Below are 142,535 nucleotides of genomic sequence, written 5' to 3'. Positions count from 1 at the left end.
CAAACCGGCCAATTGTAGTAGAATGGAGTGCCTAACATACCTTTCTTTTTTGAATGCGTGACCTAAATTATGTCAGAATGTAAGATCGTCAAAAAATTTTGTGAAACAATAAAACTGTCAAAACATTGTTGTCAGCCTTCTGGGAAAAAAGTTTAAAAATGGGTGCCTATAGTCCGCGGAAAAAACGGGGTGCGAGAATTAACGAATGGAAAAGGGGTGCCTATAGTAAAACAGGGTGCAAAAGGGGGTGCCTATAGCAAACGGGGGTGAAAGGGGTGCCTATAGTCTCACCCTTAATTATAAGTTTACAGACACCCGGTTTTGTATAGGCAGTTAGGCACCTGTTATGTAAATGCATGTTGCGTAACCAATTAGGATGCTTGTATACTTGTACACTATACAATCCTTGTATACTTGGACACAATGCTTATATACGACAACAGCCTGTACTCAATGACAAGAAGCCTGCGCAAATTTAAACTAATTAAAATGATTGAATTTTAAACATTGCTTATATACTGAAGTATCTGTAAATAATTATACAGTGGTTTTGTACTGCACAATTTTATGTACATTTACGGCATTTACATTTATGTACATTTACACTAGTGTATATTTTTTTGATGTTACGATGCGGTCACCATGATCGCTTATTTACTGAAAGTACTTCCTCTTATTGAAAAAAAATGTAGACAATGGATTGGGAGTCTGGGATCGACCGTGTACAGGAAGTGTCAGGCACTGTACGGTTCGCACCACTTTGAGCTTTCACATAAGGTGGCTTCCAAACACTTCGTGCGAGTATACAACAACCTAAACAGTGACCTTTCGCCGCACGTCTTCTACAGTTATCTTTGCTGTATGGAGGCGAAGTTGATGAGCTGGGTGTACGAGTTTCTATTGTTCGGCTGGATCCAGCTGGTGTGCTCATTCATGACCGAAGTGACTGCGGGCACCGCCATGGGCGGGACGAAAAGCCGAAGCCCAGCGCAAATGGCTTGCGGAATCGCTTGGAAAGGAAGAGATTGCGCGTTGTCCCAAGAGACTGGGCGAAAGCCAATCAGCGAACTGACTAAGCAAAGAGTAGATACCTATGCGGTTGTTATACGGTCCAGGTTATATGATCAGTCTAACAGACCCATTGTTGGTGGTAGGCTTAACAAAAATTCATGACAAAAATAAGCCAATTTGGCATTTGTCCACTATGTCCGTGCGAGGCATGCAGGAAGTGCTTTCAGTTTCTCTACTCTACGTTTCGACGTAAAAAATTAACGTTTGGCAATGACCGCATGCAGTAGCGATTTTCAAACTAAGCGCGGGCCGAAAACGAAATGGCCCGTCATCTTCGTCCCGAAGAGCCACAAACACCAGGGTCTTCCCATGCTTGTATTCATCGTTAGGGAAATGCAGAGGCCACACGCGGCTCGCATGAATCCAGCTGGGTTTGGCCTTTGATGATTGAAAGTCGATGAACGCGTAGTCTCCGGAGATATTCTGAATGTTTCCCAGCCAATAAACGTCGGTGTCATGGCGAACGATGACAGTGTTCTGCTAGCTCATTTGTTGTGCATCAGTCAGGAGCCGCTCATAAGGAGGCAATGGCGTTGAAACCATTTTTACCGAGGCTTGGGGCTCTAGCGACCAATAACAGATAACAACATCCACAACCTATAAAATGTATCTATTGACAATTACTAGATATTTGGCTAGAAAAGTTATGGCAGTTTAAATCTCGAAAACCGAAGGGTTGGACATCCGCAGTGCAAGCACAGCAGGCCCGGCACAAAGGGGGGGGGGGGGGGGGCGGTCCGCCCACCCCTGTTTTCGATTTTTGACCGCCGGGGGGGGCGGACTGGAAAACGAGGCTGCAGGAAAGCCGCCAGGGGGGCGGAATAAATTTTAATTTTTTTCGAATTTTTCGAATTTTTTTAATTTTTTTCGGATTTTTTTAATTTTTTTAAAACATTTTTCAAAAATTTCATTCCGCCCCCCGGCGGACGGTCCAAAATCAGTCCGCCCCCCGGCGAATTTGGCGCGCTCGACAGCCCCCCGGCGGCCGTCCGCCCCCCCTCCCCCCCCCATCCAAAAATTCCTTGTGCCGGGCTTGAAGCACAGCGACAGTCTTTGACGTTGTTATACCTAGAAACATCTTATTGTTAAAAACATCATTAATTAAGAACTGCAAATTTTCGCGCGAAGCCGAACGAACGATTTTACTGTCAAGTTTCAACATCGATTAGAAAATAATTTAAAAGGGCAAATTGCTTCAGTTTACTTGTAAGCACAAAACGAATCCCGGCATCGGTGAGATTTTTATTTTATCAGTACGTTCTAAAATTGAGAAATTCGTACTTTGAATTAAAATGACGTAATCGACAGTGTTTTCCCGTCGCCGGCATCCGCTGTTCTCATAGCACGTTAATTTCGGCAGAACCAATACACTTAAAATTCTACAGGTTCCACAAAAAATGTTAATTATTGCGTTTTTCTTGTAAAGCCCGTTGACGTGTCTAGTCTCTGTCTAAAGTATCTATACTCTTTCCACCTTGTAACATTTTTGCAAAACTTTTAGCGGGACGTGTCCCCCGCCTGTCCCGCTAAACTGGCCACTGGTAAACAAAACTACACTGCTTATGATAGTTTTAGGGCCGGATGACTACAGGTGTTTTCACCGTGTATTGTTGTACAATACACGGTAAAACACTTGTAGTCATCCGAACTATCAGTACCAGTGCAGAATGGCCATTTGCCGGAAATTTAATTCTGAATTTGCTGAGCGACCCGAAGCGAATAATACCCAAGCCGGTTGGCGTTGCAATTGAGGAGTGTACTACTTGATTGTAATATCTGCCATGCAAATCCTACAAAGCACGCTCCAAAAGAAAGTTCCCCTATTTTGCCTCCCTGCTGTTTGAAGTAATAGACATGTGATATATTTTGTGTTGTATAAGCAATTATGTAAGCTAATTAGAGAAACAAGAATCAAAAGATTCGATGAAGAACTGGGAAAACGAAAAACAGGATAGCAATACGACTTATACATTCATTTCCACGAGTTTTTTCGAAGCACGTCCTTTTTATTACCACTTCCGTCCCTGTTGTAATTTCGACAGAAAATTTAAAGTATATCAGATGGCGCTGGCTAAGCGCGCATCGTCCAACGACGGAGGAACAAAACCAACCCGGATGTAGGCTTTAATGCCGAAATCTGAACACACCGCGCTTTGCGCGCAAGCCAAGAACCAACTGGTCTCTGTAGGTAGCGCAGCTGCCTTACGGAGCCATCAAAGGGCATGAAAATGCCCAGACAGGAAAAAACCCAAAACCAACCAATGACAGAAGGGTTGAATCATAAGCCCGCCTTGACAAGTAGCAGCTACAAATACTTATTTGTAGCTGCAGCTACAATACTTATTTGTAGCTGCTACTTGTCAAGGCGGGCTTATGATTCAGCCCTTCTGTCATTGGTTGGTTTTGGGTTTTTTCCTGTCTGGGCATTTTTTCCCGTACACCAACTCTGTGGTACAAGATGTGCGATCCACTACAGTAGTGTTCTTAATATTACTGCAATAACAGAATGTTTTGACAAATTTACGGAGTAGATCAAACATTTTTTTTTCTCCACGACGCTGGAATCCCCCTTTTCAGCCTTCTTGCTGATATGAATCCAGAAGTTCTTAGTATCAATAAAAAGGTAATTTCATGCGCAGTCATGCGGGTCTTGGACACAAATAACTTCAAGTTGTACCGACAACAATAATGTTTTAGAAGAAATTTTCGATTTTTTACCGTCTGGCACCTTGAGCAGCTCTGTGGTTTTTCCACCTAGTCATCGAGAGTTTTTACTTTTCTGAAGAAGCACTGCGAAGAAGTTATTTTGTTTCATACTTGGAATTAGGACAGAAAAGAATTCCTAATCTGATGAAATTTGGTGCTTTACTAAAAGTGAGCAGGAAGACTGAGCAAAAAATCAAAAACTGTCTGGGTAAAACTCACTAAAACACGTGGCAAGGTGCGGAAAACCTCGGACGGTTTTCTTGGCAGTTCTTCTCCATTTAATTGTAGTTAGGTAGAGTTATATTTTATTTCGGTTCGTTAACGAAGGAGGTTTCTAAAAATATGGTTCATAAGAACTTAAAGCGTGCACGCCGGGAGATACAAAATAGGCAAGCTTTCTTTTGGAGCGTCCTTTGTAAATTAATCTTCACAAATCGACGCCATGGGCTTCCGTTCAATCGCGGCAGCATAAAATTTTAACAACTCGTACGTACTTAATATGTTTGTAGTAACTTTGTACATGGGATAATTCGGAAGAAAATCATACTTCAAACTTGAACACCTTAATGCTCATATTTTGATTCATTTCATAAAGTTGTTTTTTTGCTGCAGTGCTCGTATTACGGTAGTATTACTCAAAGACTTGAGAATGAATCATGAGGCAGTGGCAGTGGCAGAGGCACCATTTCAAAACGAAAATGCACTTGATGCATAGCATAGCATCGTATGTCCTGTGTTCGGTTCGCAAGGTGGGATAACAAAATCTCATAAAATCGAAAAAGGTATAAAATTTTCAAAACGTACAAAAACATTTTCCGTTAAGATGGTAAGATATCTTCATCAGGTGACATCAGCTGTATGCTGAATAAGTTGACTACTGTAGGAAAGATAACAACAATAACTGTAATATTAATAATAGCAGAATTTAATTGCACAATCTTCTATCTGATAGTGATAAGCACTACGAGTAATTATTTTATTAAAGCACTCGTAAATCACTATTCGCTTATAAGCAATGCCACATTTAGCTGAAACTGGTGTCCCTAAACTTAATGGTGTCTGGAATACATATTAATCGAAGCCTGTGTACTGCGATTTTTATAAAAATATGTTATCAACAACATGGAGGGAATAGCGCTTGAACAAGCGAACTGCGAATAAATATGTTGTACAGAGATAGCTTTAAAATTCACAATAAAACTATAAAATCCCCTCTAAAATACAGATACTTACTGTTTCTGAATCTTGCAAAGAGGTTTAAGACGCAGCCATAACACGTACTTGATCACAGCCGTTATGCGTTGATAAATCACCGTAAATACCAAGTATTATTGTCATTATAATATTGTTTCCTTTTAAGCGCTTCTGAGCAGAGAGTGACAATAATTTTGCAAAATGCATCAGCGGACCTTGACTTACACAGTGATTATTACTGGAGCGCCGGCATAAAATATTTATAATCATCCAACTTCCATGCAGTTCCTATGGATTCCGAACATGAATTCCAAGACTAAATAATTCTATGTTTTTAAATAGTACGGCTTCACCGATTTCCTAAAGGATTTTCATATAATTTTAGTGGTAATGAGTAATTAGTAAGTCGTATGCAAACATTCTTCGTGAATCTGTAGACTGCGCTTGCAGCAGTCTGTAGAGTGTGGAGTCGGGGGAGTCGTAGACGTTAGATAAACGTACATGTTGGGAATATACATGATTGTATGCGGTGCCGCAGGGCAAAATTTGATGTTGGCTATCACACTCTACTGTCTGCAGTATCAAAATCTCTGCAAAAGGGCACACCTTTTCTACAATGGCATTATACTGTTACATGATACTTTCTTATGCAACATGTCAAACCTTTTCTTCGATCGCATTACACTTATGACAGTACACTTACCGCGCTTATTAGAGTGATTATCGGCGATTGCATTGCAATGGTTATGTTAGACGATTTGGAACTGCATTAAGTAGTACAGCGTGTTTTTGAGTTAGAAATATTATAGAGCAACATGCAGTTTTAAACAGTAACATTAGATAGAAGTATACAAGTAGAAGTTCTTGTATTATGTGTTCACAAAATAGACAGCCATGGCACACCCTTGCTCTCACCATCAGTATAGAAAGCCATGTACGTAATGTCCCCATCTCTGCGAAATGGAGTTGTGTTAACACAAGGCTTCAAGTTAATCAGCTACGCTTGAAAAGAAATCTCACTATCAGCTATATATATATATATATATATATATATATATTATATACGTAAGTACACTATGGTAATATTAATTATATTGACGCGTGCCGTATTGCTGGCGGTTGAGAAAATTATTCTGAGTGACTAGTACTACAGCTGCAGCTACTGTAATTACAGCTTGCTACAGCTGCTGTAGCTAGCAGCTCTACAAGTTAGCCACGCTGCATGCCCACACAAAGCGAGTGCAGTTTCTATGACAAATTTACAATACTTGCGCTTAAACCATATTGCAGATATCTGTCATTTTTCAGAGGTCCGGGGCTCATAGCAAAATGGTGACAGTGTCGATGCCGCCGTACGAGCGGCTCTTGTTTGATGCGCAGCAAATGAGCTACCAGAACACAGTCGTCGTTCGCAACGACGGCAACGAGTATTGGCTGGGATACATTCAGAATATCTGCGGAGACTACGCGCACATTGAATTTGGATCCACAAAGGTCAAAGCCAGCTGGATCCATGCAGGCCGCGTATGGCCCTTGCTGTTCATAGAGGATACGCACAGGAATGAAACTTTTCATGGCATGCAGGTATTTGCGGCTCTCCGCGACAAAGACGATGGGCCGTTTCGCTTTCGGCCAGCCGTTGTTGTAAATATGGTCAGTGCATGCCGATCCTGCCAAATATTTCGTGTTAAAACGGAGATTTGTGGGACGGAGAATAGTTCTAAGAAGGTTCGCATGGAGCTGGTGGATAAATGCCAAATTGTCGCCCATCTTCCGGTCACAGAGCCGCCTTTGTTGTGCCGAGTTGACGGGCTACTGTACAAGCAACTTTTCATTCCATTCAACAGAGCGAAATACATTTTTAGCGACGCTTCCGACAGATATCGGATCATCAAGCATTTTCGAGACACGATGAAGCGGGATGTCCGGCTGGCCAACTTGTCGGACTGCTGTCGGTTCCACCTTCGAATCCACCCAGACGGATGCCTGTTCGTTGTTATCAGCCTGGCAGGTGATTCAGAAACAATGCAGTGGACGGCTACAACACTGTCGGAAATGTTGCTGATCCATCTAACCAGTCGGGCCGACTTGCCGCCGTTTTGCCCTAAAGACTTTAGCGGCAATAAAGAACTCCTCAACGATGCAGGTTAGAAACATCCGCTCCCCCATTTCGCTGGTAAATTCATCACAATAGAAACGTCGGTTGCCGGTTGGGTGCCGGTTGAAGCGAAGTACAAAAACACCGTTAGCAGATAAACTACCGATTTCTGACCATCTGTATAATGCCATTTCACTATTTGACAAAATAGTATTACTGAAGAGACATTATTAAAAATACAAACAAATTTCGTTATTCCAAATGCTTTCTGTAGTGTCTAGAATATCTCTTCAAGATCGCCTTGGATCGGACAGTTCAATGTGACCAGTAACATTTCAGCTTCTGCAGCCGGTAACTTCATTGTTGCCGTGACCGGCTATGTCATTTCATTGGGACACGACCGCGCTTGATTAAATCTTACATGGCATCGCATCGTTGTGCTTTTGCCACTCCCAGTTTCTCACTTGTTGCTCATAGTTCGCCGGAAAAGGTGCGGCATATTGTTACCTTCGTTTTTAGACGGATCTGTTTGGCATGAAACCGCGTCGTCGTTTCTGTCACCAGCATTACGCGAAACGATATCCTTGATTCAGATAATCAAACGCCCGTTGTAATTGATGAAGAACGAACGAGTTTCCTTCGGCATTTTATGCAGCGACTGACTACAGACGAAAGATATTTTGACAAAATTTTAACATTATGGCTGCGTGCACGGGTAAACACGGGAGTTGGCTGCGTGCACGGATGACTTTTTTGGGTCCGCACGGGTCTTAACTGCGTGCACGGAGTTTAGAAACGGGTTTTGGCTGCGTACACGGATAATTTATTCATTTTTAATTTATTAAATTAGAAAAAATTAAATTCGGAGTCACGAATACCTTGTACTTTGTGGGTCTCCTAAGAACTTTCGAAACAACTGGCAGTAAAACATCGGTTGCTAGAATTTTTAAAGATGCCGTTATAAGCACCATTAAAATTACCGCATCCTCTTCCAGTAAGCATCGCCGAACTCAATACTGACTGCTGGCACATCAAAGGGTCAAGGTTTTAGTATATCTGTATCCGCAAGAAAAAGGTAAACTGGAAAAATAAGAAAATAAAAACAAAGCGACACACCGCATCGACCAAATTTTAAACGCTTCGTTGGATTTCGCTGCTGAACGATACACTTTCTTTTCGATTAATTCGTCGCCCTTCGCTTCGGCTTCTGGCTTAATTTTTTCGTTTTCATCTATTGCGTTGAACACAACTCCATGATAAAGGTCAACATGTTCGCCTGTGCTATCCAACGATATTCTCTGCCATTTTGGGAGACAGTCCTCGACATAAAAAGAATGCATAATCTGGAAACGCCTTGTGACAAGTGCATGTCGGCAAGGCGGACTAAACATACAGGAAGCGTAGCAGCTGCATGACAGTTCTCCATTGTCCGGATTCCGCATCACTTGTTACACCTTGCTGGTCTTTTGGTGTTTTGTCTTATGTGTCAGCGCCTTAGCCGCACCCGGACATTGGGCGTAAAGCCGATTTGCTTCGTGCCCGGAATGTTTGGGCGCACAGCCATTTCGAAAACGATAAGTGTTAAGCAAATGCCGTTTAGCAGGCCCTTTCGCTCAGTATTTATGTGAGCTGGGTTTGCACTGATTTTGTAGTGTGTTTCTGTGTTGACCCTGCCAGCAGTTATCTAATCGGGCAACGCGGCTATAACATCTGCAAAAATGCCGCGATTTGACGGATAGCAAATTCATGAGGATCAACAAACTATGTAGTATCGATAAGCAAACTATGTATGTAGTGCTGACCAAGGTGGAAAAAAGAACTGAAGGTCAATAACTAGTAGGTCATCGAGTAGCTTAAGGCTTAAAGGCACCAATATGGAGGTACATTTTTTGACGGAGACGCGCCAAAAATTATAGATCCCTTTGGGTTTTCGACTCAGTAGGCTGGATGGAACTTTTATTCATTGCTTACTTCTATTTTGGTAAAGATGTGACGGAGAATAAACGAAGTTTTAATGGGCTTTATTAATTGGTGCCTTTTTATTATAGAGCACCGTAGCTGCAGCTAGCGTATTACCCGTTGCACGTCCCATGTTGAACTCTCAACGTCATCTTTTCTTCTCGTAGGTGTGCAAACGGACCAGCTGGATGACGTTGCTTCTATTGCTAATTTGCCACCGGTACTTCTGAGCGCAATATTTTCTTTTATAGAACTACCTACATGCGCAAAGCTTAAAAGGTAAGGAGTTTTGTACCCAAACCCACTTTTAACGGCTAGGGGTACCCTTACGGGAAATCACACCGTTAATGGTATGAACTATGATGGAACATGCAATAATTATAGTCTCAGTGAATAGTGAATATCGTGTACATTGACCAAAATTTTCGTTTGCGTGCTTTCCGAACTCTTTTTCCGTATTATGCAACCAGTAATATGCATGTCGCATGATGCATCCATGTACAGTGTAGTACATTATCCTGCCAAATAACACCCTTTTGTATGCGCAACATCCGGTTGATGAGTGTGGTATATGCAAGACAACGCTGTTATCGGCTAAGGACTGCTTGATGAATGTACTTGTATTTATTTTACATAATTGTCAGTAGGTTAGTAGTGATGTGCTACTACAGCTTCCTGCTACCTTACTTACTATTTACTAATCTTCCAAAACTTTTACTTACTATTAACCCAAAATTTTTCAAATACTTACTATTACTTACTATTGCCATTTTTCCCAATCAATTACTTACTAATTATACTAAATAAATTTAATTTAATTTTTAATTTAATGTTATTATCATATTTGGGACACTTGTGGATTTCATGAAGGAATCAAAATGTACTGTACTTTATGCGAATCTATGGTCTGTAAAGGCAAAATCTAGCAGTACAAATGTATTGCACATTCGGCTTGCCAGGCTGCTGTTGCATTGCAGTGTTTCAAATTCTTATAATAATACGTAACGTAACCGCAGTTTCGGGTTGGCGGTACATTGCGTTTACGTGAACAGTAATACCACCGTCTGTTAAGGCGCCAAGTTGGCGCCGCCAACTTTAGTATGCAACGCCGTTAATGATGAACCTGCCTCAGTATACCAACGAGTTTTTCATCTGGTTATTTGCTAAAATTCGATCAGTAAATGAATTAGTAAATAACTTTCATTTAGCGGTAGCCAAATCTTACTATTTACTTACTATTTACTATTGTAGCTGAATATTTACTTACTTTTACTAATTTTGCATGTAAAACTTTACTGTTTACTCCACATTTAATTTTAGGGAAGCTTTTACTAATTAAATAGCATTTATTTAGTTTTATTTAGTAGCACATCACTAGAGGTTAGTTAAGTTTGCTAATAAAAAAGCATTAAGTACGTTACTCTAGCCTCTCGGTCCCCGTCATGAATCAGGATATCGACATAACGGCGATTTACGTACAATAAACAAAACTTTGTAAAAGCATTGGCGTGCATCGTGCAATAAAGTTTTGCTTATTTTACGTAAATCGCCGTTATGTCGATATCATGGTTCATGACGGGGACCGAGAGGCGAGAGTAACGTATTGCTTTTTTATTTGGGTTGCTACTAAAAAATCCGATCTTTTTTGCTTTTTGCTGTAAAAAGCAAGTAGAAACGTTACGGAATTTGAACTGAAGTCATAGCATTTCCATGAAACTTTAAAATGTAATTTTTAATACCATTGAGCTCACCAAAAACATAATTTTTTTTCATAAAAGCTCTTGCGTGTATTGCGAGAGCGGAAGATTACTCATAGTTTGTGCAGCGTTCGCTTTTGCAAATATATTGTTTTGGTTTTGCTGTTTTGACAGAGTGTGCCCTTTATGGCAGCAGCTCCTGAACAGTCGTTCCGCTTCCGAGCATATTACAATCTGTTTGGAAACATGTACTGAAGAAACGAAATCGGACAACTTCGATTGCTTCAAAGGCGCATTCCTGTTGAGCTGTACCGTTAGCTCGGTGACAAAAAGCCTTACGATTTTAAAACCAATCTCCGACGAAAACTATCTGTTTGATTTGCTGACAATTGTGAGATCCATGCAAATCAAGCTGTCTACAATAATTTTCAAAGATTTCGATTACGTTACCTTCGATTCCGGATTCCTGTACGGATGCACTAGGATTTCACAATCTGACAACAGACAATTCCTCTCCAGACATGGTGCGACAACATGGTTAATGTTTCACCAAAACAGCAGCCAACGCATGGTACTACATAACTGGAAATTGAGCAACATTTTTGGCAACGCTCTGTATCAAATATTTATTAATTCCGGTTTAATGGGGCTCGTGCGTTTGCCCGCCCACGAGGTTATGTGGATGAAGCCGATCGGATCCGAACTCCAGCCGGTTGTGTTCGAGATTGATAGACTCCACATTACGATACCGCAGCTGGTTTTGGATTGCAACCAAGACCTGGAGAGCATGATCAGCCAATTCATGTGGACGGTGGATAAATATTTCCCACCTGTCGCGGACGACGTTTATGTAAAGGTCAAACGTGTTCATGCTCGTTGGGTGCAGAATCTCGCTTATCCATATCAGTGGGAGACCATCCGAGCACTTTTATCAGTGTAAGTTTACCGAGGTAGAATAAATATGGTGCATTTCTAATCGTCCAAAACTTTTACTTACTATTTTTTACTAATAACCCCAAAATTTTTCAACTACTTACCATTACTTACTGTACCCATTTTTCCCAACCAGTTACTTACTAATTATACTAAATAAATTTAATAAAATTTTTAATTCGATGTTACAATCATATTTGGGACGCTTGTGCATTTCATGAAGGAATAAAAATATACTGTACTTTATATAAAGGCAAATCCTGCAATACAAGTGTGCTACACAATCGGCTTGCCAGGCTGCTGCTGCCTGGCAAGCAGTTTCGGGTTGGCGGTACATTGCGTATACGTGAACAGCAGTACCAAAAGGGAATGACTATTTTGCCGTTAAATGTACGGAGAAGCAGACAAAAGCTATTTTGGTGCACCGCAAAACATCAAAAACCTATTCATTGCAGGTGCACAGCAGAATACTGTGACAAAATAGCCATAACCCCTCTTGTATTGATTAATTATTCGTTATCCGTGGCGAGTTAATCGATACGAGTACAAGAGGAGAATGAAACGAAATACAAGAAAATAAAGAAAAAACAATAATAATAATAATACGTAATTAAAATGCGAAAAGAGAACTAAACTTTACCAGAAAACATTTATTATAATGGTGCTCGTTCACAGGTTTAGCGGCTTTCACGCAGACGGGACGCCGAAATCATGGATCGAAAGTGATCTGAGACTTTTGGATGTGTGCAAGTTGAGCAGAATGGCTCTGTTTGCACTCGGAGAGCTTTTTCGCGTCTGATTCATTGGCTGTCTTAACTTTGAACGAGCTGATTGTGAAGTCTGAGAGCTTTCCATGTTAACTACCAATAACTGGCAATGGCTCAGGCTATGGGCAAGATCTTTGAATGCCATACATGGGCAACAAATCAATCGAATTATCCATAGCTGGAGCCTGGAAATAGCTTTGAAATTTAAAACCAAAAACAATCTGCAGATGGATCGATTCGTACAGGTGATGAGGTGAACACGTCTGCATGCTGAGGAAGCACAGTGAATAACGTTAACAGTGCTAATTGTTTTGCTGCTGGAAACAGAAATGAAAACTGTAACCGGTAGCATAAACTCTGTACGGTTGTCTTCGCATGCTGGCTCGCAAAATATGTTTTCTCGATCATTAGCTGAGCAAATTATATACGCCATGAGGTTGCGGCTGAACTACTGTCGAAACTGTTATTTTTATATTACTGTACTGTACTGTACTGTTTCGGCAGCTCTGCAAATTTTTGCTGTAACATCCATTTTACTAATTTTCGGCAGCTCTGCAGAAGATAGAGTACTGTACATGAGTTTTAAATATGCTAATAATTGTAAACATCGTATAATGCAATGGCACCGGAAACGACCTAAATATAAATATAAATTTATCTTATATTCCTTATGTTTGTTTATCTTATATTCCTGCTACGCCTCGGTCATGCAGTGCCCGCCAAAAGCGAGCGCACTTTCCTAGTTATATTACTGTACTGTTATTTTTGTTGTTGTTTGCATTATAATGTGACCAGGCTTGTAACTGCCTCAGGGTTTGTCTGATCGAAATAAGTTAAACTAAACTAAACTAGGAAAGTGCACTCGCTTTTGGCGGGCACTGCATGACCGAAGCGTAGCAGGAATATAAGATAAACAAACATAAGGAATATGAGATAAATTTATATTTATATTTAGGTCGTTTCCGGTGCCATTGCATTATACGATGTTTACAATTATTAGCATATTTAAAACTCATGTACAGTACTCTATCTTCTGCAGAGCTGCCGAAAATTAGTAAAATGGATGTTACAGCAAAAATTTGCAACCGGTACAACAAAAATATACAGCAAAAATCCATAACCGGTAAAACCTCCAAGGCTGATACGAAAATTTCGTTGCTCCTACAACTGCGTAAATTGTTTCTCTAGCTGTGCAAGTAAAGTTCTTCATGCTGAAATCACATTTCAAATCTCAGAAAGTTATTAAGGGCCAATGTCAAAACGACGGCGGAATTTTCTGCCGGCGGAAATTTTGTGAGGTCAAAACGACGGCGGAATTTCTTGCCGGCGGAAATTTTGTGAGGTCAAAACGACGGCGGAATTTCTCGTGGTCAAAATGCCGGCGGAATTTTTGTAACTTTAATTTCATTTACTGTGCATATTGGAAAACAATTTGGAAGAAAAATGAATCTTACACAGATGCATTTACTGTGCATTTACTGTGCATATTGTGCATTTACTGTGCATATTGGAAAACAATTTGGAAGAAAAATGAATCTTACACAGATTCGGGCGCTCCGTTATTAATATAAGCCTCTTTATCGGGTCGCATGTATGTATGTACTGTCTGTATGTGCGTTGTTGCATTGGCGGTTTGCACAGAACGCGCGGATGAGTTCAAGAGAATACCTGAGCCGCGCAAAAGAGACAAACAAGGTGCTTGACAATGGCACTGCGGCGATGGCACTGAAGTGTGATCTAGTGTGATCCCTTTGGAGGCTTTCCTGGGAAGACTCACAACTTCTCTGAATGTAGACTAAACGAAGAATCTTACGCGCAGAGAAACACAGAAACCGCGTTAATCGACTCATTTTTGCGGCAGAAGCGGCTGCATCACAAATTATTTGAGCACGTACGTATGCTCTTTTGTCATTGTGTTTCTTGTTTGTTTGTGTTTTTTTAATTGTTCAACTTTTTTGAGTTGTAAATCTCGTTTGCTGTTGTTGACTGTTTATCTGCCGAACCATAAGCTAGAACGACAACCATCTTTTGGAACTAGCAAAAGTAGAACTTTGTTTCCCAAGAATACATAGATACATAATACATAGAATGTCAAGCTTGTACTTACTAGTTTACCAATAAGTTGGTTTTTTATCAGTTCGTGGTTTCCGTAAAAAAAAGCATGTTCAGGAAATTCCGCCGGCATTTTGACCATGGGAATTTCCGCCGTCGTTTTGACCACACAAAATTTCCGCCGGCAAGAAATTCCGCCGTCGTTTTGACCTTACAAAATTTCCGCCGGCAGAAAATTCCGCCGTCGTTTTGACATTGGCCTTATTAAGCTCCCTAAAGTAACACATACATGGCAACTTTTCAAGTGTTTCTAATTTAGCAGAATTGATTCTAATTCATTCATTCTAAGTAATTTTCCTTTTATAAAAATTAATTTTCGATGAATATTTTGTTTCGTCTTGGTGACAATTACTGTTAACGCTGGCGGTAATTTAGGTGTTTATATGTAAAAGTAATGGATTACGGCAACTGGAATTCAAACATTATGATTTCGGTGAAAAACTCTCATTTCATCGTTCTTGCCGAAGGTTGCCTTTTCAACGATGGTCAGGTGAGGGGGCAACATATAGGGAGTCTGGTAAGTTTTTGAATGGTCATTTCTACCGGTCACAGTCTCAAATTTTAGAAAACCTAGACGGCAGCATATTTGGGAGAAATTAGGACGGACGTTTTACCGATTCCCGAAGATGGCTGTGGCGGTATTACGTAGAGGAATTGTGAGACAATACTTTTTAAATTTTATCTATCACAGAAAGGGCAACGGGTGTATCTGTAGTTTTGCCTTTTTTTGATTTCACCGCACACGCAACACATTATAGATTTAGCACATGGAGCTTCGTGTGACTTTTTTCCGTACGAGGTAGTGCTTTACCACCGAGCGGCTCAAATATTCTAAAGTATTTTTGGGAAAACATCTGTATAAGGACAATACTTACAGTTAGTAAACAGCGCACCGGAACCAAAGGGGAGTGGAACCAAAGAATTGACACCACGGCTATTACAAGCCGTGAGTGTATAAACGGCCCTTTCCGTTTTTTGGGCGGTGACCGACGGACGATACCACCAAGTTCATGGGGCGTTAGTATAACGGCCACGGAGCTGGTGTGTATCCAGTAACCGATACCGGTGGCGGTACTGTCCATATGTGCATTTAGTACCAAATGCACATATGGACAGTACCGCCACCGGTGGCGGTGACCGACGCACAGACACCACAAGGTTTGTGTATCGTGAGCATAAACGGCCACAGTATCTATTCACTTTCATATGCGGTGACCGACGGACGGATACCACCAGTTACATAGGCCGGGAGTATATACGGCTACGGCGAACGTGTGCATTTGTAAGAAACGGCCACTGCTCAATGTGCATTTGGTGGCGGTGACCGACGGACGGACACCATATTTTCCATATTCGCTGAGCATAGATGACCTTCGCTACGCTTCGGTCGATTAATGTAATAAACACCTGGAAATACGTACCATCCATCCTGGCCTACAGCAGCTGAATCCAGCATTACGGAAAACGCACTGGCAGACGAAGATCTCCTTATACTCCCACTCCGGCCATACGCCATTGATGAGCACTTAGATTTATGTCAACCTACAGCGAACGTCGAACGCATACAACACATCGAGCTCCAAATCGGCATAAAAAAAGCTTTTCTGGAATATTCATAAAGTTACAGACTGTATATAATTACTCATAGAGACACATAATATGATCAATGAGTCACATACAAACAAACTGGAAACGAACTATCGAAACGCAAGCACAAAAAAAGTTTGATTGCTGTTGTCGCTTTTTTTTATTCAATTAGAAATTTAGATATTTTGCTTCACGGTGCCGTGCTCAGCGCTTATTGACCACCGAAATTTTAAAATTATTTGATCGCTGTTGTCATGCCGCTGGTGCCTGTCCCTCGTCAGAAATATCATATAGTTTAATGGTTACTTTTGAATTAGCCTTAGATATTAGAGGCTTTTTGCAACTGCTCCGCTTAACCATAGCCATACACTTAACCATACGCTATGGTTAAGTGCGAGCGTATGGTAAGTGCGGATACCATACAAACTCGTTGTATGGTAGCTGACTTCCAACAGCTCCTCTTAACTCCTGTATACTTTAACTTTGCTAGAAGTAGACTTTTCAAGTACAGAAAACATCAGAGAATTTAAATTTTGATGTTTCAAAGGATTCCACGGCACGTAACACGAGGAAAAAAAAATAAATTCGAAGACCCCTAGAAATCAGTTGCGCTTTTTGTAAGGTAATCTGTACACTGCCACTTCGATGGCGGTCGTCCAGCTACCCGATAAGCGATGGTTAAGGTATGGTTATGGTGTTTTCTGCAAAAAGCCTCTATTACAGATTACCTCCTCTTTTATATAAAACTTACCAATATGAAACATTTAGATATGGATATCAGATACCGTTTTGTATTTATTTTGGCATATACGACATAACAAGTTTAGCATAAAAAACCAGCATCCGAGACATACTTTCTCATGAAAACACCAACGTAATTAAATACAAAAATAGATTTCGATAGTGCGCCAGAAGCATAAAAGGAAAACTGACAAGAACGATAGAAATTACAAATGAGCCAGCATGGATAGCATTAGCGACTACTAAATGCACAAGTTAATTATCGTCACGATGGCAAGCTCAATTGTGGATGTCGACATCCACGCACTTCCCGGTGGATTTGCGTCTGGCCAAGGACCGGGAGAGCAGTACTCCATCTGCCCTGCAAAACATTTAAATTTTGAACCATCAGCACGGTTAACTTATTTACTATATGATATTTTCAGCTGCACAATAACTGCATTCAAGTTTTACTTGAACGCAACAGATGCTGCATTTCAGATCTACTGCATTCAAGTACGGTCATTCGCTATAGAAAAGCGCTGCGTGAGAGGACTTTTAATACACCAGCAACAAAATTGCTGTGCGTGTCGACATGCAGTTTTCAAACAAAAATCCTAAATTAAGAATTATTGTTTTTGTTAACGGAGCATTTTGCCAATAAAATAAAGCGATGGAAAAATCGACAACTCTGATATAAAAATTCTGTATTGTCTTTACAAGCCAGCTGCAATGGTCAGGATAGTGCAGCAACAACGCATTAAATACGTTATTTATTTTTTTTTAAAATTTATTATTTGGAAGAGATTCAAAAATGGCAAAAACAAAGTTATGGAAAAATTATGCTCTTTATATACCTACCGCAAATTACGCACTGACCGCCACCGCTTTTGAAACAGGCATGTCGACAAGCAAATAAGCGACAAAAAAGACGTGCATGTCGACATGCAAATAGGCGATAAAAAAAATTTAAATTGACATAAATTTCAATAAATACGTTGAGCTTGTCACTGCTGCACTTTAATATACCTTATGAAAAATTCTTTAGTAAAAATCTAGTATCTGCTCGTTTTCTATGTTTAAGATAACAAAAAGGACTAATATTCTCTTTAAAGCAAAATTCGTTTTATTGTTTTGTAGCTGAAAATAGCGCTCCGCTACACAACTGGTTTACCTGTTACTTTACTGCATGTCTTCATGCACATTTGTCCAGCTAAGCAGTGCCTCCTAAGGATCTGGAAATAAAAACGCACAAACTATTTCGACACGTACTATCTTTGTGATGTGTAAATTGGAAACTATTCGATCAGCTCCTACCCTATAATTAGTCCAAAATTGCTGTGGGTCCTCGCAACATTGCAGGCTGGGTTGGAGGTCGCACTTTCTTCCACAAACATGCCGTGCGTCACAGTTTCACGCATAAATATCAACACTAGCAGTGTTTGTATTAATGTTTTAAAATGAAATCTGGCTGTCGACAGCCACCAAGCAAAACAACGTCAAAGATCCAAACAGAATTCCAATAAATCATTTTGAAAGCTGTTATAAAACAATGGAAAAATCCCGTTTCCGAAACTGGCTGGTAAAATCAAATTGGGCGCAACGGCGCTGAACGTGAGCAGTGGTGAACAATGAAACTGCTCTACAGCCAATCATGAGTAGCATAAAAGGAGCTTTTAGTGACCATAGTTTGTAACTAAAGTACTGAAGCAACCGCGCGTGCAGTTTCACACTTTCACGCGATGTCATTAACGCTTTGCCTCTAATTGTCGCGTTAGCGCCGTTTGTTTTGAGAAATTTTTTATTTTTGAGACTTTTGTTTTTGAGAAAAATTCTTGTCAGTCGACCGATCCTTTTGTTTTTGCATAGAAATTGTGATTTTGATAAAAGATTACGTAACAAGGCTTCGTAGAAGAACTTTAATGCTCTAAGTGTAACGGCGACATAGATTTGAAAAGCTTTTGAGGTTTAAAAAGACGATCAATGTCGGTCGGCCGGCAAAGTAAATGAAATATCATGATGTTGACACTGTTATAATATGCCTTTAGCAGTGATAACTTTAATCTGATTAACAAGCAGCAATTTTCGGAGAAGGTATTTTTGGGAATACAAGAAACATACAATTCTATAGAAAAAAATCGGCTCTAGTAAGTACTAATTTTTACTACGGGGCAAGTATTGTCATTTTTTGGTAATAACTATTTAAATTTAGTATTACAGAACGTTCGCGCGCACATCTAAAATGCCGCATATCGTGCTTGTGAAGATACCGATCTTCGCCAGCGCTGATCGATGCGGACATGAGTTTCGAATAAATTTTGTAACTTCGATACGTTCTCATATTGATATAAATCATTACATAGGATCTGCTGCCAAAATCATACCGTCGGCACATTTTATGATAAAAGTCTTAACATCTGAGGTATGTTGATACGGTTTATAACAAACTTTTTGACGAGGGTGTAGGGCGCTTGAGTAAACGTGATAATAGTATTATTATAATGATTATCACGTACATACGACTGATACGAGATACGACAACATTCACGTCATTACAATACAGTATATTCAGGTATGTAGGACTTTCTCTGTTGTGTTTGGACTTGAGGCCCGTGCTTACACTTAAAATGTAGTTAAAATTTCCTTTATTCTATTTTTCTAATTCCACTGATACTGCGGATGAGATCTGCAGAGCAGCAAAAGGTTGTACTGACCAGCGCACCATGTCCAAACATAACAGGATCCCTCTGCTTGTCAGGTGTAATGCACACAGTACCGCACACTGCTGACAGTTGAAATACAAATGCAGATACAAAGCGTAAAGCTATGGATTTTAGAGAGCGCCAATGTACGGCAATTATTACGGCTGCTGCATCATGCATGTGATTAAGCTGAGCACTATGGCGTAATGGCGGGCCCGGGCACTTTCCGATCTCAATTTTAGTTGGACTGCATTTTGCTTAAGTAATGTTTTGCATACATACTCGTACTGAACAAACGGAATACTTAAAACAATACTAAACTAGTAATATTACGGTCATACTAAGTCAGTGCTTCCACCGGAAAACACGACTATTGGCTGCCTACATTGGCTGGTTGCACGGGGGTCGCATGGGTTTTCCTTGTTCAGTTGCATGTTTTATGGGAACGGGTGAAAGTTCTGTGCACGAGTTTCTGTTTTTACATTTTGCAGTATAATTCTGATACCGTAGTTTTTTCTTCGAACTTACACTCAGTCATAACGTAAAAGGTCGATGCCGCTTGCACAGAAAAACACCAGCTATAATGTAAGATCAATAGATCGGAAATCAAAAATCTCAAACTTGCTACCCCTGCAACACATTCACGGTAATTCTGGCGCATGTACTTATTATAAGAATAATTCCCTTTATTTTAAAAACACATTTACATTACACTATTGAATAAAGTTTCCATGCTCGATCTCGTAGCCTCGTAATGATTACTGATATTAATTCATATTCTCACTAGTCAGTGTGCTGTCCAGTCGAAATGAGCGTTATTAATCGTGACTTATGCCTCGGTCATACTTCGTGTTCTAACGAAAATTTTAGAACTTTTTCCTTAGCACAGGATCTAACGAATTTGTTTTAGGTGGTAAGTGTTTGAGTGTTAAACTGTTCGCAAAAGTATACTTAGGACAGTTTTATCGGTGTGCTGGTCATACCGCTAAAGTTGTTCTGATAGAGACTTCCCCCGTTTGATCCAAAAATTTGAAAATAAAAATCAGACTACTGTAGCATCACTTCATCAGAGTACCACAAACTTCCAAAAATTACAAGAATTTAAATTTGGGCTTTCGTATTTTAAAAACAGTTTTTGCCAATATTACTCGATGCAGTTTCCGCTTTTCCGAAAGAAACAAGCATTACTGCTCTCTTATTATTCTTTGTGCCGCCTTAATATCTCGTCGCAACCTCAACGGAATAAACGAGCCTCGTTTTATTGCTCCCATTTTTTGCTCATTTTGTGCCGGTTATGAATGGTCAAATTATTACAATTTTTGGTTAATTATTACAGATGTTGGTCGCGCTTTTAAATGATAGCAACAAAACTCGTTTCCAGATAAATTCAAGAATGCTGTGTGCTTTTGACAGTACTTTTTTAGGTGTATTCAAATGATATCCGCATTATCAAGACATATAAAAATGGGAATACGGTGTTATAACCATGCGCATGGACCATGCGCATGGTTATGTTATAACCATGCGCGCTACTATTGGTTAAAAGTACTAAACCATCTTATTAAGAAGTTTGATTAGGCCCCTCCCCACTAAAGCATGTTTTATATGGTTATAAAACAAGTTTTAAAGATTTTGTTCGAAGAGTGGTCATAGTTTTTTGTTCTAAGCAAAATGTGCTTAGAAGTTAGAACAGCTTGCGATCATACTGTTGACACATTTTTTTGATTAGAACTATTTTAAAGGCTTCGAACACGAAGTACAGAGTACAGTATGACCGGGGCATTACGAAGAAGAATTTATAACACACTGCACAAAATCTGGTACATTTCTGTACGTCGCACGACAATACAAAAACTATTTTTTAAAAGTTGAAAATATTAAAATTCTCCGTGCGAACAGCCTGTGTACATGTAGACAGCCAAACCCCGGGAGCGCGCACAATCGGGCATAAATGATTCAGCCAACGCCTGTACCGTATTTTCCCGTGCACCAGCATAAATGTACAGCAATATTACTAAAACACGCCTGGTTTAATATACGAATCAAAATGATCAGAAGAGCAGCTTATTGGGGCTTATCAGCTGGTAAGCATGCTATTTTATATCAGCAACAATATTTACTTTAAAGTAAGTTAAGTACAGTAAGATGAACTAAAATTATAATTAATTTGTAACAATTGACCGCTGACCAGTATATCGCTGTCTGGAACCGGTCCCATTAAGTCCTTCCGGTTACTTTGGTGTTTTACTTTTTTCGCGTTTCAATAATATGTGAGTAGTCCTGCACTTATATACTGTACATATTATCAGTATTTACTTAATTATATGAATATATCAGGATTACGCAAGCGCGCGCCCTACAGAGCCCTACGCCTACTTTAAGCGGCATGACAACAGCGATCTTATACTGATAGCGATGTTACACGTGTAAAATATACATAGAAGGGGGGAAACCATTTAACTCGAACCGTTCCCCTGTGCTGCTGCCGTTGCCCGGCTGGGGCGTGACATTTTGGCTGAACATGGCGCTTATGTACAGCGTATGTAAATTTTTAAATGGATAAAGACAACTGCAATAAAGTTTTTTTTATTAAATTTTCTGGATGGTTGTAACCGTCGGTACAGTCGTCTATTTCGCATAAGTAAGTACGTACCAATACAATACTTACTTAGTTACAGTAATTGTACTGCATTATTTATCACTAACATACAGTACTGTAGATTCTGTGCTTTGTATTGTATCCGGCACCATCCGCTATAAGCGCACCATGACAACGATAACTTTTGTACAGAGCGGGGCTTGCATGTCATATGTCATATCATGGCTTTCGCAATGCAATCAAATACAATAACTAAGCTTCAAGCTTTTTCACACCTAAAGAAGTCAAGCCACAAATAATCCATTAAAAATTTGTATATCTATAGAAGTTATCAGTATGCCTCGCAAGGAATACGGAATGGTGGATCCAAAGATTCCCTTCCCTTGCAAGGCCCTGTACAGGTAAAAATTCCATTATTTAATGCTGGATATTTATCTTCGTCAGCGAAACTATTTTATATGGAGGATTGTTTTATCTATAGAGAAATAGTAAACGGCGAGGAATCCGTACTCGTTGACTGGGGACGTTCAAGGCTTGACAATTGACATTGACCAATACTTCGCTACCGATGGCTGGATCCCCCCGCTGTTTGATCCAGCAATTCGCCAAGAAGCTCCGGGTAAGGATTAAGGGATTTGGCCCGGTACATAGTACCAAATTCGGGTACATACACGGGAACTTTCGCTGTCGCGCACTCCTAAACACTTTTTTGCATTGCTTTATGACATTTTGTAGCCAAAGGATTTATATATGTAGGCGTGAAATCCGTTTGCGCGCGCAACATCCGGTTCGGGAGTTATTAGTGAAATAAAATTCCAAAAGTTTAAACGCCCGGAGGTGTACCAAAAGTCTCATTATGAACCGATGATTTTCAAATTTCGCACGAAAACACACATTACTATGAAGATCGTTTTGGTACCAAACCAGCTTTCTAATGCATCTTTTTCAAATTTTGAAATGAATTTAAAAAATTTTAAAAATTATTTTAAAATTTTAAAAAAATGGTAGAAAGCTGGTTTGGTACCAAAACGATCTTCGTAGTAATGTGTGTTTTCGTGCAAAATTTAAAAATCATCGGTTCATAATGAGACTTTTGGTACACCTCCCCGCGTTTAAACTTTTGGAATTTTATTTCACTAATAACTCCCGAACCAGATGTTGCGCGCAGAAACGGTTTTTTCGCCTATGTTTACGAATCCTTTGGCTACAAAATATCATAAAACAATGCAAAAAAGTGTTTGGGAGTGCGCGACAGCGAAAGTTGCCGTGGATATATACAAATTTGGTGCTATGTACCGGGCCAAATCCCTTAATGGTACAATTAAGGTACAGTTTTCTAACCACCCGAAAATGTATGTGCGCGGCCGTCCTGTTACTGTATATGTAACTCTGTTGTGTGCATGATACGTATATTTAAGTACTGTATACAGGTTATTTTAAATAGATATAATAATTATACGGACATACGTATAATATCATAATTATCATAATATCATAATAATGATAATCATCATAAGAATATCATAATAATATTAATAATATTATTGTTATACTAAAGGTCATGGTGGTTTACGGCTGATTATGCATTATGCAACTTATAAATATTATCTTTTACTACAGGGCGATTTTCTCACACAATTACAAAAATGCTGTGCAACAGCTTCCCGTTAAATTTAAAATTAAATACGGAAAGCAAGATTGTGTTTGGTGAATAATATTTAAATAATCATGTACAGTATTTACTAGCTTTTATCGTCTACGAAGAAACTTATTCCGATGCACCATGCTGCAAACGGAGTAAATGCATGTTTACCGAGCACTAGAGAAAATAAAAGTGTACGAAATATAAGTCAACGAAGTGTTTGTTTTAGCAAAACATCAAGCTTGCTAATTTGGCAACTGTTCATTTACTATTTAATTCGTTATCAGTAACTGCCGCTTTTGTTTCGCTTGGTACAGACAGCCCTTTCCCACAGAAACCGCACTAACACAAGTTGATTTCACAGAAGGAACATATGACTTGGAAAAACACCATCAACGAGTTTAAGCGGCAGCGGTACGAGTCCGATCGCACCACGATTGGAAATTATACCGCTGCCCGTGGTGCCGATATTACGACGCCATTCCGCGGTTCCGAGAGAGCGTGCTGGTGCATATGCACGGGATAGCAACGGGGAACCCGGAAAACCAGCGGCCCGTAAAAGCACCACGTAAAAGCACACTGACACATATATGTAGGTTACTATCTATATTTCCCTTGTTTATTACGTATTTCTCGCGTATACGCCATTGATTGATATACGAATATACCTATCAAACACACTACGTCAACATACAGTAAACGCCAAACGGCTCAAATCCAGGTCCAAACCGGCATCAGTGAAATATATTCCCTTGCACTCCATATCTGGATTACTTGTAAAGCTTTGAAAAACGAATAAACCGGAAATTATGCTCGGTACACTCGGCGCATCTAGGCAAAAAATGGGTGCCGTTTTTTTCTGTACAGCTGGAAATTTAACTTATATGGGGGAAATCAGTTGCATATCATACACCTTCCCTGTACTGTTCCAGTCATCCGTACGGATTACATACCACGTTATGGCTGAACAGGGGTTTTTAAAGCGCTGCATTTATACCTGCACATTGATCACTGATGCAGGTACATGTACCGTGTAAGGCGGTAGTGATAATAAACAAAGTGCTGCAGTCAGTGCAGTGACAGTAGAATTTGCATTTTGTTGTGCGTTGCGCAGGCAGAATCCTTGGAGTGTGCACAAGTCTGGTTCAAAACAGCACAGATAACACTTAGAATGATTCCCGTAATTCTTCATTCTGCACCCAAAGCTGCGCAGAAGCCACTTTTTTTCCCGACAATCCAAAATCAAAGGATGGAAAACTTCGAAAATTCTCAAAATGTGAGCCGAATCACGATGCCACACCGGGCGGTGCCACCTGCGTCGAGCGTCGGAAGTCCCAAAAATTCATTACTGTAAAATTACTGTAATTCGCTGCTCCCTGCGTAACATTTCACCTGAATTTGAGACGCGTCATCATAAAGTAGCGGTTTTTTCACTTGGTAAGCACGGAGCTTTTTATACAAGCAGAATAATAAAGAATAAAAACGCTTCGTGAATCAAAACACCATTGTCTTCTTGACGTACAGTATGTTTTTTCTCAACAAGAAACGCTCCCGCGTGAAATCTAAGAGAAGGACGCAAGAGAGCCTTATTACATATATACTTTATGCAAAATACCTTACGGCTCGATTTCGATTCGATTAGCTGATTTCGATTTCGATTCGATTAGCGATTTCGATTCGATTCGATTCGATTCGATTCGATTCGATTCGATTCGATTCGATTCGATTCGATTCGATTCGATTCGATTCGATTCGATTCGATTCGATTCGATTCGATTTCGATTCGATTCGATTTCGATTCGATTAGGATTGAAATTTCGATTAGCTGCACGACATTAGTGGTTTTCAGAATGTTCTAAGTGATCTCAACTCCGTTTCCGACTGTTTTTACAGAATAAAATGACATAATTAACGGCACAAATAGTGGCATCTATAGAGCATTCCTAATCCAGCTCTTTGCAATTTCTCCGTTTAATGAGTGAGATACAAAAAAAAATTAAAAATATAAGCCCATCGAAATATACGAAATAATATACATATATATGTACCAAATATACAGCCCATCGAAATATCTATATACGAAATAATAATACAAGAACTTTCTAAGGATAGTCAATACAAGGTCCATCGGTGCTGTGAACATACCGTGCACGATTGGGCTACGATAAACAGCCGGCTAACCATAGCCCGCAGCGCCAGATGCGGTCGAGTGTTCCACGAAGTCCAGTCGTGGTAGGATATGCTCACGCTTTGCAACGCCCAACGGTTTTCGCACTGTGTACTTATGAGAAAGCTGCATCGCAGCACACAACCAAACTTCTGACAGTGTTAACGTGAGCAGTTCCAATCCTGCTTGAGTATCTTTCGCCAAGCCGTACTTATAAGTAATTCATCCCAGTTTCGCTCGAGGTGTACATGAAATCGCAACAGGTTATTGCTGCAGCCGGCAACTGGCGAAATACTGTGCAGTGAGTGTGTACATCCTAAAGAAGGCAAACCGTGGGCAGATGACACTGCATGTTGTATGTTTTTGTTTTTGATTCTTGCAGGAAGAATTCTGCGCGTCATTTTTTACTAAAGTCCCATTTCCTTGTTGGTCTAGAGTAAGTATTCGATAGTTTAGGTGGCATTCGATAGTACAGTACAGCTGCGTAGGTTTTGTCACGCGGCCACCTGTACCTGGAGCGACATTGTACGTTGGGTATTGTCTCTACTTGTACGTTGGCGGCAGTATGTGTTTTATATTCATTTAATCAATGGCGACAAGGCCTAAAATGGAGGGTAAGGTCACTAAGGTGTAAAAAATCTGTGTATGTCATTGAGTGGTACGAGATGCTTGATGCAGTCGCTGCTGCCTGTAATTTGATCCGCGGTCGCCTCCTGTATCCTGTGAAGGATCATTGTTTTTGCAGTCTTGGCTGAGATCGGTAGACGACAGTTAGCAGTGAACACGCGACTACAACGAATTGACCTCTTTCACGATAAGCAAAAAAACGTTTATCTCTGTTGCCGCTTTTGCTGTCCCTTTTAGAAATTTACTGTACTTATTTGCTAAGCGATTCTGCGCTTTATTCACCGCCAAAAAATTAAATACTTTACTCTCTTAATACTAGTGTTGTGCTACTAAATAAAATTAAATAACGGCCTTTTACTTAGTAAAAGTCCGCCTAATATTAAAAGTCTAGTAAATAGTAAGGTTTTGGAAACAAAGTTAGTAAAAGTAAGTAAATGTGCTGCCGGAATAGTAAAAAGTAAGTAAATATTAAGGTTCAGTGTTGAATAAATAAAAATCAATTACTAAATTATTTACTAATTCGTTTTATCAACGTTACGGAAAATTGGCGTCAGCCGCCGCCACTCGCAGGTAAAGTGGGTGTGCGCAGTAGTCGGCTGCCAGCCTGCCGTCCTCAAAAGCAGCAGTATTTACTTTTCAGTATGCACCTGTATAGCTCGATTAATGCATAAGAAATTTATCTGCATTATTTTCAGTAGTCTGTTGCGCTCTGAAACTAGCGAAATTCGAAACTGTCAATGCTAAATTACATTTATTTAGTAAATTTACTTTAATTTAGTAAGTAAATGTCCCTGCGAAAATTGAAATAAAAAGTAAAAGTAAGTAAAAGTCCCGAAAAATTTTGAATAGTAAGTAAAAATAAGTAAACTTTCCAAAGCAGATAGTAAAAATAAGTATATTGGCAAGGACTTTTACTACCCAACACTACTTAATACAACTAGATCACTCTTGTCATGCCGTGGAGAAGGCGTAGGGCTCTGGTACAATTATGATTAACACTAGTATTAATCAGATAAGTACAAATTTATAGCGTGCTATACACGTACGAGCACTCACATTACAGTATACCTACATAAGGCTCATGGTCAGGTGCAGTGTTTACAATAGTGTGCAATGTACAACGCATAACTCTATAACAAAGCATTGTGTAGCTTAACAAAGTTAAGTTTTCGTACTACATAAATAAACTGAGTGCAGTATATAAAAAAGTTATAATATATAAGGGACTTTCTGATCTTCCTCTCTCTCTCAAAGTCAAGGGGCCCTCTCTCAACGGCTCAACCAATCCATTCCTGTATTTACTGCAGTAACCCGGCTGGAGTATGGTTTTGCGGCATATCGTTTTTCTAAATTCGCGCGGTACGTAAGCACCACTATAACAACAATGTCGGGTGACGGCAGCAAGTACAGGGATAGATTGGTTGAGCCTTTGAAAGCCCTCTCCATAAAAAAATGCTCGTAATAACAAGACCCGTAATGATGCCGCAGTACGCATTGGGTATCCGAAATGGTAAGAAGAGGAGCATTCTGGCAGATCAGCTGGGTTTGTCCAAGATAAATAACAATAAAAAGGTACGTAATTTAATTTATAGTTTATATCAAATGACTGTTTGCACTGTTATTAACAGAATTTCCATAAATTCTACGAACATTAAAAGGAACGTTCCAGGAATACCCGGGTAGTTCCAAATTCACTTTGCTTGCTTATCGCAGAAGGAAGTGAAGTCCAAGAAAACGCTACATATATCTACGTGCAGGTAAGAATCCAAGGTATGCGATACGTACACGGAGCGGGAATACAGATTTAAAAATCGGTTTTCCGCAACCAATTTGGCAAAAAAGAATTGCGTTTTGGTAAAATTTTGATGACGATTTGTCACGTGGAACCAAAGATGACCGGGGATTATGGCCAGCAGAGCTGGCCATAACGGACAAGTCGAGCTCACTACCTGCATATAAAAGTCACTGTCTGCACTTTATTTCCAAAGTATTACTTTTATAAAGTTTGCGAATACAAGTAAACTGCGATTTGACCACCAGCACGGCAAAACAATAACGGAAAACAAAAACTTTTTCGTTATGGCTGCGTGCACGGGTAAGCACGGGCGTTGGCTGCGTGCACGGGTGACCTTTCTAAATCCGCACTGGTGTTCGCTGCGTGCACGGACGCCGCTTTCCGGTTTTGGCTGTGTGCACGGAATTGCACATTTACATTTAAATATTTTTGAATTTGTCTTTTTAAATTATAACTTCGCTGCTTTTTTTCATAGATTTTTCAGCCGCCCTTAATTGGGGCATACTGTATTCTGAAGTATATAGGGGCAAAACTAAGCGTGTTCCACGGTTCCCCTGTACTGCTGCCGTCACCCGCCTGGAGTGACGTTACGGCAATACATATGGTTAACTCCAGCCGGGTGACGGCAACAATACAGGGGAACCGTGGAACACGTTTAGTTTTGCCCCCTATATACTCAAATCCAGGTACACGGTGAAGGAAGAAATTCTGCCTTTTTGGTCAGGCTTTTGTCAACCCTGCCGCTATTTTAATAGTATCGAAATATGATCGAATGCGGCCTCCATATAACCTCGCATTATTTCTGGTTCGAATGCAGCCGTTCCCGGGCAAACCCTTAAAAAAATGCGGTAGCCAGTGCCACAGTATAAACACCCGAATATAGCGCTCCTGTTTTGGGGATCGCTCCTTGAACACAACCACCCCTTTGGACCCTGATATAATTTCACTAGTACAGTAGATCAGTTAGTTGGCTTCGTTTGCGCTTTCATATTCGAACCCAAAAATCGGTTTGAAGAATCATTTGTAAAAACTTTGCCCTTGTTTTTCCCGTGCACGTAGCATCAACCAAACGTTTTTGCTCTTGCTGCTTTTTTTATATCCACTTAGAAACTTACGTAATTATGTGTTTGGTAATTCTGCGCTTATTCGTCAGTGAAAGCTCACAATCGTTGGAATGGCTGTTGTCATGCCGCTAGGCGTAGGGCGTTGTAGGGCGCTGTATACATATGTATGATCATTGTTAATTAATTTTACGAGGTACGTCTCAATAATTCTGTTTCTTATAGCAAGCCTATACCAGTGCGAAAGTTATAACACTTAAGTTCTGCTAATAATAAGTGTATTCAGTAGAGTGTAGTAAACGAAGAACTGCGATATGGATTTTTTTAGAACGACAACTAACGGTAATTACAAAGCAGAATTTTGTTAACAAACTGCCTCATTACGAGCCTTATTATTGTTTCGTATACGCACCGGAGCCGCCGAGATAAAGAAAGTCATAGACTGACGGCAATCTGTTTGTGTATTAATATAGGCTCCTGTCGATAGCGGAAGTTATCTAACCAGCGAAAAAAGTGGAACCGTTTGAAGGGAGTTATGGCACAGGTTTCAGAAAACGATGTAGGTCGATCGTCAGTGCTCGACAGCTATTTAGAATCGGAGTCCTTATAGACATTTTACTAAATATTTGTATCTAGGATAGCAAGCTTCTGCCTGGATGATTTTAAATGGCGACTTGATACACTCCCCAAATCAAATTGCGCATATTCTTGCACGTGTTAGTTAGTGGAGTTTCCTAAAACATAATATTTTTGTGCGCCTTAAAAAATCTTGTTATGTATAGGTGAGCGAAAGCCGGTACTTCTATAGATATATTCAGTACAAGTACTCCGGTCGGCCAAGCACAGTAAGGTCAGCCGTCGGCGAAGCGAAACGATACAATCATTGATGACGATGCAATCAATCGATGATCCTGGATCATCAACGATCCTGCTGTTAATAATCGAGAAAAATTAAAAAAATTGTGAAGCTAGTGATAATGATAACGTGTATCGTATTGTATTTTGTGTCAACTTGTGTATGATACTCTGTTGCGGGACATATTCCGATTTCTCAATACATACTACTGCCATATATGATTCTTCTCAGTGATTTACTTAAAGGTAGTAATTTTTAGAAGAATTATGAAAAGGATCCGGCTATTAAGATCGTCTACAATTAAATTTTAAAGCGTTTGTAAATGTCTTAAAAATTTTACCATCGCGACACTAGCACAATAACATAAAATTTTAGTTCTTCGATTAAATCCGTCATTGGATCACTGTTACAATATACTGCAGCTATCCGATCACTCAGCACTCGATATCAGTGTGCCACATGGGGCGGTTGCCGGTTGGTGATCGGTTAGCTGAACCACACTTTTTACTGTGTAGTTAAGCTAACCGACCATGTGGCGTGCTACGTATCTGTCGATCTGATAGCGTGGGTTGCAGTATCCGATAGCTGCACCGTAAAGTATAAGTGATCCAGTGACGGTTCCAATCGAAGTACTGTTGTTGCTTTTGTCTGTCCGTTTATAAATTTACATGATATATTTTCTTGGCTACGCTGCGCTTTTTCTTGCCTATGCTGCGCTTACCACCGAAGAAAAATATATTGATATTAAACTTTAATCGCTGTTGTTATGCCGCTTGGCCGTAGGGCTCTGTAGGGCGCTTGTACTCGTATAATCATGAATTATTCCAGTATGTATGTAGCGTATTAAACTTGCAATAATTATGATAAACGTTTCAAATTAAATATTGTATTAATAAACTGTGTGATCCGTGCTTTATCTGGAGCGTGGACCGCTTATACTGGGACGTTGTTATTTTGCAGTACGAGTGTTTACCGGAAGTATTTACCAGTACGTATTAATTACGAGTACAAGAAGTATTTACCAGCACAAAGTAATTACAGTACTTCAAAGTACTTAGAAACATCCACATATCTGTACTTCCACCAAAAAGATCATTATGGATGATGACAGGAAATTTCCTGAAGTTCAGATGTGCGCAGGCTGACCAGCGCTGGCATAACATACGTATGCTCCTTCCGACGTATGCACGAGTATCCAATAAGCGAACTTTTAAACATGTTTTTTTTCAAATATCACGGAACTGCGACAAAACAGACAGGATGACGGTAACCTTTGTGTATTACCAGTCGGGCATATAGCTCCATTCAATGCTAGGCGCAGGCTCACGAATCGCCCGCAGGGGCCAAAAAATAAAAAGTAATTTTAAAAAAAGCAATGAGCAATAGGCGCGTGCATGCGGGCACAGTACTGCACATGTGCGCAGAATGTTTCAGCTTCTATGGCTTGAATGTTATTTCGTTGATTATAACGTTTTCTGGATAGATTGTAACTGTCAGGTAAGGCAGTAAAATGTGGAGAATTTATTTCTCTACGTTTCGGTGTAGAATATGTCAAGTAAAACTTTATGAGAGACTTCCATAAGGCATTAAACAAAATTAAATGGTCTGGTGCTGCGTTACTGCACGGCACTGGCAAACGCCGGCGGTCGCAAGATGATTTCCCAGATGGGATTTAGACATTCTCGGTAAAACGTTCGTTGTATCGCTCATTTTAAATTTTCCCGGATAAACTATATACTGAATTGTAGAGAAATAAATTCTCTACATTTTGGTATGCGGATAACAGCTTAAATGACATAAGAAAACGTGATACAAGCGTAATATACTGCATCTGTAAATGCCAACGTACGATCTCTTCTGAAATATTAGGCGCGCATGTATGCGTGTATTTGTTTTAGATCTTCCAAAAGGCGCTACTGTATTGGTATCTGCTGGTCAGTTAGTGCCTTATTGCCATGTTTAACTTATTGTCAAGTCAAGTTCGGACAGCATTTTTCGGAAAAAGGTATTAATCACTGTAGTCGTAAATAAAAGTTGATCAAATTTCTATGTGATCACACCATCACCGTATGTGTCCAGCATCTTTTGCACTCTGGGTGTCCACGCTGGAACAAGTTACGAACTGCAATGCCGTCAAAAATAGGGGATATCTGCTGCGGCGGCGGCTGGAATGATTATTTACAATGAAAGGCTCCTTTCAGCTTACAATCTAATTGAAGCTCCATCAACGTCCTGGCTAACAAAGATAAGTCTGAAATATGTAATTTTAATGCTCGTGTGGATTATACCTGACAGGTTTGCAGTTTGCACTATTCGACTGCAGCCAAGCCTTAGTGACCTTTGCAACTAGTGTCACTCCGGGCATTACTAGAGTGGAGGAAGACCAAATACCTGCATGCTTGCGGTACATCCGCAGAATGTAGTTCGAATTATTTTCTAATAAAATCTAATTCTGGAAGCCCATAACCGGTCTTCTAGCCGCAACCGCCACTAGCCGGTTGCGCAGCTGAATGAGAGATGGAACGCGGCAGACTACGACAAGAATACCGACTGTACTGCATCACTGCAGTTTAGCTATCGGGTGCGCCCTTTATACGGCAGGGTGCGCCTCTTTCGCCTTGCGAAAATTTGTGTTGCAAGGATCAGAGGCCTTAGCGTCAACGGAGGACTCCCTTACGGATTCGGTAAGGGATATCTTGCTTATTTTGCTGGGAAATTTTTCACAATTTTATTCTGCTAGCGGTCATATTTACGCACCGGATGGAGCGAAATATGTACAAATTTACCGCGAGCAGATGAACAATTATTTGCTGATCATATATACAGCTTAGGACGAAATGGTCGCATACCCAACATCTCCACTTTCAGTACGCATTCAGCGCAGTGCACTGTACGACTGAGTTCAAAATATCCGTTTCGTACAAGTGACTGCACCGCTTGCGTACAGAATGCTGGGTATGGGGCTATGCGACCATTTAGTCCTACATTGTATTTGACAGATAGGTTGTACAGTAATTGCAGCGGCAGTCTCAATTATATAGGTAAAGCAGTTTACAACCTTAGCTCTAGAAATAAGATTAAAACCTCCCTTATTCTACGTCCCATTTTTACCGAAACTGAATTAGGTTGTGACTGAAAACTTCCACTAAGCCGCTGGAATCGAAAACCGAAAAGGCTGTAAAATTTTTGATGCAGGGGTGGGCTTTTTGTTGTGGCAAATTTGCTATCTAAATGGAGGAGCGCGACGCCTCTAACCTGTTTCGTAAGGGAGGTCTTTATTGCCGCTAATGTCTTTGTGGTAAAGCGGTGGGAAGTCGGCCCGAGTGGAGCATTTCCGACAGTGTTGTGGCCATCCACTGCAATGTTTCTGGATCTATTGCCAGACTGATAACAACGAACATGCATCCGTCTCGCTGAATTCAAAGATGGAATCGACAGTAGTCCAACAAGTTGGCCAGCCGAACATCCGGTTTCTTCGCGTCGCGAAAGTGCTTAATGATCCGAGACCTGTCGGAAGCGTCGCTAAAAATGTGGTGCGCCCTGCTGACTGGATTGAAACGTTTCTTATACATGAGCCCGTCAACTCGGCATAAAATAAGGCGGAAGGAAGTGACAAAAATTTGGTTTACAATTTGGCGTTTATCCACCAGTTCCATGCGAGCCTTATTAGAACGTTTCTCCGTTCAGCAAATCTCCGTTTTAACACGAAATATTTGGCAGGATCGGCATGCAGTGACCATATTCACAACGCCTGGCCGAAAGCGAAAGGGCCCATTGTCTTCGTCGCGGAGAGCCGCAAAAACCGGCATGCAATGCAAAATTTCATTCCTGTGCGTGTTCTCAGTGAACCCAAAGAGCCGCACACGGTCTGCATGAATCCAAATGGGTTTGACCTATGCGGATCTAAAGCGGAAGAGCGCGTGTACGGAGATATAATGTTTCTGAAATGTTTCTCAGCCAATAAAGGTCGATGTCATTGCGAACGACGACAGTGTTCTGGCAGCTCATTTGCTGTGCGGTTGGCTAAATTACGAAGGGGCTCGAAAGCTTTTTCTCTCCTACCCGAACCGGCTCAGCTTTCCTCTTAGACGTAAGCTTCAACGTAGGCTTAAACGGATAGGCCGACTCGAAGCCGGTTTACCCGGAACACTGTTGCAAAGTACATGTTGTTTTGGTAGGACACACTTTTTTACTGCATTTTCTGACAGGAAAAACGTCGACTCTTGGTTTGAGACTGCACGAAAGTTACTGATCGCTTGAATTTACAGAGACTTGCAATATATATGTACCGGGTCTTTTTATTAAAGGAAGACTCAATACGCCAAACCGTTTTCGCTCGAAATCTTGATTTGCCCGTATAATAAATTGTCCTCGTGGTTTAAGTAGTTAACTGTTGCGAAGGTGGCATATGCAAATCAGCCCAGCTGCCCAGTTGTGTCTCCCGCACTTCCGACAGCAGCTTCGTCGTTCACCGCTCCGTCTTCCGGGACGTTGCAGGGATGTTGAAAAATATGAGTACGTATACATGCAACCGTTCGGTTTATAGCGTATAATTTACTGTATTTTATGCGCCCGTGAAACCGATGGTACTTGTACTCGCACACACGTGCTAATTCCAGTTCGTAACCTGTGATGCGGAAATCCTCCTAGTAAGCGTTGCTGAAAATAGAGATGGCAATGGCTCAACCGAAGCCGTCTCGGCTGCGCCGGCTCAGCCAGATAACCGCAACCAAAAAACCTTGTCGGCTATTACAGCAGGTCGAGCCGATTCAAACTCGCATTGTATATAATGTAAATATAGTCAAGGAACCCATTCAGTGCTATAAACATGGGATTAAGAATAAAACAGCGATAAAAATGAGGTATATGAAGTTACAACAAAAGATGCTCAAAAGAAAGTAATTTGTACAAACAGAAAGCGAAGCCCCATGATCAGAGAGCCGAAAACAATTCCCAGCTTACGACTTGCGCTTTGGAGTTGAACAGTGAAGGAATCTAGTGGACCGCAGCTCATTTGGACGCTAGCAAACTCTTCAATGTTGTTAGAACGAAGAAATTTGATTTTCAATAGCTCTTCTTCATCAGGAAATTTTTTTTATTCTTTATCAGTTTTATATCCCGTTTTATGAGATTCCGCAGCCGAACTAATTTCTACTTCAACAGTTTATTTTTAACATATCTGTACATAGTTAGTTCAATTATACTGTAAACTGAAAAACGAATCAGGAAAGAGCGAGCGCTCAGAAAAAGTTACAAAACACGCTCGTCAGTGTCGGGGGTTAATGGTATCCGTTTACCGTACTGGCGAGGGACATATACTCCACCGTCGTCTTCGTTGCTTTTGAAATCGTCGGCTTTGTCGCCGCTATCCTTCTCTTCAGGTTGTTTATCCGGAATTACCGGTTCGCCCTGCTGTTGAGGTGCTGGGGCCGACGGCGGTGGTTGGCCGTTTTCGTCATCATCGTCATCAGTTTCTTCCTCGGATGACGAAATCAGTTCTGATGACTTCGGTTCCTTCTTCTTAGCCGGCTTCTGTTTCGTCTTGGTCGGCTTCGACTTTTCCTTCCGTTCAGTCAAGTCGTCAGGCTCCGGCGAAATTTCCATGGGCGAGGACGGTGGAAGTGACTGTGCGTCCTTCGGAATAAACCGTCCCTTCGCGCTCCGAGTTGGTTTGGCCGTGCTTGCTCGTCCCGCTGGAGCTGATGCCGTGCCGACATATGTTGTCGGTTCAAAGGGTGCTCAAGGTCGGGATAAGACTTGGACTCGTCTTTGTGACGACTGTCCAGCCGTTCGAGCTATATGCAGCTAATTGGCTGCATCTTCCGACGGTTGTTCATTCGAGTCGCTATAAACTTCGGTAGGTTCCGTGCCCGCCGGAGGCTTGTCCGTGTTGACATAAGACATCCGGAGATTGAATTCACGCCGACGTTGTTCCGGTATGAAGTCAGGCACGGTGTACCGAACAGGTACATCGCGTTCCGCGTTAGTCGTCTGGAGAGTATGTTGTTCGACCAAGGATGCGGTGCGGTCACCTATCCTATTCATGATAATTTCGTCGATGTTCCCCTTTTTATCCATGTACATCACGTTGTATACACGGGCGATTTGGACCAATGTCGATCCGCGGGGATTCCGAATGTATCCGATACACCGTGCAATTCTAGTCGGTGTGTCGTCCTGGTTCCTTGCAGCTGCACTTCTAAGTGCTTTGATGAGGTCCGGTGGGAGCAGTTCGGCCATCCGTCCCGATTGTCGGTGAACGGCTACTGCTAATCCGAAATCCGAAGTCCAGGCGACAATCTGCATCATAAGTTGATGCGTCAACCATTTTCCGGTTACGCCTCCGACTTAGATGTTGTTCGATAAGTCTCGAACCAAGAATTCGTAAATGTCTGCGCCGTTTTTCCTGGCGTTTTCGATGCTCCTTACGACTTTTACGTGTACTCGGACGGTACGGATTAACGTGTCAACCGGATCGTCCGGTTGTTTGTCCGGAAGGCGCTCACGTACGTCGTCTGGGGCTGGCCACTGTGATTCGTCGGTGTCCGCGCCGTGATTGAATATTTCCTCCAGATCACCCTTGAATCCTTCATAGGGATCTCCTTCTCCATTGTCGTAGATCAGTCCTTCTCTTCAATGTCGGAAATCAGGTCGGATTCCGCATCGGAATGTGGTTTCGATGTGGGGATCCTCAGTCGAAGTCGGCGGTTTGGACGACTTCTGTGGTCGACCTACTAGAGTTTTAGTCGGCTTTGTGCCGGCTCGCTCCATTACCTTTTGGAATTTCCGCTTGACCGCATCCTTATCATGCGGCTTTTTTCTTTCTGCTCGGTCCTTTGTGGGCCGGCATCCGAGATGTCCAAGTCGTCGGATGACTTATGCCGCTTAGCCGGATTAGGCTTCGGTGTCTTCACCGTGGAGTCCGACTTCGGTTTGGTCGTCTCCTTGGCTTCCGACTTCACTGGTTTCTTCTGTATTTCCGTCGATTGCGGTTTAGTAGACTGCTTTGCTGCTTCCTTCTTGGCCTTCCGTTTATCCTTAAGGGACTTCGCGGAGTTGGCCGAGTTGCCTGGGAGGTCGGCGTACTGACCTGTGTGGTCAGACTTGGAGGGCCAGGATCTTCTCCCAGTCTCTGGGCAATATGCCGAGCTACCGCTTCTTGGCAGATTCGGAGGGTTTCCTGTTCCTCGGCATGGAGCTTTTTGTTAGCGTCGTTCAGACGGTTCTCGTAGTACGACAGTTCACCCAGCAACTTCATTCTGTACTGAGTGTGGCTCGGATCCATTTGTGAAGTCTGCGTCAGTGCTTGGCTAATCGTGTCTATGTGAGCACGAGCCAATGTCGCTTGCTGGCGCAATTCCGCTTCGGTTCTGCCGTTGGTGTTAATCTGCTGGGCGACCGCGAAGGGTGGAGGCATCGACGTTACAACCTGTGTAGCCGTCGTCGAGACAGGCACTTGTTGGCTTTGTCCTCCGACCTGGCTTCTATGCTGGTTCAGCCGGTTCATTAAGTGGGTAGTCGCGTTCGGATCCATCCAGAGGTTCTGTTGTCCGGGCTGTCGGAGGTGAGTCGGCGAAATTGGTGGAGTTAGCAATACTGGCCTTGGTGGCGAGATTGAGCCGTCCGGGCCGACTATACTCATTGTTCCGATCGTCAAAGTTGGGGGTGGTATTCCGGGCGTTGGCGGAACTGATACGAATCGCATCGGCGGTAGGTTCTATGCGAAGCTACTCGACGTCAATGTCGCCGTCGTATGGATCGGACCCGCCGTGTTAGCCATTCCTGGCGCCATTGTGGGCACCGTGTAAATCGTGGCGGGCGTGTTCGCCATCCCTGGCACCGTTGTGGGTGTCGGGTAAACTGCTCCGGTCATCATTGTTGATGCCGGGCTGATCGGTCCGACTATCGTAGTCGGTACCGACCACTGATAAGATGGCATATGACCATGTGGGTCTGCTGCCGTTATCGGAGTCGTCTGACTCGTTCCAGTTCCGAGATTCCACAGGCAGCCTTTGTTATCGACTACTGTGTTCGGTGGCAATATGTGCAGCGGTATCGTTCCACGTTGGGGCCCGACCGTAAGACCTGCTAACACATTAGCTGTTACGTTAGCGCTAGGGTTATCTACCTGCGGTAATGGCGTCTGTGTGGCCGACCGCGAATTGTCCGATCGCGATGTCGAGCGATGAGTCGGGTAGGGCTGTGATCGGTTCGATCCGCTGCCGCTACGTCCGCTATTCGATCCGCTGGAAGGTGGGTCGTGTCGGTGACGACCTGACATTGTTGCTTGCTGTCAAAGAAAGGAAATACGGCGCGTTAGAATTCTACCTACTCCCGTACATTCAACTGAAGATGTTCCGGTCAACTAAAGAGTTCCATTTCGACACCAAAGGTCCATCTATACCTAGCTACTGTTAAGCTACCTAAAACTTATTCAAGTTTTTCGCCTCTGGCCCTATGACTGAGTCCATGCTGTTGTGACTGCTGTTTTGGGTGTCTTGGGTTTTGCTGTTTTGACTGGTTTCTCCGAGTCTGCCCGTCCTTCTGAGATTCGTTCGAGAATTTCTTTATGGGCTTCATCTTCAGCGACTTCAGTTTCCTCCAGCATATGTTGTGCTGTCAGATTTGGCTTCTTAGCTGTCCCATACTTTCGTTTCGGCTTAGTCGGTTTTACTGCCTGATCGGCTACAGCGACTTCCGTGGTCGGTGCCGATGTGTTGGGTAAGTCGACCTTCCGCTTTGTATACTTGCGCTTAGGCTTGGGCGGTTGGACTGCCGAGTCGGCTACGGCGACTTCTGTGGTCGGTGCCGACGAGTCGGTTTTCTTAACCGTCCTCTTCTTCCGAGCTGGCTTTGTCACCGGCTCCGGTTCCTCCGTAGGTTGGTTAGCTGGCTGGACCGGCGTTTCCGACTTGTCTTCCGACTCCTTTGGTTTTTCCGTGGTCGGCTGAGCTTTGTTCTCAGCTTCATCCGAGGTTGGTGCTGGTTAAGCAGCTATCACATCTTGCTTCTGCAGTTCTTTCAGTGCAGGCCTCTCGAAGTCGGTCGGAGGTTTTTTCCGAGGTCGACCTCGCTTCTTCTTCGCCGTCGGCTCAGTTTTATCCATTTCGTTGGTCGGATCCGAAGGTTTCTCGACGGTTTCTTCCGGTTTCTTCCTCGGCTTCTGAGTAGCTTTCCCTTCTGTCGGGTCGGCTACTGGGCCAGTTGACCGAGTTGCTGGTCGGCTTCTCTCGACTCGGCAATGTTTTACTCGGTCGACGGCTACCGTATCTTCACGTCGGTCTTCGCATCGAAAGAGCAAGTTGTTTGGGCCAACATAGCTGATGACCGTCCAAACTCCATCGTAGCGTTCCTTCCGAGTTGGGTCTTTGGTCGGGAATTCCACCGTTACCTTATCCCTCAGTTTGAAGGTCGGACTCGACTTCTTCTTATTGTAGTGCTCGGCATTCCGTTCGAATGATTCATCAATCTTGATGCGGGCAATCTCGTGCGAGCGCTGAAGTCGTTCTTTAATCCGTCGGATATAATGTTCCTTATCCGTGAAGGTTTCCGGTGTATTCGTTCCGGCCACTATGTCCTGTGGCATGGTCATTTCTCGACCATACAGCATGTAAAACAGTGAAAACTTAGTCGCGGCGTGGACGGCTCGGTTCATTCCGCAGACGACATTATCCAAGGCTCTGTGCCATCAGTGTCCGTCTTTTACATCGCAGAACTTCCTTATTCCGTCCCAAATCGTTTGCATTTGCCGTTTGACCTGTCCTTGTCCTTCCGGATGATGGGCAGTTCCAAATGTATGTTGGATGCCAAAGATCCGTGCGACCTTAGCGAACGTCCTCGCTGTGAAGTGTGTCTCTCTGTCCGAGTGGATGAAGGTCGGCATTTCATACTTCAGTAAGACGTCCTTGACGAAGAATCGTTCGAATTCTCTCGCCGTGTTCGTCCTCGTTGCCCGGGCGACGGTAAACTTCGTCAGCTGGTCAGTTACTATTGCGATGTACTGGTATCCCTTCGTCTCCGTCCGAGGAAGAGGACCTTTGAAGTCCGCGTATATGCGGTACCAGGCTTCACCGACTTCCGTCTTTTGAAGTTTACCCGGTGGTGGGCATCGTTGCATATTGGTCACGATGCACGGTCGGCATTTCTCGATGTAGGCAATGGCATCGCTATTCATGCGAACCCAGTAGTAACGCAACTTCAGTGCCTCGATCGTCTTTTCCCATCCGAAGTGGTTTCCGGTTTTTCCGTCGTGGAGCGATCGGATAATTTGATTGCGCATGAAGAGTGGTACGACGAAGCAACGTTCCAACTTTGTGTTGATCGTCTTCAGTCTGTACAGTGCTCCTTGCGCCATCTGGTAATGTTCCAGATGTTTCAACTTATGGTCGAGTTTCTATGGATTCTACAGTTTGTCGATAATTTTGCGTAGTTGTGAGTCCCGCAACTGCGCTTTCCGAAGTTCCAAGTTTGGTTCGGGTGGAGGTGGGAGTGTCTCTTCGACTCCCAACTCGTCATCTTCCGCCGTGTTTAACGGTTCGAATGGTCGGTTCCAGTGTCTCTGGTGCGGTATGTTAATGACTTGGACCTCTGTGGTGCTCAAGTCGTGCCAGTCGGTTATGACATTGCATCCGGGGAGAACCGGTGGAAGGGGGATTTTCGGTGGGTTTTCCTTATCCTTCTTCTTTTTCTTGGAGGCGTTCGCTTTCAGACGTCTAAGAGTCCGTATTGTACAGACCTTAACTTCGTCCCTGAAGTCCTCAAAGTTGGGGACTTGGTCCAACTCTTCGTGTGGATCTTTATCTTCACTGCGTTCTAGTGGCCATCTCGACAGGGCATCTGCATTGTCGGTGAATACGCCTGGCTTATACTCGATGGTTATGTCCCGTCCTTGTAAAGCCAGTGCCCATCTCGTTAGTCGAGGGTTGATGCCAGGTCGGTTCGACTCGCATCGGAGCAGATTCTGCATTGCTCGGTGATCCGTTCTTACGGTGAATGGTCCGTGGACGATGAAATGTTTAAATTTCTGCACCGCCCATACCACAGCCAGGCATTCCCACTCAGTAACTCCATAGTTGAGTTCCGGTCCGCGTAGGACTCGACTGGCGTAGGCGATTGGATGATCGTCTTGTGAGATCACCGCGCCGAATCCGGCTCCGCTTGCGTCACATTCGATGACGGTCTTCTTAGTCGGGTCGAACTTCGCCAGTACGGATGCTTCTGTTAGCGCCTTCTTAATGTCGTTGAACGCAGCCGTGTGGGCTTCCGTCCAAACGAGCTTGATATTTTTATCCTTCCGGAGGAGCTCATACATCTTTGAAGTTTTCTGAGCGTATCCTCGGATAAACTTACGATAATAGTTGGCCAGTCCGAGGAACGACCTAAGTTGCCGTTCAGTTCTCGGGCAGCTTTGTTCTGCAATACAGGCCACTTTCTCATCATCGGTCTGGACTCTGTCTTTGCTAAGCACGTGTCCAAGAAACAGCAGTCTGTCCGTTCCGATCTCACATTTGGAGGATCTGACCGTAAATCCAGCGTCGCGGAGGCATTCGAGAGTCGCTCGGAAAGCCTCAAGGAAGTCTTCGAAAGTTTTGCCGAAGAAGATGATGTCGTCGATGTAGGCAAACACACCTTTCTTCCGAGCTGACGCTGTGATTTTGTGCATGTGCATCTGGAAAGTCGCTGGTCCGTTGCAGACTCCAAACGGCATACGGTTGAATCGCCACATGCCTTCGGGTGTTACGAAGGTCGTGTAGTCTTTAAATTGTTCATCCATTGGAATTTGCCAAAAGCCGGACTGACAGTCTACCTTGCCGTAGTATTCCATTCCGGCGCATCGGTCCAGTAGCTCGTCCTGGCTCGATAGTGGGTAATTGTTTTTCTTTGTAACGGCATTCAAGTTGATATAGTTAATGCAGAAGCGTGTTCCTACCGTGCCGTCTCCGTTCCGTTTTGCGGCTAAGACGACGGGGAAGCTCCATGCAGCCGATGACGGTTCGATGACTTCTTGGTCGAGCATCTCTTGCACGTGTTTTTTGATGAATTCACGTCCCTTCCAGCTTGTCCTGGTGGGGTTCATTTTTAATCGGCTGCGCCCCTTGGACATCAATGGTATGTGTTACCCCTTTGACATCTCCATAAGGTTTCTTCGAGGTCGGAAATGCGGTCCGGTAATCCCATGCAACTGCTTTCAGTTTGGCTAGCTGATCGTCGGTTAAGTTTTTTGCGAAGTTCATGGAGTCGATGATTCTCCTTCGCTCCTCCTGGGACTCGGCGTCTTCCCTTTCTACCTCAGCCGTGTTGACTCGTGCTTCTTCGACTTTCTGATCGTCCGTCATCATTGTGAATGCTTCAGCTCTACCCATCAGTGCACCTTTGCGTAAGGTGACCTCTCGGTGAGTATGGTTTGCCACCATGACGGTGAATCGTTTCCCGTCATACTTGGTTACGCCGTCCATGAATTCGACTCCTTCTCGTTTGGGGTCGGATTCTCCTAGGTACATCAGTTTCTGGTCCGTGGATACCGGTACGTCCAGGACGACTTCTACCATGGTTACGGCTCGAGGGATGAGTTTGACTTTCTGTTGAGATCGAACTCCTGTTGCCTCGAAAACTTCGAACTGGGGTTTTGGCTTTACTTCCCCAGTCGGGGGCCATGTCTTCGCCACTTTGTGTGGGAGTTCCCATTCGACAAATTCGTTATTAATTTCCGGTTCGTAGACATCGGAATGTTGCATGTGGCCAAGGCGTACGCCTTTCTTCAGCACCTTCGTTTGGTGAGTCGTATTCTGGATGTTTATCCAGGCCGTGTCGTTTTGAGGTCGGATGTCGATCTTGGCTTCGATTGGCCGAATAGGTCGGACTACCCGTTGTAGGGTAGGGAAGTAAATTCGTCTTCTCGGGTCCATTGGTTTGGTCGTCCGTACCTTGATCGAGCATGTTGACCATGGTGGGAGAGAGACTCGTTCGCTGTTAAAGACAACTTGTCGGTCCAACGCTTTCGTATCTACATAAGGATCCAGCTTTAAGTGGTGGACTTCTGGGCATTTGTTGTCCAGGTCCAGCTCTTCAATCGTCTTGACTTTGGCGACTCGTGCCTTCCTTGTGTTGAAATGCCCCGACTTCTGTTGATCGGTCAAGTCAGCCAAGGTCGATTGTTCTGTTGACATCTGCTGGACGACGATAGTTGGAGGTCGGAGATCGTCTTCTTCCGGTTTACCTCCTCCGAATCTCCACAAAGCCTTAAGTTGTTTAAGTTCCTCCTGTTGTTCGGAGTCGACCGATTTTTCTTGTTTGGTTTGTTCCGGTTGCTCGTCTATAAATTCTGTGTGAATTATAGACCGCAATTGTGTGGTTAGCCGGACATCGTAGGTCGGTTCTTCGTCCTCCGATGACGAATCATCCGAGTCGTTTATGCTCGGTTTATCCGTCCTACAGTGTCGGACTGACAGATCGAATTCTTCGTCGTCTTCTCCCTCGGATTCTTCCGAAGGTCGGTTATCGGAGTCCGTGTTCGCCGAATCACTCGTACTTTGTATGTCCGAGTCGTCCGATCTGTAATCCTCGAATTCGATTTCCGATCCGTTTTCGAGGTCGGCTTCTGGTATGTTGCCGAGTCCGGCCTTTGTGGTCGGTTCGGGTTGGTCGACTTGATCCGTCGGTTTGGTTGGTCGACTCGTTCCGTCCTGATTCTCAAGGTCGGTTCCCTGTGAGCCTATGTTGCTCAGCCATTGGATGCCTGTCGGTTGGGGCTTCCGAAAGCGGTCAACCTTCCGTTCCTGTTGCGGAGGCGACGGTGACGACGGTCTGTCGTCCGACCAGGTTAGGTCGTGGTGAGCCTTTATTTCTCGTACTACCCTGTCAATGTTGTCTTGACAGATAGCACACCAATAGGGTTTATCGGTTTCCTCCAGGGCTATGTTTTCCTGGGGCCTCGGTGGGCTACTCACAAACTTCACGTCGGTTGGAGTATGTTCCATGAGTGGTGGTAGCGGATCAGGGATGTGTCGCGTTATGGCGGTATCCTCGCCGTACCGTTGCCAAAATGCGGTTGTTGACGATTCTCCGTGCAACCGTATTCGTTGCATGTAGGCGAAGAGTTGGTAGCCTAATTCTTGACAAGGCATTTCCAGCGGGGGTGGTATGGGAAGTCCGTATTCCACGTACTGTCGGTGGATAGGGATACGTTCCTCTTCCCATTCCCATGCTTCGTCCTCTATGTCGTTCGTGAGGGCGATTATCGGTTCGCACTTTCGTTGTGCTTCCAGTATCTGGTCGGGAGTTGCCGCTCCGTTCTGTTGCAGAGTGGTCGCCATTTCCGATGTCCATTGGTCGAGAAAGTGTCGAACTCCCGAGAACCATGTTCGGTACTTTTGTCGTACTCGTTCTAGGTTCTGGGCATCCGCGTCAGCGGATGCCTCTGGTATCGGGATAGACTTTAATACAGTCTTCGCCGATCGTAATGTTCCGGTGCTTTTCCGTTCTTCGTACGCTTCGATGGCGTTGTGCAGTTTAAGTTCCTCGAGCAGAGTCCGGTTGTTGTCCCAGCAGTCACGGCAAATGTTACGCGTAGGATCCGAAGGGTGATCAATCCGACTTATCCTCGCTTCACTTGGTAACACGCCCGATGCCTCTGGTATCGGGATAGACTGCACTACCGTCGTTCCTCCTGGTTGTTCCGGGGTAGGAATCGGTGTTAAAACGAAGGTGAACTTTAAATGCAAGTAGTCACATCCGAGTAGCACTGGAATGTCCGCTTCGGTCGGCTGGACGTGGAATGTGTGGTGGCTTGTAAGTCCCTGCATTGTTACAGGTGCAGTACAACAGTGAGACACCATAAAGGCGACTTGTCCGCCTACACCAAGTATTTTGGTGTAATGTCCGAGGGGTTGCATCGTTAAACCATTTCTCTCGCAAAACCGTTGTCCGATGAGCGAGATCTCCGCTCCGGTATCCAGCATCCCCAATGTGGGCGTGGTTCCGACTTGGATTTCGTGTGTCCAAGCTCGAACTGTCTTCGGTTTCTTGTGTGTTCCCTTCTTGAACGTAACTTCCCGCACCGTTGGTTTGATGGGGATTAACGACACCGGTCCATGGTCGGTTGGCTGTTGAGTGGAACCCTGTGTGAGTTTGACTCCGACTTCAACCACTTCTTGTACCTCAGGTCGGTTAGCTACTCCGCCCTCTGGTATTTTGGCGGTTCCGAACCGTTGTGCCTGTGCTAGTATCCGTTCCTCCATTGAGGCTTCTGTTGGCCTCAGTTTCGACCACATATACTCGAGGTTGAGGAATGTTCGAGAACCGGCTACCGTTCTAGCTGGTTGCTCTTTTCGCTGGAAGAGATCCGCTTCTCCCGGCCGAGAGTAAACGGGTACCTGTGCTTCCAATGGGACTCTTTCCCACTCTTCGAATCCTCCCGGTTCTTCGGTGAGGTCGATGGCTGCCATTGTTACAGCGTATCTATCCGTTGCGCGTCCGGATGACACATTGGGGAAGTTTCTGTTGCCCCTGTGCGTGGATCGGCGTCCCGGTCCTCCACGTCTTGGGCCTCGTCTGGGCTGCTCGGTTGAGTTTATCCTCACCGGCAATCCGGTCCAACTTCCGTGGCCGGGCCGTACTATGTCACTTTGTGTGACGGACGGCGCAGTCGCGTTGTTCGCGCTGCTTAGGCCGGGCGTTTCTCGCGTTCCGACCTCCGACGTTCCAGCACCAAATCGAGGCGCTGGGTCGGTTGCCTCGAGTGCCTGTTGCATCCCGGGCCAGGCTTCGACGGTGCCATTGTTGGCGTACACGCCGAGCTGAGCGGCTAACTTCCGAGCCGTCTCCACCTCCTTTGTGGAGGTCGACATCGCCTTTGCGAAGTCCTCCTCTGAACTGTCTTTGTTCAGTCCGAGTAGTTGTAGGATGGTTGCTATCTGTTGATAGCCTTCCTCGATCGTTGTGGGGAAATTCGATTCGTTCCAGACTTTCGACGTTTCAGCGCAATGTCGGCGCGCTGGGTCGGTTTGGCCGGGCATTTCTTGCGTTCCGGTCCGGATTTCGATTTCACCATTGTTGATGAAAATGCCGAGTTCGGCTGCCATAGTTCGGGCAGCCGTCGCCTCCTTTGTGGGAGCTGACAATGCTGCAAGGAATTCGTCTTCCGTGCAGCTGATCCAGTCCAGTCCTAATGCTTTTAGGACTGTTGCTATCCGTTCTTGTAACGGATTGAAGTTCGGTTCGTTCCGGGGAATAAGCGGCTGGTTAGTTGGGGTATCCTTGTCCGGTGGTTTGGTTGGATGTTGGAGGTCGAATGAGTCACCGGAGCTCATCGACCTTGGGCGTTTCCCGGGGAGTTACTCCGAGCCGACCCGTTGTTGGGTGGTGTCGAGTTCAACGACTGGCGGGGCGGCAACGGTTCTCTGTATGCTGGGGAACCTTGTTGGTTCCCACCGCTATTCCTGCGGTTTCCGCCATTCCCCTGGCCGGGCGACCGGTTTCCGTTGCCGGAGCTGCCCGAGCCACCAGCTTGTTGCTGGCGAAGGCGTGGTGGTGGCACGACGTCCCTCCAAAATGGATTGGCCGAGCCAACCGGGCCTTAAGTCGAGTATCGGCGGTACCAATCGTCGTACCACCGCAGGTTCGGATTGTTGTCCGATCCATATACGCAACGTGACTCGTCGTGATTGTTAAACATGCAGTGCCTGCATGTGAAGGTCTTATCCTTCGTGCACTGGAAGAAAGCTGCCTCCATTTTGTCGACATATGTTGACGCCTGCCGAGCACTCTGTTGTGCTTGGGGAGGTCGGTTCCCTTGTTGGTTGCCGCCTCCGCCGCGGTTGGGAAAGTTTCCACGGCCACGATTCCAGCCGCCGCGTCCTCTTCCGCGACCAAAGCTTCCGCCGCAATATCCTTGTGCAGGATACTGGCCGTATGCGGAGTATCCCTGGTTAGAGTTCTGTCCGTAGCCAAAGCCTGTGTTGCTTTGGTTGCCGCCCGAGCTACAACCTGGGCCACCGTAGTTGTTAACGGGGGCTCCAACTCCAGGTGCCGGGGGATTCAAGTTCGCCGCTGCTGCGCCCACCCAAGTCTGTTGTTGGACTGGTGCTTGTTGCACCAATGTCGCCGGCGCCGGACTCAGTTGTCCGTACTGTGCCGTTGGAGTCTGATATCCCGGCATCATGTGTGGCTGATATCCGGTCTGTTGCGGTATCGCCGGAGGTGGAGTCGGGACAGGTGCAGGTGTTGCTGCCCGAACTCTGGCGTAGTCGCCATCACGCGATTACCGCGCCTCGTACATTTCTTTGCCGTTGACGAAGTCCCGTAGGTATCAAATTATGCGGGCAACAGACTGTGATGAAACAAATGTAGTGATGAAATATCGTAGTGTAAAGACTTTTCCATTTCGGTGAAGGCAAGGTAAAAATGCTACAAGCGAGATATTATTATTGACAAAACTTTTGGCGGCTCTTTAGATTTTCAATACAACTAATTTTTAATCACTTTCAGTAAAATTAATTTTACACCAGAGTGTTTCAGCCAAAACAACTTCCACTTTACTTCGACATGAGTACGTTCGAGTGCCGTAGAACGTTCGACAGAAATCAAATCCAAATTATTTTAGGGCCGGCATCAGTGATGGAATCTCGTGGGTTGTCGAGCAGACCAAACCGAATCCTATCCGACCGGCGCGGACGCAAATTTTATATTATTAATTTTTGTTTTCCTTCGATGTTCAATTACCGTACATCAAAAGGCTTTCGATTTTATGGGCGCTGGTTTCTTGAAATAAGAACAGAATTTCATTTTAATTTCGGTGGCTTTTTTTGTTACGTGCGTTCGAAGGAATACGACGAATACGGTGAAATGAAAGCACGCTGACGGAATTTCTGCAGCTTCTGTACTCTGTATATCTCATTTTTAAAGTATAAATTTATTGTGTATTATTGTATTTAGAATAGTTTTTATTTATTTTTAATTTATTTCGTTTCGGCGGATAAACTGATTATCCATCTCAGTAAATTGTTGATTCATTTATTTTAAATTTATTTCAGCGGACAAATTGTAAAGTACAGATAGCTCGAACGTGCACGTGTTGAAAATTAACGGAAGATACAGGGAATTAATGCGACGAATAATTCTAAGGCTGATACGACGTGATTAGCATCTTGGAGAAATTCTCCATGGCCTTGGGAATCAGTACTAGTGACCGTTAGCACGCGTAGTAGTTACTGGTAGTCTGGTACGATACGAGTATTTTTTTCAATTACATTACGAGTTAATATATGAATATTATATAAAAATGTAACAGTCAGACAAATGTAAGACAGATGAACGTAAATGAACGTAAGGCAGATGAAAGATCATAAGGCAAATGTAATTACATTTGCCTTATGATCTTTCATCTGCCTTACGTTCATTTACGTTCATCTGTAGGCAGATGTAAGCTACCCGTAGAGACCTTCAAGTGGCCACCTATGTTAAGTCAATGGACGACATACCTTCAAGTAGCCAGGCTGCAGTTATTTGGCCCCAGAACCGATTTTCTTCCTGTTTTTTGGTATAGCATGTTCAGTTCGACTTACTCTGTACAGAGTACTTGAAAATTTTAAAATCAGTTGAACCGTTTCTTAGTTATTAACGTTGTAAAAAACCAGTGACGAAACGCGTAAGCCACGCCACGAGAGCCACTACACTACGCCAGATTATTTCACTTATCAACCACACATGTGCGGGTGCTGCAAGCACTCGCTTTATATGAGCCGATATGAGCACAGAGGCAACCGGGAACAAACTACGTTTACAAAAAATTCATTAAAATTTTAAAAAAAATCAAAAATTTAAACAATTAAAATTGCAAACTAGTGAGCATGCGAAAAATCACAGGTTAGTGAAAATAAAAATTCACAGGTTAATAGATACCAGCTAGCAGAGATCGGTGAACTGATTAGTAAAACACGACGGGTACAAGTATGGAAAGGATTTTTAATTATTGTTGTCGTACTGCTACCCGGAGTCTATTACACTGAGTTTTTATTTCACTTTCCTTTGATTTTTCGCATCCTCACTAATTTGTTGTGATTGTTTTGATGATTTTCGATGATTTCAGTGATTTTTATTGTTTTGATTTCTAAATTTTTTGTAAATTTCAATTACTTTTTTAAAACGTAGTTTGATCCCGGTTGTCTGTGCTCATATCCGCTTATAAAAAGCGAGTGTTTGCTGCACCCGCACATGTGTGGTTAATAAGTGAAAAAAGGTGGCGTAGTGTAGTGGCTCTCGTGGCGTGGCTTACGCGTTTCGTCACTGGTTTTTTACAACTTAAATAACTAAAAAACGGTTCAACCGATTTTGAAATTTTCAAGTACTCTGTAAAGAGCAAGTTGAGCTGAACAGGCTATAACAAAAAACAGGAAGCAAATCGGTTCTGGGGCCAAATAACTGCAGCATGGCCACTTGAAGGTCGCCCATTGACTTAACATACCGGGTGGCCGAACAAAATGGCTGTCTAATTTACCAAGGTGCCCTGGCTCAGTCTATAGTCTGATTGCCAATGGGTTAATTTTATTCGAAAGAGCAATCTGTAGGACGTACAAAATTTATGTTAAGTAAACCTTACGTCAAGGTCTGATTTTATAGTAAATTGTTTTGGAAAACTAGGTGGAGTTTAAGGATGTCCCGGCAACGAAAATTCTACTTTCTCTATTTTAGAACAAAAAATCCTGTTATTTATAGAAGTACATTACTGTGTGTCGCATTACAATTTTTGGAAGATAAGTTGTTTCTTGGTTTTTTACTGCTAAGAGCTATGACTTTCTTGTGACCGTGTTCGGCCAGTAAACGAGAGGGCTCAGGCCACGCAATGAAATTCTCGTGAAATGGGCAAGTAGCAATTTTGAAGACCAATTTTTTATGAACACTTGGAGAAAATTTTCTAGATTAAACCCGTTTTTGCAAGGCCAATGTCTTAGCTACCCTTATCAGTTAAACCGACATTTTTAGATGCGCCAGGTCGTGCAACAAAAAATTATAGCGAAAATGTATACAAAAATCAGGTAACAAACTTGCAGCTTTTTCGAAAAGTACCGAAACATTCTAACTGTATAGCACATTTGGCGCAAGGACTATGTCAACAAATTTTTTTTGAATGGAAAACGATGCCATTCTCTAGATAAAACAGCTGGAAAAATATAAAAAGCTCTTACGGGAAGGAAATGCCGCAAGATTCTGAATTCTGCGAGCTGGGACACGAGAAATTTTTACATGATTTTGGTTGGCCCCCTTGTTAACGAGCGTGTCTCAACTTTTCAAAACAAATTTTGTTGTTTTCAATAGTGAATAAAATTCTCTATCGAACGAGTTTAAACTGTTAGCGATGTGGTTAACGGTTCGCGAGAAACAAGCCAAAAACGAAGACGGCCATTTTGTTCAGCCACCCGGTAGGTGGCCACTTGAAGGTCTCTACGAGTAGATGTTGATGAACACTGGACAATCGCGCATATATAACGTATGTAACGTAGCGCATATTTAAAATTTAACGATGTCAAAAACGGGTTTCAACCCTTCTTTTTCAGCAAAACTTATAAGCACATTATTAATAAACAGCGTGGAAAGGTCAGTCTCGTATTAAGTCGATATTATATGTGATATCTACAGCGTGGTAACGCCAAGTTGAAGACAGTTGGTTGCCAATTATTAAAATTTCAGAGTTTGGTACTTTTAACCCTCTTATTGCTAAAACTAGTAACGCTATGTTTGGAGAATTGGAAAAACACTCTGTTTTGGTGGATAAACTCTTTCTGGAATTTTCGGATTTTTTCCGGAAGTGGTCACTGGAATTTGACCAGTGACCACTTCGCAAAAATGCAAAGGGGTGGATCAACAAAAAATTACGCAAAAAATCCAGATCGTCTGGGTCTCTTTCGTACTTTTTATCACCGTAAAGGCTGATATTTGTGCCAACGAACAAAACAAAATTGTTCCATATTCGAATTGGATTCCGATTCTGCAGGGTCTCCCAAAGGGAAGATTCCTGGATGACACAGTAGGTCCCAGATTTTGTTGGACAAGTGTAGTTAATAGCGACTACCCCCTGAGCAGACACAAAACACCACAGGAACGCCGCATGCAGTTGCAAAGCTGGCATTCACTGCCGGGCAAACGTACAAAACTACAAACGTATGTGCAGATATTACGGTGTACAGTAGGAATGAGAAATTCCGCTAAATTCAATTATCAACCCTTCGATGGGCAGCGTTAACATGAGAATTCAAAACAGAAATCAAAGAACAGCGAGCGAATCACCGAGATAATAGCCCTTTTCTCAGACCCGAAACAGCTCCGCGATCCCAAGCAGTGCCATTCTGCTCAACTGGCTCACGTCCACAAGTCTCAGATCAATGTCCTTCCAAACTTTTATTGTCCCGTCTGCGTGAAATCCGCTAAATCTGTCAACAAACAATAATACCGTATTTGCTGTAAGCTGTATGTCGATTCAACTGGTGACTCTGTTTCCGACAACGCGCTACAATGTGCATTGGGGGATTGGTGTTCGGGCCAGTTCGGCTAGCTGCACCTCATAGTAAAAAGTGTTGATCAGCTAGCTGACCACCCGCCGCCCCACGTGGCTCTCTACATGCCTGCTGACCATGTATACAGCATGTGGCGATCAAATAACTAATATGCTGGTAGCCTCGTACTGATCGACTGTAATTTGACTAATTTCTCCTTAGTCCTGTTCTTTATGGTTCATATTTTTATGGAGGGGTTACTCAAAGTCTCAAACACCTCACGAGAAAGGCTTATGAGTATCACATCAATTGTGAGGTTGAGGTAAAGTTTGTAAATGACGTAGGGAAGTACACCGCTTTAGGCTAGCACTATAAGACCAAAGTCAAGCTAGGAACGGTTTAGGTAATGTTGATCTAAGCCATAAAGTAATGTTTATTACTGCTATTGTGGTGCGTATAACTGTTTTCAGTAGAAAGGATTGAAATACATATAAAGAAAACTTTAGAAGTACGGACTCGTTTTCGAGTCTTATGCTGGTTAACGTTTTAACGATAACGGCGAGTCAATAAAGGTTATTTTTTGAATGTACAGGGTTTCGAATGCCGGTTGATTCAGGCCTGTAAATTAGAAAGTTTCGGCGCTGTGCCATAGCACCCTGAGTGACTTACTACGTAGTACGTACTGGTGTAATGCTAACGGTAAGCACAAAGTAGCGCTTATCCTGGTTACTTTAAAGCTACCAAGCAACGTTAGTGAACATCTTAGTATCTTGTATTTCTGTCAATTCTGTGCATAAAAGCTGAATAAATTAATAAACTTGAGTGCCTTACTGCCTAACTGAAACACTACAGGTCGAGTCAAGACTTTGCACTGCTACGCTTAACTGCTCAGCAGTTTTAAATTTTTAGACACTTAAGACATTAATGAGCATCCTTACTACGATAGCATCAGAAAGCACATGACAACTCTACACTATGAAAGCATCTGGGACACTGGCGACCACTATGCAACCTATTTTCTTGACGCATTACCCTAATAGTCAGTAATCAGTAACCCAAAACAGCGTAGTGCCCCTAAGCTTACTAAGACAATAAAATTTAGGGTTATTTATATTTAGACATAGCGCTTAGTGAGTGACCGACTGCTTTGGCCGTGACCGACAGCTTAGAGCGTGACCGACGGACAAAAGCCATATTTTCTTGAACATAGAGGACCTGCTCTTCGCTTTGGTCGGTACACATTTTTAGGAGGGTGCGTATTTGAATTTTGAGTAATACACAAATATTCATCCATACCCAAATTTACGCTTTTATCCGGTCTTTTCGAAGCTTTGTTGCAAATGCCCATATTGTATTAGTCATGCAACGAATCTTAATCAAAACCGAATCGAAGAAGTCAAATCAAAACTTTAACAGCAATTTGCAGGTAATATATTACGAAATTAAATCGACCGGAGCGCAGATAAAGTCCTCTTAATTCAGCGCCAATAGAGAAATGCAGCTGTGTTACGGAAGTTTGTTACGGAAGTTACAGCAAACAACTGCGCAAATTACTCCTTACTAATTGTAAGGAGTCCTTAGCACCGCTGCAGTGTGCCAGTGCACGCATTGGCATGCATGCAATGCACGCCAACGTGCATCTTTCTAGTAAATCTCGATAAACTTACACTGATAAGAATGCTCGGATGTTATTCCATTCATGCGGATAAGAGAGTGTCTCCACCCAACGTGCATGCACCTTTTGGACCTTTACATAAATGCCGTCTGCAGTAGGCGGGAAATTATTGTCCAAAGTCCACATGAATTGGCTGACCATGTTCTCCTCGTCTTGGCTGCAATCCAGAACGACTTGCGGGATGGCGATCTGCAGTCTATCAATTCCGATCACATCCAGCCAGGTTTCGGGTGTGATAGACTGCATCCAGTGAACCTCGTGGGCAGGCAGATCCTTCAAGCCGCTCGTAAACGGATTGCAGAATATTGCAAACAAAGATTTGCCAAAAATGTTGCTCAGTTTCCAATTGTGTAGCACGATACGTTGGCTTTTGTCTCGATAAAATGACAACCATATTGTTGTACCATGAAACGCGAAAAGCTTTCTGTTGTCAAGTGGGGTCACGGGATACGGCATATTAGCGTATTCGTACATGTGATTGGAATCGGTAATAGTGTAATCTTTGAAAACTATTGTAGGCAACTTGATCTGCATCGCTTCCAACAAATCAGCCAAATAGGTCACGTGGAAGAATGGTGTCAGTACAGTCAGGCTTTTTGTCATTGAGCGGATGTTAAGACTCAGGAGGTACCATGTTTTGTAGCAACTTAAATTGTCCGTTTTTGCTGTTTTAGAGCACGTTGCCAAACAGATTGCGATGTGCTCGGTTGCGCGACGACTGCTCAGGAGCTGCTGCCATAAAACGCACACTCTAATAAGAAAGCCAAACCGAGTATTAGCAAAACGCACACCGTATGAGTTACGAGTAAGTGTTTTTTCGTTACCCTATGATTTCGTTACCCCTATGATCCTATGAATCACCAGAACGAAATGAGTTCTCGTTTTGGAACCTTTGTCCGTCTGCATTGCGGGCGCGTGCTGAAAACGGCACACCGACAATTTGTTGACCGCTATCTTGCTGACAGACAACTTGCTGACGACTTTTTGCTGAACGACATAGTGAACACCCGACATCTGTTGCAACGACAACTTGATCGACAAGTTGCGGAACGGAAGTTTGCTGTACCCCGGCATTCTGCTGACGAGAATCTGCTGACCTTGTAATACTTGAGAAAACATAAGAAAGAAACCCTAACCAAACCTAAGAAAAGTAAGGTAACCCTAAAAACCTCATAAGAACACATAAGATTACATTGAGCAAACTTAAGAATAACATAAAACGACATAAGAAACAATAAAAAAAGTGTTTCATATTTAATAAGAAAATAGCCAATATACCTATGTAGCAAGCAAAGAGAACAAAATAAAAATATAAGACCCTAGGGCAAGTTAAGGTGGGACAAGAAACCCAAGAGGAAACACCAAAAAAGCTATGAAACCGAGAAAGCTGTCGGTCAAGAAAATAATTTCAGCAAAATGTCGGGAGGCAAAAGTGTCGATAAGCGATTTGTCAGCCAGCAACCTGTCGGTCAGCAAATTGTCTACAACGGAGGTCAGCTGAAAAAGATACCGCATGTGAACAGCCTCGTGATATGATATGTATTCATTTGAGCGGCCAGATCGTGCCGACAAAAACAAAATTCATCCAGATTCAGACCTTGCGTTGTGGCAAGGCCAAATTCGGACTGAATTATCTATTTAGATATGGCACACTTCGAACACTGTTATTGTTTTGGAGCAACATTCTTGGCTTGTAGTGCCGTACGCCAGCGTAGTCAAATATAAACTCCCTCACTACGTGTAGCCTCTCTTGTGATTGGAAGTCATCTGTGGCTTGTGTGAGCAACCTATAATCTCGCGTAGTCTTTTGAATTTTGGATAGTCGCCGATAGCCTGTGTAGTCTTGTGCAGTCACGGGAAGGCTAGGTAGTTCGGATAGTTTTATGTATTTACAGGTAGTCTGTGTAGTTTTCCGTTGTCACCAGTATAGCCTCGGTAGTTCGTGTAATTTTCGGTCTGTGTAGTTTCCGGTAGTTGCCACTCACCAGCAGTCTTGATAGTTAGTGTAGTTTTTTGTATTCACATGTAGTCTGTGTAGTAGGTTTTCGGTAGTCACCACTAGTCTCGGTAGTTCGTGTAGTTTTCTGTATTCACATGTTGTCTGCGTAGTTTGTGTAGAGTAGTTTTCGGTAGTCACCAGTAGTTCGTGTACAATGTAGGACTAATTGGTCGCATAGCCCCATACCCAGCATTCTGTACGCAAGCGGTGCAGTGCACTTGAACGAAACGGATATTTTGAACGAACTCAGTCGTACAGTGCACTGCGCTGCATGCGTACTGAATGTGGAGATGTCGGGTATGCGACCATTTCGTCCTAAGCTGTAGTTATCTGTATTCACAGGTAGTCTGCGTGTTTTGTGTAGTTTCCAGTAGTCAAAATCTAAGATCTAAGAAATCTAGGAAATCTAAGAAATCTAGGAAATCTAGGAAATCTAGGAAATCTAAGAAATCTAAGAAATCTAAGAAATCTAAGAAATCTAAGAAATCTAAGAAATCTAACAAATCTAACAAATCTAAGAAATCTAACAAATCTAACAAATCAGCTCTAAGAAATCATCTCTAAGAAATGAAATCTAAAAATCTAAAAAATCTAGGAAGTCTAAGAAACCTAAAAACTCGAAGAAATCCTAGGATTAAAATTATGAACGCAAAAAATAGACTTATAAAAAGTGTACCATAATAGTTACTAAACAAAACTTCAGTGGCTGTATAAGACTACGTGGACTACTGGTGGCTACACAAACTACTGAGACTACCCAAAAGTTCAGCGGCTACATGAGACAAAATTGACTACCGGTTACTGGAAGTACTAGATGTAGCGACGAGGGCCACATTTGACTACGATGGCTAACGGGACTACAAGCCAAGAATGTTGATCCAGAAAAATAACCATGTTCGAAGTGTGTCATAGGTGTAAGATAGATTTTCAACTTTGGTCAGAGGCCTCCTGAATTTATTAGGTTTTTTCAAATTTTTGTTTTTCCGAATTTTTTAACTGCTGATATCTTATCTTGTTTCTCTCAGGGCGTTTACTGAGATAGTCTTCTGGCTCATCATTCACAATTATCAGCGGGAGATTTTAAGCGTTTAGAAATTCTGAGATTAAAATAGCAAAAAAGTTTGTTTCAAATGAAAAAACACGATGCCTCGTTTGAAACTCATAATCGTTTCTCGTTCAAACTTACTAATGACGTTAAACGATTGAGCAGACTTTGAAATTGATACTTACAATATTAGCGGAAAATGACAACAGTTATCAACTGGGAATTTGTTGGGATTTTTTTTCGGCACTGTCTCAATTTGGCGGAAACACCCTCTGTATGATACTAAGCAGGCAACTACGCATAACAATAATATACGAATTTTACCTTTTAATCCTTACAATTGAGTGCAGGTCCAGGCACGAGAAGACTTCGCTCAAGAGCAAAGGCGGCAGATTACCGATAAATACAGCTTCTTTCGGCTGTTCCACTCCTACATCTACGAAAAGAGATGGATAATAATCTTGTTTTGATATCGGAGCACTACTTGCTCTGCAATATAAATTATAATATTGGCGAACGCGAATGACACTATGCTTTTCAACAAAACACTATTGTGCAAAATAAACTAATGGCACTACGTAGTGTTATTTGACTCTTTTTATGACTACGGTACACACCGGTATAGACACCACAACCACGGCATAACATTACTAGTTTGCCATGCTACAACTCTACAAGTTATCAGTTGGCTAATGTGCCTATGTATTTGTACTGTATGTCTGTATTTGTACAGAATTGATAGTGAATTACGCCCTGTTAAAATTAGCTATCCAGAACTATACTCAATACAAATTCAATGCAATTTTAAAGCTTAAACGTATAACACTACGCCCGTTATAAATGTGATTCGGCATACCCGTAGAAAAGGCAGACGCAATATCCCAAACGTACAAAATGCACAAACAACGTGAGTTATGTTTAGTTCGTGCGCGATTTTCGCCATAACCTTTGATGCAGAGACTGTCTGAAAAACGATCTAAAATCAGTGAAGTTGTTTTCGCAAATTGAGAACGTATATATACTGTAAGTTGTACTAATACCTCTAATACACATGAAAACAGGAGCATCGCACAGCAACAACAGAGTCAAAACAGGCGCACGAATCACAGAGAACATTAATTCTGATGTAAATTAGCCGAGGCTGGTGCCGTTCCAAGGACGGATGCCGCGTTTTCACGATGAGTTTCGATGCTATAAATCTCTGGCGCAGATACATACTCTGTGGCACATATCTCGCCTGTTTCCTGCCGTATCATTTTGCCCACTTCACTGATCAGCCGGGAAGCTTCCGGTCCGAGTGGTCCCACCGTTTCCAAGTTGGGCTCTGTTATAATGCCCCATTAAAGGCATTATATTACAGCTTTTGGCAAGAGAATGTAACCGGTACCAAGGTATCTACCAAAATTAACGACAACCTACGCACCCCAAAACTTCCGGTAAACAAATCTTCCTAAGTACATATTAATTTTGGCTTTTCTGTTAATTAGTTTGGTATTCAGTAAAAAAATAATTTTGCCACCGCACTGTAAGGGCGGGACGCCCCGCCCTCCTAAGTAGCTATTCGCTGTTTCTGGGGATTTCCACCCCGCACATTGCTGCGCTGTTTTGACGGACCTGCAGCACAGTTGCACTGGCTGCAGGATCCTTCCTCATTAGTCTGGTGTTGCTGCGCCACGGTGCGCATTAGATTCGGCAATAAAGCCTCATCCGGGTTCACCGCTGTTCGCTGTCGAGGATACGCGTGGCGCCCATACGGCCCCGCGTTATATGGTAGCAGATCATGGTTATCGTTTCCAGCTGCGCGCGCTCGTCGCGCCCGCAGCACCTCTGAGTTATGAACCCCATTTAACCCCGGGGTGTGGAGCTACATTCCCACCCCCCCCCACGCGGAACGTGATGGATCCTCTCCCAACTGACGGAGATGGACGCCTCCCCGCGATGGATTCCTCCTCAGAATGGACGGAGATGCCTCCCCAGAATGGACGGAGAAGCCGCGGGGCGAGAAACGCCTCCTGCGATGCCGCGGAGCGAGAAACGCCTCCTGCGATGCCGACGGCGAACGCGACCCGGACCAGCGGGAAACCAGAACGGATACACCGCCAACAGCAGCACCAACTCCGATCCCAACGGCACGGATCGACCACCAGCACCACGCCGAGAATTCCCCCACCATAACACTGCCCGAACTTCCTGGGACGGCGACATCCCCCCGGACGGAGCAGTGGATTTCACCGCGGATTTGCGTGCTTTGTTTTTTTGCAGGGGTCACGGGCCACATAGACCCCAAACCCCTGCCCAAATTTCCCCAGAACGTGACCTTTCCCTTGCTGAAGAAACCACGGAATTTACCCGTTTCCGGGTTGGACCCTGGATCTGGCGCGACAGTGCGCTGACCCAGACGGTTGACTCGGACCGAACCGGAGCCGACCTGACCCGGAACCCAACCTGAGCCGAACCGGATTTGAGCCGACCAAACTGGAACCGAGCCGACCGGATTAACCGCCCGAACCGGACCGGCGGGGGGTGCGGATCCTCCGAATCCTGGGAGATTTCGCTCCGAGGACGTAGCGATGCCTGCAAAAGGGGTATAAGGGCGGGACGCCCCGCCCTCCTAAGTAGCTATTCGCTGTTTCTGGGGATTTCCACCCCGCACATTGCTGCGCTGTTTTGACGGACCTGCAGCACAGTTGCACTGGCTGCAGGATCCTTCCTCATTAGTCTGGTGTTGCTGCGCCACGGTGCGCATTAGATTCGGCAATAAAGCCTCATCCGGGTTCACCGCTGTTCGCTGTCGAGGATACGCGTGGCGCCCATACGGCCCCGCGTTATAGCACTCTACTTTGGAATTTATTTCACAGTTATTGAGTTTTTCGCGAAAACTAAATTTTTCGCATTCGGTCGATAATTAACGTTTATAAGCATTTTTGGTCTAATTCTTTTGCGTTTATGATTATAATTATTTTGTGAGATCGGAAGGCGGTTGCACAAACCCCGCAGTTGTTGGAGTCGGATGCTTAGCGCGGGACTGAGGGCATATCGAGACATATCGCATCGATATCGATGCTGCGTAATTCATCGCCCTGACTAATCCTAACTTCCTAGCGTCCATGTGTAATCATTGTAATGGGTGGACTTTCCGGTGACACTGGTACTTCAGTATATTTTGCCATGATATACGCATTAGAGTATCTAATTGCTCCGCTCTGTCCAAACGTGTGAGACGTAACACTGGCAAGTATGCCTCAAGCCTCGCGGCTTCAGCTGCCATTATTACTTCAGGCTGAACTTCTGTTTTGAATTCCCAGTACTGGTTTGGCCTGCATTATGTTTACTTACAGTTACAGCTACATTATGGATTTGTTGGAACGGCGTTTCAGCGTACTACCTATGACTGCATGATTATTGAAACTTTTTAGACCGGAAATCTTTCGATCGCTTAGCAAAATAACTATGGGCCATAAAATTTTGGGGCGCAGAGCAGTGTCCCTGAATTAGCCTTCCGGTGCTTCCATATGCTATTTAACAAACAACCAAATCTTTAACAGGAAAATGAAGCGGTTTAACAACTAGCCCAATGTTGCGAAAACAAGATAATTATGAGCTACTGTAAAAAACCATAGCCCATTGAGACAATCCATTACTATCAAAACCTTACAGACTGTAGACGTTTATAGACAATGAAAACGAGTAAATTTATAATATTCAAATTTCTTTAATCTGTTTAATCACCACTTATTAAAAATAAAACTGCAACGAAGTTACATTATTGAATGTTGCAAATATGCTATAAGTACATTATGCAACGGTATAAGTCTCAGACACAATCCAGTTGTTCGAAATTTAATAGGCAATAGCCACCACGATAACAATGACTGCAAGCGCCGGTACTCTACTTAATAGTTCAAATTTGAACATTAAAAAAAAATGTTCGAAATGCATAATGCATTCACTCTTTCAAGTTTCAGGTCGGCATTCTGCCGATGTTATAGCGAACTTTTTGGCTTTCCAGCGACGGAGCCTGGATTCATGGGAGCAAAGGCAGCAACCGTGTGCTGTCTCGACTAGCGTCAGCTTTATACAGACTGTAGTTCTAGTATCTTTAGCATATTTTACTGTGGGCAACCGGAAATCGATTGGTTGTACAGAGTAGTGCAAATATCCAGCTGAAGACGTGCAACGAATTAAAAGACAATTGGCGACCATGTAGTGCCATTAGCCAAATTGTGTAGTGCATTGTAGTGACTTTAGCTTTTTGTAGTGAACTACAGTGGCGCTAGACCAAGTCAACCAGGCCATGAGCCAGCTAGCTTATTACGTTATCTAGTATTAACAGCAATATTAATGAAAACCATCAGCTCCTGCTCACAATGTGCAGTATTTCTCAGCTTTTTTGACGTAAATATGAATTTAATGTTGAAAGCAAACTTACCAACAAAATGGAAGTACTAACCTGCCCCTGAGGAAAACTCTTCAGTGCCACTAAAGCAACGGTTGTCGAACGGCGAAAGGTCGGCTCGGTGGGCTAGATGAGTCAACAGCATTTCCGACAGTGCTGTGGCCATCCACTGCATCGTCTCTGGCTCCGCTGTTAGGCTGGGGACAATGAACATGCATCCATCTCCTTGGATTCGAAGGTGAAATCGACAGCAGTCCGACAAGGCGGCCAACCGTACATCCCGTTTCATCGTGTCACGAAAATGCCTGATGATCCGAGATATGTCAGAGGCGTCGCTAAAAACGTCCTGCGCCCTGTTTAATGGAACGAAGAGTTTTTTGAAGATAAGTCCTTCGACCCGGCACAGCAACGGTGGTTCTGTGATCGGCAGCTTGACGGCAATTTGGCATCTGTACACCAGCTCCTTGCGAAGATTGCCAGGAGCGTTTGCATTTTCGCAATCCTGCGTCTCCACGTAAAAGATTTCGCATAAATCGCACGCAGTAAGGCAATCAGCCACAAACGCGGGGCGAAAGCGAAATGGCCCGTCATCTTCGTCGCGGAGAGCCGCAAATACCTGCTTGAAGAGAATTGTCCCACCCTTGTAAGCGACAGCGTCCGCAGGGAAATGCAAAGGCCACACGCGGCCTGTATGGATCCAGCTGGGTTTGACCTTTTTGGATCCAAAGTGGATGAACGCGTTGTCTCCGGAGATATTCTGAATGTTTCCCAGCCAACAAACGTCGCTGTCATGGCGAACGATGACAGTGTTTTGGTAGCTCATTTGTTGCGTGTCAAACAAGAGCCGCTCATACGGAGGCACTGACGTTGATGCCATTTACTTCCAAGCCCTTGACCTCTGCGATAAAAAATAATATTTAAAATTTTAAACGGGCTCATGTACATGTAGGTAAGCAGCTACCTTGCTTACTCGTGCAGTACATAGTGTTAGCTCCTGAGGTGGATAGAAAACGTCTAAATTAAACTTTCAACGTGGCTCGCAGTCACGCACACCATTTCCTTAACGATTTGCAGTAGGGGCGTTATGATAACTATTTGATAAGTATGATCCTGTAATTAAATCAGCGGTATGTAACAGATCCTTGAAGAACTGAATTCCTGATGCACACTTAGAGCCAAATTCGTACGTACTCGTACATCCAGGGGAACTTTCGCTAATCGCTGTCGCGCACTCCCAAACACTTTTTTGCTTTGCTTTATGATATTTCGAAGCCGAAAAACTTATATTTGTAGGCGTGAAATTTGTTGCACGCGCAACATCCGGTTGAAAGTTATGGGTTATCAAAGTTCCAAAAAATTTAAATGCCTTCAGGTGTACCAAAAGTCTGGTTATAAACCGATCTTCTCCAAATTTTTGCACGTAAATAAACATTAGTATAAAGACAGTTTTTACACCGAACACATTTTTTTGAATTTTAAAATGATTTGTAAAATTTCTGAATTTCTTCAAAATTTGAAAAAAGTTGTTCAACTTTGGTTCGGTGTAAAAACGATCTTTTTACTAATATTCAATATCATTTACGTGCAAACTTCGAAGGAGATCGGTTTAGAACGAGACTTTTGATACATTTATGTAAACATATTGCTGTCAGAGATAAATTTTCCTCACTCGAAACAGTTGCAGTATATTTAATTCGCTGCATTATATTTATATAGTTGCAGTTGCTTCGTAATGCAGACTGCAGAGTGCAGAGTATACAGCTTTATGCGGGAGAGGATCTGTCACTTCACCGGATTATTTACAATTTTATACCCGTAACAGGCCGTAAGATAGCGTGGCGTCGCGCGCCGTAGTGTGTAGTTTTGCGAACCTACGAATTTATATTTTTTGCTTTTCTTTTGTGCTAACCATCCAAACATTCGTTACATTGTTATACAGTGCAGTGTGCACTTTCATATAATACAACTGTCACAGATTTGGCACATTTAGGTCGTATTAACGCGAAGTTCTGTCTCCAAGTCTTTTGGAATTTAAAATGAAATCGCCAAATGCAAGCTTCGGTAAAGATGTGTCGCAGATATTCAAGTACAGTACATTCTGCAACACTTTTGATTGCAAACTTCCAATCGTAATTCCCTCCATGCGTGCGAAAAGACAGTCTTTTAACTACGATTTTTGTAACTTTTTCTACTATGTACAGACAGTACAGTTATCCTCGTGCACAGTACGAACAGTAAACAGTTTTGTGTAAACAAATTTCTGCATGTGAATAATAATCCTAATACGATTAGAATTTGTGAGTCAGGTTAGTAAATTATGTTTACAGTGGAACCTCCCGACCCTGAACACCCTCGGTACGCAGTTTCTGTTCAGGATTCAGAGGTGTTCATGGTTCAGAGGTACTGCCCCCATGGGCGGAGACTTTCTTAGGGGGGCCCCTGGCTTTATATAATTTATATGTAGTTAATAATAATTAGTATAATGTAGCTAATAAGCATAATGTATGATTCGTGCCGTCTTGGGCAAAATAACAGTTTAACACGACAACTACAATTCAAAAAAATAAAATTTCATATCCGTCGGTCGAAAAATTCTCGAGGATAGAAATTTGCTTATCAGAATAAGCAGCGGTCAACTTGTCCGGGACGTATTTCTTGACTTGATGTTCATTTCAAAATTAAAGATCTGTCCACGAAATAAAATTACTTAACGGCAGACGAATGGTTACGAATGATCTACGTGAACACCCTGAACACTTGATCTTCCCGGGTGCTTGGTTGAACTGCTCTGTTCATGTTTAGAGGTCTAATTTACTTAGAAAACATACTGTGGTACATAGCAGAGTGTTCACGGTTCAGAGTTCAGAGGTGTTCAGCGTTCGGGGGTGTTCAAAGTAGGAGGTTCCACTGTACAAAGAGTGGCGCACGCTGGAGGCAAGTCCTAAAATTTGTAACGTAATAAAGTTCCTTTGGGCATTGGCATAATTATTGAAACTGGTAGGGAGGAATCTGGCAAAAAGACTCTAGTTCTAGCCATAAACTGTGACAAGCTGCAAGCATGTACTCTGTACTTGTAGTCTTGTACAGTATCATGTCACAGCCGTTATACCCATATGGTTATACCATGTAAATTTATAAATTAGTGTAAATAAATTAGTATATCACCAAAAATGTAAATGGGCAACATTTCTTCCTGATCGGCTCAACGTCAAGGACTCAATTTATAAAATTGTACAGCAAACCTCAAAAGCACTGAGGGACTTACTTAATGATTATTTATGGCGCGCCGGTCAACTTGCGATCCATTTCCAGGAATTAGAACATCAATGAGTAATTAATTTTATGTTTTTCTGAATGTGTTAACCGATTTGCATAAGAAACAATAATGAATAAACTTATCAGTATAACAGTCTATCAAGCATTCTGGAGCACATGCCGAATCTACGCCGTGAAATTTATCTATAGTTAGGCTCAAGATTCAATCACGAAGATTTCAACGAACGAAATCTGTGACACACGCTTAAAAAAATCGCACTTTGAACCTTAACAAACAGCAAATAACTGCACGGCAATGATGCATCACATATCTGCATCGAGCGGGCAGTTTTGAGAGCGGCAAATCGTGCAGTTAAGAGAAAGCGCAGTTTTGTTTTCTATGATGGCACAGCTTGCATTGGACTTATTACAGCAGAACAACAGCGCAGAAAATTAATTTAAAAATGTCGCGAGTTAATGAACGCCTTCCGGCAATCAAATTACTTGAGCATATTATTTTACGTGACTACTTGGATTACTTTGATGATAGTAGTAGTGAGTCCGGAGACTCTGATAACAGTAGCAGCGATTCCGATAGTGAAGACAGCAGCGATGATGAATTTTCTGATTTAATTTCGCCTTTGATGTTGCGTTTCTACCTGGATAATGTACGGTATGTTGCGAGGTCGTTTGTACCAAAGAACACCGCCTTCTACGATGACCTTCTGTTCAGCCTGGATGAAAGCCGGTTTCGACAGGAGATGCGGATGTCGCGAGCAACGTTTGATGCCGTACTTGGCCGCATCATCGACCATCCAATTTTTAAAGGCAAGTCCAATCACTGCCAAGCACCTGTCGCCAAACAACTCGCAGTAGCCCTGTGCCGGTTCGGTTCATGCGGAAATGCCGCTGCTGTCGCAACTGTGGCTCGCAAATTTGGGATATCGGAAGGGACTGTCGACTGGTTTACGAAGCGTGTTATTGTTGCGATTGTATCCCTAGAAAAGGATATGGTACGGTGGCCAAGCACAGCAGAGAAACGGATAATTAAGAAACGAATTAAAGATAAGTGTCATTTTCCCAGCTGCATCGGCTTCGTTGACGGTACCGACATTGTCCTTGCCGCGAAACCTTCCTTAAACGGTGAGGACTACTACAACCGGAAGAAGCGGTACGCTTTATCTGCCATGATCGTATGCGATTATTCGAAGCGAATTATTTATACGTCATGTGGCTTCACCGGCTCTGCTCACGATAGCCGTGTTTACAAGAGCACTGACCTGTACCGGAACCCGCGCAAATATTTCAGAAAGGATGAATACATTTTGGCGGATAGCGCTTACGCAATCAGCACAACAGTTTTGCCGCCATACCGGAAATCGGAAAAGCGCAAAAGTTTGGCTAACCGGCGCTTCAACAAGCAGCATTCAAAGACTAGAGTACGTGTAGAGCACTGTATCGGCATGTTAAAAAATCGTTTTCAGTGTTTGAAAGGACTAAGAAATGTAATTACTTGTCAAAATGACCACGCTCGTGCTGTTCTATGGTTCCGCGCATGTGTAGTATTGCATAATTTTTGTATCGAAATGAGCGATCCATACGAGATGCAGTGGGGGCAGCTGCCACACGAAGCGTCGAACGAACCGGGAAACCAAGCACCAGATTTAATTCCAGAAACAGAAGAAGGGCCGCAGAAAAGAGAACGAATGAAAAACGCGGTTTTAACTAGTATGGCAGAATAAAATAATTATGTATACAGGTGTAATTTTTAACCGCGATGCAGTGCTGATGGAAATAAAAAAGTGGAAAATAATTAAGCAGTTGTTCGGTATTTAATTAAAACAGCAAATTTATTCTTACAAATCCAAACCAGTTTCTCTTGACCTTAGTCGAAGTTCCATACGTCTGTTTTCTGCCTCAATTAACCGGATCTTTCGTTCCTCCGCTTCTCCTTCCAGTTGTTTTTCTTGCAGCTCCAACCTTTTTCGTTCAAGTGCAGATTTTTCCATGGCGCGCATGTTTGTGGATTCCATTTTCTTCTCCAACCGAGACGATCGGCCCTTATCCAAATGCATAAGCGTTTCCGAAAACGACATCGTAGCTTTTGCAGCTGGTGGTTTCTTCAACGTTTTCTTTTGCGGTCCATTAATTTCTTTTATATGACGGGCAGAAATTTCTCCGTCGGAATCTGAACTTGCGTCGCCCTCCAGACGCTTGTCGGCATGGCTGCGGTGATCTTCATCTGGGCTTGCAGTCTGTTTGGTCGCAGTACTACTGCTGGACGATGGCTGTGCCGGCGGCGTTTGTGGATCCGCGTCGGCGCTATCGTCGATGTCAGCATCTGTCCCATCTGCTCCAGGGTACATAATTTCTTGCGCGCTCACAGCTTCCACGCCTGTCTCTTTTACATACGGCGGCTGAAACGATGCGCGAAGGCTGAAGACCGGGTCGAGGTCGTAAAAATAAGGGAACATCTTGATTAGAACATCTGCAATTATACATGCTATTGCAAATGGTGCGCACGTGAATGTATGAATTAATGTGCCTGTACGTATTTATTTAAATTCTTTATTCTGTACATGTTCTGTATGCATACTGTGTATTATTCACATAATTATACAGTATACTGTATACCTGAAGTACTACGCAACCCTGCATGTACTATAGTATGTACTATCATGCTATGTACAGTATTTAAATGTTTAATCCGTAGTGTCAACGACCATTAATGAACACTGCAATAGTTAACAGCTCTGACAACACATTTGGTGCTATCAACAAAAAACGTTGACAAGTTAATAAAAAACAATTTTTTTTAAAATTTAAATTTCATTCATTTTGCTTCATTTCCCAGTTTTATGGTTAGTTTAAACTGTCTGCTATAGCAGAAACAAATTTTAAAGTGATGACATTTTAAAGTTGTTAAAAAGATGATAAAGTGTGTTGCAACACTCAGTCAGACAATAATAAGCCCGAATTCAGGAGAAACTTTCATTTTTTAAATTTTAAAATTTTTTAAAATAAGTTTTTTGCGTTTGTTTATTTACCTTTAATTTTGTTCGACTGCAGCCTTCCTGCGCGATCCAGGTCTGGCTCGATGCCTGCGCCGGTGTTGTTTAACCAGTCGTTTGCCGCTTTGTATCTTTGCTCGAACCATTGTATCTTTAGCTTGAGTTTTTGGCCATCGATCCGCTCCTTCTTACAGGCCGTAGAAATATGTAAGGAGATGGCACGTGCTACAGCTATCTTGGTTTCTCCGCTGGTCTTCTTTGTTGCATTCTCCGGACCAGCAGCCTGTCCAGCTGATTTCCATCTTTCATAGTTGGTCAAATCAGTAAGCCAGTCCACCAATGCTCTCTCCTCCTCCCTTGACCATCTTTCATAAGCGCGCACGCCGGCATCATCTGATCGAGCGGGAGGATTATCTGGCAGCGCCGGTGAAGCGGAGACTGGGAGAGCAGACTGGGCAGAAGTGAGAAGCGGAGCTGGCATGATGCGTGGGGTTTGTGCTGCAGTCGCTCTGGCCTTCTTGCGAGCTGGTTGCGATACTGTTGCTGGTTTAGGAGGCATGGCAGTAATTAGATAATTGTAAGCAGCAATTTTTGGCAGTAGTTAATAATCCAGTGAGAGTGAGTGAGAGTATTAATGATCGTAATTAATTTCTATAAGAAAGTAAATACACCAGAATACAGTTTACGTAGACTGCGTTTCACTTCTAGTTTGGTGCGTGCTTTTGTTGTCTGAGAAAATTATCAACTTTGGCGCCTTTGACGCTCGAATATGCTACTCTCGAGTAGCTTTTTCTAGAGCAACATTTATGAATATTTGGGGCGTGGATACAAACGTGCAAAAGACACATCATCGCAATATGGACCAGTTATGAGAGCTTATCTTATCTCGTGCGTTACTCAGCTTTTGCAGAATTCTCACAATTGCTAGGATTTCCTAAATTTCCGGTCTATTTTGAACCGGACTTATGGCATTTGCTGACATGTGAGCGGTGGAGGTGCTGTATCTGTAGCTGCAGACGGCAGCAGACGTTCGATAAACTTGCATCGTAGTCAAGCTGAACATGCTGCCTATTATCTCTGCCTATCCTCTATTCAGCTAGACTGCGCTAGCATGTCGTTGACAGATGTTTGCACTTTGCAGTGCCGCAGGGCAAATGTTGGATGCGCTTTGCATGTAAATTGTAAGGACGACCATAATATGTAAGTAATTAACCAAGAACAGTAGCACTAAATAACGGCACCGTTATTTACTGTCCTTGAATGAACTGCCTTGCCATGGCAAACACCAAGGCTTCCAGTTAACAGTAGCAGAAGAAGTACAAGTATCGGTCGCGCTAGTTGAGTTTGAGGTATGGTACAGCGAAGATTACAAATATTGGGCATCAGGACATTTCGGCATATGGACATTTCGGCTAGCTTAATAAAACGAAGGATCCATAGAATAACAAAAAAAGACGTAAGAAAACATAAGAAAACATACTCATGCCGAAATGTTCATATGCCGAAATAACAGCCGAATTGTCCATCTCCTTATGCCGGAATGTCCTTATGCGGAAATGGTCGGACATGAGGGTGGCGCAGGTCAAAATTACCAACTGTCACGTGTAGCATGTCTGTTGGTTATAAGCGCAGCCATACGTTCCCAGTGATTACGTTGTAATTCCAGTATGAATCATCATAAGCAGCCAATTATGAGGGAACAACAGCCCAGCTGAAAATGGTTAAGGAGTTTTCTACCACTTAAAAGTAATCGATGATTTCTTGATCTATGGTTTGTCTGTGAATTATGAGAGTGTACAGCTTAGGACAAAATGGTCGCATACCCAACATCTCCACATTCAATACGAATGCAGCGCAGTGCACTGTACGACTGAGTTCAAAATATCCGTTTCGTACAAGTGCACTGCACCGCTTGCGTACAGAATGCTGGGTATGGGGCTATGCGACCATTTAGTCCTACATTGTATACACGTTGAAATGTGGATTGCACTGGTGTTTTTCCCATAGACGCATATGCTTAATTTTGCGAAGCATCTGATTCCAAATGACACAGTAGAGCCGTAATCACACCTCATTAGCGATTTTGCCGTTGTCAGTTGTCTTGTGCTGTGAATCACTCATGTAGGCGGTTCAGTTGTGCTTCCCAAAGAGTCCGTTGTTAATGTGGTAATGCAAACTGATAATGTGATTTGTATTGAAAGCTGTAAAGTTAGTTGCCGTTTGGATGTCTACGACGAAGGTGGAAGGACCGGAAACGGTCAGTTTGTCTAGTTATGATTGGCGACGGCCAACCCTCTTGGTTTGAGTATTAAAGGTTACTAAATGTCATCAGTTAGTGTTGCCGCTGACCTCCAGTAACAACCAAGATATACATTTAGTCTTACTCCACCACAAAACCATCAACAGCTTTACGCTTGTTGACACAACGTTGCCAGAGTTTTTAGCGAGTAAATGTTCATATCACCACCTTTTTCACAAAGCAACAGAGGTTAGTAAATGCACATAGTTCCACTTATCAACTAGTTCCACTCCTGACACAACCGGCTAGAAGCGGAAATGGCATCCTTGATAGCATACCTCTCTTTGTTTTTCATACTGCGCTGAGACATTTTAACTTTGTTTGCGTAACTTTGATTTTTCGCAAATATTAAGGGTGTGTTACAATCATGACTTTGTGCATGGTCTTGGTCCGACTTCATTCACGTGTCTGGTTTTTTTCGTGAGCCAGGTTTAAATTCCCACGCTAAAATACCATCCTAGAGTAGTTCTTAATGGGTTAGCTGTCTACCGTCGCAATAAACAAGCAATAAACATAGATTAGTGAGTGACCACAAAACACTAAACAACGTAGGTTAGTAAATGCTATTACTAAATCCTAAAACTACAATCAGCGCCACAGAGCCTCATAATAAGCAAATGCACAATCTACCACCACTATGTAATTATATAATTACTTCATGTACCTCATTTTTATCGCTTTTTAATTCATAATTACCATACTAGATTTCGATCGTAGCATTTAATGGGTTCCCTGCCTACAGAGTATCTGTACATTTACAATAAATCAAAATATACACTGTACATACGACGAAGCTGTTATCGGAGGTGTAGGTTGCAGTTGCTTGTACTTTAACAGTTTATTTTTAACATATCTGTACTTAGTTCAAATTTAAAACGAATCTGGATACAGCGAGTGCTGAAAAAAGTTACAAAATACGCTTGCAAAGGCATTGATGTTGTTTTCATGCGCGAAAAATCCCCGATTCCAAGTACAGCCATTCTGCTCAGCTTGTGCACATCAGTGTCAGGTCAGTTTTTGTTCATGATCTCGGTGTTCCATCTGCGTGAAATCCGCTAAACCTGTGAACAAACGATACTATCCTGCGTGCAACTGAACTTTTATGTCCCACTTCCGTAATTTTTTCTGTACTGTACTTTATTTGGTTTAATTAAAGCACTGTGCTTATTCGAGACGCAAAAATGGTGCTTAAAAAAGCTGTTTCTTGGGAAGCACCAGTATAACGTTTAGTCTTTTGACGAGGGTTGCGAAAGCGACAACTACGCTCTTAAAGCAAAGGTGCCGCAGCCGCTCGGTTTAGACTAACATCGGCTTTTGCGTTTTACTGTAATCGAGTGAAATCTATTAAATTTCAAATACACTGTTAGAACCGCTCGAATGGTCTCCCATTCGTGCGGATAGGCGAGTGTCTGCACCCAGCGAGTATGAATATCCTTGACCTTTCGGTAAACTTCGTCCGCGACAGGTGGAAAATGATTATCCATAGCCCAGGTGAATTTGCCGGCAATCGCATGCCGAGCAACGAGGTATTCTCCCCAATGAATGGCAAAGGCCACACGCGTGACGCGACCCGCATGAATCCAGCTGGGTTTGACCTTTTTGGATCTGAAGTGGATGAGCGCGTATTCTCCGGATATATTCTGAATGTTTCCTTGCCAATAACCGTTGGCGTCATGGCGAATGACGACAGTGTTTTGGTAGCTCATTTGCTGCGCGCCAAACACGAGGGACTCATACGGAGTCATTGAAGTCGAATTCATTGTGCTTCGAGCGTCGTATCTTGTCGTATCTCAGAAAAAAACAGTTGAATTGGATATGGGTCATATCCAGATGCGTACAAGTATTACGGATTTGCACTCGCTTCACCCGAACTCTGCAAACCGAATCGCTTGAATTTCTACACGCCGGCATTTTTATCATTTAATTTTCACGGCTACTTCTGGATTTGAAAGAATAGTTTTTTTCTGCTTCCTGATCGGAGGAATATTGACCAAAACCGTATAAATAAAACCGCGTATCTTTTTTAGTACTAGCAAAAACTTACTATAGGTAGAAGGACTGGGAAGCGACTCTGCAACGGTCGACTACGTCATCACTGTCGCATACAGAATGCACTGATGTGCTATTGCCTACGGCATAGGCCCACAAATTTTCTTGTCCCTTTTTAAAGATATTCTCAGTTCCTTTCTCCTCTAAAGCTTTCTGATATTTTAACAGATCATATTGAATTTAGAAACCCAAACATGAGGGGCTAGAAACAGAAGATAAAAGAAATATGCTGAGAAAACTGACAAAAACCGTAAAAAACGCGCATCTGTCACCATGGCAGCCGCCCTCCCGTGTATGCGAGAGTGATGACGTCAAACGGTAGGTTACTGTACCAGTCCTCCTCACACTATAGTAAGTACTTGGTACTAGTCATTTCCCGGTAAATATGCCACTAAATTCTTGTAAAGCTATGCCACACAAACACTGATGAATATGTGTATACGTACTCAAGAATGTTCCGTTAGCCTGTCAGTGCATTTCATTTATTTATAAGATGGAAATTAATAAGTTGTTTTGATTATTCGTACTGTGAGCTAGGTAGAAAAAGTGTAATTCCAAATTTTAATAAAACTCGCAGACGTGATCCGTAACGAGCAGCTGGGACACTATAATAATTATGTATTCGAGTAACAATAATAACAAACCCTCGAGGCACTATCAAAATCTGGTCAGTAAACTGCCTGAACAGAAACAGTAAAATTAAAACTATAAGAAATTTTCAATTTCAACAAGGACAGGTGTAACAAGTCTTAGGAGAACAGAAAACCTGAAAAACTCTGAAAAATACTTTGAAAAACTTATGTCTGTAATGTAATTTTAATTGTACTAACCAGTACTGTACTGCTACCCTGCACTTGTCCAGACTTTGAAATCCCAAACTGCAGTGCTATTAACCAGATTACATCGCTTATTACACAGTAACAATAACAAAATTCCACATCATTCACGTTCAGCTAATTTAAAAGCAAAATACACGTCTCCCTTTTTAACCATGTCGCTGAATGTACCGAGAACAGAAACTGCATTTCCTCGTTGAATCTCGATACCAATTTTCTGCCGCAAAAACTCCCCTGACCGAGGGTTGCCCGCACAGTCGCTGATTTTTCTCGACAGCTCTTTAAAAAATTTCTTCGTCCGTGGTCCGAATGTACCCGTGGTTTCAAACGCCAACGGTTGGACGATGTAACGGTCTCCCAACCCGCTATACTTTCCTATTTTCCGGTCTTCGCGAATTTCCGCTGCACTTCCCGGCACTCTAGATGTTTGGGCAATGTACGTTTGGGCGAATGTAACTGCCACGATTACATCCCATACTAGCGGTTTGCCATTTTTCCAAGGAAACGCTGTCACTCCGTCGGGCCTCTTTCCGTCGCCTCTCTCTAAGCTCGCCGGCTCCAGTGACGATGGCACTTTTGCCGAGCTCAACGCGCGCTTGGTTGCTTCGTTCAAAGCAGCGTGGACACCATGCCTTCCTTTCGCTAACTTGCATACCAATCCATGGTGGCCGAGACTGTCTACATCACTGCCACACCGGCAAACATGTTGCTGGCATACCGGAGCTCCAAGCCGCCGCGCCACGGCAATTCGTAAATGAGTGTCCTCCAGTAAATTGCCAAATATTGATACAGGCAAAGCAGCCAACCAGGCACGCGACTCCGGTGAGGATGCAGCCAACAAACGAGCTGAGGTAAATACGTCGGCATTCTCCATCATGCGGGTTGCTGTCTGGGTGTGCTGTAATGCTGTCCACACTGACTGGTAACGGCGTCTTCCATCTGCGGGGGTTCCAGAGAATAACGTCCAGTCCACTCTTCGGTTAGCTGATTGGCCTTGTCTTTCACGGTGGCGTTGCCTGTGATGTTGCACACCATGTCGGCCGCTCCGTAAATTGATGAGGTGTACGCGGTCAACGCTACGCCCGCTGCGCTGATCAGTCCAAGGCCTCCAAATTTTGTGGGTAAGGAGGCTTGCTCCCATACTGGGCTGGACATAGCTACGTTAGTCAGCTGTTCCGTTTTCACTCGGATGACTTCATCAAATTTCTTCAGTTCATCTGGGAATTCCCAACACGGTGACGTTCTAAGAAGATACAACAATTTCGGCAGCGACAAACAGTTCTTTAGCAAAAACAGACCCTGGTGTGAAGGCAATATGCCGAGCTGGTCAGCAAGCACTTGTGCTTGACCGACCTTTCTCATCAACGCGCCCGATATCGCTTCCTTCAGCAAGGGAGAGCCCAGTAGCTCCAGTTCTTCCGGTTTGGAAATTCGAATGTCCGGTACCGCGTTCAGAAATAACTGGGTTACTTTTTCCCGCTCTCCATGAGTTCCACCATCAACAAACAATTCGCACTTTGCCGTGTTAAGTCGCAAACCCACTGCGGCGGCTGCTTCTTGGAGATTGACTATATCGTCTTTGACTACTTCAGGATCCCCAGCAGCCACCCCGTCATCCAGAAACCACAGGTTAGTCTCGGCTTTAACCTGACAACAAACATCTTGCGTTAGTAAATCATAAAACATCGGTGCGCAAGGATCGCCCTGCTGGACACCGCTGGCGGACGGTATGGTGACATCACTGCTGGGTGAAATGCAGAATAAAATCGTGTCTTCTCCGTATGCAGAGCGAACAAAGTTATAATAGGCGGGTATCCGGGCGAATACTCTTTCCAAAAGTTTGTCTCGGCGGACTGTATTAAAAGCGTTTGCAAAGTCGAACTTCAAAAACGCGCGCGGTTTTGTCGATGGCGACTGTAGGAACTCCCTTCCACTGTGCACGACGATTTCTACTCCCTGTTTCGTGCCAAATCCAAACTGAACGGGGCGGAAATAATTCCCCAATTCTTCTGCCAGCCGGAAACAAACTACTTTTGCAACAAGACGACGTAACGTGCATCCTGATGCGATAGGGCGAATACCACCGTTAGGCTTCAGGAACGGGAACGAGTTCGCTCCAAAGAAAATTTTCCTGGCTTCTGTTGGGATCTTCTTATTGAGCAAGTGATCCGCGAATCTCACTAGGGCATTTAACAATTTCCTGCGGGTCTCTCCTTGCGTGGATAGGAGCTCCTTTAGGTGATCAGCGCGTAATCCATCCGGGCCAGGGCAGGTTCCTGTATCAAACGACTCTACAGTAGCTATCAGTTCCCTATGCGTTACTTCAGAAGGTACCACGTCGACGTTACGCACCGTTGCATCCAGGTCAACGGGTCGACCTGGATGTTTTTCTCTCAAAATCGCAATTACTTCGTCGGTTAATGGCGCAATTGTTTCTTGTGAAACGAGAATGTTCATCGCGCGTCCTATCGAGCCGCTTTCCAGTTTGGCATTGACCAATTTTGCCTTTAGCGCTGCTGCTGTCTTTGGCTTTGGCTGCTTCTTTTTCGGGGGGATAACAGCTGGCTGTTTGCTTGCCAAGTTCTTCTTTACTGACGTAGCCAGTGAGGGGCCTTTACCAGACTTGGTTGGAGGAGCTGTCAGGATGCTCGGTGCAAAAACAAGAAAGTAGCTCCAAGCTTCCATATCATTTTTTGCGCAGCATGCGAGTAGTAGCTGCGCGAAGGCCTTAGCACATGCATCCCTAGCACCTACTGGGACGTGCGGGAGAATGGGATTGGCTCCCCTTAACCGAGATAACTTCTCCAGCAAGGTTTCTTCGTGTGGAGCTGGTTGGGGGGGGGATGAACCAGGGAGCTCGGGCTTGTTTCGTAAGTTGCGGGCTTGGGCTTCTCTGCATTTTCCACTGTCGCGATGTGAAGCGATCCCATGTGCCGTCAAGCAGACTTTTCCACACAAATCACAGGTAAAATTATTATTCTTGGACGACATTCATAATAAAATTCATAATAAAAGAAAAGAAAACAAATCTGTAACGCAGTTATAAAAAGTAGATGATAGTTTAATACCCATGGCCAAATTTCTCTCAAATTACACTACATGATTATTCGAACCAGTCCAGACTTTTGTACGGTTTGAGCCGTCTACACTGTAGACTCTGTAGGCGAGTGAGAGCTAAAGCCGCTCACGTTCAGTCAGCTGCCTGCTCTCTGCACTCAGTTGCAGGCCGTGTATATGAATCGTGAATGGGCTCATACAACGTACGTGCGCCTGCACTGCAAAATAAATGGACAAGTGCAGGGTAGCAGTACAGTACTCGTAGTAGTTCCTACCTCGTAGTAGTAGTAGTAGTAGGTAGTCGGCTACCAATAACTACAGGTTTTTCAGGTTATCTGCCTTACAACTGTCTAATTATCATATTTTTATATAATATTGTTATATCAATTGATTACTGTAATTGCAAAAAATACTCGTATCGTACCAGACGTTAGGTACTGGAAAATCGCGCATATACGGTGCCAAAAAGCGCGTTTCAGCCCTTCTTTTCCAGCAAAACATAGCAGAACATTGTTAATAAAATAGCGTGGAAAGGTCGTATTCTCGTATCAAGTCCATACATATATGTGATATCTATGGTTTAACATCTATGGTTTACTTTATTAGGCACTACCGTTCTGTAGATATTTCAAAAGTAAACTAAATATAAATACCAAGCAAGCACTACAGGAACACCGCAGTTCAAAGCTGGCATTCACTGCTGGGCGAACGTATAAAACTGCAAACGTATGTGCAGTCAGTGCAGATAACGGTGTACAGTAGGAATGAGGGATTCCACTAAATTCAATTATCAACCCTTCCAAGGGCAGTGTTAGCAAGAGAATTCGAAAGCATTACGAGAATTCTCTGGTTACAAGATTTCGCCAAAAAAACTATAACGCAACGGTTGCACTTACTGTCTGCGGGACGCGGCACTCGTCGTCGGTTCGGATGAGGCCCAAACCGGGACCACCACAAGTGTGGATAATGGCTAGTAACGGTCCGGATTGTTGCCAACCCGGACATGGCCATCTCGGGGCAAAATTTCAGGACAGATCACATTGTACTCAACCGCAGCAGGGACATCACCTGGGAGCGGATGCGGTTGTTCAAGGAAGCCAAATTCCGATTGAGCGCCAAAATCTAAAACAAACCCAGACTACGTTTATTCACCGATTTACACGGGGGTTCGCAATATTACTGGTAAGAACCCGACCGACGGAGATCTTTGCTGGCCCGTTCACGTTCCCGACAACCAAAAAAAGTCCCGATCCCGTCTCAACAGCCTGTGAAACAGCCTCCAAATCCCCAATCTCAAGGTGCAGAATCTGATTTCGACATTAATGTACGTACAAGGGCAGATCTGTTCACCGGCCCAGCTGCCGTGGAACAATGACTGGCCTCCGCCCCAACCCGATCTGGATAGATCACGTCCTGATGGCGGTGGTGGCCGAGATCGTGACCCGGCGCTACCCCCTTGGATCTGTTTTCAGTTTCCACCAAAACGACGACAATGTCAACAACGCAGTGCGCTGGTGGCGGATCACAATCTGATGGATGCACTACTGAAAACAGCCGCACTGAAAACAGTCTGTCGCTGGAAAAATCCGGAACTGATAATTGATAGCTTCATCGAATATGGAATATGTAATGGAGAATGGTGTTATCACGGAGCATGAAGTGGAAAGGTGCGTCATGTCTGCGTAATAAAACACAGTAACGATAGCGTTATCTGCATTAGTAGAATTATTTTCAAGAATTAATAATTTAAAATATAAAAAAGTCCGCTTGTTACAGGTAGTAGGTACTCTAGGTAGATTAAGAAACCCGGTGATGACATCAAGCTAGGCCATCCAATTGCCGATTCTGAAAATGATGGATGGAATGTGGCTCAATACACGGATGTTGCGTAGATATACGGGTACGTAAAACTTCCACCAGATACCGAGTTTTCTCGGGTGCAAAGACGTAAAGCAATAACAGTACTCTTGTTTGTTCGCAAATGCTTCATACAATTTTTATATCAGTAGGAGTGTGTTGGGCCTACAAAAAAGGTCAGCGATAGGAAGCAATTTAAACGAGCCAAGACGTTATGTGCGGCTTTCTTAATTTTTGAAATCTGTGTAAACTGTCAGTTTACTGATAGCAATCAAAAATCCGAGTCCAAGTTCAATGCATTATTGCAGCACCGTTACAATTTTAAATTCAGGTTTGGTACCACTTCACTAACCAATAACCATAAGTACATATTCTACATAATTTTGCCGCAACACCAAATTGCTCCGCAGCCAAATCGCGCCTTCCTGCATCGACTGTCGTCCAACCACCCGTACGCGTCAACCAGGCGATTACGGTTATTCGTATTCACGAAACGAGTGTTTCGTAATACCTATCTGGCGTGCATCAGTCATGCCAAAAGCTTGCACTTAAATTGTAACCAGTGTTGGCCCGACAGCACAAACGGCGTTGCAGCTTGTAACGCGTAAACTGTTTGGGGCGGCGCGCCGTGGTGGATCCCAGCCTTCTGTAACCTATCTGTATGAAGTTGTAGGGTAGTTTTCCTTGCTTGCGCAACAAATTGCTCGACGAGCTTGTAACTGTCATCCTCTAAGTCAAAGAGAGCACCAACATGAAGCGAACCCGCTTTTCAGCATTTCCGATCAAACCAAAGTCATGAATCAGAGCTCCAAAACAAACCAGACTCAGGGCTCACCGTGTTTCCGGTCAGCAACCCGGACCAGTGTTGTGGGAACAACGACTGCCACGTCTTGACCAGAACTGTCTTAATCACAAGATAAAAAAGCTAACCTAGAACAACAACAATAGCACATACTGTAGATACGAGCCACCTACGTACATCACTGGCATCGTTGCCAGGCCGGAATCTCGTCAAATGACGCGTACTCGTACATCACAGGGGTGTGCGCATATCCAGTGCGCTGTAAATTGACGATTCTCGCCGGAGTGGCAGCTTCGCACGTCGCTAGCTACAGGAATATGGCAATGCACCGAAAGAGGAACTGTGCAAAGTGCGCAGACGCTATGTATCAAGCAAAGACGGTCGCACGTTAGGCGTCCTGGAGTACCGTGGCCATCGGCATCGCCACACAATTTACCGAATAATTGTTTGATTGATTGATTGTTTAGTGAGTAGCCAAGCCGGGTACGTACAATTCGACACTATCACATTACACTTCTTTATCAGCATGCCTTTTTTTTATTTGTAAGGTTGGTGGTGTCTTGTTAATTTTAATGTAGTATTTGGCTGCCGCATTAACACACAGCAGTTTGCAAACGCGCGCCGTTTAAAAAGAACCAGCATGAGATTCTATGGGTCTACGATGACTTCCCGGAGTAGCTGAGACGTGAGCTCCCAACCGCCACAGCAGCCCCACAGAATTGTGAATTAGCACATCAGCAAGCGCCGAGCACAACCACGGTACTGTCGGTACATACAAAATAACCAAAGTACCAACTATTTTGTACCGTGGCACAAGTGTGCCAGGTATAGGGGGCAGCACTTTTTCTAAATAAAGTAGACACTAGGCAGCACGCAGGTATCATAAGGGTAGAATAGAATCTCAGAATCTCTCGCCACGGTGAAAGTTTAAACGTCTTACCATCGAGAATGTGGATGAGGGACGTCTGCCATAACCCATGTCTTTTGCCCGCTTTTTTACTGTGCGAAGTGACTTGGAACTACGATTGTTCAATGTGCAGAAGCAACGGGCATAATCAGCATTTTTGCAGAATGGATTTCGAACAAAAGCACAGGTAACAGCTTTTTTGTGTTCGACGCAACGAATTAGTAGTATGTTGGTACAACGGTAAGCGGCGAAGCTGCATGCGTGCTAACTCGTTCTTTGAAGCTCTAACATGCTCGACGGAGTAGACTACTTCGTCGAGTGGAGTAGTCCACTCCGTCGAGTGTTGCTGCAGACATCGTTTGCAGTTGCTGTGCGGACATAAGTGTTGCTGCTGACATCATTGTTGAGCAGTACTTGTGTGCTTAGTTCCAGAAGGGTTTGTGGTTGGTTGGGTTTGTGGTTGGTTTTTGGGGTTTCTGGGTTTGTGGTTCTAGATGGTTTTTTTGTTACGCTTATCAGCTGGTAACAAAATTAGATAGTTGCAATGCACATGTTTATCAACAGGAAATATTGCATATACGGAGCACAGAATACATATGTTTATCAAAGCTGTTTACTTTTGGCAAAAGGTATATGAAACGGACTAACAAATTGTGTGAATAAGTTGGTCAAAAATTCAGAGCAACTGAGCCGTACGATCGAAAAATCTTGGTGATTTCAGTAACTGAATTTCCAAGGGCGGCTTCAACACGGGAAACTTTCGGCAGGAACAACATTAATTAATGGAACACTCAGAAGGTAGCGAGTGAAACACCCCAAATGAGATCCCTTCATCAGACCCGAAACAACTCCGCGAGCCCCAGCACAGCCATTCTGCTTAGCTTGTACACATCCACAAGTCTTAGATCAATTTCATTCCAGAATTTCGGTGTCCCGTCTGCGTGAAATCCGCTAAACCTGAAAACAAACAGCATTATTATTTTTTTAGGTACCGATCAGTTTAATTTCTTCTCTCGTAAATCGAGGCGCAAACATACTAGCAAAAAAGTGCAAAATTTGAGGGAGATCGGTCCATAATGGGACTTTTGGTACACCTGAACGTATTTAAACTTTTTGGAATTTTGACAGCCTTAACTCCCGAACCGGATGTTGCGCGCACAAGCGGTTTTCACGCCAGTGTATGCAAATCTTCTGGCTACAGAATGTCATAAACCGAAACAAAAAAGTGTTTGGGAGGGCGCGAAAGTAAAAGTTTTCGTGCATGTACACGAATTTGGTACCATGTACCGGGCCACTCCACTAATCTGTTTATTTTAAAGACGAATCTGAACCACAATCGGTACTTGGTATAAAATATAAGGAAGCCAAACCAAAAACTTCAGCAGCGATATTAAACCGTTTCCAGTACTGACAAAGGAACGGCAGAGAAGAAGAATTTTAACAGTTTGCGATTTCATGTCGTACGTGCGCTACTACAGATACGCGGCAGCTAACGTTCATTTCAACGTGGTCTTGAAGAACATCAGCCGAGTTGCAACCACTGCTCGCATCGTTCGGTTTGTGCTACCAACGGTACGTTTTGCTCTTCAGTTTCAACTAGTAATACATTATATACAAATTAAAATTCAGTGAATTTAAATAAACTTACACTGATAAATAGACTCTGATGGTGTCCCATTCCTGTGGAAATGCGAGCGTTCGCACCCAGCGAGCATGAACATTCTTGACCTTTACATAAACTTCGTCTGCAACAGGCGCGAAATTACTGTCCAAAGCCCACATGAATTTGCTGATCATGCTCTCCCAGTCTACGCTGCAATCCAAAACCAACTTCCTAATCGTGATTTGAATTTTATCAATCCCGAGCACATCAATTCGGGACTCGTGTGTGAGAGTTTGCATCCACTGGACCTCATGGGCTGGCAGTGCGTGAAGTTCGGACCCACAAAAATCGAAAAATATTTGATCCAGAGCTTTGCCAAAAATGTTGCTCAATTTCCAGTTGTGTAGCACGATGCGCTGGCAGCTGTCTTGGTAAAACCTCAGCCATATTGTCGCACCATGCCACTCCAAAAGCTTTCGGCCATCAGATCGCGAGACCTTAGAGTAGCTGTACAGGTTTCCGCAATCTGTAATTGTGTAGTCCTTGAAAATTATTACAGGCAACTTGATCTCCATGGCTTCCAACAAATCAGATAAATAGTTGTAGTTTAAAAATGGATTCAGTATGGTAATGCTTTTTGTGTTGGAACGGACGGTGCGGCTCAGGAGATATGCTGTTTTATAGCAATTTAAGTTGCCGGATTTCGTTGCATCAGCACATGTTCCGAAGCAAACCCTAATGTGCTCGGTTGCGCGATCACTGCTCAGGAGCTGCTGCCATAAAACGCACACTCTGCGAAAACAGCGAAACCAATTTAACATCAGTGACTGCAGTTAGACCTTTGACTCCCAAATACCAAGCCATTTTGGCAGCTTAAAATACAAAAGGGTGTTTTGTAGCATGTAGCCCAAAACCGCCTTAAGTGAAGTACTACATTAGCAGCTGAGCATTCGCTTCCGCTCGCGGGAGTGGTCGACGGGTCAGCGTTTCAAGCTGCGACTTCCCTGTAGATGCCTGAGCATCTTTAGGGAGCTATTATGTGGTATCCGGCTGTCGTTTAGTATTTTCTGTCGCGCTCTAATTTATTTTATAGCAAGACTGCTAGACAAAAATATTTTTTTGTTTATTGTTTTATGTACGAGTTGATTGTAACTGACAGTTACAACTGAGGCGGTTAGGCGGCGGTCGCCCCTAATTCCTAAACGCTGCCCAATGTTCCACGGCCACCGGTCAAAATTCGCGCAATTTCAGGTCTAAATAATTTTGAAATTCGACAAAATGCAAAGAAACGTAGCAAGCTTGCAAGTTACAAGGGCTGTTTACATTTAAATAAAACAACAAACATGCGGTAGCTTCCTGATTCCTGTTTTTTGAATATCATATCGTTCGTTATTCAGCAGAACTAGGACCGTTATGTAATGCGGTCGCTATGCACTGCTTTTTGAATTTCGACCATGTGTATGGCTAGCCAGTATTTTGAAACAACCGTACCGTTACAATCGTTGTCAGTACCTTGTCTAACAAGCGTCATATCCATATGCCCAAAAAATTTTGTCATAATGTTACCGAACCGAACACCCGAACACCTTAAGACCTGAACCTTGGCACAGAATTCGAAGTTACAAAAAAAACGTAGCAAAAATTGCACAACGTGGCTTTCCGACATTTATGCCCAATATACCCGCGTGATATCTCCTGTGAAGTGTTACCAGCCACTCGGCCGGCAGGAAATTTCTCCATGCCGGACACCGAATATTATACTCCGGCAATGTCTCCCAAGCCGCAGATACCGATTAAGGGAAATAACCTGGTGCATGGTGCAAAATCAGTGTACATACACGAAAGCTTTCGCTTACTGCCAAACACTTTTTTGCCTCGTTTTAGCGCTTACTGTAGGCGTGTAGCCAAATAATTTGTATACAATGGTGCAAAAAGCTCTTATGCGCATAACATCCGGTTGGGGAGTTATGGATTAACTAATTATGGATTCCGTAACTACTACCAAGGGTACGAGGACAACTGGGTGCTGCTTAGCCGTAGCTCGCAACGCTACTGCCATCACAGTCTAAATGCAAACCGCCTAAATTTAGCCGGTTGTTCATCGCAGCCTAGTGCAGGGGGTGTTCACAGCACCCAATTGTCCTCGTATTTATGGTGACCAAATTGTACTTTAGGGATAAGATAACGGGAGATTACTACAAGTCACCCACCTGCACTGTTATGGTTCGGCTACGTGTACAAGTTTGTGCGGAGGTTGAGCAGGCTAGTGAGCGCGTTGTTAGCACTTAGCGCATTGAACGATGGCCACATGCTACAATTGCTGCAATGGAAAACTGTCCTCCGCCCTCCGCAGATCCGGAGATCGCGTCTATTGCACCGACTTCCATGTGGCCGCCATCCAGGCGATTGCAGTTATGGTGATTCGTTAATACAAGTGTTCCTGGATAATAATTTGGCATGCACATACCACAATGCCAAATGCATATATCCCATAAACTAGTGTGGCGTGGCGCGCCGTAGATGCAGTTTGGCACAACCCATAAATTTATATGTTTGGCCGTACTGATTCGTGCTCATCATCGGCAGCAAACCAACTCCCTGTCTCCCTGACGGAAAAAGTGTGGCTAAACGTACGGAGACGAAATGTACCGCGACCGCTCGGGCGGTCAAGCTAGGTATGGTTGATACTGGTAGACTGGTAGTCGTACTGCTACATAATCATGTTTTAACGGCCAAATTTGCAATCCTGTCCTCTGATAACTGGTGCCCATTTACGTAACTGAAATTTTACGTGCATAAATAGGGACATAACTAATACGGGTCTGTGCTCTGCAGGCAGTCTTACATATACTGTATTATGTCATAACCATATTAGCGATATTACATATAATAATTATATGAACGCTTTTACCTTTTAACCCTTACACATGAGTGCAGTTCCAGAAAGGAAAGGATTTCGCTCAGAAGAAATGGCGGCAGATTATTAAAAGAGACACATTTATTCAGCTGGTCGGCTTTCCCATCTACGAGAAAAGATACTGGAGCCACCAAGCAATAAATTGTTTCGCGAGGTAACATTTCGCTAGGTAGGTTCATATTGACGATGAATAAATGGCACCTAGTTATGAACTGTAACGTACCATCAGCCATCTCGAATCTCGAAAGGTACAAGCACATTTACTAATCGAAATGTGCTTCGCTTCGAAAATCAGACGTAGCCTTCATACTGCTCAGTACTTATTTCCAAATATTTTAACACTCGACCTATTCCAGGTTTGATTGACGATTTGACGTTGCATGATAAAATGCATATTCCTATGTGCCGTAATGACAGATAGGCTGTTTTAGCGTCATTCGGCTTCGTTTATTAAAAGGTGACACTACAGCCACCCCTTATTCGGCACCTCGTTAATTATGCGCACCCTTTTTTAGTTATTTAATATAAGTTTACAGACACCCGGTTTTGTATAGGCATTTAGGCACCCCTTATGTAAATGCATGTTGCTTAACCTAATGACAGTAAATTAGGATGCTTGTATACTATACATATATACGACACTTGTATACTTGGACACAATGCTTATATACTGAAGTATCTGTAGTTAATTATACAGGGGTTTTGAACTGTACATTTATGTACATTTACACCGTACATTTATGATGCTACGATGCGGTCACCATGATCGCGTACTTACTGAAAGTGCTTCCTCTTATTGACAAAAATGTAGACAATGGACTGGAATGGACCGTGTACAGGCAGTGTCACGCACTGTACGGCTCGCACCACTTTGAGCTTTCACAAAAGGTGGCTTCCAGTTCCGAACACTTCGTGCGAGTGTACAACAGCCTAAACAGTGACCTTTCGCCGCACGTCTTCTACAGTTATCTATGCTGTATGGAGGCGAAGTTAATGAACTACGAGTAGGTCTGTACGAGCTTCTATTGTTCGGCTGGATCCAGCTGGTGTGCTCATTCATGGCCGAAGTGATTGCGGGCACCGCCATGGACGGGACGAAAAGCCGAAGCCCAGCGCAAATGGCTTGCGGAAGCACTTGGAAAGGAAGAGATTGCGCGTTGTCTCAAGAGACTGGGCGAAAGCCAATCAGGGAACTGACTAAGCAAAGAGTAGATATGCGGTTGTTATACGGTCCAGGTTATATGATCACTCTAACAGACCCATCGTTTGTGGTAGGCTTAACAAAAATTCATGACTTGGCGTCATGAGATAAACAAAACTGCAAAAAATAACCAGAAAAGGGGCGTCATAAAAACAACAACGGGGTGTTGTTATTTAATTAATAGTAAAAAAGAGTGGCCAAAAAAAGACAGGGTGCGAAAAGGGGTGGCTATTAACAACGAGGGTGAAAAGGGCTGGCTGTTGTGATCTTCTTTATTAATCGGCTTTACTTGCCGAAAAGGCAGTGAAAATAGCGCGAGTGTCACCGGTCACGTATGCCTAATATAGTACCGGTATCAGCTACTGTAACCATTAATTTTCCATCGTCTTTTTCGTAATTTTGTACTGCATAAGACTTTGCTGCAACTGACATCACTACTGCATGGGCATTCTTATATTCGTCGAAATGTCCCAACAAGACAATCCAAACCTGTTTTATAGGGTAACTCTCCAGTGCCAATGAAATTTCGGTCATCGTGGGGCGGCAGATTGGCCCGGTTGACTATATGGGTCAGCAGCATTCCCCGTAGTGCTGTGGCCATCCATTGCGCTGTTTCTGGGTCCGCTGCCAGACTGATAACAACGAACGTGCATCCGTCTTGTTGAATTCGAAGGTGAAATCGACAGCAATCCGATAAGGTGGCCAATTGCGCATTCCGCTTCAACGTGTCGCGGAAATGCTTGATGATGTGAAATCTGTCCGAGGTGTAGTTGCAAAAGTATCGCGCACCGAAAAAGGGGATAAAGAGCCTCCTGAACATTAGCCCGTCGACTCGACACAGCAACGATGGCTCTGTGACCGGAAACCGTAAGGCAATTTGGCATTTGTCCACCATGTCCGTGCGAGGCAGGCAGGAAGTGCTCTCGGTTTCTCTACTCAGCGTTTCGACGTAAAAAATTAACGTTTGGCAATGACCGCATGCAGTAGCGATTTTTAACCTAAGCGCGGGCCGAAAACGAAATGGCCCGTCATCTTCGTCGCGAAGAGCCACAAACACCTGGGTTTTCCCATGCCTGTATTCATCGTGAGGGAAATGCAGAGGCCACACGCGGCTCGCATGGATCCAGCTGGGTTTGGCCTTTGAGGATTGAAAGTCGATGAACGCGTAGTCTCCGGAGATATTCTGAATGTTTCCCAGCCAATAAACGTCGGCGTCATGGCGAACGATGACAGTGTTCTGGTAGCTCATTTGTTGTGCATCAATCAGGAGCCGCTCATAAGGAGGCAATGGCGTTGAAACCATTTTTACCGAGGCCTGAGGCTCTAGCGACCAATAACAGATAACATAAAATGTATCTATTGACAATTACTAGATATTTGGCTAGAGAAGTTATGGCAGCTTAAATCTCAAAATCACTCGTAACTCACTATTCGGTTGTGTACTGCGATTTTTATAAAAATATGTTACGAACAGCATAGAGGGAATAGCGCTTGAACAAGCGAACTGCGAAGAAATATGTTGTACAGAGATAGCTGTAAAATTCACAATAAAACTATAAATCCCCTCTAATATAACTTATATAAGTACTGTTCTGAATCTTCCAAAGACGTTTAAGACGCAGCCATAACACGTACTAGATCACAGCCGTTATGTGTTGGTAAATCACCGTAAATGACAAGTACTATTGTCATTATAATATTACTTCCTTTTAAGCGCTTCTGAGCAGAGAGTGACAATAAGTTTGCAAAATGTATCAGCGGACCTTAAGGGAAGTGGCTCGGTACATGGTACCAAAATCGTGTAGATGCACGAAATATTTCACTCTCGCGCACCCCCAAACCCTTTTTTCTCTTGTTTTATGACATTTTGTAGCCAAATGATTTGTATACACAGGCGAGAAAACCGTTTGTGCGCGCAACATCCGGTTCGGGAGTTATGGCTCTTAGAAATTCCAAAAAGTTTAAATGCGTTCAGGTGTACCAAAAGTCTCATTATGGACCGATCTCCTTCAAATTTTGCACGTAAATAAACATAACCACGAAGAACGTTTTTACACCGATCCACTGCTCTAGCATGTTTTTCAAATTTTAAAATGAATTTCAAAACATTTAAAATTCATTTAAAAATTTTAAAAAAATCATGGAACTCTGGATCGGTGTAAAAACGATCTTCGTGGTTATGTGCATTTACGTGCAGAATTTGAAGGAGATCGATCCATAATGAGACTTTTGGTACACCTGAATGCATTTAAATTTTTTGGAATTTTTTAATAGCCATAACTCCCGAACCGGATGTTGCCCGCACAAACGGTTTTCTCACCTGTGTATACAAATCATCTGGCTACAAAATGTCATAAAACAAAAGAAAAAAGGGTTTGGAAGTGCGCAAAAGTGAAAGATTTCGTGCATGTACACGATTTTGGTACCATGTACCGGGCCACTTCCCTTAACTTACACAGTGATTATTACTGGAGCGAAGGCATAAAATTTATTAATCATCCAACTCCCACGCAGTTCCTTGGATTCCGAACATGAATTCCAAGACTAAATAGTTTTATGTTTGTAAATAGTACGGCCACACCGATTTCCTAAAGGATTTCCATATAATTTTAGTGGTAAATTCTTCGTGAACACGCCACGACGACCCAACGCTATCAGATTTACGTTACAGTATATGGTTTATACGGTACAGGCCGTACAGCCAAATACATCATAATGCATCTGTCAAACAGCGAGCTGCAGACTGCGCTTGTAGCAGTCTGTAGTGTAGAGTCGGGGGAGTCGTAGACGTTCGATAAACGTACATGTTGTGAATAGAATGTATGCGGTGTCGCAGGGCAAAATTTGATGTTGGCTCTGCTCTATGTTTAAGGAAGGCGTAGAGTAATATCACAGTCTATTTATAAATGTTATGTTGTTTCGTGTATGCGGTTTGTACTTGCCATGCACGATTTGTCACCGCCTACAGTTTGCGGCGGCTCTCAAAATAACTGGATTGCGGCGGCTCTCAAATCGCTACAAATCAGCGATAGTTTGCACTTTGCATTGCAGAGGCCATAAAAATGGCAAGCGGTCTGAGTCAGACCCCGTCTGGCCTGCAGACCGTCCTCTGCAACGCTCTTGCCGCCCGGTCCAAATCGCATTTTTGAACATGTAGGTCCTGGTCGTCTGCTGCGCTCCCTGCTCCCTATCAAAAGACACAGGAGAGGGCAAAGACGCTCGGACTGGTCAAAACGCATATGGTCTGAGTGTAGGGCGTCAGTGTATCTGAATGTGAGAGGAAGAGCAGTCCACATGTACTCTGTTCCCCTCTTGTTATTGTATGCGATGGCGCACGTTTTGTTTCGCAAGTCTTTTTCAAGCAGCAGACCAAAGACATCTTTCTGTGCCAGACGGCAGCGGCATTTGGAATGCAAACCTTGGCTGCTCTGCAGAGATTTAGAGCCGCCGCAATCCAGTTAATGCCCTGGAAGCAACGGTCAATAAATATTTGAAAAAATGGATTAAGGTAAATCCGTCTGCTAATTGCGATTTTTTCTATGTTTCTGATGGATGTGATCTTAAGTCTCTAAAGTCTGTGTATGCCCAAGCGCACGCTGGTTTTATTGCCGATGCTCTTTGCTCTTCTGACGATGTTGTTGTGCAGCTAGCCAGTGAGAATATACAGGCGACATGCGCTAATGAGCCTGCAATTGTGGACTTTGTCCAGTCCTCTGTCGCTGCCGGCAGACAATGTGGGGCTAGCAAAGCGGCAATTCGTAAGGTCGTTAATAAGAAAGTGAGTCAGCACGCGTCAGCGCTAAAAGAAGACCGGCTACAATCACTGATACAGCAGGGAGCGTGGAGGGAAGAGGGAAGAGCGGCACAAATTGCCGATACTTTTTGGAAAAGTTGTTTGTTTGATCTCCCTGAGAAGGTGATTCGCTTTATGATAGAGGCTGCGCTTAACATTTCTCCTTCGTTCAATAATCTATTAAAGTGGGGCAAGACCGTATCTGCTGCATGTGATCTGTGTGGAGCGACTAAAGGCACTCTTTGTCATATTCTTAATTGATGTCCGATTTCACTTAATAGCCATCGTTACACCTGGCGTCATAATAGCATTCTGAAAGCTGTTTACGATTTCATGACCGGTGTGGCTGATCATAGAAAATGGGAAATTCTGTCTGATCTAAATCAGTCTAGCTACGATAACCACACTAGTACAATTCCTGTTAATGTTCTTTCTACTTCTCTCTGTCCGGACTTGTGTTGCATTAACCGCGCGGAGAAGCGCATTATTTTGGCAGAGGTGACTGTACCGTTTGATACGATCAACGGGTTTAACAATGCGGAAGCCAGAAAGCGAACTCGTTACGCGTCCCTCGTAAACGAACTTACGGGTGAAGGCTGGCACACCGACTACTACCACCTAGCCGTTGGATCACGAGGGATGATAGCCCGCCAAGCCATACACAATATCCTAAGTATGGCGACACTGATGCGAGCGCCTTCAAAAGTGATCGAGACTAAATCTCTGTTTTCTAACCTGGCTAAAATTTCGATTAACTGCAGCTATGTTATCTTTTTAAATAAGTCTAACAAAGATTGGACCGTTCCTTCTCCTGATCAACTGTTCACTATCAGTACTCGCTAAGCCGTTCTGTTTTGCCGGTCGACCTCGGCACGGTCGCAAACGATGCCGTTTTTGCCCCAGATTGGTGTTGTTGGTGAATGACTGTTCCGTTACATTTTACCTTTATTGCAATGAATGTAATTAATCTATGTAATATCACATTGTACAGTTGCATACGGAAGAGGCCAGTTTAACGTTGCTATGAATAAGTTTCCCTGACTTCCTTTTTTCCCGAGTTTCTTTTCAGTATTATAAAATGAAAATTTTTGAAAATTACATCTAATCGTTAAATGTACTGTATGTTCGATAGGTAGCGGGTTTTTGGTCAGGCAGGGAAACTTAAACTTAAGCTTTAATTTAATTTATTTTGAATGACATAAGTGACATAAGCATATGATCGTATATTGGCCTCTCCCCACTTGCAACTATAAGACCATTTGAACGATGTAAAAAGATGCAGGCTTGCGCGCCTGCTGAAGTTAGAAGTATGGTTTCAATCGCAATAAAGGCTGTATTTTTTTTCTGTTTTCAGTGTTCAGATATTGCAGATGCTGACGCTTGCTTATCCGCATGAATGGGAGACCATCCGAACGCTCCTAACAGTGTAGGTTTAGGTACTGGAAATTTAATAGGTTTTACTCAACTAGAATGTAAAAGTAAATTTTCCGGTATTAGCATGCACCGAGCGGTCGCGGAACTAATGGAGTAATTGGTCTAACGAGACTAGCCCGCGCTGATTGGCTGTCTGGCTGCTCCGCCCACTTAGCTACAGAGAATTTAGTGCTGAGTTTACTGGACGGCATCCGCATCCGCCATATTATTCTACTGTATAACTTCACCGTTTAAGATGTTTGTGTATGGTATGCATAATATAGACTGTTTACAATTATTTGCTTTGTGTTTTTTATTCAACTTCAGTATTGGTTTCTTTGGACATTTTGGAAGATCATTTTACTATTCAGGTAAATGTTTTAAATTGCGAAGAATTCATAATGGGTCGTTGCTGTGTTATCGGTTGCAATAATAATAGTGCCAAAATAAACTGCAGTACAGAAGGACCGCACTCGTTCCACCAGTTTCCTTCCAACAAACTCATCCGACATCAATGGTTGGAAGGAATCGGAAGGCCTGATTTCCATCCATCCAGCCGCAATGTAGTTTGTTCGGACCATTTCGCCAGCAGCTGCTTCAGTGACCAGAAAAAAAGGAAGAGATCCACGGAAGATTAGGACACTAAAGGACGGCAGCGTACCCAGCGTACCAAAAGCCTTGGATAAGCGAGCAACTGCAGGTACTTACTTTAAGGTCGTTGACTGCAAGAACTTCTTCGTGCATGTCTGGCATATTAACAAATCATTTAACAACATCATTGCCTCCTGCATTTTTGTTTTACTTATTTACAGGATCCACCAACGTTTCTCCAGAGAAAAAACGGTTATGCGCGTTTGGAGAAAGCGATGCTTTGAATACCAGGTTTAATCTTCTAGAAGTTACTGACCCATTTAAGTTGTTTTTCCTATCAATAATAAAAATATCAATAATGTTTTTTCTTAACAACAATTTAAATAAATGAAAGGTGTTATTTATTGTAGCGTTAGAAGAGCATAATGTCATTGCGCAGCTGCGGGAAAGAATTGATGAATTGGAAGGTGCGCTGGCCGTATCGGACATCCGCATCCAGGAACTAGAATCCGACATACAAGAACGCGACGAGCGCATAAGCGAACTGGAACACCTATTGTTCATGGAAGATAAAGAGCCTTTGATCAATGTCGACGACAAGATATCTGACGTAAAAAGCGAAACTTTTCGAAGGATGACAGGGGTAATGAACGTTGAAGTTCTGAATGAAATAGCGGAGATTTTTTCACCGGCGATTTTAGCCGCCTGGCAAAAGAGGAACGAGGGAGGCATTCCAAGACCTGGCAGGCGAAAGCAGTGTGTAAAAGACCAACTGCTGCTGGTTTTATTTAAACTACGGATGGATCTGAGTTTTGATTTTCTTGGTGTTCTATTTAAAATCCATATTTCACGTGCCAGCAGAATTTTTGAAATGTGGATTAACGTAATGTCAACTGTCATTAAGCGGCTTAATACTTTTCCATCTGGAGAAATGACACTGCTGGACGCGCCGCCCGAGTTTTTGGCGTCAGGGTTTAGAAATGTTCGTGTCATTGTTGATTGCTTCGAACTGTTTATTCAAACTCCTTCACATCCGGGCACTCATTCGTTTGCATATTCTTATTACAAACACCACTGCACAGCGAAATTTCTTATTGGAATAACCCCCGGAGCGAAGATCAGCTTTATTTCCAGGGCTTTTTTTGGATCCATAACGGATGAAAGTATTGTAAGCGAAAGTGGTTTACTGAATAAACTGGAACCAGGGGATGCGATCATGGCTGATAAAGGATTCAAGTTATCGCCAACAGAGGCCCGGAAACGCCAGATTACCTTGATTACTCCTGACTTTCTCGGTCCAAGAACCCAACTTTCCGCTCCAGAAATGAACAATTCTCACCATATTGCCCGGCACAGAGTCCATATTGAAAAGGGAATCGATCGCGTAACGGATTTCAGAATTGTTGCTCCAGGAATGTCTAATCTGTTGCTTCCTTTGCTGCATGATATAGTGGAGGTTATTGTTTTCTTGGTTAACATCTCAACGAGCCTGATTGCGCAAAAATAAAGCATTTGCAAAAACAGGTTGCCCTTTAGGACGCTATAGTAGCCTTGTAAGACAAAGGCATATACTGTACTACTAGATAGCTAGCTGCCGATCGTAAACCTTTCATATTACGCAAAAACCAAGCTGAAAACTAGTCTTTTGTTTTGATTCCACAATTGTTTTCTAATATGGACTGGACGCAGCTAATATTTTCTAACTTGTGGATTTTCCCTTTAAAAAGTTTTTCTGAGGAAAATATCGCTTATTACTATGCGCGCCATTCAACGCGTACCGCACGTACTTTACCGGCGTTATCTTGCGTTCGGGAGCCTGGCATTCCTTCGGACGCCCACGCATTATTTTCAGCAGGGCGCATCCGTTTGCCTTTGGAATTTCGTCACTCCCATGATAACGGTTTATTGATCAGATCTCTGTGTCGTGCGGAAGTGAGAGACCGCAATTATGATGCTAGTTTGACTTTTGCTGGAGGTACTTTAGTTTTGGCCCATTGTCAGTGCGCTGCTGGGAAGGTTGGGCAACTGCGCTGCGTGGATACTGGTTCTATGGAGACCTTTGAAGCTTCTTGTAAGCACATTTGAGCCCTAGCTCTTACTTTGGCATATTTCGTGAAAAACAACTGCTATCCTGATTACGCCACATGCTTCTCGAAACCCTGCACATGGAATGTGCCAGCTAGGCCTCCAAACGGTGTCATTGTTCCACAGGTTCATCAGTTCTCCGTCGGCAATCCGCATACAAGTGCAGAGCTCTTTCATACACTTGGACAGAAAACGTATAATGCAATTGCCGATGCATCTATCATTGATTCAACTGCAAGAACTCTTGCTGAATGGATGATGGCTAAGAAGACACCAGCAGCGGCATTACTTGACCCAAAAAACTGCTCAAAGACGGAAGCCCATTGCCATCTGTTGAAAATGCTCCGTCGGAAGTCTCGCCAGCTGCTCCTTGTCAGCTGCCGCTGCCACTCAGTAGCGATTTCGAAGCTTACGTGCAGACTACGATTCAGGATGAATTAGGAAAATTGGACTTAAACACACTGCTACTGTACAATTCATACTGGATGAAGTTTGATCAGAAAGAAGCAGAATCGCTATGCAGCCGTACGGTCAGGCAGTCGGCGTCTGTTGAATGGAGAAAAGTACGCAGAACTATTGTGACAGCGTCGAAGATTCATTCAATAGCCCGACGTCGAAAAGAGTTCACCGATCAGTTTATGCTGTCCTTGGTTTCCGAAAGTAGAGCTACGCACCAGATGCAACAAGGCATTAGCATGGAACACGAGACTGTCCAGCTTTACCTCAAAAGCAGAAGCGCAGGCTTGCCGAAGCTCCATGCAGCAACAGTTGTGTTATGCATTTGTCCTTGTAAGTATGTTTGGTGCATTTACGGTACGATCATTCTGGAAACCGCTTTTTTTTCGAACAGACTTCCCATTTATTGGTGCGACACCGGACAGAATCGTATTTAGCGATTCGTCGGATGTCGGGCTTATTGAAGTGAAAGTCCTGACGGAAGTCTCGAAGTTTCAATGGAACCTGATCAACGGCCGTGATGACATGACCGTTGATGATCTATTGTCCGCATACTACGCTATGAAAAAAGCCATCGCACCATCCTTCGACTTTTACTTGCGAAAGGACACAGTGCGCGGTTGGGCCCTTAAACATTCGCATACTTACTATAGCCAGGTCACCACTCAGTTGGCCGTTACCGGTCTTAAATACTGCGAGTTTGTTGTGAAAGTCGACGATAAAGTTTTTGTAGAACGAATACAGTTTGATCCGGTAGAATTTTTTCCGATGAATTCTTCGGCACGGTGGCCAGATTTTATTTCCCCCATTTTCTGCCGTTTTTGTACAACAGAAGTATTGCCGAAAATAATCTAAACAGCGATGAATAAATTGCCTTGATTTGCTCGTAGTAATCCTGTAGTACTTTACCGGTTACCCATAGTAATCCCCGTAGTACTGTACCACAGTAATCCCCGTAGTACTGTACTATAGTAATCCCCGTAGTACTTTACCTGTAGTAATCCCCATAGTCACTTTACCAGTAAGAATCCCCACTTTACCAATATTGTTAATTAAATACCATGTACTTGTTAAAAATAATCCCCAAGTACCTGTAGTAATACCTACTGGTAAATACTCGCAGTTATCGCAGAAATTTCACCCGTAGTAATCCCCTTTATGTTAAGATATCTTACGTAATGACTGTGTTGTAATATAGACATGTCATACTCGTAGTGTTCGGGAAAATAACAAACATGACAAAACGCACAATTATTTCTGTTTATTACATCTTGACATATGCTCCTTAAAATGAGATACAGATCGTTCCAAGCCACAAACTGCACAGGTAAAAATATTTTTTCCAGTGTGCTGTAGTTCGTGCCTGTACAAATTCGACGACGAAGGAAAGCATTTTTTACAAAACTGACATTGAAATACTGGTTTCTGTTGAGATTTATCGTCTTGGGTTTCCGGTAGTCCGTTGAAGAAGCCGTGCATGCGGCTTACCGGAAGGCTGGTCGATAAAAGCTGAGTTAAGCAGGAAGTGCGATCAGAAGGGTTTCGATAAGCGCTGCCTGTAGATTTGGTCTGATGGCATTCGGTTCCGGAACGATATCTACAAAAAGCATACATTTTAAGCAAATACGAGAACATATCTATTTACACTTTAAAGTAGCAAAATTTATCCAAGGCGGACGCGTGATACGAATTAAATAAACTACAATACAGAAGCAGCCAAGAAGACTCAACAGTTTCGTACAACATCTGCAGCACTGCAGACAATTAATAAAATATTACCCACACCATTTTGAAACACACCTTGGCTCAGGCTGAGGAAGAATCGACGAGCTGTCCGTTTCGTTCTCTTGCCATTCGATGTCCCTGTCATCGTTCTCTTGCTCTCCCGGCGTTTCTTCATCGGGTCGCAGAATACCAACGTGTTCGAGCAGTTTCATGAGATCATCCTCGTCGGACAGAAAGCCACGACCTATGACTGCTGTGATGTAGTCGGAGCTGAGCTGCGTCTCATCCACAAACACCGTCGGAATCAGCCGGCCCTGCTTGTCCCCGCCAACGGACTGCTCGCGACAGACCCGCACGCTCTTGCTCATGCGGGGCACCGTGCCGCTCAGATCAACTTGGAAGAAGACAACAGTTTCTGTGGCAGGATCGCTTGCCTTCCGCCACGATGAGAGTCTTGAATCCGGATCGTGCCAAGCGACATTATAAAGGGATCCCAGTGGCGGTGTAGAATCGTCAGGACTTTGGTCCACGGGAAGACGAGAAGGCATCACTTGGAACCGGTCATTGAAAAAGCGGTGGTCTTGGTACCGGCGAATAAACTCTGGCATGTCTAGAGTAAGATTCGTTGCGTTGCAGCTACAAGAAGACGAAATTGACCCGAAATCAATCCACGCCGGCGTGGCAAAATTAGCGGCTTCAGCGAGATTAGCGCCAGTATTGAAGCCGGCGTGGTAAGACCGCGGAAAGGTGATCATGAACTCCCCAGGATAATGAATTGCCTGCAAGAAAGACATTTAGATTTTAGCAGTTACAAGTACAATAAATAAAAGCGGCAATCACCCTCGCTACAGGCATTCCATTTTCCCGCAATAAATCAGGGCGAAATAAAGTATTTTTATGCCGAAGGAACTCGCTGCATTCTTTGAGCGCCTCTGGAAAAAAAATCTGAAAAAGTATAAAGGACTTGCATAAGCGAAAGCCATCAGATCAAATATTTTCCTTCGACTATCGTCGCTACCCCACTCTATACTTGAGATTGCTGTGAATACCTACGTCGTGTGCGAACTCCTCGAAATTTTGCGCGTGCTGTGCTTCGAGGCCGTACCAAACTTTTGGTGATCCTTCGTTTAAAAAATTTATGGTATACAAATCACAATCCTCAACGTGATAGCCGAAAATTGTGCGAAACATCCCGTAGTAAAGAAACGAATTAGTTATCCCAGCATACTCCTTGCTGCCCAGGGTAGATCGGAGAATAGAGTCTAACCGATTAACATTCCACAACTGCAAAAAAATTTAGGAGACATCATAATACAAAGTGTGACAGAACAATTCACCAGGTCGCCATCGTTAAAGAGCGATGCGTTCTTGCCGGAATGCACGCCGTACAGGCTATCAGCACACTGAATTTCACTCCAAAACTCTTTCTCGATTTCGTCAATATCTATAAAACAATTTATGATAACAGTTTGGCAAAATATTAAGCAAGGGACAATATAAGTTACCGGTGTATTGTGATGAAACTAAATTGTTTTCTCCAGCAAATTTCCGAAGTTCAGAAACCGTAATCATTTTCTGTTTCACGCTTTCCACTTCGTACACTCCGGGGGTCACAAGCTCCCGAACAGTTTGCAGCAACGGCTCTCTGATTTTCTTGTTGCTTTGATTGGGAATTTCTGGCTTTTTCCACTCAGCAGGAGGTATAACCTAAATCAGACCAAATTATTACACCGTAAATCTAAAGAGCACTCCCAAAGCTTTCAACCTTTGCCAGTCCAACTAAATGCGCTCCTTTTGATTGCATGTAAAAAATATATCCTGGAAAATCACAGAATTCTTCTATAGAAGGGCGAAATGTCATGACCACTGGAGAACAAACGCTCCGGTTTCCATTTTCTCTTGATTTATCCAAATACAGTACTCGCCAGGTTCCGAAGTATACGGATTAACCTGTCAAAATAAATAAATATTTTAAATTATAAAATAACATTTAATCGGCAGGTGCTGATTTCGCAGATCGGATGAAAACGCAGAATTTCATGTTTTGAAATGGAAAGACTATAGAGCAAAAAACGTGTATAATTTACCGAAAAGTTTGTCGGGAAAGTTTTATATTTAGGGAAACATTAACGGAAATTTTTTTATATAAAAATGTATTTAAGGAAATTTAAAATTTACGGAAATTTAATTTTTTTCATTTCATTTTTTTGATCAATTTTTAACGTGCTGGGTTGCAGGTGTCCTCTAAGCCGCGCTCCCTGCGCTTCACCTGGAACATGAAGATGACCTCGGCGAAGAATCCGGAGGATATGACGCAGGAGATCAAGAAAGTGCTGGATATGAACAACTGCGACTGAGCAGAAGGAGAAATTCCTGCTGATATGCGTCCACGGCGACCCGAACACGGAGTCCCTCGCCCAGTGGGAGGTGGAGGTTTGTCCCTCGCCCAGTGGGAGGTGGAGGTGTGCAAACTCCCCCGGCTGCAGCTCAACGGGGTGCACTTCAAGCGCATCTCCGGCACGTATCTCGGCTTCAAGAACATCGCCTCCAAGATCATTAATGAAGTCTAATTATAAATGCGGGAAGAAGTTGCCATTCACGACTAAATTTGGACTAAATTGATGTTTTTCTTCTACGTGGCTTTCACTAACTCCGGACTGGGCGGATGTTACTAGATCTCCATTTAGTGATTTTTTTATTGTTCCTACGCGATGTCATATATCTTTACATTTTGTAGCTGATGATGCTGGGCGTTTTTATTGGGTGTTTTGATGGGAAAAATCGCCTTTTCATTTTTTTCCCTATTCATCGATAATTACTAATAATTTGACTGGAAGGTACTCTTTTTTCCCTAAATCGTGAATAGAAGCAGGAATCCACACAGTGATGACTAATGAAACTTTGTACATAGTATGCTCTACCACAAAAGTCTCCCGACACCACTGTTCGCACCTTTTTGTGTCTCACCGACTCTCACGCCACCATTTGGAAACATCATACTAATACGTGTATATAAAAATACCGTTAATCTTAATCGATGCTGAGCCTGTTTTAGATGGTACAGGGTTTTGTGCAGCGGGAAATAGGCGTTTTATTTTTAATAAGAATTACTGTGTATTTCTAATAAGTAACTTGATGCTCATTATTTGCGATATTTTACTGTATGCCGGATGTAACAGAAAATAACATTTTTATAAGTATTGTTCGCTGCGATTTTGTATCGTTGATTGGGCGAGAAACTGTTACAACTGTAAATTTTGTATTACCGTTGATCTTTTACTAGTAATCAAAATTTCAACAGGAGCAATCACTTAATGATATCAGATGACTCTGTAGTTCTGGAATGACTAAAAACATCCTCCGGACGAAGATTATTCATACGCATCTTGCTGTTGTTAAAAACCGTAAGTGTCGTGGACAAAATATTCTACGTTACTCCACGAGCCGTCTACGGCGGTTTTGGGTTTTTCTTTGCAGTGATGAGTACAGTACTCGTACGCAAGTACGAGTAATACATATAATTTTTACAACGGGTACGCACGGTTCTACTGCAATTTTGCCGTATACGGCAGCTAGACAGCATACTGTTTTGGGGGTTTGTGCATTGTACGGTAGTATAGTAACTATTGTATCGGACTATTGGTAAATATAGTATGGTAAGTTACCATTGGTAACTATTAAATAATGTATGTACAATAATATGTATGCACTGCATGCGCTCGCTTACTGCCCAGTGGCGAAGCGTACAGCATAACCATACAGCATAGTAATAATATTCGTTAGCCTGTACGAAAAAGTCCGGATTTTGCTTGGCACCACACTTTGCGCGTACGTCCTTGCCTACCTAAACGCGCAAATTCACTCACAATAATTTTATAGTAAGTATACCTTAACACCCTATTACTGATAATATTAATTACTGGCAGAACCACGGCGGTACCGCTGTTTTCGTTATTGAAGAAACTACAGCAAAACTACAATTACAATATAAGGATTATTGTGCTAACTCCGAGTTTACAAATCAGCTCAAGTGATCGTGATTCGCGATTAAATCGTGAACAGTGATATATTATGTACTTTCAAAGTTACACAACAGCTGTAACATCATCTAAACTTATTCTTTTCTTTTTGAAGTATAATTTCTTGCATCAAATGACCGGAAAGTCTCGATCTGCGGCTTTTTAAAAAAAAAAGCATTAAATTTCTCTGCCTGGCTGTTGTTGGATAATAACGCGGCAGCCGTGCCAGAATGCAATGCTCAATGCACTATAGTGCATTCTGGCGTTCACGTTTAGCTAAACGTTCAACCTAAAGTTAAAAATAACAGTAATGATTTTCACCGTTTTCTCAAAATGTAAATTGGAAGTGTTTTAAATAATTAGTGTCCATTACTGCATATATAATCAGTTAAGAGTACTGCTATTGCTATTTTCTGAATAGGATAGCTATTTCCTGAATAAGATAGGAATGCACGAATACTCCTAGATTTACCACTTTGCCACCGTTTATGGCATTTCCTGGCCGATTTATTTGTACTCGGACATAGTTCAAATTATAAATTGAAAAAGGAATCAGTAAAGTGCGAGCACTGAAAAAACATACAAAATATTCTTGCAAAGGCTGTTGCTTTCAAACGCCAAACAATTCCCCGATTCCAAGCACAGCCATTCTGCTCAGGTTGTTCACATCCACTCGTCTCAGATCAGTTCCTGTCCATGTTCTCGGTGTTCCATCTGCGTGAAATCCGCTATACCTGTTATAAACAATACTGTTTTCTTGGCTGTCTGACCTTTACTCCTCCTTCCGCACTTTATTTTCTGTACGTACTCGTATTGTACGTTATCGTTATTTGGTAAAATTTAAGTTCTTTACTCGAAGCGCAAACATGGTACTTATTTAACTTTTTCTTGTGAAGCGCCGGTATATCGTTTTCCGGTTCAGAGGGCGATTCGGCAACAATAGTACTTACGCAATGGCTTAAACTTCATAAAGGCCTATTGTATTTTTAGTCTAGACATTTTACGCAAGCGGCAGGGCGATTCGACAAACGGTGGAAAACGGGTGTTTCAGCAAACCATTATTTTACTTTAAATATTTTTTCACTCGTTACACTGTTACAGTACTTAACTAACACATATAGTAAACTTATGCGTTACTCGATCGACCTTTTCCATAACAAACAACTTCGGAAAACAGAATGAAAGATACGACTAGCGCTTTTATGAATAAGTTAGTGTTGCCATATAACTTCATAAAAACAGCTGAAAGACTTGAAACCCACTCGAATTCAGCTAAAGTGTGATTTAACTTATTACATGCAGATACATAAATGACAGATGCTGCGCTGTTAAAGTTAACTATTTGTCAAAAATAAGGTTTGCTCATTCGTCCCAAAGGGTTATCGAATCGCCCGGCGAAGAACAATGGACACGGAAACAGAGTTGCGCACCCGGATCCACTGTTGGATATGGATTTGCAAAAAGGCCCTACGTGCCCGTTTTCCCTCTTGACTAGGGTTGTCTGCTGTTAGAAAGCGACACGTGCCGCTATCTCCTTAACGACGTTCTTAACTAAGAAGAGTACAAAGTATCTAAATTAGTGCCGTGACGGCTCGGTTGAGGCTAACACCGGAAAAGTTTGTATTCCCGTTTTTGTTGGGCAAAATCTACCAAATTTCAAATAAACTTACACTGCCAAAAGCGCTCGAATGGTCTCCCATTCATGCGGATAGGCGAGCGTCTGCACCCAGCGAGCATGAACACGTTTGACCTTTAGATAAACTTCGTCCGCGGCAGGAGGGAAAAGATTATCCATAGCCCAGGTAAATTTGCTGGCCATGCTGTCCCAGTCTTGGCTGCAATCTAAAACCAGCTGCGGGATGGTGATTTGCAGTTTATCAAATTCAAGCACATCGAACTGGGACTCGGCTGTGAGAGGTTTCATCCACTTCATCTCATGGTCTGGCAGAAGCTTGAGGTTGGTTAACCGGGGATTAAAAAATATTAAGTGCAGAGCGTGGCCAAAGTTGTTGCTCAGTTTCCAGTTGTGTAGCGCGATGCGTTGGCTGCTGTTTCGATAGAATTTCAACCATCTTGTTGCGCCATGATTCGCGTAGAAGTTATCGTCCGCAGGTTTTGAAAAACCACTACCATAACCGAATATACCGGCTCTGGGAATATTGTAATCTTTAAGAATTAACATTGGCAATTTGATCTGCATGGCTTCCAACAAATTTGGCAAATAGTATATGTTGGCTACATCTTTCAGAACAGCCAGGCTTTTTGTTGTAAAGCTGATTGCACTACTCAACAGGAATGCTCCTTTGAAGCAATTGACGTTGTCGGATTTTGGTGGTGTAGTATATGTTTCCAAGCAGATTCTGATGTGCTCGGTTGCGCGACGGCTGCTCAGGAGTTGCTGCCACAAAACGCACACTCTGTGAAAACAGAGAAACCAAAAATTAGCCACTGTTTCTAGTGGCGTTTCAATATTGCATGCGCTCTTGGTTCCGATTTAACTGAAGCCTGCATGGAAAATTAGTTTTTGGAGTAAGGAGAATTAGTTGTTCACGAGCGGGAGATCTTCCGTTTACCAACAGGAACCCCTCTATCTACAGTCAGAATAGACATCCTTTACAGAATACACAGCCCGGTTCTATCACCTATTTCCCATTATCTCGCTTCGTGGCCGATTGATTGTTGATTCAGAATGCTTCAGCTTTTACGAGTACCTTATTTTCGTGAAAAGAAAAGCTTTGCTCTCTGTGCTCGAGTTTTTGATTTAAGCGACAGTCAAGTCGTAATGGTGCTTTGAAACTATTCCCGTTATACACTAAATACATATACTGTAGCGGCGTTTTCAAGTTAGACCACAGAGTTGGTTTGCCGGAAAAATGCACACTGATATACCACGCTGCACGGCAAAACTCACGATACTTCACCAGCGCAGAAATTCGGAGTTTTTTTGGGCAACATTCATATTTCGGAGTAAATAAACATTTTATAACTAATTAATAATATCTAAAAATTAAAAATCAGTTAAAAACTGTATTACAGAAGGATAAAAGTAATGCATACAAATTAGAGCGATGATTTGCCATGTTGGTTTGTTGTGGTTTTTGGGGTGCCCCTGCGGCGGGGGGGACGCTTTTTGTTTGACATTGGGACTGATGGAGAACATGTTTGCAGGTTGAGCGCAGAACGATTTTCGAGTTTTTAGGATAAAAAAATTTTGGTGGAGAAATAGCCTGAATTAAGTGAAAATTTGCTGTCTGCAAATCGGTAAACGTAAAATGCGATTTAAGCCGTGAAATTTGCCCGTGCAGCGTGGGTATATCAGTGTGCATTTTTCCGGTAAACCAACTCTGTGGTCTAACTTGATAACGCCGCTACAGTAATATGTCAGCAATAACAAGCAAGGCTAAGGCTATTTTGCCGCAGTTTTCTACAGTGTGTCAAAATAGCCTTTTGCTATTTTGCCGCACACTACGTTAAAATAGCCTTTAGCTATTTTGCCGTAGTATGGTAGGCAAAATAGCCATTTGCTATTTTGCCGCACACTGCGTTCAAACAGCCTTTTGCTATTTTGCCGCACTATGCTCGCAGCTAATTTTCCACAGTAATGGCCAGGGCACGGCCATCTAGAACTACATTTTCTACTAGATTTGAGCTATTGCCATAAGCCGACCATGACTTTTCTCGCTGGAATTCGTAAGCGCATTCTCGGGAGGGTTCATTTACAACTGGGACAGAAGATTGTGCATGGATCTGGTCGCGAGCGGACGGTTTGCACTGAGTGTATGTTTGCCATGAAGTGCATTCAACGAAAGGTCTGTGGTGTCCGCCAAGGAGTTCATGTCCTTCTTCCGACCGCCGAATCTTGCCATGAGCTTAGCCAACCAAGCTTCAACGGCCAGCCTTCCTCCTGTTCGGCCGCCGTTGATTCCTGGTCCCAGTCCGCCGCATTACCGGTAAGAGCCCCACTCACCTTGAACATGAATTCAGCATCCTCGTCGGTATCGATTCCTTTTTGTTGTCAGGGCAACTGGCGAAGTGGGTTGCCCATCCTTCCGCTTTCAGCATGTCACTATCGAACATAGAAAAATCCGTGTCCGACGGGTAGCCAGCAGAAGCGCTCGCCCGACCATCTGCGATTGGATGATGTTTTGTCGATTCCGGTCAGTGCCGGCCCGGTCGCTTCGCTCATCCTTCTGCCCGAGCCGGTGCTCTACGTCGGCGTCGGCTCGGTCGCCCCACCAATTGTTACGAGAAACAGCACGCCTGGCGTGCCCGCGGTCATGGTCCCCCGACACGCTTTCTGCTGTATCCGGTGTGCTAATTTTAGCACCTCTTCTCTCTTCTCACCTCCCGTTTATGGCTAAACAGGTTGTGTCGGCGGCGCGATCGCACTTTGGTCACTCCCACCGACTGCGATTCTCTACGTCTCGCCAAGGTCGGGCCCACCTATATCGGCGGCGACGGTCTTCCTTGATATCGGTCGTTGTGGCTATGACTGTCGTTATCCGGTTGCGACAGCCTTCCGATCGATCTTGTTGATCCTGTGTCCGATCCCGCATTTGCACTGGAAGTGGTTGCCGCAGCGTCTGTGTTGGTCGGCGTGGTACGTTTTCCGGTTGCCGCACTATCCGTTCGGGTCGGCGGGCTACATCGTCGGGTTGTTCCGCAACCGCGGCCGATCACTGTTCCCCAACAGCTGGCCGCTGTGCCGGGCCGAGCTGTAATCCGGTCAAGGCAAACTGTTTTCCCGTATTGACGGGTTTTTGCAACGTCATGTCGGGAAGATGCACCAGAATTGCCAGCTGATATTTCGAGCCAACCCGCTGTCCGAAAAATTCCACCAGGCACCGGTTGGACCGGGTTGGGCAGCTCTTCACCGGGAGAGCTGGGAGGTGCCACCCGGGCTGGTATGATGGTATCCGAAACCGGCCCGCGATGCCATGTCGGACGGATCGAAGTCGTCGCCCGGTTGTTTGCAATGTCACCTAGAATCCTAATGTCCGTCGGGCCGTTCCGCGGGTCGGATCCTCCGCCCGGATGAATTTGCCCCGCGCAAAGTCCAGCAGAGTCCGAAGTCGAGCGATACCATTCGGTCACAGATTTTTCCTACCTGCCCAGGTCTTCTCGTTAATCGTCCTGCCGGTATCCTCGGCGGTCAGATCGGTGTCGTCGCTGAGTCAGTAGTACTGCTCTCACGTAGCATTCGGGCCGCGGAGGCGTACTCTTAACCTTTGGCTCTGGTTGGTCGGAGATACCCGGCTTTTCCGGTAGGTTTTCGACGTTTGCGTCGGCCGCCTACGATGGTATTCGGGTTACCTTTCCTTTTGTGGGGTCGGTTCCCAGGTCGTTTTGACTTCCGTCCTTTTTTTGGGCCGGTTGACCGGGTCCAAACAGCCTTCAGTATGGCCAGTTGCTAGTCGGTAAAGGTTTTACCGAAATTCATGGAGTCGATAATTCTTCGTCGATCCTCCTGGGATTCCGCGTCTTCTTTCTCTACCTGAGTTAAGTTAGTTTGGGCTTCTACCATCTTCTGACCGTCCGTCATCATACTGAACGGTTCGACTCGGCCCATCGGTGCACCTTTCCGTAAGGTGACAGCCTTGTTGGTGTGGTTAGCCATCATGACGGTAAATGTCTTTCCGTCGTGCTTCGTTGCACCATCCATCATATCTACTCCGTAAGGTGTGGTGTGCGATTCGCCTAGGTATATGAGCTCTTGCGTAGGAGGTATTTCTAGGACGACATTGATAGGTACATCTAGGGCGACATTGATTTCGGTTATCATTCGAGGCAGGATCTTAACTTTCCGTTGCGCCTTTACTCCTGTGGACTCGAAGATGGTCAACGTCGAGAGCTCTTTGGGCTTCGGTTGAACCGGCCATGTCTTGGCGATTCTCATTGGGATTTCCCAAACAACTTGTTCGTTGTCGATGTCCGGTTCGTAAACGTCCTTTTTAGTGCATGTGGCCAGGTCTTACGCCTTTTTAAAGAATCTTTGGTTCATGCGTTGTGTTCTGGATATTAACCATGCCGTGTCCGTCGAGGGTCGGATGTCGATCCTCATCTCAATAGGTCGGATAGGATGTATTTTCCGCCTTAGATTCACGAAGGTCCATTGGCTTCCCAATCCGTACCTTAATGAAACACGTCGAATAAGCTGGAAGCGATACCCGTTCACTGTCAATGAACACAACCTGTCGGTCTCGCGGGTTGAAACTTATGGTTTCCTCCAACTTCAGATGGTAGACTGTCTTCTCGGCTACTTGGATTTAGCAATCCGAACCTTCTGTGGGTGCGGTTGCTCCCTCGGTCAAGTTGGCCGAGGGCAGTTGTTCGGTTGGCGGTGGTTGGTCGACGGTTGTGGTCGATCGCAAATGGTTTCCTTCGTCAGATCTGCATGCCTCCGTCCCCGGGGCTGCAGGTTGTTCCTGTCCGGTTTGTTCCGATTTCCGTACGGACGATAGATCGAAGCGCTTTTGTTAGTCAATCATCGAAGGTCGGTTCTTCGTCTTCTGATGATTCATTGACCGAGTCGTTTTTCCGGGTTTCATCAGGCCGGCAATGTCGGACTGACGGGTCGAATTCTTCGTCGTCGTCTTCCTCAGATTTTTCTGGATCTTCTGAGTGTTGTTACATCGAGCATCAGCGACTTACACCGAAGCGAGAAAAAGGCGTACCAAGTCCCAATTGGCTGGGCTTCGATGTAAGTCGCTTTTTGCTCGATGTCTGTCGGTGGGCGTCGACGAAAACCGTTACCAACATGGGCGTACCTTGTAACGGGTCTAAGCGACGCCCAGGTACTTACAAACTTCGCGTTTCCGCGATTTTGATTCGTGGGTGATCATTTTGACTTAGATCGAGGCTGCCCACCACCAATAAAAAAATTCGAAACCATGTGGTACGGCTGCAGTACTTGAACAGTTCAAACACTTATAAGTTTTCCGTTTTATAGAAAAATTTTTGGCATTCATTTTGAAATCTGCTAATTGATTCTGAATTAGGATCTAATGCATTTATTTGTTTTTGTTGTTTGGGATCACTGTTGTTGAAACCGGCCATGAGCGGACAGGATCTGATCGAACCTGCAGGCCCGAGCAGTGGCATAATACCTTCCGTCTTTATTCTGTCAGCTGCAGCAGATTTACCTGCGCAGGGTTCCCTGCTCTCCGCTGGGAAGCCAGCTGATACTGAAGCCAACAAGACTACCAGTAATTTCCAAGCGGCCATCCGTTCCACAGTGGCTAAGCAGTACCCCGTAAACAATGCGTATCGGAAGCCTAAAGGGAAGAAACGGCCTAATGCTGATGACGACCAGAGTAAAGACAAGCCATCCCGCAGGCCGCAGCCACCAAACGAAGATACGCTTAAGAAGCTACGAAATGTTGTGGAGGTTAATCCATACAGCCATAGCGTGAAAGATAGCCATGACGCTTGGTGCGAGGTTGTGCTGCTCAGTCGCGAGCGAATTAAAAACGACGCGGGCGAGTTAGTGGCAGATGCGAGTCCCGTTCTGTTCAAAGAAATTCAAAGCCTTAAGGCCTTGGTTCGTCGGAATTCAACAAAATTCAACGAACGTCATGTGCGAATCACTGGCACTGAAGAGGAATGGGAAGAATGGGATAAACTTATGGAGCAGATAAAAGAGTATTCTGAATGTGTACCACTTTCTACTCGGGATCCCGAAAAAGCAGCCAGGGAAGCCGGCCTTCAAGCACGAATCCGCGCTACTCAGTTGGGTATGAAAAGTGGAACAACTAAAGTGTTGTGGGACGGTGCCGACGAAGATCAGGCTCGGGAAGATCTGGAGTTTGATATGGGACTGACAGATCATCCAGATGAATTGGCCGGGAATCTTCGTTTTGACGGTACAAATACGCTTAATTATCTTTTCTCATTCAAAAAACTGTTAATTTATTCTACGGTCCTGTTGTATGCAGAAAGCAAACCGAAGATTTGCTAACAATTGGTTCTTGTTTAAAAGATAATAAAAAACAAAAAAATATGAATTGTCTTCATATTCTGTAGATGATGAGTTAGCAGATTTCAAGGAAGATGGCACAGTCGCGGTTGTTACGGCTAGCCGTACGAATGGGGTACCCCATAGCGGAGCGAGAGGAGAAACACCTGTTGCAGAAGATGGAGTGGCACCAATTACGGAAAAGCAAACAGCGGCTACCCGCGACACCCGGCTACCCGGAGGACGGTCAAGCGTATCAGAACCTGCATCTCCTGCGAGTGAGGACGAGGCCTCTACTGCTCGCAACGATGTCACTAAGAAAGTTGCAAACAACACCCTCGTGGCGAAAAAACTGTCCAAGCCAGACGAAGCTGCAGCAGCAAGAAAAATCCATCGAAAACAAATAACTGAAAAGTTGCGTCAAGAGCGAATAGTGACCAGTCGGCAACAAATCGTTCAGACATTTACAAGCTTGAATAAAACTGTGGCTCGGATGGAGCATGGTGACTCTGAAGAGCGTCGGTTTGAACGTGAAGAGCGCATCAAGGACAGGGAAGCTGAACGGGAATCGCGACAGGAAGACCGCGCACTCCAGTGGAAATTGGCGCAGCAGGAGGCGGAGATCAAAGAAAGAGACCGCCAGGAGCGCATCATGAAAGAAGAAGAAGACCGAACTGAACGCAAGGAAAGTCGAGATCAACAGTTTCAACTGCAGAAACTCGAAATTGAGGGCCGCAATAAACAGCAAGAAAGAATGCTAGATATGATGGAAAAGTTTGTCACTAAGAATTAATTACTTTGCAGTGCTTCTACCTGCATTATACGATCTAACACTGGCTACCCAGTTGTCTGTAGGGAAGCCTACATCTTTTAATAAATTTAAAAGCGCAAGTATGTTTCTAAAGACGGGGGCTGAAGGCCAAATTTTCGAAACACAAGCTCAAAGCCGTACATGCAAGTCAAACAGTTTGCCAGAATTGCTGAGACCAAATATGCTTTTGCAGATTGCTGCCAAAACAGTTTTTGATTTTCACGGTAATTACCAAATGCAAACTGTGTGCATATTCGTTGGAAACCTAATTCCACGATCAACCGGCATCTTGACATAGCGAGGTTAAAGGCAACCTCCGCTTCGCTAATGTCGCCGCCTTTGTATGGGCTCTGAACTTATGCACTTATGCTGTACCCTTTGTCCCCAAAAATACAGTAATCTTTTCCCCAAAACAGATTCCGCAGACGTAATCGTTGTCGTAATTTCGATGCTCCGAGCATGTACATATCGTGCCGCCGTCCCTCGCAAGGGCCATACATATTTACAATTAAACCATCCGGTGCAACCAAACTCTGAAATTTGATAACGTGTCCGCGGTAATGTCCAGAATAATACTCTCTCTGTAATCTTCCAGGGCGACAAATGGCACGCGCAGTTCCGTCCACAAATGCCCAACAATTATCTAGATAATAACAGAAAATCTGGCTAGCCAGACGAGCAGGCATCCCTGCTTACCGTTAGCAAAAAATGATTACCATATCTTCCGCCTGACGCTCGATTAACAGCTGCTGCATATGCCGCGATGTTACCAGCGCCCAGCCAAGGCTGTCCAAGAGATCGCAACAAATGGCCGTGTCTTTCATAAAGGAAATTTATTGTCGCATTAAATATTCTTGATAGCTGCGTTGCTTCCCTTCCAAGTAGATCAGCACAGTCACGCCAGCGATTTGGATAGGCAAGGCGACGCAGAACAACAGCAAGTGCAAATTCTCCAGATACTTGGCAGCGATTATCGCAGCTTATTGTGTCCGGCATTCGAAGACACTGACACAGGCGCTGAAAATCCTCATAGGATTTTACCCGGAAAAAGTGCTGCAAACGATCGCGCGGCATAGTTTTCAAGTCCAGTTCATGGCGTACATAAAACTTTTCTAGTTCCCTGTCTAGCTCATCCGCAAAATACAGAGCGGCAGCATAAACCATAGAACGCACCGCGCTCTTCTTAAATTTCTTTCGCTTTTTTATAACAACTTTTCTGTCACGAAACTGCATCCTGGCTACCCAGGGAAACATGCAGACGGCTACCCGTCCGAGACAGACTCAACAAAATTTTATTTTAGTTCGGTTTGCACTGCAAAAATTTAAGAAGTTTTCGACAGGTGTGAATAAAACTGCGCTCTTTCGCTATAAAACTGGGCTGGCAGTTACGTTCATTCTGCAGTGAATCGTTTATTGTGCTTTGGTAGATGCCATCAGAACCAGTTTACTATTCTTTCGTAACAAAACAATTTAACAAATTCATTTTTTGTAATTCTGTACAAAAGCGAAGAGCAAATAGATATCAAAAACGAAAGAATCAAACAACCTCCATCAAATTTCTGTGAAACATCAAGGCAAATGCAAAAACGAAGCGTCGGCTACCCGACGGCGCAGGCTTCCCTGCGGTCGCTACTTCTGGTTGCGCATAGTGCGCACCGCTTCGTCCCATTCTTCCGCTTTGCGCAGATCCTCGCGTGCGCGCTCCGTTTCCACGCGATTGTCCTCGCGCTGCCAGCGGGCATCCATCCTCGGCGGCACGAGTCTGCTGCAAGTTGATATCTTCCTGTCGACGGCGCAGATCTCGAGCAGCACGTTCTTCGTCACGAGCACGGCGCGCAGCGTCGTCTTCAATAGCGCGCGCTTGGCGGATACGACGCTGCTCCGCGTTTTTCATCTGCAGGAATTCCTGGAAACCGCGCGAGCGCTCCCCATCCCGACGAGTAGGGCGACGACGAAATCCTCCTACGCGCGGTGCATTTCCACCGTACCCAGCTGGCAGCCCAGCACGTTGCATGTTGTTATCTAAATGTGTCAAAAAAATATAAAAATTTAATTTTAGAACGCCTTTATTTGTTTTCTTACTCTGTTCGTTGCCACCAATGCGAGCGTTTCCTGCTGGGTAGCCAGCACCTGCTGGGAAGCCAGCACCAGCTGGGTTGCCAGCTCTTTCAGGCACGTCAACATGCTCGTCCAGTTCTGAAATGTAAAACCTCACACACAGTGTTTTGCAATTTCAGTTAAAGCAGTATTCTCACCGTTTAATGGTTCTCCACTGTCCGGACCTGCTGGGTAGCCAGCACTTTCACCTGGATTCCCAGCAAAGAAATTTGCCGGAAGAAGAACTCCGTCTGCGATATATTAATTATTTGTAGTCAGCAGTGTTGAAGTATGTAGTATGCAGACTCACCGTTTACTGATTTAACGGCAGTTTCGGCCGAACTGCGAGCATTTTGGATGGTCAAAACACTGCCAAGCGCTGCAATGCAATTGTTGCAGTTTATACTAGTGCTAATAAAATAAACAAAAAACCAAAAACTGCAGTCGAAATCTTCCGCACATCTAACCTGTCTCGATTTTCTTGAGACCTTCCAGCAATTCTTGCTGCATGCCTTCCTCCGGTGCCAGCACGCTGAAGCTGGAGGAGCGGGAAAGATCCGCCATGCTGGAAGCGCGACTAAGCATAAGGGGACGAGGGAGAAGATTGGGTTTGACAACCATTATTACCTTCAGGATTAACTGAACTTAACCGAGTTACACTTAGTCACACAGATAGGTCAATGTCAGAAGTTCACAGTTCTGGACTACACAGATAGAAAGATCGATTCAAATTTAACAACTAAAAAAAATCAAAATATGATATTCTAGAACCTAGAAATCAAAATAGCAACTGTCAAATATCAGCAGCCCGCTTGTATCTGCGACACGACTGCTGCGCACGTATCTGTTACTCATCTTTCTTCTAGGACTAAGAGAAAAAAACTGAAATATGTTCCCACCAGTGATAACGGATACACGAGTGGAAATAAATAGCATATCTGAGAGCACCGTGAATTCTGCAATAAATCAGCCTTTATTTGCCGTTTACTGCCATGATCAACGCAACACAACAAGTGCAAACTTAATGAGAAAAATAATTTAAGCTTAATGACATGCAATAATTAAGTTTTTCTTCATGTGGGCAAAATTTGCTAATCAGGTGCTACAAATTCAGGTGCAAAATTACTAATTAGGTGCAAAATTTGCTAATTAATTAGGTGCTAAATGTCCTAATAAGGCGTAAATGATTCTAGTTATAACTGTTCATCAAAGTTTTGCTTAATTAGTAATTAATAATTAAGTTAATTAAACCATATTCTCTCAACACTTAATTACGGACTACAGCGTAATTTCATACAGTTTAATGCAGCACGGAATCATCGCGAACATTTATAAGCAGCTCAGGATAACTTTAACGAGTTGATGTGCGGTCGTGAATGTGGCCACGAATTATAAAACCGAGCTCAACAGCTCGGTTTTATAATTCAGCAACCGATTCTCCATCTGACCAATGCGCGCAGCGTTATCAGTGAATCTGTCTGACTCACAAATCAGTGCGTGAGTTGGAGCGCACTCGAGCGTTTTGACCTAGATACAATCTGACTCATCTGAATCCCAATACGTGGTAAATTTGACAGTTGCTAATATGATTCTAGAACCACGGGGAACTATTTACGTTCTCAGTTTGAACTGAACGCACGTGCTCCGGCATGTAAGTATGTGCAGCCGTTTGCGCATGCAGTCCGCTTAACACAGACTGACTTACACACAAGCTGTGCAAAAGGGCGCGGTTTTGCCTACTTTGTATGTAAGTGCTCGCTGAAAAACCGTGTAAGTAAGTCCCCGAAGCGCCTATGCGCATTTGGTACACTGCTGCATGTTGCTGCATTAACAAAGGTTTCTGTAATTGATTCTGAGCAGCTCACTTTGCTTTAGTTCTGTATCGCACAGGAGCAATACGTAAGAAAGAGAAACAGCGAAAAATTTGTAAAAAAATTAAGAAAATTGCTAATTGAAAATGTACGTGCTGACTGGAATAGTTAAAGCGAAGAAAGTGAAGAATGTGAAGAAAGTGAAGAAAGTGAAGAAAGTGAAAGAAGTGAAGAAAGTGAAAAAAGTGAAAAAAATAAAAAAAAGTGTGGAAATGAAAGAAAGGAAAGCGAAGAAAGTGCAGTTTCGAATTGACCGATCAAAATGCCGCTCGCCATAGAGCGGCTGGGGTAAAAAGGCAGTTACTTTCATTTTGATCGTTCTATTCGAAACTTCACTTTCCTTTCTTCGTTTTGTTCACTTTTTTCATTTTCTTCACTTTTTTCATTTTATTACTTTTGTCACTTTCTTCACTTCCTTCACTTCCTTCACTTCTTCGCTTCTTTCCCTTTCTTCGCTTCACCTATTTCAATTAATACGTACTTTTATTAATTAATTTTTTTAATTTTTTCGCTGTTTCTCTTTCTTACGTATTGGCTGATGCTCCTGTGCGATATGTAGTGTAACTAAAGCAAAGTGAGTTGCTCAGAATGAGTTAATTACAGAAACCTTGGTTAATGCAGCAACATGCAGCAGTGCATAAACATCTTGCAAAAGTGCAACACGTAAGAGTACGTGCACTAACAGAAACAATAACATTTTAAAATTCTGAAATTTTTGCAAAAAGTTAATTTTCACACTATATTATTCTTGACATGGAAGAAGTCGACGACGGAATAGAGTTCACTTCCAGTTTCCGTTCCTTGGATGAAATACTTACCTGTCGGAATTAAATTCCTGATGCCATTCAAAAGTTTGCGACGAGTTTCACTCACGATGGCTCGGTATTTAATTTACAGGCAGCCATTCTCATGCCCGTATATTATAGACCTTGTTTATTATTCTTTTTATTATAGGAATTTTTTATTACTTGCTGTAAATCGTCAGACCGCTGTCAGAGGCGTACGACTGCGCCTGGTGCGTACGATCCACACTGGACGTACTTGCACCATTGCTTGCCGTTATCGCCTCTCTCGCTGTACGTACGTGTGCTGCTGCACTGCACTCATCCGCTGAAGCGGATATACGCAGCGCATACACTGAGCCACACTTGCTCTCTCGTTCCTCTCTCGCAGTATGACTCAGCGTTCATACGCTCGCGTTGGATAGAGTCCAGTCTGCGCATCATCACACAGCTGATGGCACACAGCACGTGCTTGCCGCCAGTTGCTTCTTTCACGCCAACAGACGCTCAAGAACCTTCCTGGCATCAACTTGCTAGATTTAGCCATCAGTGCTTTGTTCTTGCTTTCCTGCTATTACGCAGCATTGTTCCCACTTTATTGGTACAATAAAGCTCACTCGTGATCTCCTCGTGCTTGTCTGTTACATGGTAGCAGCATCTTTTCTGGTTTTCCTTCCTACGGAACCTTTGAGGAGACGGTGAAGGCTTGAATCGCGGAGAACTCGTGAGGAACCTGAAAGTCACTGTCAGATAGATTGTTGAAGCAATCTCTGCCTTGACTTTGATCGGATTGATCGCATCGTCTTACAGCTGAGGAATAACGAGGATCACTGAAGTGATTCTTGCCCAGCTGGTGAGCACAGTTTTCTTTGTCTCTTCCACATTGAAGAGCATCCCAACAGTACGGACGTTTTCTCCCAACTGACGGATCAGACTCGAACGAGAGTCTGCAGCGCGAACGGAGTAATCCAATAATACGGGGACCATCGGTTTGAACACCGACCCGCAACTTTAACCGCGGATTTTCACTCGGAAGCGACGGATTTCCGACCTCGGACGGAGGAAACCGACCGGAACCGACACCGACACCGACACTGGTAAAGTCACGGTTATAGGTCGATTTTAGCCGAAACTAGGTCGGCATTTCATCTTCTAACGGTAGAAAACGATTTCTATCCGTAAAATTTAACTTTTTAACGGTTAAAAAGTAATTTCTGACGGAGAAACCGACTCGGAATTTTGCTTTTGGTCGAGAACCGACCTGCTAGGTCAACGAACCTGTCTAGACAGTTAGACAAAGGCTAACCGACAACAGGTCGGAAATTCTCTTACTTTTGATTTCTAACGGTCTTTCGACCACCAGAAAATTTTCTTAATTAATAAAAATAATTTCTAACGGTTAAAAACTTAAAAATCCGACTAGATAAACCTTCTAGCCGACCAAAAATAATTTGTTTTTCTCGCGGAACCACATCTGCTAACATAGCAGATCGTCAACCACGTTCTGCGACCACCGGAGCCAACAGAAGCCCCAACCCGCGTTACATGGAACCGGCCGCTAATTACATGGTACAGATCACACCATTAACCACGACCGGCTATGAAGATTACCCCGGCCAACCGACTCCGGAGCATAGACCGAGAGGATTACGCTAACATGGCGCTGAATACGTTGCTGCGTGTTCATCGCCATGTTTGCCTGGCACCCGTGGCCGACTTTGGGACCGGGTAACCGAGCAGCCTTCACCAGTGTAAACAGCGGATATCCCTCGGCCGAGCCGCCAACAGCGCAGGAAAACTCGGATTTGACTACATGTACTTGAGCCGACCACAAAGGTCGACTTTGTACTTCGCCCATAACTTGGAGACATAACGGATATTGCCGCATTAGCCGACCACAAAGGACGGTTGTGCAAGCCGATTCCATAGACCAGTTTCGGCAAAGCGGAAGCCGGATTTGCAACAATGCAGACCGTCGAATCATGATTAGCCACCCTAGTCGACCACACAGATCGACTAGGCACACGGCAACCGACCACAAGAAGTCGACCAGGAAGAATGGACGGAAGCTAGTAGTAGTCATGTGGCAACTTAACCGGATTCTCCGTTTGAACCCAGATCTACAGGAACTCAACTAGGACCCTGTACCCGGAGTCCAACCGCAGTCTCCCCCGGACGATATCGGGTAAACCAGCCGATTCACCGGTGACCACGACTACGCGCGTCTCGAACGTGCTGCCATTCCCTGAAGAGGAACAGCGACGGTGATTTGGCCGCCACTCCAACGACTCCGCCGCGACCTGCTTCCCCATGTCTTCAATGGAACATCCTAGGCAGACCGAGTTAGAATACTCGACCTGCACCCCTTCAACCAACCCCGTTGACGATGACCATCTGCCCGCAACAGTACCGGCCAGTCGGCCTTCGTCAGCGGCAAAGAAAAATTTCCTCGTGGACGTGAGTTTTCTACCCCCAACAGAAGCGGCTAGGCGTCTCAGGTTCGCGACAAAACGAAATGGAAGAATCGGATCTGATGACCTCAGGGATTTGCACGTGCATGAAGTTTAAACCAAAGAGCTGGCTTGTCAACCGGGGCCACAAAGACCTTTAGCGTTGTGAGCCAGCGCGATTGCATGATGAAACGCCAGTCACCCGGCCAGATGCCAAGGAAACTCCTACCTCGCAGGACTTGGCGGCCCAGAGGCAAGTCATTCGGATAAACAAGCCAACAGTAGCTCGGATCCGACTCAGAGTTCATGTCAGAGAGAAGTCGACTCGACAAGTGCCGACTGGCCCCACAATGGGCGTAACGGTACAAGTTGTCTAGGTCGACCATCAAGCGGAAGGCATAACCGACCCCGGACGGAAGTCGGAAGTCACCAGATGGAGGTCGGAAGTATACGACAACAGGTCGGAAAAATCCATCAGAAGTAGAAAATCGACCTCCCAGCCGAAGAACTTTGCCTTTTCGACGGATGAACACACAGTTCATCCGATTCGAAGAAGTCGGAAATCAGCCGACCTCGGAACTTCGATACGGATAGCCGACCTCAAATGAAGGTCGGAAGTAACCGAACAGAAGTCGGAAGGATACGACAACAAGTCGGCAAAGGCATTTGAAAGTCGAGAATCGACCTCCTAACGGAAAAACTTAGCCTTTGGGCGGATGAGCACACAGTTCACCCGACCTCCCGAAGTCGACCATAACCGACTACAAGTCGGAAGTCGGAACTCCAGTTAACATGACGGAAGAAGATCGGCAGCTGTCCGCGGTGGACGAATTCGACCTGAAGGAACTTGTTTAGCCCCACACGGGCATGTTATTGCAGGTTAACCCTAGTCGACCACCAACGGATAGGATGACCGACCTTGACTACAGGTCGGATGGGATAGCCAACCTCGCAGAAGTCGACTTGACACTCCCGTTGAAGAAACCCATTATTTCCGATCGGACCTTCGAGCCAGTTCGATTCGGATTACTCTAAGCCAGGCTCGTGGTAGCAGATTGAACGGTTGTAACCGACCACATTTGAACGGAACTGCTGTACATGACGACCACAAAGGCCGCATGACTTATATACAGCTTTTTCCGACCTGGACTTTCGAAATTCGGAACATAGCCGAATCACCCTAGCCGCCGGTCGACTTGCCGGTAGGCCGACCTTGGTCAAACCGACCTCGGTCATATTCCCCATTCAGAGAGGATGCTTCTGCATTTGCATCTGCAACAGTGCCTCTCTATCCCCAACGGATGGATACGAGTCGGAAGTAAGTGTTTAACCGTGCTTATCCGACCTTGGTGAATGTAACCGGTTACGACGGGTAACCCGGGAACCAATGCCCCGTACCCAACTTACCGGATGAAAGTGGACAGGAGACCCCGTGGAGACTCAACTGCCCCGTGGACGTCATCCTAGTCGGAATAGGACCCCCGGACAGATTTTTGCTTTTTTTTTAGCATTTCTCCTAACAAACGGAATTGTATTTTTCTAATTCGATCTCTTTAACAGATCTGTTTTGTAACCCCTTTTGCTCACTGGAATTGTGATTAAACTTTATTTACTTTCTTTCGCGCTGCATAAACTTTCATTACATTTTCACATTGTTCTCCGATGCCAACAGAAGCAAGAAGCCAGCCAACAGATGCATCACCGGTCCAACGAAACGCCCGAGCGGCTTCCGGATTTCTCGGCCGTGAGTGGCTTCCACTCATGGGTTCGGAAGTGAAGAAGGGACGGTCGACCAGACACCGGACTCCCACTGCCAGAGGACGCGTACCGGCGACCCCACATGGGTCCGACCGGAGAGTTGTGCGGTACTGGTGCGGTACCGAGTCGGAGCATCCTTCGCAGGAGCTCGGATTCCCGCCCAAAGGCATGTCAGAGGCGTACGACTGCGCCTGGTGCGTACGGTCCACACTGGACGTACTTGCACCATTGCTTGCCGTTATCGCCTCTCTCGCTGTACGTACGTGTGCTGCTGCACTGCACTCATCCGCTGAAGCGGATATACGCAGCGCATACACTGAGCCACAGTCTTGCTCTCTCGTTCCTCTCTCGCAGTATGACTCAGCGTTCATACGCTCGCGTTGGATAGAGTCCAGTCTGCGCATCATCACACAGCTGATGGCACACAGCACGTGCTTGCCGCCAGTTGCTTCTTTCACGCCAACAGACGCTCAAGAACCTTCCTGGCATCAACTTGCTAGATTTAGCCATCAGTGCTTTGTTCTTGCTTTCCTGCTATTACGCAGCATTGTTCCCACTTTATTGGTACAATAAAGCTCACTCGTGATCTCCTCGTGCTTGTCTGTTACACCGCTTTGCGAATTTTTTCTTGAATAGGCAGTGTTCGCGTACCTACGTAGTAACTAGTATGTACCAGCCGGCTCTAACATTCTGCACTGCTTATTAATTGTAAGGCATCTTAAATCGTGTTCAATCGTTAACAGATTCAAAATTCTGGACAGTTGAAAACAAGTAATATCGTAATTTACTAATAATCTCTTCCGAATTTCTTTTAAATACTAGCATTTCCCCAAAGAGATCAATGCACTTGGCAATCACATTCTTTGCAAGGTGCCATTTAACAAACAGGTGGTAGGCCTCTGGGAGGTTGCTCTTATTTTGAGGTATACGAAAACTGATAGCGCAGAATTCTTTTGTTAGCCCGTAACGAATACCTTGTTGTCTGTTATTAGCTTTGAAAAAGTTTGCACCAAAACATCTGTTGCTGGATTTTTTATGGATGTCGTTATAAAATCGTTATTAAATGACCGCTACCCCCTTCCACTGACCATGGCGAGCACCGCCCGCTTAACTCGATGCTATTACTGGCACATAAAATGGCAACTGTTTTAGCATTTTTATATCCGCAAGAAAAAGTTACTACACTGGAAAAGTAAGAAAAAGAAAACGACATATTTTATAATTTATTCCAAAAGCGCCCGAACTTGCCGAAACAGGGCTTTATATCCTTGAAGTGCCGGTATCTGGTGTAAGTACTTTACCTGTTGAAATAATATTCTGTCCATTCGCAAAACTAGTTATAAATTATAATCATAAAAGTATGCAAAAAATGCGGCTGATATGTACGGATCGTTATGTATAATGAAGTAAGTGAACAAAGTGAAGGAAGTGAAGGAAGTGAAGGAAGTGAAGTAAGAGAAGAAAAGAAGCGTTGAAATAGTCACCATACAAACAACAAACATACCGTTAACAAACAATAAACACTACGTAAACAAGTATTTATTAGAACATTAATAACTCAGAATCACAGCAACATCAGATGCAGATACTGTGTGGTTATTTACTTAATAATTTATTATGACTCACTATAAATGACCACAAATACTATTATTAAATAATGATAATAACTAATACTTATAATATCTAATAATAATGATAATGATAATGCCAACACACAATCCCCGTCTGCTTTAAGCCGAGACATCCAGAACGCTGTTGATCGCTGCGGTGACAAACATGTCGCGCCATAAATTTTTCCCCTCCCTTTTTCACCCCCCTTTTTTTTGGTTTACCAACAGAACATTTTTCATTTTTTTGAGTTTATCACTTTTTTATTTTTGTTTTTTTTGTTTAAGCTTTAAAGTAACAAGTGAAACAGTTGTTTAGCATTTTCCGAAAGAAGCCACAGCACTGCAATACTTCAATCGATATTGTATTTACGATTTTTGGTTTTCTGTTTTTCTCTTGTTTTCAGTTGACGAATAATAGGTGGAACTGTACACTAACACAAAAAAACCCGGATTTTTTGAATCACCACAGTTCTGCAAACAGGACACTGTATCAATCTATCTGAACAGTTATTGCAACAGGCCAGATGATTGCATGGTCGGAATACAACTTGGACATCATTGTCTAAACAGACCTTATATTGCACTTTCTCCAGCGGGTTATTTTCTTTTTTCCTAGCTGCGTACGCTTGAGATACCTTGTCACAGATCTGCGCTGATTCCTTTGCTTGCTTGGTCTGAACATCGTAGACAAACTGTTCTCCTTTTTGTGCTATGACAAATGGACAAATGGGCGACGCTCTGGCGTGCTCTTCCCATGCTCCATCGGTGGGAACCCATCTTTCAAGCTCTCGTCCACAGTGAAAGCACTGGACGCAATCACCGCTCCCGTTATAAAACCAACCGGCCTGTGCCATGACCCTGGGATGCTGAGCTTTTGATTCAGGCCACTCGGCAAATGTAGAAAAACGCGCCTTGTAATCCTGCATGTCTGGAAAGCGCACAGCGTAGCTGTAGGTCCCCGGAATAGCAACTGGCGCTGATGCCCACACCTCCACGACGTCTTCTCCTTCCGCAGTAATGGGTTCGGGTGTTTTCTTTGACATTGGACAGTTTGGAAACAGTAATTGATGATGCCGCCTTGGGCTTCGAATTCTACCCCATCCGGACATAATACCGTTACAATATGCGCACTGAACTTCATCCCCGGTTCCACGATAAAACATTCCGGCTAAGGCTAAGTACGTCGGTGGAAGTAAACTATTGTCCCAGTTGGTGTTTTTAAAGGTCTCCAGACGATGGATCACATTACGCATGTCCATTTTTGTTGTTTAATGACAAAGAAACTGATTCAATAAAAGCCTGTTTCTAAAACCGAAAACTAAATTTTGCTTGACCATCATCGTTTATATATAATCATCAATAAGGACGAAGTTTCCCAAGTCTCTGCCTTTTACACCTTTTAACAAGGTTTGCAGGGAAAAAAAAGGCGGAGCTAAACTACCGATTTTTCAACCAATCGCAACAGTCCTATGTTGAAAAAAACCTGACCAATAGAAACTACTGCTTTAATAAAAAGGCGGAGTTTAAGACCAATTTCTGGCAAATCACAATGCAACACTTTACAATCGCTGTAGTCGTGAGGATATAAAAGGCTGGCGGATAAACCTTGAAGTGTCAGTTGCTTTTGGGTTCTGTAAGAAAAATTGTTTGATTCTTGTTAGTCGCTTTTGCTTCCTTCACTTCCTTCACTTCCATCACTTCCATCACTTCCTTCACTTACACCCCGTTCACGCCAAGTTGGCGGTGTGCCATTTTAATTTTCTGCCGAATCGTGCAGCGCATGTTTTGCCAGTCTTTTTAAAGGTTATAGCGTAGTTTTCTTTTGCGCATTTATTGAACAAAAGCGTAATGGATTTGTGGTTGTGGTGCCGCGAGAAACGCCTTCCGAATTGAAGGCACCGATGAAACAAGTCATGGCAGTTCAAAAACACAATTTAATTCTGCCAGAAATGCAGGAACGACTTTAGGCGCTTGGAATTGAGGTCAGTTTCAGGACCCCCAAGAGAGTGCTTCAGGAAAAAAAAACTAAACGTTAACGGCTAGACCAAACCTGCAAGCCGCCTAGGGAGCAAAATCGTTTTTTCGCCAAAACAAAGCGCTTTTTGAAAAAAGGGATGGTGTTCACTGAAAAGTGTTCCAAAGGAGGGTCGCGCGCTTATGCTCAGAATGGTAGTGAAAATGTTAACGCCCAACTCCTTGCGAATCGTATTTTATGTTGCACGTTCAAGGAGGACTTCCCACGGCTGCATGGTGACCTCGCGGAGGAAATCGTCCTACAGTTCGGCCACGCCCACCGTTATACCGGTGCCCTGCCCCAGGAAGGGCTTCAAGTTAATGGTGCAAAGTGCACCCCGAAGGGCCGATGCACGGCCAAGTCGGCAGATTTAGCGTCCATGGACTACGGTATAAACGGGAATTTAAAACGAATTTTATGTGGGAGAGACGAAACCGCGATAGCTCAACTGCAGCGCATTTTTGAAGTGGCCTGCTCTAGTTTTAAAATTCCTGTAATTCACAAATAGCTCAAATCTTAGAAACCTCAATTGCAAATGGTGTTGGATAGATTCAGTAATCACTTTAAAGTTAAAAAAAGTTAAATTTGTTGACTAATGGCTCAGGGAATTTTTTAAATGGGCACCGCCAACTTGGCGTGAACGGGGTGTACTTCATTTACTTCACTTGCTTCATTATTTTTGTATCTTTCATGTTAATAAATAGTTTTGCTACTGGGTAGTGGACAGAATACTGTATAGATATTATTTGGTAAAGTACCAGCAGCAGCATGTACCGGGTATGTAGGTACTTAAAGCCCTGGTTGGGCAAGTTCGGGCATTTTTGGAAATAAATTATAAAATATGTCGTTTTCGTTTTCTTACTTTTCAGGTGTATAGTAACGTTTTCTTGCGGATATAGAATTATTAAAATAATGGTCTTTTGATGTGCCAGTATCGACTTAAGCGGTGCTCAGTGGAAGGGTGTAGCGGTGTTTGTTAAAGATTTTAAAACGACATCCATAAAAAATCCAGCAACAGATGTTTTAGTGCAAACTTTTTCGAAACTATTAGGTGACTACAAGGTATTCTTTACTGGCTAACAAACGAATTCTGCGCGTTCGTGGTGACCTCAAACAAGAGCAGTCCTGTATGTTAAAAGGCGTCTTCCAAAGTACGTAATTGCCAAGTGCATTGATCTCTTTAGTCTTTGGGGAAATAGTTAGTGTTTAAAACAAGTTCACAAAAGATTATTAATAAATTGTCATATTATGCCTTGTTTTCAACTGTCCAGAATTTTTAAGCAATTAAGGATTGAACACGATTACCGGAATGTCTCCGACTCTCAGTAAGCACTAAGCAGTGCAGCAGTTTGAAATTAAAGCCGATTTGTACGTAGGTACGCGCATACTGTATACTGCTTCTATATAAATTTTTTTTAAAAATTCGCAAAGCGGTTTGACATTTTACAGTAATGAAGGTAATGAAGTACTTAAGCGAAGTAAGTGAAGGAAGTGAGGGAAGTGAGGGAAGTGAAGGAAGTGAAGGAAGTGAAGGAAGTGAAGGAAGTGAAGGAAGTGAAGCAGAGTGAAGCAAGTGAAGAAAGTGAAAAAAGTGAAAAAAGAAAGGAAATCAAGAAAGGAAAGTGAAGTCTCGAACAGAACGATCAAAATGAAAGTAACTGCCTTTTTACCCCAGCCGCTCGCCATAGTACAGCATTTAAGTACTTATCCATTCTTGTTTTATTGTACGTAATCTTTCAGAAGGGCTGAGTTTGCTAATACAAGATTGCCACTTTATTTGTATTTGACATTATTAACAATCCTTGAGTGACTATGCCCCTATCCAACAGCAGCAGTCTCCGACATTTATGGCGTGCACTGCGCTACACTCGTGTGCATGATCTATGCAATCCGACCATCCAGCAAACACGGAGAAGGCTGACTGTGAGCTGCGTCATTGCAACTAGTCCTTGTCATCCCGTCGTTATATTTGAGTTTGCATTTATTAGGCAGGACCTTGTCCCCAGTATGGCAGCATCGTAGTCTTCTCCTTCATTCCCGCTGTCAAACTGGCGTATTGCGCCGTTAATCAGTCTGCTAAACCAGATTCTGGTACCCCCCTTCCATTGGCGCTGTATGCTGATCTTGGTGGGTCTGCGATTTTATGATTTATCGTTCACTTGCGTGCAGTGCAGCGACTGTATTTTTATTCGGAAATTGTTTGATTGTCTCCAATAGGTCCTGCAGCGAATCTAAAAGATGTCTGCAAGATCGCTGACACGCTGTACGACAAGCACAACATCGAGGAGCTATATATGCTTCTGGAGCAGTTTCGCGATACGGATGACGCGGATATTCAGTGGCGCTTGGCGCGGGTACTGTACGAGAAATCCCAGGCTGCCACTGTCAAGGAGGAGAAGAAATCTCTTATGTACGCCGCGTTCGATGCATCGAAACGCGCCGTGGCAGCTGGTGGAGGAAACTTCGCGTGCCATAAAGTACGTCCATGTTTTGCAGCATAATAAATTCAGTATTGCTTCCACTTAATGAAGTCAACTTATTTTTTTATATGCAATTGATATTTATTTTGATTTTTCATTTATTTTTTTATCAATTTTTAAAATTGTTTATTGTTATTTAGTGATCGGCGTGAATCTGCGGAGATAAAAAATAAAATGCAGTAAACGCAAATGACAAATTGACAATTCAGTACATTTAATAACTAAAATTTTTTACAATTAATTTTTATTCGGCTGCTTTTATTTGTTTGTTTTTTTTAATTGTAAGAATCTATTGATTACTTAGAATTATTTGCAAACTATTTATTATTATTGATTATGAGTGCTGTGATACAGTCATACAGACATTGCTAAAAGTTGTTTGAATTGTGTATTACCGTCCTGTATTCGGACAACTGTTCTGCTTCTGGTAATTTCGGGAAACTTTTTCTTTAACGGATCATCATAGCTATTTTCTGCTTTGGGAAAATCACTATAGTTATCAGAGTTTCGTAATTTTTATTTTAACAGTTTCTGCCATTTCACGAATTCTTAGTATTCGTAGTGTTCTTAGTATTCCAGTGGTACGCGATCCTTCTGGATGAAATTGGCAAGTTTAAAGGGACGAAATTCCGCTTGCAGCGCTCACCGGAAGTGAAAGAGCATTTCGAGGTACCCTTGTGATTGTTCAGTTTAATATTCATATTTAATATTTTATATATAAAATACATTTATTGAAGTATTATTATTACATTTATTGGATGCGCATATTACATTATTTATTTTTGTAATAAATGTGTACTGCAATGGCCGTATGCTGAGAAATTTCATTTGAGACTGCTGAAATGTCTTGACAATTCCAGAAAGCCATTGCCCTGAACCCATCGGATCCCACCAGTCATCATTGTCTGGGATACTGGTAAGAATTAACCCAGTGAAAGGGAAAACTGTCATTATTCATCGCAGTTTTATGAACATGAACTTCTGATGATTTTTTTTAAGTAATTGTTTTGCAGGCATTATAGTTTCGCGGATTTGGCCTGGTACACGCGGCAGGCCGCGGCCGCGTTCTTCGCGACACCCCCCACATCGACATACGAAGAGGTACACTTTCATAAAATAAAAATACAGAATAATATTGATAGTCGTATCAGCATTTTATTAATCGGTCGGTAGAAATTAAAAACTGCTCAACTTTGCCGGGTTGTGTTGTATTTTTACCCGTTCGGGTTTTGGTTATTTATAAGTTTTTGCTGAATCTTTTCACTGCATGTTCGTATTCTTCCTGCAGCTTGCCAAGCGAAATTGTGTTTGTTTTTTGGAAAATAAAAATTTTGCTTGTTTATTTTTTGGCTGTTCATGTATATTTTTGCGGACTTTTTCCCCCACATAATTTTGCCAAATATCTATATGTTTCGCTTCGTACTCGTATTATTATCGTACGCACCAGATTTCGATGTACATTTCTTTCTAAATCATTTAAATATTAATTACCGAATTTCTCTTACATTCACGTAGCCGGTCTGCAGATTCTTTTGCTTTCTTCAGTGTCTTTGAGTTTCTTTTTCCGACTTACTGTAATTTACACACATATCGTCAACATTCTTCTTACCTTTGTAACAAAATTTTGCAGGCTATCAAATGCTTCGAACACGCGGAACAAGGTTAGTAATGCCGGCTGTTTTCTTACACGCTGCGCATTTGCACTGCCAAAAATTCAGAAATTATTGGCAGTTAATTGTCTTCCTTTTTTCCGCACTAGTCCAGCCGAATTTCTACAGCATGAACCTGCTGATGCTGGGCAAGGCGCATATGAAAATCCACAATTACCAGCACGCCGTGGTCTACCTGACCCGGCTGCAGCAGTACAAGCCCGAAACGGCCGAAGATCGCAAGGTCTGTACGAAATTTCGTAATGTCATTCGGGTGGAAATTATGCATTTTTATGGCGGCGCGGTGCTTTAATTATATAAAAATTTGTAATTATTTGAAGTTCTCTAATTATTGTAACTTTAAATAAATATTGTAATTATTATTATTATAAACATTTATTATAATTTTTTATGATTGACTCAGTTTTCGAGTTTGAAGTTAGTGACAGTTAAAAATCCTGATTTTCTTCTATTAGAACGACTTACGAGTACTCGTACTAACTACTAAGTACAGCACGCCGATTAACGGCTTTTGTGCTTGTTTCAAAATTGCCGCATCTATGGAGATTGACAGTTACGGAGAAACGCATCCAGTTATTTTTATTTGCAGGCGCTGGAGGAAGGCAACCAACTGCTCCAGGAAGCCATCAAGAAATCCCAGTCGTAGTGCGGAGTTGTCTTCGATTTTACCGTTTCACAGTTTTACTGCAGATTTCCATTTTATTATAGGTTTTATTTGCCAGGTTAGATTTTTAATCATTTTGATTTCTTTTATTTGTTGCTTTAATAGTTTAATTTAATGTTTTATTCTATTTTCTATGTTATTGAATATTTATTTTCGCGTTTGAGCCGGTATCACAAGGATGCTTCTGGCCTGTTTATTATTGTTAACATTGGAAAGTTGGTGGGTGGTGACACTGGGTACGTGGATAATAATTATCATATAAAGATGGTGTTAGACGTTAGTACACCGGAAAAGCGACAATAAACAATTTTTGTCTGTCGACTGTCGACATGCGAAAAACGTAAATAAAAACATTAGTCATGTTGGGACTAAAACGAATAATTGCTAAAAAATCTATCGCTAAAACCTAGCGGCAAAAAAATGTTGACATATTGTGGATAAAGTTTTTTTTTTAATTAGGATTGGGATTCGTCGTTGTTGTAAAAATACAGTTGCTGTTAATCCGGATGTATGGACACTGTACATGTTGGTCATTGATAAAGTGATAGCTATCGATTTATTAACTTATTATGCGACTTAACCCGCCGACTTTATGGTGTTATGCGCAATTGTCGTACGGGTATAAATCTGCATTCTGCTGAAAGAACAAGGACTCTTGTCTGACAAAATCTTTTACTCTTGCAAGCTGCATTCACATTTCACTCAGTAAAAATCAGAACTGGAATACCTAAATATCAATGTTATATTTATACCATATACCCCATAATTACAACCTTTTACCGGTTTATTATAATTATCATTTATAAGATATCAATTAGCGATACAAAAACCAGTTTCGTTCGCCAAAATGTTGCATTTGTAATGGTCGAGCATGGCATTATAATAAAGTTGTAGTTCTTTACATACCGGCAGATAGTACGCTTCTGCAGAACCATATTCGTCCAGCTGTTTTTTTCAGACCATACAAAAATGCGGACTACTAGCCTAAACATCCTGCTAATTACTGCGGTAAGCAACAATGATTGTAGAAGCCAGACTACAAACTGAGCACATACAGTACAGAGTAAAGGAATCAGCGCACTTTCCAGCGCCACTACACTACAGTGTGCATGAGCCGGGATTTTGTATTTTTTTTATTTTATGCTCAATTTGTAGTCTGGCTTGTACACTAACGCAGACTTGCACAGTCCATAAAAAACACACTGACTGTGCGTGATAACTTTCTAAACAGATCTGCCTGATTGGCGACAGCGTGTCCGGCGCCACCGTGAAACCCTTATCCGACAACCGATTCCGCACGGTGGAGTTGGTCCGCGATGAGGCGCTGACGTTGGAATGCCCGAGTGATCGTCAGCCGTTTATTGAATTCGGCACCGTCCAGCTGATGGAGGCCTACACGTACGACAAAACCCAACAGATCTGCCGTATTCAGCCCGCCTTCTGCCAGCCCGGCATCGGGCTCTGGCCGCCGCCGCCCCCCATCATCAACGATGATTCGTGAAGTACAGCGGAAATGCCCAAGAACAAGCTGCAGACCTTATTCCGCAGCTATTCCAACAACCGCACCTTCACCCTGTCGTTCGATCGCGAGGATCAGCTGCAAAATTCACTGTGTGGCATTTCGACGCCAATGCGGCTGATGGTGACCTTTCGCTGCTCCGACCAAAAACAGAAAGTCTAAACGGTCTGATTTCATCTCAGACGAATTTATGAGTATCTTTACTGTAATATCAATATGCAATCCGAATTCTCGTAACTGTTTAAAGATATTATGGTGGTTGTTAATAGTGCTGCAGTCCTGTCATCTTATCATTGATAGTAGCAAGCTGTGCATTAAAATCAATTAATTAATTAATTATTTTGTGCATTAACTTTAAAAATCGTTAAAAATTAATGTTTAAAAATTGGTGCACCGTGCACCGTATGATATCTATATAATTATTGTCTCAGAATCATTGACTTTTATGCTACGTTATACACAGGCACTGAATAAGCGCGCTTTCCGTACAGTTTGTTTACTGCTGTGCATTTGGTGATAATTTTAATATAACGCAATTATTTCAGCGTACGAGATTACAGTTATACAATTATAGATTTTCATTTTCTTACAAATCCTGCGTATAGTAATATTACCATCTGTACCTCGATTTTTCATATTTTGTTCACCAGGTGCAGCGCAACAGAAGTAGAAACGCGTTTACTGGAGCGTTGCAGGCATATCACGGAAGCGATCTGTACTGATGTACGTTAAACGTTGGTCAGGACAAACTAAAAAGTATTTCAGAAACACCGCTAGCGCCATAAAATTCGGTATCTCTGGGTTAAACTGTGTCATGTCTGCTCTGGGCACTACTCACAGATGCCGGTGCCGGGAGTACTGAAATCTCAAGGTGACCATGAAACAAATGTTAAATAACATTACAGTAATTTTCATAATTAACGCTCGCACTCGTCTATGGTTTAATTCACGGAGTTTTCTTGTGTGCCGCGCAAGCGCAGCCCATGGGTTCGTCCCAATCTGGTGCAGAACGGTCTGATATTCATGCAAAATGTTTTCATGCAAAGAAGTGAGGACATCGCAAAAAAATTCGCAGCAGAGCCTAATCCCGCTGCCACACTGGGAGGCTGCCATTTGTTCACCAACGGGAAGCGGTTGCAGTTCGTAGTTTCTAAGTTTTCAGTTTACTTATTTTTACTGACTGTTTCAATAAGTGAAAAGCAAACAAATTTCCTGAGGAATTCAGGTTAAGTAGGAAGAAGTCAACAGCCAGCTTAACGTTCCATGAATTAAATGTGTCTCTCAGGCACATGGACGAGGGCGAGTGTCAAATAGCAGTTTGTAGATGCAAATCATGCACCACATTTAATACATAATATAAATCTTGGTTCAATAAAAAAATGATAATCTTAAAAAGCTAATGCAAGCGTATGCGTGCGCCGCGAAAATTAGAATGTAAAAAAAAATCAATGTCAATAATTGCAGACGTACATGTAGTAACCGCGGAGCTGGCAGCGATGATAAATTCCAAAATATAAAGGACCTGCTTATGCGATAGAAACTTCAGAGCAGCCTATTAAAAAATTCGCATGTAAATTGCATACCCAAACTCGGTAATTATCGGTAAATTGACGGTTACGCGTGACATATGTAGCAATTCAAACTGGTTTCGGCTCAAATCTCCATTTACAAACGCATGCTCAGATTTCTTATAAACACACAATACTTGGGCGCAATAGTTTACTTCAGCTTGTTGGCCAAAGCTGTCTAAAATGAGCACCAATGGTCTTTACATTCTGCTGGTAAGAATCTACGGTTTTAGCACTAGTAAATCCGTGCAAAAAAGATGTTTTGATTTTGCTTTATTTTTTTTTAATTATTTGTTTTTCAGTTGTGCCTGCTGGGCGATCAAATATCCTGCGCCACCGTAAAATCATTTCCCGACAGATTCCGCGCGGTAGAGATTCTTCAAGATGAACCGGCGACCATACAATGCCGGACTGATAGTCAGCCGTTTATGGAATTCGGAATAGCCCAAATGCTGGAAGCATACTCCTACGACGAAGCAAAGCAGAAATGCCGGATTAGTGTGGCCCTCTGCTCTAACCTGTTGCCTACGCGGGTTGCGCCGGATCTCGACTATGATGTCCAGGACAGAGTTCAGACTGAGCCAACCAAAATAGAGTCATTATTCATGAGCTGCACCAATAACAAAACCTGCATGCACCCTGTCGTTCGACAGCCAGGATCGGAGTCAGAAAGGAGGAAAATGCGGATCAGAGATGCTACTACGGCTGGTGGTGACCTTTCGATGCTCCGATAAGAAAATCTGAATTGGGCAAGGTTCAGTTATTATCGGCACATTTGATTTCTACTTCGATTAACGGTCGTTTTAATAACGTGATAGTAGCTAATAGCTATGTTTCCGTCTTGTGCTTAAAACAGCGGAAGCACTTTCACAGCTTTGTTGTCAGCCAATAGGGTGGCATATTACCGTGTGTTTGCCTGTAATACTCGTTGACGTCGTTGTAATATATTTCAAAATGGGAGGATGGAGAATGATTGCCAAGCCGGAAATTAAACTTTTCATCAAATCTAACAACTTTCTAAGAAATAATTTAACGTATTAAAAATTCAAAATGTGTTACGAGTTAGACATGAACGGATTCATTGAAGGTTCTAGAACCTTCAGTGACCCGTTTATGTCGTTATTAAGTTAAGCTATTCCAGTGCGAGTTCTGGCAGGTCTGTCTGAACTCGCATTGGAATAGCTTAATAACTTATTACACGACACTTTTTGATATTATGATATGTATTTAGCGCTTATGTTTTGAGAAACGCCGGCGAGGTGTTGGGACATTGGTCAATCCAAGCTCGACTACAAGGTCTCAACGTAACTTCGGAACATGCTCGGCCACCGAAAGGAATAAGAAACCTATAACTAAAAAATATTCCACACGTTCACAGGTTAACTTAACAAAATCGAAATTAGAATAAAAGTGACATGTTCGTACCAGACACCCCGTAATTACACTTGAATTAATCGTCCATAATAAAATACTAGTTTGGGATATACACAGGTTTCGTTCAAGAAAAGCTTCGGAACATGCTCGGCCACCGAAAGGAATAAGATACCTATAACTGGAAAATATTCCACACGTTCACAGTTAACATAACAAAATCGAAATTAGAATAAAAGTGACATGTTCGTACAAGACACCCGTAATTACACTTAAATTAATCGTCCATAATAAAATACCAGTTTGGGATATAAACAGGTTGCGAAGTCCGAAGTCTTCGTGACACCCTCATCCAACAAGCGATGACAACAGTGTGTCCGAAGTCTTCGTGACACCCTCATCCAACAAACGATGACAACCGTTTCCGCCAGGTGGAGTTGATCCGAGATGAGTTGTGACGTTGGAATGTCTGAGTGGCAGTCAGCCGTTTACTGAATTTGGCACCGTCCAGCTGATGGATATTTCTCACCGATAGTGCGTCCGTCAGCTCATATTAAGCTCTGCTCACGTATATACATGCCAATAAAGCTGTTCATTCCCGAATGTTTTAAGTGATAAGTTTTAAGTGGAATAAATATTCCACCCAAAATATTCGAATGCAAATATATACGGAATTCTGGTTATTACCGGTTTATTAATTGTCACTTACAAGGTAATAATTAGGAATATAAACCGGCTTTGTTCAAGAAAAGTAACACCTATAACCAGAACGCTTTCCTGGCCGACATATATAATCTGATTCTCGATACAAACAGGCGTCATAAGAGTTCGCGAAGCAGTTGCCTTCGAGTCTTCGACATCGTCTTAGCTTTGTGAAAATGGGAACCGGCAGTCTTTGCATCCTACTGGCTACGGCGGTAAGAAAGAATAATTTTAAAAAGGCACAAAGTTAAATTAGTAAAAAACATAATATTGCAGGTGCTTGATGTGTGTTTTCTGTGCAGATTTGCCTGACCACATCTGAGCAGATCTGCAAATCTGTGGAGACCTGCAAAACTGAGCAGATTTGCGACAATGTGACCGTCATCACCGTCACCACCGTGAAACCCTTTTCCAACAATAGATTTCGCACGGTAGAGATTCTACGCGATGAGCCGGTGATGCTGGAATGCCCGGATGACAAGCAACCCTTCATGGAATTAGGAACAGCGCAGTTGATGGAAGCCTATTCGTACAATAAAGAAAAACAGACCTGTCGTATTCCTGCCGCCTTCTGCCAGCCGAGCAGCAACCTCCTGCCTCCGCCAACGCCGTCTGCTGCGATCGACGATAGTGGGATGATACGTGAAAGTCAACGAACGACTGACCCGAAACTGCAGTCATTAGTACGTAGCTGTTCCAACAGCAAAAACTGCACCCTGTTGTTTAATCGTGAGGATTACCTGTTAATTTCCCAATGTGGATTAAATACACCGATGCGACTGGTGCTGACCTTTCGCTGCTCCAGCAAAAAAGTCTAAGCCGTCGTGATCGCCTCAGAATTAATGGAGATTGATGCTGATGCTTCGTTCATGATAATGATGGTGCTGATGGTGGTTTGTTCATGTTTTTTTTGCCGTTATGTATCGGTTTTCTTTAGAGCAGAAATATAACGCATTAGGAACATAAAGCGCATTAAGAAAATAAAGGTTGGGTTTATTGACAGATCCAAAATTCAGCCAAGTTACTCCGTTGTCCTCAGTCAATTAACACTGAAGTACCGCAAATTACCGCAACTGCGCGTCAGTTTATACAAACGAGAAAAGTCAAAACCAAATATAAATTAAACATATAAAATGAAAATATATAATATATAAGGAAATGTAACATACATTTATAGAATATTCAAAAAGGCAAGTAGCAAAGCAAGCTCACAATTGCAACGAAGACATCCATATTTTATATTTGAGTCATGCAGTACGAAAACACAGTGAGTGCGTCTTCAAAGTTTAACATTGGGCATAATCACTGTATGTGGGCATTCAGTTGAATATGCAAATCTGCTGCTTTTTAATTGCTTGTTGGCCAGCCAACACCTGCACGCTATAATCGCCTATGTTTTTGCTAATATTATAAGGAAAAAAGTCAAAGAACACCAGAGAAACTGAAGTGTAATAACATGGCTAGGTGATTTCGGTATTCTTGAAACCGGTATTCTTGTTAATATCAGAAAAACAGGAAATTTGCTCAGTGGAGCGCTGCCATCGCAGCAGTATTGCCACATAATCACGAACATTGGACCAGGAACGACGTTACTGGTACTAATGCTTTTGTCAAGACCAGGGACTTATTCTTCTTCAACCTGACTGTGAGGGCGAGTTACTGAGTCTCGAATGATCGTCCTACCGCCGCTAGCCAAAGAATGCGCCATTGCGGTTAAAGAGCAAGAGCGCAATCATTGGCATTGGCTGTCATTGCGATAATCGCATACCGGAATATCATCGCGGACTTGGCAAACAGGATCAGATGGAATGGAAATTAAAGGTCATAAAAGCAGCGTACGCAGTTGCTTAAGCAGATCAGCCAGTAATTCCGATCTTGCTGTTGCTAAAACCTTTCTACACAGATCCGCCTTCATTTCATACACACAGTTTTGTTAGACATAATGGTTATAATTTTTTTAAAAAAGCGGCTCGGTAACTGCAGTTGAAGTGCTTCGTACCTCCATAAGCAAGAATAACGATCGCTGGAGCTCTGCGGATTTTACGCCAACGTATGCAAGTCGTTTACGTAGCTACGGAATGCCATAAAACAATAGGAAAAGTATTTCGAACTTCGCGGAATTTGGTACCATGTACCGGAACATTGACATTTTCCTTAAATTGTGTGGCGCATCCACATGCGGACATTGCAGTTGCAGAACTGAAGACGTCCGTGCTGAGAATAATTATTTATATGGTTAATCGGTTGCCAGCAGCGGTTGCTATACCGTTGTGCTCATTGCGGGTGTTGTTGCAAAGATCATCGCCATTCAGAAAGATCATGGTGCTACTGTCTAGCTCGCAGCAGTCGCAGTAGGTGCCATCGCGGGGCTTCGTGAACCTGTTGCAGTAAGTGTAGCGAAGGTGATTGTTGGCATGACCGGCTCCGGGGCCGCGGACAAAGAAATGGCAGCGAATTTTTGACTATCAGTGACGGGGCCCGCCAGTTTGGCGGAATTCGGCATCCTTCTTCGCTTATTTGTCATGGTCATTCCATTGGTCAGCTGACCCAGCGGTGCTACTGTGCTGGAGGACTGCATGGAGGTTATCATCGGATTTATTTGCGAAGTGCCCTCTCCCTGAGATTGATTGGGTCGGTCTACCGCATGCATGAACAAAATTAATCATAGGCTTGAAAGTGATGAGCCAGCAATGGGGAGTCCGAATAACCGTTTTGGAGGGAAACGAAAAGGAAGCCAATTGGCTTCCTCCTGGATTATTCCCCCTTATTCCCAATACGGTTGAAATCCAATTGGGAGTAAGCTGGAAGAAATCCAGGAATTCGTTGACAGCCATGCGGAAGTCCAGGATGACTTCCTTGGCCGTTGGTGGATGTTACTGACAGAATGGATAATGATGATATAATTCAATCCGTCATTACCGTCCACCAAACGGTCTTGGAAGGCAGGGCTGTAGCGAGGTCCGAAGGTTGGCATAGGCGCAATTTGGCTGCGGCCAGTTGCGCCCGCTTCGAAGTTCGGGCTGCGATAGGTATTAAAAATAAATTATATGATCCGACCAGACGGTATTAAAGCGCGGACAATAAACGGTCGGCGTAGTGTGGTCATTATTTGGCTGATCCAATCACGTGGTCGCACCAGTTTTGGTCGCGCTTGGACCGACCATCCGCCACCGCGTCAGATGGTCGGTGCCAGCCCGACCATAACTGCAACTTGCAAGCTCAATATTTCCCAAACCGGATGTTGCGCGCACAATTTAACGGTTTTCACTCCTATGTGTACAATTCATCTGGCAGCAGAATGTCGTAAAACAAAGCAAAAAAAGTGTTTGGGAATGCGCGAAAGTAAAAGTTTCTGTGTGTGTACACGAAATTGGTTCCATCATCCATGTACCCAGTCACCTCCCTTAAGGGATCCATACGCGCCGCGTATCATTTTTTGCAAGCTTGCTCTTATGGCCGGCCGGGTGTGATTCAGTATCTGATAACTTTATCCATATTTATCTTAACAGACACAATTCCAGATAATGATAAAATTATTAACAGAATCACTGCCAGAGGGAAAGCCAAAATAAAACACTAACTGGCCAAGATGCTTCCCATAAGGGCCATGGTGTTGCGTATATTTCCAGATAGTAATAACGAAATCAAAATTTGCTACTGGGCATCCAGGAACGCCGCCAACTGTAAGCGATAGCAGATAGCCCGATCATAATATGTAGCCGTACACTGTAAGCACTACCAGAAATGCCGATCAATGTGGGATTCGGCTGATATACCGGGATGTTATCTCACTGCAGAACTACCATCGCGATCCGGTTATAAAAGAGCGATTGTATGCGGAGTAACAACTGAATTTTAGCAATAGGGCATATTTATCATTATTTTGCAAAAAGCGCTTGTTTGATACGGTGATTGCACCGGACAACAAAGCTGGTTTATACCGCGCTCGAGCAGATCGCGAGATTAATAATAATGGTCGGCCGGAATGCAAATTAGATTTACAACTTACGACACTATTGGATACGGCAGATCGCGGGTGGTTCCGTCTCATGTTATGCAAAACGTGCAGACAAACTACTATAACAGGTTGCGTTAGCGTTTAACAGCGTTTAACTTCCATCGTGCAAAAAGTTCTCAACCGTGTACCACGCCAAATGCCTAAGCTTGTTTTGTTGTAAAAAAAATCTTTTTAAACCGCCCGGATGGATGAACTGTGCGCCGGTTCCAGCAAACTTCAACCATAAATTTTGTCCACTTCATCGTTTTGGATCGTTTCCCAAAACATGTGGTTAACGGGATATACTTGTTTGAAACATGCCAATATTTATGGCTACTTTGAAAATTTTTTCTGTGCCTTGCTTTGGTCCGTTTTAGAAGTGTATAGGCTCATTAGAAAGCTCAAAAATCGCGCTTTTTAACAGATAGATTTTCAAAAGCAGCGCTAAAAACACAAATGTTAGAAAAATTTTTATGTTGCGTTTGCCTTTAAAAAATCCCATCCAAGCAGTAAATGGAACATCTTCAGGTTTGATGTTTTCAGTTGAAACATAAAATTATTTTACATACTGGGTTTATTTGAAAACAACTTTGAATGAAAAGCTAAAAGGATGTGAATTTTTAAACATAGAACTAATTGTTCTTACCGATAAAACCACTGAGCGCTGGAGTTCGAAAGATTCTATCGCAAAACCAAGAAAACCCAGTATGTAGAATAATTTTCTGTTTCCAATGGTACCAAGAACATCCAATTCCATTGCGGCAATGGAATACAAAATATGTTCTGCAACAGTTCCGACTATTAATACGAGTAACTAATAAATGAAGTTTATTGATCATTTGATAAATCTTTGATACGAGCTTCCTTTGAACAGTGTGAAGCAAAGAACTGCCGAATCCGGATAGTTTATAATATGACGACAGTACGAATAAAGAACGCTTCACATAGCTTAAGTTGGCTCAGTGGTACTTTATAACAAAATTAGCCGACTACCCTAGGTAACGCGGTAGATCATTTGCTGTAGTTTATCTATGGGTAATTTTAACGCGGCGCGCGACGCGATGGTCGCGTAAAAAACTGCGAAGATCGTTTCAATTCTACTTCGTTAGTATTACAAAAAACAGGATGTCCTCTTACACAGCTGCGGTTACACTGAAGTGACTGCAGTGGCTTTGAATCGCCCGTTTGTAAGGTTCAAACACCATCTAACGATTCCAAAGCGGCATCACAAATTCAAAATTAACATATCATGTCCGTTTCACAGTTCGCGTCCATTGGACGCAAACATCTGCGTCAAACGACCATAATAAGCATTACCAGCTGCGGCTGCTCGTAATAATAAGTGATATCGTCGCTTTGTTAAACAGCCATGATAAAGCATCCAAGCGCTTGTACGGATTCCGATTTCCCATCGACTTAGATATGAGACGCTGCAAACAGTGCATTGCAAGGATTAAGTGAGGTTTTTTTCTCAATAGGTAATTAAGTAAACGAATCATTTTAATTAATTATCACTGTATGTGAATCGTTTTAAGTAGTATTTAAGACACTTTTTGTTATACTGTGAGAAACATAACCTAACGCAAATTGATAAGTCTGCAGTATGTAGATTGTACAAGCAGAGCCATTTTATTTGTGGAGCGCAATCAACCTACCAATTTTGCTGCGAGAACCGTCGGACTCTTGCCAAGCCGGAGTGACATAGCGTCGTCTTGAGGAAGAACTCAGAGTAGAGTCTGTGTAATTTGAGTTTGGCACGGCCGTTAACGTCGTAGCAGTCGGCAAAAAGACGCTGTCCGTTGCTGTTTCCGGTAGTACAGTGGAAGCATATTCTGCTGTAACGCTAGTCATCTGCTGCTCATCGGCGACTTCCGGCAGCTGCGTAACAGATGACGCTGTTGTTGTGAGCATGTACGTGCTGGGAATTATGGATAATTCTTTAGCACCAGCGGTCAATATGGCTGTGGTCATTGCGGATGGTTCTGTGCTGCCAGTGCTGGTATCATTCAGCAAGATTACGGTGCTGGTCCCGCTCCTTGTTGTCACATTAAGTGGCAGCGCTGGGCTTCGCGATCGTTTTGTTGCTGAAGAAAGCGTAGAGAAGATAATTGTAGTAGCTGGCGCGACCGACTCCGCGGGAAAAAAAAACGCCGGCGTCTATGCGCCTATCTAGCACTGTGCTCGGTGATTTAGTGGAACTCGGCACGCTTGTTCGCTTATCGGTGGTCCGCTTGACCACGGGTACGGTTGTGCCTGAGGTTTTCGTCAGATTACTGGAAAAGTCTGTCTTTGTGATGGCTGTCGTTGCACCATGTGGGACAGTCATTTTCGCTTGCGTAGACGACTGGCTGAGCCTACAACAAATATTTCAACGTTCCTGACATTTTGGCGTACTGGCTTCGGCGCAGAACATACTGGTTTATGATCGGGGTTGCACCGAAAATCCACGTATCATTTCTCGCAAGCTGAGTCTTATGGTCGGCCTGGAGCACTATAGCCATGGCTACAGATACTGCTAAAATTATTGACAGGACCGCTGCCAGAATGACAGCCAAAATGCAACGTCTCTGAGCCATGATTCCTTCAATAAGAGCCATGGTGTGCACTGAACAGCGTACGTTGATTTATAATTATAAATTATAAAAAAAGTGATAAAAATTATCAATTAACGAAGTAAAGTACAAATAAAAGTGAGCTGAGTACTTAGGAAAACCGCAGATTATGTACGAGCGATTATTGCACAGCCAAATACGAGTACAATAAGCACCGGAAAGGCCGATAACCATGAAATGCGGCTGGTGTACCGGGAAATTATATAACTGGAATCCAATCTTTTCAATCTGGTGAAAGAGTAATTTTTACGAAGCAGTAGTTGAATTTTAATTATAGTGTATAATACTCTGCGGAAAGCGGCTGCAGGATGCGGTGGCTGCACCTGCGAACCATGCTGGCTTGCACCGTGATCCAGCAGAGCGCTACATTATGAACAATGGTCACGGATACAGGCGGAATGCAAATGCAAACGAGAGTTACAGTATATGACATACATGATTTATGATTGAACACGGTATATCGTTGGTGATTCCGTCTCACAATATGCAGATCGTACCTATAGAGTTACTGTAGTGCCTCGCACAACTTGAACCACAGAGCATGTGTATGGGATACCAGTACATGGACAGCGCGTGTATGCCAATATTTCCATGTATGTATTATTGTGTGTGATATACGTATTATATATATGATATATGTGATATATGTATTATTATATATATTTATTTCCATGTATGTATTATTGTGTGTGATATATGTATTATATACAAGGTAGCCTCGCGCATCCGCGCTCGGCACTTAAGTACTGGATAGTATTAGCTTTGTTTTGGAAAGGTCATTATAAATATGTAAAGGCTGACGTTCGGAATTTCTGACGTTCTGACAATTTTAATTTTTCACGTTCTGATGTTTTGACGTTCTGACGTTGTTTCGTTCTGACGTTCTGATGTTCTTACTTTATGACTTTTTGACGTTCTGACGTTATGACGTTCTGGCGTTCTAACGTTCTGATGTTCTTACTTTATGACTTTTTGACGTTCTGACGTTCTGACATTCTGACATTCTAACGTTCTGACGTTCTTACGTTATAACGTTCTGATGTTCGTACTTTACGACGTTCTGACGTTATGATGTTCTGACGTTATGACGTCCTAACGTTCTGATGTTCTTACTTTATGACGCTCTGATGTTCTAACGTTTTAATTCTAACGTTCTGACGTTATGACGTTCTAACAGTTCTACTTTGTGACTTTATGCCGTTTTGACGTTCTGATGTTCTTACGTTCTGACGTTCTAACGTTCTGATGTTCGTACTTTATGACCTTCGGACGTACTTAAGTCCTGATGTTCTTACTTTATGACATTCTGACGTTCCGACGGTGTTACGTTCTTACGTTTTGAATTTCTGACGTTTTGAGGCTCTGAAATACGTATGGACTTTTGCTGTTTTGCATGACGTAATAATATACATATTTTTTTACCTAAAGAGCAAGTAATTATGCATCCGCTAGTCTCCGGGGTTACAGTCATTATGTTTTAAAGCACTTTTTTATTGCTGTGCAGTGAATACTTCTTCCAGTGCTCTTTATGTTTCCTATACTTATGACCTGGTGAAAGCATCTTCTGACCACTGGTTATTAAAAGCAAACAAAAATCTATGCAAAGGACAGTAGTGGTAGCTCGGGCACTAGATCACTTAACGGAGTTCGTGCACTGGACAGTAGTGGTAGCTCGGTCACGCGTTCACCTAACGGGCTCTGTGCACTGGACAGTATTGGCAGCTCGGTCACCCATCTACCTAACGGGATCTATGCACTGGACAGTATTGGTAACTCGGTCATCCATCTACCTAACGGGAACTATGCACTGGACAGTATTGGTAGCTCGGTCACCCATCTACCTAACGGGATCTATGCACTGGACAGTAGTGGTAGCTCGGTTACTAGATCACTTAACGGAGTTTGTGCACTGGACAGTAGTGGTATCTCGGTCATTAGATCACTTAACGGAGTTCGTGCATAGATGAACGCGTGACCGAGCAGTAGTGTTAGCTCGGTCACGCGTTCACCTAACGGGCTCTGTGTGCTGGGCAGTATTAGTAGCTCGGTCACCCATCTTCCTAACGGGATCTATGCACTGGACAGTAGTGGTAGCTCGGTCACTAGATCACTTAACGGAGTTTGTGCACTGGACAGTAGTGGTATCTCTGTACTCTTTCACCTAACGGGTTCTGGGCACTGGACAGTGGTGGTAGCTCGGTCACGTTCTCACCTAGCGATTTTTTGACGCACTCAATCACTAGGTGAGTGACTGACCGAGCTCAACCTGTCCAGTAAGAAATATCGCTAGGTAAGGAGAAAAATCGCTAGGTGAGGATGTGACCCTGCTACAACTACTGTCCAGTGCACAGAGCCCGTTAGGTGAGCAAGAGCAAAGCCCGCTCGATGACTCACTCACCTAGAAATTCCGCTCAGTGGGCAGTAATGGTGTTTCGGCCACTCACTTGTCTAGTGATTTTTCTTACTGGTCAGTGGTGGTAGCTCGGTCACCCACTCATCTAGAGATTCCGCTCAGTGGTCGGTGATAGTGTTTCGGTCACTCACTCGTCCAGTGATTTTTCGTATTGATTTTATATTTTTACATTTTATATCGGTTGATTTTAAACGTGTTTCGAGCTCGGCAACACCGGCAGCAATGTTTGAATAACGCGAGTGTTTGAATAAGTACAATAATTTATATATTTTTCGGTTTAATTAGTGTGATAATTATGTCTATTGGTATTTTGTATTGTATCTAGGCAAATATTTCTAAGTTTCAAGGTGACCTTTAAGATGGGTTGGATCAATCTGGTCTTGATGCCGGCTTGATACCGGCTCGATATTTTGATAAAAAAAACACATGCCGGCCACTTCTGAACTATCCCGGATCTAATGGTGTTGTCCGTTTTTCCAGAAGTTTTATGGTTATAGAGATCTCAAAACTATGGGGCGCCGCGCGTAGTATAGATCTTGTACTTAATATATAATTATGACATAATTATGCATTATTGTATGTGATACAGACACTATCGCTGACCAGCTTACACATATGCAGTTCGTTTGTTGTGAATTTAGTTTTAGTACTCAGTTTTGTACTCACTTGTGATACTAATTATTCAAAGTTATGCGATTTTCAAGAACAATACTTTAGGCGCGCTACCCGTCTGCTGGTTCCCCGTAGGCGTATGTAACCGACCAAAACGTCCGGACGACCAAGACGTCCGGCGGACGTTTTAGTCGTTAAACCGACCAAATCGTCCGGGGATCAAAAAAACGTCCGCCGTAAATTTTGCCCACTCAACAATTTTTGCGTTCTCGATGTGATCTGAAGTTCCTGAGAGAGTCTCAGCCCGGACACTTTGGTCGGAGCACTAATTCAGCCCGGACACTTTGGTCGGAGCACTAATTCAGCTCGGACACTTTGGTCGGAGCACTATTTCAGCCCGGACACTTTGGTCAGAGCACTAATTCAGCCCGGACACTTTGGTCGGAGCACTAATTCAGCTCGGACACTTTGGTCGGAGCACTATTTCAGCCCGGACACTTTGGTCAGAGCACTATTTCATCACGGACACTTTGGTCGGAGCACAATTTTGAGCCGGACACTTTGATCGGAGCACTATATTGACCCGGACACTTTGGTCGGAGCACTATTTCAGCCCGGACACTTTGGTCGGAGCACTAATTCAGCCCAGACACTTTGGTCGGAGCACTAATTCATCACGGGCACTTTGATCGGAGCACTATATTGACCCGGACACTTTGGTCGGAGCACTATTTCAGCCCGGACACTTTGGTCGAAGCACTATATTGACCCGGACACTTTGGTCGGAGCACTATTTCAGCCCGGACACTTTGGTCGGAGCACTAATTCAGCCCGGACACTTTGGTCGGAGCACTATTTCAGCCCGGACACTTTGGTCGGAGCACTAATTCAGCCCGGACACTTTGGTCTGAGCACTATTTCATCACGGACACTTTGGTCGGAGCACTATTTCAGCCCGAACACTTTGGCCGGAGCACTATATTGACCCGGACACTTTGGTCGGAGCACTATTTTAGCCCGGACACTTTGGTCGGAGCACTAATTCAGCCCGGACACTTTGGTCGGAGCACTAATTCAGCTCGGACACTTTGGTCGGAGCACTAATTCAGCCCGGAAACTTTGGTCTGAGCACTATTTCATCAAGGACATTTTGGTCGGAGCGCAATTTGGAGCCGGACACTTTGGTCGGAGCAATATATTTGCCCGGACACTTTGGTCGTAGCACAATTTCAGCCCGGACACTTTAGTCGGAGCACTATATTGACCCGGACACTTTGGTCGGAGCACTATTTCAACCCAGACACTTTGGTCGGAGCACTAATTCAGCCCGGACACTTTGGTCGGAGCACTAATTCAGCTCGGACACTTTGGTCGGAGCACTAATTCAGCCCGGAAACTTTGGTCTGAGCACTATTTCATCAAGGACATTTTTATCGGAGCGCAATTTGGAGCCGGACACTTTGGTCGGAGCACTATATTTACCCGGACACTTTGGACTAAGCACTATCTCAGCCCGGACACTTTGGTCGGAGCACTATTTCATCAAGGACATTTTGGTCGGAGCGCAATTTAGAGCCAGACACTTTGGTCGGAGCACTATATTTACCCGGACACTTTGGTCGGAGCACTAATTCAGCCCGAAAACTTTGGTCGGAGCACTAATTCAGCTCGGACACTTTGGTCGGAGCACTATATTTGCGCGGACACTTTGGTCGTAGCACAATTTCAGCCCGGACACTTTAGTCGGAGCACTATATTGACCCGGACACTTTGGTCGGAGCACTATTTCAACCCAGACACTTTGGTCGGAGCACTAATTCAGCCCGGACACTTTGGTCGGAGCACTAATTCAGCTCGGACACTTTGGTCGGAGCACTAATTCAGCCCGGAAACTTTGGTCTGAGCACTATTTCATCAAGGACATTTTTATCGGAGCGCAATTTGGAGCCGGACACTTTGGTCGGAGCACTATATTTACCCGGACACTTTGGACTAAGCACTATCTCAGCCCGGACACTTTGGTCGGAGCACTATTTCATCAAGGACATTTTGGTCGGAGCGCAATTTAGAGCCAGACACTTTGGTCGGAGCACTATATTTACCCGGACACTTTGGTCGGAGCACTAATTCAGCCCGAAAACTTTGGTCGGAGCACTAATTCAGCTCGGACACTTTGGTCGGAGCACTATATTTGCGCGGACACTTTGGTCGTAGCACAATTTCAGCCCGGACACTTTAGTCGGAGCACTATATTGACCCGGACACTTTGGTCGGAGCACTATTTCAGCCCGGACACTTTGGTCGGAGCACTAATTCAGCCCGGACACTTTGGTCGGAGCACTAATTCAGCTCGGACACTTTGGTCTGAGCACTATTTCATCAAGGACATTTTTATCGGAGCGCAATTTGGAGCCGGACACTTTGGTCGGAGCACTAGTTCAGCTCGGACACTTTGGTCGGAGCACTAATTCAGCCCGGACACTTGCGTCGGAGCACTAATTCAGCTCGGACACTTTGGTCGGAGCACTAGTTCAGCTCGGACACTTTGGTCGGAGCACTATTTCAGCCCGGACACTTTAGTCGGAGCACTATTTTAGCCCAGACACATTGATCGGAGCACTATTTTGACCCGGACATTTTTGTCGGAGCACTATTTCAGCCCGGACACTTTGGACTAAGCACTATCTCAGCCCGGACACTTTGGTCGGAGCACTATTTCATCAAGGACATTTTGGTCGGAGCGCAATTTAGAGCCAGACACTTTGGTCGGAGCACTATATTTACCCGGACACTTTGGTCGTAGCACTATTT

At 43.4% G+C, this 142,535-nt stretch overlaps 8 protein-coding genes, 4 long non-coding RNA genes and 1 pseudogene across 17 annotated transcripts; 8 read left to right on the top strand and 5 right to left on the bottom strand.

Moving 5' to 3' along the window:
- Window positions 1-17,109: 17,109 nt before the first annotated feature.
- On the bottom strand, window positions 17,110-18,361 carry LOC129590727 (uncharacterized). Its single transcript, XR_008690771.1, has 3 exons — window positions 18,162-18,361; window positions 18,019-18,079; window positions 17,110-17,226 (listed from the first exon to the last, which is right to left on the bottom strand). It is a non-coding gene; the product is annotated as an uncharacterized LOC129590727 (long non-coding RNA).
- A 4,030-nt stretch (window positions 18,362-22,391) lies between these two features.
- LOC129590697 (uncharacterized) lies at window positions 22,392-25,269 on the top strand. Of its 2 annotated transcripts, XR_008690761.1 has the most exons (4): window positions 22,392-22,546; window positions 22,627-22,764; window positions 24,152-24,379; window positions 24,902-25,269. It is a non-coding gene; the product is annotated as an uncharacterized LOC129590697 (long non-coding RNA). The 2 variants fall into 2 exon arrangements; XR_008690762.1 differs by lacking the exon at window positions 24,152-24,379.
- Window positions 25,270-28,228: 2,959 nt separating this feature from the next.
- Window positions 28,229-30,500, top strand: LOC129590674 (uncharacterized). Its single transcript, XR_008690755.1, has 3 exons — window positions 28,229-28,338; window positions 29,911-29,996; window positions 30,074-30,500. It is a non-coding gene; the product is annotated as an uncharacterized LOC129590674 (long non-coding RNA).
- Window positions 30,501-51,218: 20,718 nt separating this feature from the next.
- LOC129590673 (uncharacterized) lies at window positions 51,219-68,218 on the bottom strand. 3 transcript variants are annotated; one of them, XM_055486016.1, is made up of 7 exons: window positions 68,123-68,218; window positions 64,159-64,352; window positions 60,948-61,791; window positions 57,354-57,461; window positions 56,822-56,933; window positions 53,446-54,204; window positions 51,219-51,715 (listed from the first exon to the last, which is right to left on the bottom strand). In XM_055486016.1, exons 3-7 carry the CDS (start codon window positions 61,768-61,770, stop codon window positions 51,592-51,594), a joined length of 1,926 nt encoding a protein of 641 aa, XP_055341991.1. In that variant the 5' UTR covers window positions 61,771-61,791; window positions 64,159-64,352; window positions 68,123-68,218; the 3' UTR covers window positions 51,219-51,591. The 3 variants fall into 3 exon arrangements, with proteins under 3 accessions (XP_055341991.1, XP_055341992.1, XP_055341993.1); XM_055486017.1 differs by lacking the exon at window positions 57,354-57,461; XM_055486018.1 differs by lacking the exons at window positions 51,219-51,715; window positions 53,446-54,204; window positions 56,822-56,933; ... (1 more) ...; window positions 64,159-64,352; window positions 68,123-68,218 and adding exons at window positions 66,033-66,636; window positions 67,196-67,908 and having other exon boundaries at window positions 61,597-61,791.
- Window positions 68,219-79,505: 11,287 nt separating this feature from the next.
- LOC129590675 (uncharacterized) lies at window positions 79,506-87,403 on the bottom strand. 2 transcript variants are annotated; one of them, XM_055486020.1, is made up of 5 exons: window positions 87,143-87,403; window positions 85,177-86,010; window positions 83,481-83,592; window positions 80,615-81,361; window positions 79,506-79,923 (listed from the first exon to the last, which is right to left on the bottom strand). In XM_055486020.1, exons 2-5 carry the CDS (start codon window positions 85,988-85,990, stop codon window positions 79,800-79,802), a joined length of 1,797 nt encoding a protein of 598 aa, XP_055341995.1. In that variant the 5' UTR covers window positions 85,991-86,010; window positions 87,143-87,403; the 3' UTR covers window positions 79,506-79,799. The 2 variants fall into 2 exon arrangements, with proteins under 2 accessions (XP_055341995.1, XP_055341996.1); XM_055486021.1 differs by having other exon boundaries at window positions 85,177-86,002.
- Window positions 87,404-89,992: 2,589 nt separating this feature from the next.
- LOC129590725 (uncharacterized) lies at window positions 89,993-91,245 on the top strand. The gene is made up of 4 exons (XR_008690770.1): window positions 89,993-90,264; window positions 90,351-90,593; window positions 90,706-90,775; window positions 90,895-91,245. It is a non-coding gene; the product is annotated as an uncharacterized LOC129590725 (long non-coding RNA).
- Window positions 91,246-105,694: 14,449 nt separating this feature from the next.
- On the top strand, window positions 105,695-107,553 carry LOC129590708 (protein split ends-like). The gene is made up of 2 exons (XM_055486060.1): window positions 105,695-106,631; window positions 106,792-107,553. Exons 1-2 carry the CDS (start codon window positions 105,824-105,826, stop codon window positions 107,514-107,516), a joined length of 1,533 nt encoding a protein of 510 aa, XP_055342035.1. The 5' UTR covers window positions 105,695-105,823; the 3' UTR covers window positions 107,517-107,553.
- Window positions 107,554-107,602: 49 nt separating this feature from the next.
- Window positions 107,603-108,698, bottom strand: LOC129590652 (uncharacterized; annotated as a pseudogene).
- Window positions 108,699-108,947: 249 nt separating this feature from the next.
- Window positions 108,948-110,570, bottom strand: LOC129590679 (translation initiation factor IF-2-like). 2 transcript variants are annotated; one of them, XM_055486030.1, is made up of 6 exons: window positions 110,259-110,570; window positions 110,099-110,196; window positions 109,942-110,010; window positions 109,790-109,882; window positions 109,617-109,730; window positions 108,948-109,556 (listed from the first exon to the last, which is right to left on the bottom strand). In XM_055486030.1, exons 2-6 carry the CDS (start codon window positions 110,193-110,195, stop codon window positions 109,072-109,074), a joined length of 858 nt encoding a protein of 285 aa, XP_055342005.1. In that variant the 5' UTR covers window position 110,196; window positions 110,259-110,570; the 3' UTR covers window positions 108,948-109,071. The 2 variants fall into 2 exon arrangements, with proteins under 2 accessions (XP_055342005.1, XP_055342004.1); XM_055486029.1 differs by having other exon boundaries at window positions 110,099-110,565.
- Window positions 110,571-121,629: 11,059 nt separating this feature from the next.
- On the top strand, window positions 121,630-125,222 carry LOC129590669 (regulator of microtubule dynamics protein 1-like). The gene is made up of 9 exons (XM_055486007.1): window positions 121,630-122,039; window positions 122,105-122,243; window positions 122,334-122,593; window positions 123,176-123,265; window positions 123,457-123,512; window positions 123,610-123,697; window positions 124,227-124,257; window positions 124,356-124,489; window positions 124,856-125,222. Exons 1-9 carry the CDS (start codon window positions 121,929-121,931, stop codon window positions 124,910-124,912), a joined length of 966 nt encoding a protein of 321 aa, XP_055341982.1. The 5' UTR covers window positions 121,630-121,928; the 3' UTR covers window positions 124,913-125,222.
- Window positions 125,223-125,843: 621 nt separating this feature from the next.
- Window positions 125,844-126,639, top strand: LOC129590726 (uncharacterized). Its single transcript, XM_055486083.1, has 2 exons — window positions 125,844-125,938; window positions 126,162-126,639. Exons 1-2 carry the CDS (start codon window positions 125,900-125,902, stop codon window positions 126,429-126,431), a joined length of 309 nt encoding a protein of 102 aa, XP_055342058.1. The 5' UTR covers window positions 125,844-125,899; the 3' UTR covers window positions 126,432-126,639.
- Window positions 126,640-128,184: 1,545 nt separating this feature from the next.
- On the top strand, window positions 128,185-128,994 carry LOC129590715 (uncharacterized). The gene is made up of 2 exons (XM_055486069.1): window positions 128,185-128,230; window positions 128,320-128,994. Exons 1-2 carry the CDS (start codon window positions 128,201-128,203, stop codon window positions 128,749-128,751), a joined length of 462 nt encoding a protein of 153 aa, XP_055342044.1. The 5' UTR covers window positions 128,185-128,200; the 3' UTR covers window positions 128,752-128,994.
- Window positions 128,995-130,215: 1,221 nt separating this feature from the next.
- Window positions 130,216-131,090, top strand: LOC129590699 (uncharacterized). Its single transcript, XM_055486050.1, has 2 exons — window positions 130,216-130,305; window positions 130,393-131,090. The coding sequence occupies exons 1-2, from the start codon at window positions 130,267-130,269 to the stop codon at window positions 130,906-130,908; spliced, it is 555 nt and encodes a 184-aa protein (XP_055342025.1). The 5' UTR covers window positions 130,216-130,266; the 3' UTR covers window positions 130,909-131,090.
- The last annotated feature ends 11,445 nt before the right edge of the window (window positions 131,091-142,535 follow it).

Source organism: Paramacrobiotus metropolitanus, unplaced genomic scaffold (genome assembly GCF_019649055.1).
Source record: "Paramacrobiotus metropolitanus isolate TYO unplaced genomic scaffold, Prichtersi_v1.0 Parri_scaffold0000041, whole genome shotgun sequence".
Classification (NCBI taxonomy): domain Eukaryota; kingdom Metazoa; phylum Tardigrada; class Eutardigrada; order Parachela; family Macrobiotidae; genus Paramacrobiotus; species Paramacrobiotus metropolitanus.
The sequence above is the reverse complement of the archived record's forward strand: the minus strand, read 5'-3'. Positions and strand labels throughout refer to the sequence as shown.

Coding starts and splice junctions, on each gene's coding strand:
- LOC129590673 (XM_055486016.1), bottom strand. CDS start 61,770: ATGGCATCAACGTCAGTGCCTCCGTATGAGCGGCTCTTGTTTGACACG. Junction 54,205..56,821: donor TCAATTGTAAGGATTAAAAG/GTAAAATTCGTA, acceptor CTTTCTTATTAG/AGTGTGCGTTTTATGGCAGC. Junction 51,716..53,445: donor ATCCGAGCATTCTTATCAGT/GTAAGTTTATCG, acceptor GTTTGTTGACAG/ATTTAGCGGATTTCACGCAG.
- LOC129590675 (XM_055486020.1), bottom strand. CDS start 85,990: ATGGTTTCAACGCCATTGCCTCCTTATGAGCGGCTCCTGATTGATGCA. Junction 83,593..85,176: donor AGAGTTACCCTATAAAACAG/GTTTGGATTGTC, acceptor CTTTTCTCGTAG/ATGGGAAAGCCGACCAGCTG. Junction 79,924..80,614: donor ATCAGAGTCTATTTATCAGT/GTAAGTTTATTT, acceptor GTTTGTTTTCAG/GTTTAGCGGATTTCACGCAG.
- LOC129590708 (XM_055486060.1), top strand. CDS start 105,824: ATGAGCGGACAGGATCTGATCGAACCTGCAGGCCCGAGCAGTGGCATA. Junction 106,632..106,791: donor CGGGAATCTTCGTTTTGACG/GTACAAATACGC, acceptor CATATTCTGTAG/ATGATGAGTTAGCAGATTTC.
- LOC129590679 (XM_055486029.1), bottom strand. CDS start 110,252: ATGGTTGTCAAACCCAATCTTCTCCCTCGTCCCCTTATGCTTAGTCGC. Junction 110,011..110,098: donor TCTCAAGAAAATCGAGACAG/GTTAGATGTGCG, acceptor ATTGCATTGCAG/CGCTTGGCAGTGTTTTGACC. Junction 109,731..109,789: donor CAGTGGAGAACCATTAAACG/GTGAGAATACTG, acceptor TTTACATTTCAG/AACTGGACGAGCATGTTGAC.
- LOC129590669 (XM_055486007.1), top strand. CDS start 121,929: ATGCCCCTATCCAACAGCAGCAGTCTCCGACATTTATGGCGTGCACTG. Junction 122,594..123,175: donor GAAACTTCGCGTGCCATAAA/GTACGTCCATGT, acceptor TTAGTATTCCAG/TGGTACGCGATCCTTCTGGA. Junction 123,513..123,609: donor CATCATTGTCTGGGATACTG/GTAAGAATTAAC, acceptor ATTGTTTTGCAG/GCATTATAGTTTCGCGGATT.
- LOC129590726 (XM_055486083.1), top strand. CDS start 125,900: ATGCGGACTACTAGCCTAAACATCCTGCTAATTACTGCG. Junction 125,939..126,161: donor ACATCCTGCTAATTACTGCG/GTAAGCAACAAT, acceptor CTTTCTAAACAG/ATCTGCCTGATTGGCGACAG.
- LOC129590715 (XM_055486069.1), top strand. CDS start 128,201: ATGAGCACCAATGGTCTTTACATTCTGCTG. Junction 128,231..128,319: donor ATGGTCTTTACATTCTGCTG/GTAAGAATCTAC, acceptor TTTGTTTTTCAG/TTGTGCCTGCTGGGCGATCA.
- LOC129590699 (XM_055486050.1), top strand. CDS start 130,267: ATGGGAACCGGCAGTCTTTGCATCCTACTGGCTACGGCG. Junction 130,306..130,392: donor GCATCCTACTGGCTACGGCG/GTAAGAAAGAAT, acceptor TTTTCTGTGCAG/ATTTGCCTGACCACATCTGA.